This window comes from Larimichthys crocea, unplaced genomic scaffold, assembly GCF_000972845.2.
Source record: "Larimichthys crocea isolate SSNF unplaced genomic scaffold, L_crocea_2.0 scaffold269, whole genome shotgun sequence".
Taxonomy (NCBI): domain Eukaryota; kingdom Metazoa; phylum Chordata; class Actinopteri; family Sciaenidae; genus Larimichthys; species Larimichthys crocea.
Genome location: NW_020853550.1, coordinates 61,798 through 179,739, shown reverse-complemented (window position 1 = coordinate 179,739; position 117,942 = coordinate 61,798). Strand labels below are relative to the sequence as shown.

The window sequence follows — 117,942 nt, the reverse complement described above, 5'->3', positions numbered from 1 at the left end:
TTTACTTTAAAGCATACATTTCAAACTTCGATGACAGACAGGTGGATAATCTGTGTGATCTGACCTATGGGCCACAACCTGTCTAACCATGTGTTACATTCAGGAGGCTCCTTTCTGAGCCGCCACCATCTTACCAAGGCTGCTTTGACCTACACACAATTCTACACTGTAAAAAAAAAAGATGATCTATCAATTCAGTTTCTATGTTAATGTTTGTCCTATACAATACTGACATAGAAGGCACATCAATAGATGTGGAAAGAGAGCTTAAAATTCTGTGGGACAAATATTGACATTATGTCTTTGAGGAGAAGCTGCAGGTTTTCCTTTTCACTTCAACGCTTCAGTGTTCAGCGGCGGTGTGTGATGACTGAGCTCAGACAGTCAGCTCTGGGCCTCAGCACATTGAGACTCAAATCTAACTGTGAAAGCAAAGTTCTTCTTCTTTCTTCTTCTTTGATGTTTAACGCAGTCAGCATCCTTATTGTTGCATATAATGCCCTCTTTTGGACTTTACTTCTTTACTACTTCATTTTCTTTTTAAATTGATTTAATTATCCCGGTTAACACAAGATATCCCATTATGATTTTCCTCCCTTCTCTACATTTCCCACATTCTATTATACTTTTGAAACTCTTCTCCACTGTTCCTGTCCTCCGCAGCCTGCCATAATCTCTTCCCTCTCCCTTTCATATTTATGACATTCAACCATCACATGTTCCACTGTCTCTCTCTACACAGCTACACCGACCAGTTGGATGTTTTCCTTTTATATTAAGAGTGTTATTCAGTTTACTGTGAACTATTCTTATTCTGCTCATGGTCGCCTGCTCTGCTCTGCTACCTCCACAACACCCCACCTCTCCTACTACACCTTGTAGTTTATATAAATGTCTCCCCTTTTCCTGCTTCTTCCAATTTTGTTTCCACTGATTGATTATTTCCTTCCATATTGAACTTTTTCCTTCTTCTTTTGATCATTTTACTTTCATTTCCGCCTCCTCTTTCTTTACTGCCTCCTTTGCACTTTGATCTGCTCTTTCGTCCCCCTGTATTCCTAGGTGAGCTGGTGTGAACGCGAAGTTGAATTCGGAGCCTCAGCTTGAATGTTCCTCCGCGGCCTCCGTCGTAGGACTCGGGGACGTAGGTGGCGGCAGTCGGCCATATTGTCTCTGATACAGCAGAAATCACACACTGGCACGGACACACCGGCGACGGAGGGAGGCGAGGAGCGTTGGCCGGACGAAACTCAGCTCATTGGGAAGCATTTCGGTCGTCGAATTGATCAAGGGGGTAAATATCCGGTCCGGTGTCTGTATGTTGTCGGTAGTTGTGCTCACAGTCTCCGTGGAGAGCACCGGGCGCTAACGTTAGCCGCGCTAAGCTTAGCACGCTAGCGACTCGGGCCCGCCGCGAGCCGATAAGTTACTGACAGCTCTGCTCACACCGAGCCATTCCGGGCCAAGCCGGGCCAACCGAGTCTGCTAACCTTAACTAACAAGCAACTGCTTCACCCATCTGAAAATAAAGCCAGAATTAGATTAACTAGCGCCTGAAACAAACCTGTGAGCGCGCGCACACACGCACACACACACACACACACACACACACACACACACACATCCTCAGCTTCTCTGTGTAAACGTCGACAGGACGCTAACGTGACGGGTGTCGCATCGTTTCAGTGAATAACAGTATGAGGAGAACTTAAACACAAACTCTCACAGCCTCCTTTGTGCTTTCCGAAGCAGCGCTCAGCCTGTGTGAACAGTGTGATGGAGTATCGCAGCTGTATGAATGGAGGAGTCGGTCTTCATTCATGTTACATGTCTCTGTAGATCATAAGCGATTAGATATCAGGTATTGATGGTGACGTAGCTAACGTTACACTATTGATTGAAATGAAGCCCTGCGTTTCTCACCGGAAGTGAAAGACCTCGGGACTGTGAGCAAAGATAAAGATATGATCGGGTATCAGTGTTAGCTTTAGACTTCATAGGTTAGAATATGAGGGACACCAGCTGATCTGTTCACGTCAATACCCATTGATGATGTAAATGAACAGATAACCATTAATCAGCTGAAGGAGCTGTGGTGTGACCAAGCAGCTGCCTCCGTGACTCTGAGGTGAAGCCAATGCAGAAAACTGCAGTTCCTCTTCTCGTCCACTTGAGGCTGGCTCCAGAAGTGAGTCAGTCTCCATAAGTCCCCATGTTTCACAGCAGAAATAAACATGTTTACAGCCTGGTACAAAAAACAGTTTTGGTCTCTGTAGCTAATTTCCCCGTCCATGACAACTGTACTGAGGGTGAATTTATATACAACTCACCTCTTCAAATGATATTAAGGCTTAAAGTTATGCAGGATTAAGAGCATGGACATTTTGATTGACAGGTGGGTGTGGTTACAGGTGGTTTGTTTGAGCAGCCAGGCTTCGTTCAGCCTGCCTCAGGTCCACCTCTAAGACCATTTAGATTGACCTAACTAACCCTAACCCATTCTTCAACCAAAACTGGCCATACACTCAAGTTGTAAACATTCTCATCCCAATTTAGTAACAATGCTTTGTAAATATGGTATGGATAGTATTTGTCATAAGCAAACACTTTAAAGCAGAGCTCATACTGCACTTGGGAGAAGATTGAAGCGTTAAGCCGGTCTGCTTCTGTCAGTGGTGTGTCATTCAAAGAATGGATTTGGCTGTTTCACTGAGATCAAATAATTACACAGCTTATCCCTTCATGGCCTGATAGTTCAACATCACCACTGACTTTTGTGACTTTTTGGCCACCTATCGGGTCAGTACCCAGAGATCATAACCATAGGTGGAGGTCAGAGATGTAGTAAAAGGAAGCATCAGGTCGGCAGGCTGATTCGAATATATGCGAACAATGACGTTTCTTTTTAGATTTGTTTGAACTTGATTTCTCTTTAAAGTGACAGCACTAGTATGCATGTATGTCGCAAATGGCAACTTGAGGTACGTATGCGGTTCAGAAAACAGGAAAAATCCCACCCTGAAAACAAATATGCAACTGTAAGGATTTCAAATTGATTGTCAATATTTTTTCAGTTCCAAGACAGGGCTAACCCTTGATTACGTTAGTGGTATTCTACGTCCCGACAGAGGTTCCGCCTCTCAGAATAACGGATTTGCAAACAATCTAGCTCTGTGTGGAAAACTTTGCTAGCCTCAGTGCTAACCTGCAAGCTGCGGGACGGACTTCCTGAACGAAGGTGAGGCACTCCTTCGTTCAGGTAATCTGTTCCACAGTTTGCAGCCAGCTAGCAGACTAGCGATCAGACAACGTTAAAGCACAGGCATAACTCATGGATCGGAAATTTCCCTAATTTAAAGCATCTATTGTAGCATTATTTAGTTAACTATTCTACTACTATTCTAACTAAGTATTAACATGTAAAAAATGATATAGACTCCGCTGGACACCGAGCGCAGCGAGAACGCACAAGATCTCGTAAATTCACGCAGAATCGCGCGATATTGCCGGCTGTAGTCTCTTTGACTCCTGCAATGGCATTCCACGCCGCATCTTTTTTCTGGTGTCCTTATAAAAAGGATGTGAGGTGTCATAAATGATTGGTTGATTTTGGACCTCCAGAATCAACTTCTTCTCGTCCACGGGGTCGACGGGGTGAAAAGATGCCTGAAAACCCCTCACCTGTTGACTTCAGGTAGCCCCCATTTATTATGACGTGTTGTTATGAAACTCGATCCGCGGTGAACACAGAGTATTTTATTTTGAAAAGAAACCGGGGTTTTATTTTTTAGCCGATTTCCTTCCCTGCACAATCTGCTCTGTGCTGAATTTATGCACTGTGCTCCGGCGTCCGTGAAAAATAGAAGCTCTGCGTATGTGTTGCAGAGGGCTACCGGACGCCACAGTCGTTCCGGAGCCGTGACGCAGCGGGACCGAAAATTGTGTGAGCTGACGCATTGACTAAAATGTTCCGGAGCTGTTCCGCATGCAGTGTATTTTAGGGGTTAGAGTAAATCTGATGACTCAGACATGGCCTTGTCAGAGATCCTGCACACACCTGTGGTGTATCAGTGTTTCAGGAATTCAATGTCTCTAATCTTTCATTTCCTCTCTTTCCTGTCTTCTTTGTCAGCTATCCCACCGTGCCCCTGGTGGCCCCTTCCCCCGTCCTCAGGCAAAGCCCCCCCCCCCAAACCCCTTGCCCTGTTGGCTTCAGCCCCCCTCATCCCCTACCTTCCCTCCTGTTCCTCCCTCCCTCCCACCCGTCCTCCCTGTACTCCAACTGTCCTCCGCTGCAGTAAGGTCTCCCCACCATCTCTGCCAAGCTGTCGGACATGTCAGGACCCGTGCCTAGCCGGGCCCGAGTGTACACCGAGGTCAACACTCATCGGCCCAGGGAGTACTGGGACTACGAGTCTCACGTAGTTGAATGGGGGTAAATATCCTGTCGACTGTGGCACCACATTCACACACTGCTTGACATCTTTTCATCCCAGCTGATGTTTGGATTTTTCCCCTCCTTGACAGAAACCAGGATGACTTTCAGTTGGTGCGGAAGCTAGGGCGTGGCAAGTACAGCGAAGTCTTTGAGGCAATCAACATCACCAATAATGAGAAGGTGGTGGTAAAGATTCTCAAGGTAAACTTCTACAGACCAAGGCCTGGATCAAGTCCAGCACCTCTGATTGAATTCAATGCTGTGATCCCATCTAACCGACTCGTGCCTCACCCCCATCCCTTCAGCCTGTGAAGAAAAAGAAGATCAAGCGTGAGATCAAGATTTTGGAGAACCTGCGTGGAGGTCCTAACATAATCTCCCTCACTGATATCGTCAAAGACCCCGTGGTGAGTATAGTGTACTGTTTTCTAAGAACACTGGGCTCTTTGGTCATAAGTACAGCATAGCCTCTGTTTGTTGTCCTGATAACATGATTTCCATTTTCTAAAAACAAACTGTATGTTGTTCTGAAATATCATCACTGGACCAATAGCGTGGTGAGCCCACCAGCTGTGCAAGCTTATCCATTTCACTTGGGCTTGGGAAGTATGTGTCTGTAAGTACTTAGTCAGCTCTGGTTTTAAGGTAGATAGACATAAGCAGTTCTCCATCCTTGTGTTCCTGTGTTGTGTCACGGCTCTCTCCAAAAAACAGAACAAGTCTTATCGTGTCATGATAATGGTGGACTGCCATCATTTCAAATCTGAGATAATCCACTTACGCTTTGAAGTTTGTCCTTTGTTGTTCGTTATGACAATAAAAATAGAAAGCCCCCAAAATGCTTGTAATATCTTGTCACTGCGTGAACTGTGATTTACAAACGCCACAGAGTAAAAGAGAAGAGGCAGCTCTCAACACACACACACACACACACACACCATACCTACCCTTTTCTCCTGAAATCACTATCAGCCTCAAAAGCCCATACTTGTCACACTGACAGGGAGCGTTTTACTTTGACATGGAAAACTGTGTCTGATCATTTCCCTTCTAAAGGGCAAATAAATCTGTGGTTTGATTAGATAATTCATTGACTGTCAATGAAGATTGCATTTGTTGTTATAACTTTTCATATGTTGCATCATGTGATCTGTATATCTGGGTATTAAACAGATGATTCATTTTAAAAACATGCAAATGATGAAAATAACTGTTAGCTGAGCCCCTGAGTTTCCTGCCTCTGTCAAAGATCCTGAGGACAGCTCTGTTTTACACTGAAACAACTTGTACATGAACCTGAAGTTAAATGTTCTGCTGTGCTGATAACTGATAATTAGAAGGCATCCATAAAGATCATCATTGTAAATGAAATACATTTATTAAATACCCTTTGATTGTTCATAGACACAAATCACTCAAAGACACCAGCTGATTTAATGGAGTCAGACACAATTGGTAGATAAATAGTGAAAGATTTTTAGCTGTGGCTGTAGTTCACACTGTAAGCAACAACACAACTATTTGTGGGTGTGGCCAGAGACTCATGAATGGCCAGCAGCTTTAACTGTTTGTCAGACTTTTTGTCTATCAAACAACTATGTGCAAATTCCACATCCTTAATTAAAAAGCCAACAAACCTTGTTTTAGATGTACATCAACTACACTTTCAAATCATTTCTAAAAGTATGGAAGCTGTGAATGGCCTTGTCCCACCTAATCAACAGTGAAGCTGGTGAGTCTCATGAGATGAGAGTAATTTGATTGGCCAGCGACAGCTGTTGACTGTCCACATGCTGGTGACTGTCCTTGCTTCCTCACATACAGGAAATGAGTGGTCATTTTTGGACTCGCACAGTTTTGCTCACAGTGTGGCTGGCGGGTTAGTTTGCATTGGTGTTGTAGCTTATTGGAACTGTTTGTTTGAGTCAAATGACGGGGTCTAGGTGTAGATATGTTAATTACACAACCTTGATTTTTTTTTTTTTTTTTCAGTCGCGGACACCTGCCTTGGTCTTTGAACACGTCAACAACACAGACTTCAAGGTAGGAACGGAATATTTTCTTTGCTCTGTGAAACTTGTAAGATTCTGTAAACCTCCTTTCTTGGCGTACTCGTGTTTTCCCGTACACGTGTGTGTATGTGATGGAGGAATATCAGAGTCCAGTGCTATGTCTTCGGTGCCAGAAAGTCAGCCATCTTCTGGTTCTATCCTCAATCACTGGCACATTCCCACAGCTCACTGTGAGTGACGCGTCAGTGTTCAGGAATGTGTGCTGTCTGTTAGCGCAAGATATTACTATAAAAATTCTAATGACTTTGTTTTGGTCCTCAGCAACTGTACCAGACCCTGACAGATTATGACATCCGGTTCTACATGTACGAGATCCTCAAGGTGAGTCCTTCAGCTGCCTGTAAGCTCGTAATGTTTAACCTCTAAACGCTCTGACGCCTTTAAGCAAGAACTTTTCTTCAGCTATTTTCTAGGTATTTGTACATGTTCGGGGTACTGGTACATGGACCATAGTGTGTGTGGTGTAGTAGGCAGCACCTTCCTTTAATCTGTTGCTGTTTTGTAATTACTGGGAAGGGAAAACAAACTTGCTGTGTCCAGTGGATAATAAAGTCCCTTTGCTCCTGTGTGCAGGCCCTGGACTACTGCCACAGCATGGGAATCATGCATAGAGATGTGAAGCCACATAATGTGATGATTGATCATGAACACCGCAAGGTGAGTGTTGAGCACAGTCACTGTCTCGCCAACTGCGGCCAAAACACAGACAACTGATTCCTCTATATTGTTGTGCATTTTTTTTGGCTGTTGTCTCTGTCTGTTCTTTTTCCCCTGATGTGTGCTTAAATCCATTAATTCAGTCATGTGACATATTGAAATGTCCACTTACTTGAACTGCTTAATTCCTCCCTCTGTAGTTGCGCCTTATTGACTGGGGGCTGGCAGAGTTTTACCACCCAGGACAGGAGTACAATGTCAGAGTGGCCTCCCGCTACTTTAAAGGACCTGAGCTCCTGGTGGACTATCAGGTACAGTTATGGACTGGGGTGCTTTATCTGATGGCTGTTAGTGCTATGCCCTTTGTTTTGCATTGAGTATTTCTCACACACACACAATGTGAGACACTGCAGGACAGATTTCAGTCTTTCAGAGGGTGTTTGTAGATGATACATCTTCATTTACAATTTACTTACTTATTCACAAATTCACTTCCAAATTACGGCTGATATTATCACTTAGAGATATAATTGGATGGAATGGGTTGGATTTTACTTTGCAGGTGGTAAATGGTCTAATAAAAATAACTATCATATACAGTCAGTTATATGGCAGCCACATTAACAACACAGTCTTTGCTCTGTGAAACTTGTAAGATTCTGTAAACCTCCTTTCTTGGCATACTCGTGTTTTCCCGTACACGTGTGTGTATGTGATGGAGGAATATCAGAGTCCAGTGCTATGTCTTCGGTGCCAGAAAGTCAGCCAGTCTTCTGGTTCTATCCTCAATCACTGGCACATTCCCACAGCTCACTGAGTGATGGATGCTGTGATCACATACAGATGTCATTCTGTCAATAATGATCGTCATACAGTTAATTGGATTGGATGTTACTTTATGGGTGGTAAAATGTGACCACAACAATATTGTTCCTGGTTCTGTGCTGGTGCATGTCAGGAGCTCATAAATGGATCAGTAGTACACTTTCGATAATTCTGTGGTTAAAGAGTCAGTGTGCCGCAGACTGCTGGTTGTTGGGGAAATGTTGAATCTTGGTTACATGATGAAGCTCGTCCCCTGAGGCTTTGGTATTATCTGAACCACAGTACCCCTGCTGCAGGTTCAGACGAGGTCACATGCTTGTTTCCGACTGCCAAAGGACAGCCACATCGTTTTTGCCCTTTTCCATTCATCATACATTGCTGCTCATTGAACAGCGTCTGGCTGCTTTCATGGACTTAGGTCTCAGAGAAATTAAATTTGTCTGCTTTCATCCCGTCTCTGCTCCCTTTGAGACTTGTTGTGTGTGTTTCAGATGTATGATTACAGTCTGGATATGTGGAGCTTGGGCTGTATGTTGGCGAGCATGATCTTCAGGAAGGAGCCCTTCTTCCACGGCCATGACAACTATGACCAGGTAAACAAGGAGCAGGTTGATGGATAGAGTTCTCCACCATTAGCCCTTTAGACTCACACCTTTTATTTATCTGGACAGACTGCAGCTACTTCTACTCAGTTCTCTTCATTGAAGTGCAGCTACATTACTCTCCTGATGTATTTTCTTCATGCTTCATGTAGATCATGTTTTTGTTGTTATGGAATGACATTTCAGGACACAGATGTTTGTCAAAGTGGCCGGCTTTTCGTGCGACTGCCATCACTGTAGGTTTGTGTCTGAAACTGTTCTTCGTTTGTGCTCCTGTAGTTGGTGAGAATAGCAAAGGTTCTAGGGACTGAAGACCTCTACGACTACATCGACAAGTACAACATTGAGCTGGAGCCTCGCTTCAACGACATTCTGGGAAGGTCAGCACTGTTACTGCAGTCACACGATGATGGGGTCTAAGCTTTGCAGGCTTTTGTTTTGTAACTATTCTTAGCACTCGTGTTGGAGATAAACTACATGCCTACTAACTGGGTCAAAGTGATTTCAAATTGAACTGGAGTTCATCTGCAACTATCCACAACGGTCTTCCTTCAGTGTGAATTCATGTCAGAATTCAGTGTTTTTAATTAGTTTTGTTGTCCTCAGGCATTCTCGTAAGCGGTGGGAGCGTTTTGTCCACAGTGAGAACCAGCACCTGGTCAGCCCAGAGGCTCTAGATTTCCTCGACAAGCTGCTGCGCTACGATCACCAGGCCCGGCTGACAGCCCGCGAGGCCATGGATCACCCTTACTTCTGTAAGCCCTCGAACAGCCAGTGTTTTTTGTTTTGTTTGTTTGTTCGTAAGGATGAGATCACAGTAATGTCAATTACAAAATAAGTGAGTTCTATATTTTTGTTATTCCTACAGTCCCCATTGTGAAAGATCAGTCTCGTGTGGCCGGATCAGCCAACCTGCCCAGTGGGAACACAGCTGTCAGCACAGCCAGCATGATCACTGGTGAGAACACACACATAACTTTTCCTACATTTCCATAACTGCTTATCCTCTATAAAACATTGTTACAGGATGATTCTGTCGCTGTAAACTCTGGACTGAAGATTTAATCACACACTGCACGACACTGCAAAACTGTAAAACTGCAAAACTGCAAGGATCCTCAGATATTCTGCACCGCTTCAGTGCTACTTTTAGAAACACTTAGTTGTAATCGTTGCTTCTTATGTTGATATATGCTAATCGTGTATTCACAGTACACAGAGAAAGCCCACAAGTGATTAGACAGGTTTTCAGAGTCTCCACAGCAGACTGTTGGTTAAACCTCTACATGTACAAGTGACAGTACCTCTGAAACGCTCAGTGACACAATATTTTCAATAAATGGCAGCTAATCCTCACAGCACGCACTGCAAGGTGCTGCGCTGCTCTGTAAATGTTCTGCAACATTTTATCCAAAGTATTTTCACCAGCCTTGTTTTCTTCACTGTCCATATGAACAACATGGCATTGTTTTGTGTTCTTCCTCTCTACCTGCACCCACAGCTGCAGTTTCTCCAAATTTTCAATTTGTTTTGGGCTGACAACAGTGACAGTAACGCTTTGTGATCATTCTCAATCAATTCTGAAGTCGTCAAATGTTAGATTAGGTTAAAGGTGGGGTGCACATTATTTTGGCAGACAGTATGTTTGCATGTTTTGTAATGTCTCCGTGACCTCTCCTCTTTCAGGTATCTCTGCCTTGCCAGCCTCCACTGCCCTGGGCCCTCTCACTGGCTCGCCGGTCCTGTCTGCTGCCACCAACGCCCTGAGCACCCCGGTGCCCGCTGCTGCCGGCGCCCCGCAGTGACACCCCTCCCAAATCCACACTTGCCCCCACCCCACCCCCCCAGTGTCCTCTCTCTCTCTCTCCAAATCTCTCCCACCTCTACCACTACCCAACCCAGGGGGGGAGGAGAAACTAGACAGGTGCCAGCCCTCACCACATCCAACTTAACTCTGCGCCTCACCGACCTCCTGGTTGGAGGAAAAGAAAACTTTTTTTTGTTTGTTTTTTTTCCTCCTCGAACGAACGTGTTAACCTGACATCTGAAATCGAATGTTCTGTGTTACTGAATATACAGGTATTCCTTTCATTTTCCCACAAGTCGTAGTGAATACAAAGGGGGTGTGTGTGTTTGTGTGGTGAGTCTGAGAGCGAGCATCTGTGGCTGACCCCCCCCTGTTGTTTCAGTTTGAATTGTGAAGGCAGGGGTCAATAAGTACATCAGCAGAAGGCAAAAGAAAGAAGTTGGCAATCAGGACCAAAAGGAGCACATCCTGTATAGTTTACTACTGCAGCGTCATCAAAAACAAGACCTGATGAGAACACTTAATGTACCTCCCCAGATGAGTCTAAACACCCTCCAGATCACAGCATTTTGGAAGTGTTTGGTGCTGTTCTGTGCTCCAGGTGTATGTGACACTTCAACACTTACTCTGCCTGTAGTAGTTTTGTCTTGCCTTTCTTACCAGACCAGATCACCAGTCTTCTTTTGATAATGCGACTTCCCCCGTCATCATGTCATCGGTTGTTAATTTGTTTTGTATCGAAATGTTCTGGACTGCTGGATAAGGTTCATTTGACATCAAGTGGTTTGATCAACTCTAGTGTTGTACTATGATCTCTTTAAGAAGCCAGGTATGGTTCATTCAGGTTCTCAAAGAAATGGTTTCTCAAACGTGCTGCTTTCCAGTTCCTTGAATTACTTCAAGTGGCTTTTCTTGAATTACTTCAAGACATAACCAAAGTTTACTCGGTTGGAAGAAGAGACTGACCAAACCTAGTTTTGTGTTGTGGGAGTTCCTCATGCTGTAACACAGGTTGACAGTTTGGGTTCTAGTGAATAAGATGACAACAATAATCATCTGCAGGTGACTAAAGTGCTGTTAGTGTTGGAGGAAAGTTCCGTCGTGTAGTGACATGGGTAAGCTTTGTGACGAGTGTTACAATTTACTTGCTTTCACCAACATGTTTAGGGAAGTATTGAAGTTGAAATGTTGAATAGCACTTGAAGGGTAGACTTCCCCACCCCCGCTCCCAGTGTTTTAGTGCCAGAGTTTGAAAGTAAGTTTTAGACCCTGCTGTACATATGCATCTTTTTTTTTTTTTTTTTTTTCATTTCAAAACCTGAAAATGCAAATAAATCAGAACATGTATACATTGACCTGAAAACGGAGCAGTTTGAGTCCCTACATCACTGTATATATTTTTATGTCCTTATGTAGATGACTAGTATTTGAAAATATTTGTGTAAATAAACACGTGTTTTATTTATCAGGTACATCTGACTGATTTATGTCTATCATCTTCATACAGATGTGAGTTCAAAGTCCAAATAAGCATTTCTTTTAAAAAACAGTGTAAAATCAACCTGTAAAACAGTGTTGGTCAAGTATTTAAACTTAATAGATTGATAGATGGCTTTAATCCATGACAATCAACTGTATTCAAAAAAATGTCAGTGCTACAGTTCCTCAAAAAATATACAGCCAGAAATATACGTGGTAATCAGTCCTCCACAGTGTAGCAGCAACAACTAAAGGTTGCCGTGGTTTGGCCAAAGAACTTACAAATACTGTCCAGAAAGTTTCGACCAGAGGAGGCTAAGACTGCAGCAGTGCAGTCTGTTGTTTTCGCTCTGTCAAAAGAGCATGAAGGCAGAACTCTATCAAAAGACCAGAGACTAAGGTCATCATCATTGGAGAGGGAACACCCTTCATCAGAAGTGGATCGAGTGGAGCTCCATCAGTAGACCAGTCTGATGGCTCGGTGTCACGGGTGACATCAGACAGTTCTCCCAAAGACCAAGCAGCTGGATCTTCATGACAAGATGACCCTGTGGTGGCTCTGTTGGACAGAAACTCATCAGAGCTCAGGAGCTGGTCAGACTGGATCAAGTACAACAGTCAATCAATGAAGCCATCTGTCCCTCCAGCCCATATTTGCTACCAGACACATGGTCACTTACTTATGGGTGACATTTAAAGTTCTCCCTCCGATCAGGCAGCTGGATCTTCATCATGAGTTGACCATGTGGTGGCTCCAGAGGTGTTCATCCTGGCTGCTGATTCCTCCATTGGGCAGCAATTTATCAGAGTTCGGGAGGTGGTCAGACTGGAATAAGTATGAGAGTCAATTAGTAAACCAGTCAGTTAATCAATAAAGCTATCAGTCCATCCAACCTCATGAGATATTTACTATCAGACACATGGTTAGTTACTAGTCACTGCTGCAGAGCCTGATGGGGAGAGATTCTCTGATCCCCAACAGGATGCAGCAGCAGTTTCAGGAGGTCTATAACACAGTCCTGTCTTCAGATTTCTCACCGTCGTCTTTTGGATAGACCTGCATGTGGAAACAGATTGAGTTCAGCTAGTCCAGCACCTACTTCTCTGAGATTTTTGAATGACAGGTACTCATTCAGTCTTAGTTCAAATAAATAAAACAAATCAATTCATTCAGTTCAAATAAAATGATCTAATCAACTCAAACAAGGAACATGGCTACTCTACCTTCAGCCTGCATGCTGAACCATCAGCAGCTTCCTCCTGACTGAAGAAGTGCTCAGTATATTTACAGCACAGAGCAGGTGGTCCTCCGGCTGACCCAGAACCTCAACCATATGCTTCACCTGCAAAAACAAATCACATCAGTTGAGAATCTGCATAATGTTGGCATTTGCCTGAGGCAGCTGCTACTATTTGATTTACAGATGAAGGGGAAGAGGTAATCAGTGATGTAGAGGAAGGCTAGGGCACAACCAACTCAGAAATGTACATGTTAATCAGTCCTCCACATTAGGGTGGTAGCAGCAACTAAATGTTGCCGCAACTCAGCCGAAGAACTTGCGAACACTGTTCAGAAAGTTTCGACCAGAGGAGGCTGAGGCTGCAGCAGTACAGTCTGTTGTTTTAGCTCCGTCAGAAGACATGGCAGCTGGATCTTCATCATTTAACCATGGAGGATAAACTCTATGAAAAGTCCAGTGAGCTACTTCATCATCAGACCAGGCAGATGGCTTTATGTCATAGGTGACATTAGAACATCCTCCCTCAAAGCAAGCAGCTGGATCTTCATCAACACATGATCCTGCTGACTCCTCCATTGGGCAGTAACTCATCAGAGCTCTGGAGGTGGCCAGACTGGAACAAGTATGACAGTCAATTAGTGAATCAGTCCATCAATCAATAAAGTTATCTGTTCATCCAACCTCATGAGATATTTACTACCAGATACATGGTCACTTACTACAACCCCTGGCAAAAATTATGGAATCACCAGTCTTGGAGGATGTTCATTCAGTTGTTTAATTTAGCAGAAAAAAGGCAGATCACAGACATGACACAAAACTCAGAAGTCAAAAGTCAAAGTCAAAAGTCATTTCAAATGGCAACTTTCTTTCTGGCTTTAAGAAACACTAAAAGAAATCAAGAAAAAGAATTGTGGTATTGTGTTGCCAGATCAGCTTTGCAGGTTGGAGCCTTGTCATGGACCATTTTCTTCAACTTCCACTACAGATTTTCAATTGGACTGAGATCCGGACTATTTGCAGGCCATGATATTGGCCTTATGTGTCTTTCTTCAAGGAATGTTTTCACAGTTTTTGCTCTATGATGCATTATCATCTTGAAAAATGATTTCATCATCCCCAAACATCCTTTCAATTGATGGGATAAGAAAAATGTCCAAAATGTCAACGTAAACTTGTGCATTTCTTAAAGATGTAATGCCAGCCATCTCCCCAGTGCCTTTACCTGACATGCAGCCCCATATCATCAATGACTGTGGAAATTTGCATGTTTTCTTCAGGCAGTCATCTTCATAAATCTCATTGGAACGGCACCAAACAAAAGTTCCAGCATCATCACCTCGCCCAATGCAGATTCGCGATTCATGACTGAATATGACTTTCATCCAGTCCACGATTGCTTTTCCTTAGCCCATTGTAACCTTGTTTTTTTCTGTTTAGGTGTTAATGATGGCTTTCGTTTAGCTTTTCTGTATGTTAATCCCATTTCCTTTAGGCGATTTCTTACAGTTCGGTCACAGATGTTGAGTCCAGTTTCCTCCCATTTGTTCCTCATTTGTTTTGCTGGTAATTTTCTGTTTTCAAGACATATTGCATTAAGTTATCTGTATTGATGCTTTGATGTCTTCCTTGGTCTACCAGTATGCTTGCCTTTAACAACCTTCCCGTGTTGTTTGTACTTGGTCCAGATTTTAGACACAGCTGACTGTGAACAACCAACATCTTTTGCAACATTGTGTGATGATTTACCCTCTCTAAGGAGTTTGATAATCCTCTCCTTTGTTTCAATTGACATCTCTTGTGTTGGAGCCATGATTCATGTCAATCCACTTGGTGCAACAGCTCTCCAAGGTGCGATCGCTCCTTTTTAACTGCAGACTAACGAGCAGATCTAATCTCATGCAGGGGTTAGTTTTGGGAAAGAAAATTTATAGTGTGATTCCATAATTTTTTTCCTCTGCTTGGTCTGAAAAAGTAACTGTTAGTGACTACCACTTTTTTCTTTTAGTGTTTCTTAAAGCCAGAAAGAAAGTTGCCATTTGAAATGACTTTAGTTTTGTGTCATGTCTGTGATCTGCTTTTTTTCTACAAAATTAAACAACTGAATGAACATCCCCTAAGACTGGTGATTCCATATTTTTTGCCAGGGGTTGTAGTCACTGCTGCAAGGGTGCTCAGTCAGGTGAGACATGGTGAAGCAACTGTGCTGCAGAGCCTGATGGGGAGAGGTTCTCTGATCCTCAACAGGATGCAGCAGCAGTTTCAGGAGGTCTATAACATAGTCCTGTCCTCAAACTCCTCACTGTCATCTTTTAGATAGACCTGTATGTGGAAACAGATTGAGTTCAGTTGATCCAGCACCTACTTCTCTGAGACTGATGAATAACTGGTATTCATTCAGTCTGAACTCATACAACACAGCAGAGAGTACCTACAACCAGGTCATCCAGAGAGCTGGGCTAGGTCTGGATCACTGTTCTCTTCTTGTAGTATGAGATCGGCAGTTGCGTGTTTATCTGGTGTCTGTAGGAACACAATATGTATGAGAACAACTTTAAAGAGTTCAAATAAAATTATCTAATCAACTCAAACAAAGAACGTGGCTACTCTACCTTCAGCCTGCATAATGGACCATCAGCAGCTTCCTCCTGACTGAAGAAGTGCTCAGTATATTTCCCAGCACAGAGCAGGTGGTCCTCCAGCTGACCCAGAAGCTCAACGATGCGCTTCACCTGCAAAAACACATCAGTTGACAATTTGCATAAAGTTGGCATTTCCCTGTGGACATTTGTCTGAGGTAGCTGACCTACCATCTGATATTCACAGACAAAAGGGAAGAGGTGATCAGCGAGGTAGAGGTAGGCCAGGATGCAGCCAACTCCCCACACATCAATAGACTCAGTGAAGGGCAGGCTGAGAGCAACCTCTGGAGCCCTGAAGAGGGAAGACTAGAAGATGAGAAATCTGTATGCAAGCTTTAAGGGGAAGGAGAACAATGTGGATATTTAGAAAAATGACAAACTCTGCCCAGGCTGGACATCGGCAACTGAAATGACTTCACCAAAATTGATTAGTTTTACTCTGAAGGGCTGGTCCTGCTGGTTCACTAACATAAGGTTGTCAGGTTTACTGTCAGTGTGCAGGACACCAAGACCCTTGAGGGCATCCGAAGCGACCAACATCTGCAAGGACAAAACAATAAAGGACAAGTTTGGTATTAAATGTTGTGTAAGGGTTAGGGTGAGGGTTTCTTTATTCATGAGTATAAGAACAATAGATAGTTGGTTTCATTTTTTTAATGATACATACCTGCTGTGCAATTGGTCGCACCTCTTTCACAGACAGAGGTTTCCCTCTTTGTTCTTTGAGCAGATCATAGAGACTTCTATCCAGCATCTCAAATCCTAGACACATGAAAGTGTAACGTACATACTGTGATGGAGGTTACAGAAAGGGAATGTAACTGTATGTCTAAGAATCAAAAGGAGTGCAGTTATACCTCTTTGTCCTTGACATCATAAAAGTCTTTGAGGATCTTTACAGCAACTGTCTCTTCTGTCTCCAGCCTTTGGCACCTGGCCACTCTACCAAAGCAGCCTTCACCGATTAACTCCAGAACAGAGCAGCTGGAAGTGCTGCTGAACAGAACTTCACCTGCCTCGACCTCAGGTGCTGGTGGAGTGACTGTGAGGAAAGACAGTGAACATGGAGGGGAAATATGTGAAGTTCAGGTGTTCTGTCTGTGAGGGTCATTCAGTCCACACAACATGAACAAACACACACCAGCAGACCATGTGTTAATGGATGTATCAAACACTGCTGATATTCTCAGCAGTGTTTCTCAGCTGAATTCATTTAAAACCAAACAAATTTAGATTCAAGAAAGGTGAGTGAAACTGTATGTACAAGATTTAGAACCTCCTGCTCTGTCCTCAGCTTTAGGCTTGTTGTTACAGAGAAAATTGGTGTCCTCTGTGTTTTTCATTACAGGTTTTGTGTTGATATGTATAATTTTAATAAAAATGTATTTTTTTTGTCAGAATTTGAGTCTTCCTACCTGATGCTCCAGAGACATCTGATGTCTGGCAGCTGGGCCACAGGGACATTTTTCAAGGTCAGATGTTCACAGGTTTAGTATTTGAAGGTTGAGAAGGGCCTTCAAATGTGGAGGTTTTCCAATTCGCAAAGTGTCTCCAAACAACTCTCGTTTCAAAAGTGTGTCTTTCTCTCTCAGTGCTTAGGGTGGAATGACCACAGTCCTGCACAACACTTAGTGATATAGAACCTGTTGTCATTAGATTAGATTAGTGTATACTTTATTTATCCCATAACGGGGAAATTCACTTGTTACAGCAGCAGAAAGTGACAGAAGTAGAATCAAATAAAAGGAAATTGAATGATGCCCAGAATTGTTTTTTAAATATTTGTTTGTGTTCCACTTGAACAAATCAAATCCAACATGTTTATCATTCCAAGTCTTAGGTATCGATTTGCATAATTTAGATCTTTTGTCAGAGTTTGAGATTGTGTGTTTACACCTACACCCAGTCTTTATGCTTCAAGCTAAGCTATGCTAACCATGCCCTATCCATTATTTGAAAGAGTCAAACGTGGGACAGGCTTTGCAAAGAAAACGCCTCATTTTATTTTTATAGATTAAAAATTGCATTGAAAAGAAATAAGGGGAAAAAAAGACAAAGAAAAGTGTCAGTAGAACAGCTGTTCAGATCATCCTTCTGTAAAATTCTGAGTTATGTTACTTAAATCAGCTTGTGGTCAGCAGTGATAGGGCCCTTTTCAGGTGTCTGAGCAGTTCCACCAAAGACAAACTCCCCTCCAAACTTTTCAGATGATTTCATTTAAATAACAATTTGAGGCCCAAATATGTCAAATCAAGTGTTAGCTGATGTCAGATTTTTATTGGCAGATTGTCACACTCAAGAGCCAATAGGATTGTTTACAGCTGAAATCTTGTATTATAACATATATAACAAATGTAAAGCCCCAGAGCTTCCCTTTGAATATTAACAGTATGGCAGTGATGGCAGAAACATGCGCTTATTGTTATTTAATCCTGGTGCTGTTTGTTTGAGGTATTTTTCTGTTGAACAATTAAAGGCTCACTTGAAACATTATCATATGCATTTTGTTTTTTCTGCAGGTGTCAAGTAACGTAACCTGTAACATGCTACACAAATTGCAAATGGAGAATATGACTTGGCTGCTGCTTGAAAAACATTTTTTTTGTGCCTTAAAGGTTTCATATTTGCAGTTTGATAGCCAGAAGTTCTGTTTGTTATTTTAAGTATAAAAAAACAAAACATCTCAAGATCTCTGATGCTTCTCTGTGGAGGTCTAACAAGAACAGAGTGTTTTGTCTGATTAATATTAATGAGCACGTCTTTAGGTCGACTCCTCTGACTGATGGATGGTTAGGACAAAAAACAGGTAACTGATTGTAGCCCATCTGGATGGTGGAGCGTAGCTGAGGAGGGTGCGAGTAAACATCACTTCTACAGTATGGAACCTAATATTATAATACATAATCTCTAATGTTAAATGTGTGTGTTTTATTCCAAGAGTGGTAAAAAAACAGGTGGTAAACATCCACAGTACTGTGTTGTGAATTGCAGTAACTGATAATAATAGGAAGGTTATAAAATGTTTAAACAACACAGTTTGACAGCAACACAACAGGTGATCACTCAATAAACACATTTGATGAACATTCGCATATATACTACACATTAAGTGCAACATAATAAGTTCTTCTCTTTCAGTAAGGCCTTCCATGTGATGCCTGTCATGTCATTCGAATCACTCTGAGGTGCTGACTTGACAGTGCACTCTCTGGTACTGCGGGGAAGCGTTTCTCCAGCCGAGGATGCCACAGCATTCTTCGCTGTGGTGAAACCTGCAAGGCAAGGTCAAGGACAAAGACATCAGAGCCTCAGCATGTAGGTCTGATATGATAATATGTACTTCATCAGAAAAATCTGATCCTACCTGTTTAAACGCAGCTCCTTGTCTATCTCCTCCAGAGTCTTCCCTTTGGTCTCTGGTAGCATAAAGTAGAAGAAAATTCCAGCTGCCACGGCACACATCCCGTACAAGAGGAACATCCCAGACAAACCGATCACATCTGTGGATTAAATAGATATAACCATCACCAAACATATCCCTTCTCATCATTCTCCATCATCATTTGCAGTTTGTGAGCACTTTAGTTTAGTGTGACTGGCCTCATTAAAGCTGCACTCGTCAGTATTATTATGTTATCAATTGATGACATGGCAAAGTGTATGTAAAAATAGTAATGAAATAACCCACAACAAGACAAAGTTAGCGAGTAGCTGGTAAACATTGTGGAGCATCTAAATAACCAAAGAGTCACACATTTTTTCAGGAGATGAAAACAGAGCTAAAAGGAGAGCCCATGTTACTTAATATTAGTTCAAACATGCACACATCCAATAAATCCTGGTGTGCTGGGTTTCTTATGAGGCACTGTTTGCTCACTTATTAGCCATATCTACTAAAAAGGTGAATATATGTTGGCATATTCTTAAAATCTAATGTGTGATTCATAAATGACTCAGAAATGTTAATGGAGCAGAACTATCATTATTATGATTAGTCACACTTGACCAAAGTGTCCACTGTAAAGACGGTGGGAACTCACCAATTAAATTGAGGAAAGTGAACGTGACCAGCAGGTTGGCGCCCCAGTTGAAGCAGTTGGTGAATGCAAAAGCTCTTCCTCTGATAGCAGCTGGAAATATTTCGCTCAGGAGAAGCCAGGTCACTGGAGACAAAGACAAAAGACAAAATACACTTTATTTCCCAGCTCTACTACCCCATTGGAAAAGCTGAGTCTCTATGTTGCATAACGTTATTTTAAAGACTTTGCATTGTAGCTGCTCGCCATTTACATTTTGCTTTGTTTAGATTTAAATGAACAATCCAAAATACTTTTTTTTATACCTACAGTTAACTAACTAATACAAAATTATTTTGAGAAAGTATACAAACTTGGTCCAAATCCAACGGAGTATGCACTGACAACAGCCATCATACACACGAGAATGATCCAGTTCACTACTGTGTCATGGACTTGAGGAGAAGATGCCAGAGGAGTGTCCAGTGATTTCTGTCTAACGTCATCAAGTACTACATCTTGACCTTGTGTGTTGTTATTAAGGAGCCTTTGGTTCTCATCAAAAGGCGTGCCAAAGACTGACCGACCACCACTAACAGTTAATTGAGGTAGATCTGTTGTGTTAACGTTGAAGTCCTCAGGATTACAAGGCCTCGTAGCATCCATCACAGAATGTCCACTGAGGAGTCCAATGGTTATCAGAGACAGCGCCATAACAGAGCATCCGCTGATGAGCAGAGGCCTCCTGCCCACCTTGTCTGAAAACACCATGGAGGTCAGAGTAGCAATCACTTTGACAAACCCCAAGCCCACAGACGCCAGCACTGCTGAGGCATTGCTCTGAAACCCCACTGAGTGGAAGATGGTGGAGGCGTAGAAGAGAACGTTAGGCTGGCCTGTGAACTGCTGAAAGAGCACCAGACCAAGGCCAATGGCAGTCCGTGTCCTCATGTTGTCTTTACCCTGAAAAAGGTACATGCTGTTGTACTGAATTTTAGTGTTTTTTATGCTGAGTTTTGAATCATCTGCTTCTTGGCTTTCAATGGTTGTCATGGACTCTCCCTCTCTTTGGTTTAAAGATTCTTTAGTGGTGGATGGAAGAAACCAGATAGAGACTAGCTGGATTAAAGTCGGGACTATGGCTAATCCAAACATCCACTTCCACCCTCTTTTGGAATCAGACAGAATGTAGTTCATGCCATAAGCTGCCAGGATGCCTACAGTGATCCCAGCTTCGTACAGTGTTACCAGGAAGCCCCTGCGGTCAGGGGTAACCACCTCGGACACAAAGATGCAGCAGGACATAGAGGATATACACATGGCAAAGCCCACTATGATCCTGCCTACCACCAGCACAGAATAGGAGCTGACGAGCAGGACCAGGCTGCCTGTTAGGATCAGGATGTTGCTGAGGAGAATGGAGTTCCTGCAGCCCCGATGGTCGATCAAGAAGCCGCCCACGACGGACGCCATCAGAGCTCCAATTAACAAAGAGCTGACCAGAGCCTCCTGTTGGACACACGAGAGTCTGAACTCCACTTTGAGCTGCAGCAAAGCACCTGAGATGATACCCAGCTCATAACCAAAGACCAGGCCACCCAGAGTGGATGCCACACTGGCCAACAGGAGGATGGAGTTGCCTAGGAGGAAAAAAAAACCTTTTTGAGAAGAGCCCTCTTAACAAAACACATTTGCAGCTCCATAAATCTACAATCAAATAAAAAACAAAGTCAATTCAGAAGTCACAATTTGCTCCACCTCCACCACCTGCAACATGCCAATTACTCAATGATCCAATAAGAACTATTGGAGACAATATCTGAAAGCTGCCACTGCATAAAGAGTACTTTAACTTTTTGTGTTTTGTGCATTTCACAGTGAATATGTAACAGATGAGACTGGTCACCACTGAAACTTTATTCCTACAGTATGTGCAACACAAGGGAACAATTCTTTATGATTCTTGACGATCCTTTATACATACATAAAATACAGTCTGTCTCTTTGTTTACAGTGTCTGTCATATTGTAGTTTGCATGAATGCTCTGCAGCTGCTCCTCACAATAACCTGGGAGTCTTTCATGTGCAGCATCTATTGACCGAAATGCAAATGATGAGTCCAAATGAAAGCTGCTGAATCTTCACGGTGAGGAAAGATTCCCTTTTCTTCCATTCATATGTGGAAAATGAAGCTTAGAACACCTCACTCCTGACTGCAGACACACTCAAATCTGACAGTTTACCTTTCTTTGCACATTTGATTGATTTGAATCATTTCATGTTTTTTCATGTCCCTTGATGGTCTAAATACATTAGTTAGTTACATACTCTGAAGCATGGCTATCTGCTCTGACTTTAATCAGAATCAGTATCATAATCAGAAATACTTTAATATTCCCAGGGGGAAATTATTTTAACATTATTTTAAACATTATTTTATTATTATTAAACTATTTTAACATTATTTTAAACATTATTTTATTATTATTAAATTATTTTAACATTATTTTAAACAGGTCACACTGTTTCTTACCTTACTTTACATCAGAGTAAAAACAATCACTTTGCAGGGGAACATTCGTTACATACAGTGACAGCTTTACAGTGGTAGAATGATTCAGACATAACTCACCCATTGTTTCTGTCCTGTTATGTTCACATTTCAGCCAGGCTGTGCAGGTCTGTAGTCATGCATTTGAAGACATCCTCTGTGAAATATGAGAAAAACATCAAATCATCTCCAGTTGTCGTGGTGCGTTCCTGGTTTAGCACCACCAAGAGTCTTGTTTCCTGCTTTCCTGCTAAAGGAAAGACAAGGGAGCCCACAAGAGCTTGTTGCAACCCTGTCGCCGTGACAACCATCTTGTTGATTGCCATGATTTCATTAGAGCGTCCACTTCAGAGATGGGCTCAACAAAACAGTAGCAATGCCTGTTTAGTTAATGCCAAATATCCTGAGTCCTGATAATGACGAAGCAGTGAGGAACAACAGCATCATAGTTTAGAGAAACTTCACTGTATTTTACACATCCTTGTGTCCCTATAATGACTTTTACTTCCCTTTACATGTTTTTGATAACTTCCATAAAGTTGGGAACTTATGATCAAAGCAGCAGAGGCTGCGATATCCTGGCAACAGTATTTTTTATGAGGGTGCAGCTTCAGAAATGCTGGATCCTGTTTCCTACAATGCCAGCATATTTCCATTATTTTCTCAGTCTCTTATAAACTGAATTCTACTCCTCATGAATACTAAACTGAACTAATTGTGCTCCTAGAATCTGGAATGACCTTCCTGTGCAAATCGGGGCAGAGAGGACACTTTATATAGCACAAACATGTGCTATAAACATACTTTAAAGTTTAAGCCAATGGGATCTATAATGGAAAGTTTAAATATGTACAGTTCTAAGACAACTCAACACACCTGCTGAAAAGGACCATGTGATACGGTCGAAAGCTCCAGAACAAGACAGTAAGTAGACCTTAGGTGAAGATTGTTTTGTTAGCTTTGATCTTTTATTAGCTTTATTATATTTTTATGTGCTCCTATGTATTATTGTCTTTTCATTGTTCTTTACTCAGACCTATTGATGTCTGATGCTGTTAAAGGATTATTCACACTGATGTAAATTGCAGTGAAGCTTCCCTAATGAAAAGAATCACATTCATATAGTATGAGTAGCATGTTGATTATTTATTTAAGCAGATTATTTTCCAGTCAGTCTTTTAATTTTTAAATTGTTGTTGAGATAAATGTAGTGCAGTAAATAATATAATATAATACAATACAATACAATATAATATAATATAATATAATATAATATAATATAATATAATATAATATCTCTCTGAACTGCACAAACGTTAGTAAATACTCTTTGTTTACATGTCTGTCTGTCTGTCTGTCTGTCTAGTTTAAAATAAGAACAGACTCTGTACCTGACTGCTTCCAGCAGCTCTGTCTGCAGGTCCAAATGTGAGTGGTCAGCAGAGCCGTTATTCTGTCCGTCCAGGAATGCAAGCTGCTGTTAAACGGGACAGACATTATCAGGAGCTCTGAAGACATTTCGGTCCTCCAGCTGTCAACTCGTATATTTTCGTCTGTTTTCGAGAAATGGACTCACCGTGAGCAGCAGACGGACTGATACTGTACAAAGATGCAGGAGAAAAGTTCTGCCCCTCCAGGAAGTTAGAGCGACGTGGCAGCAGCAGTATCAAGTTGCAAGAAGAGAAACTTGGCGAAGTTTTGACACCAGAGGTCGACAACTTACTTTCCCAGAAGGCAGAGAGACTTCCCGACACGCACAGGAGCGGGGCTAAAGGAACAGGCAGCAGTTTTACTTCTGGCTCATTGAATTTACAGGTGAAGAACTTAAAGGTTCTATAGACTTCCAGAAGCACTATATGTGGCTACATGTGGCACCAACACACAGATGTCCTGAACACACAGCAAGATAAAAAAGAAATGAATACAATTTTTATTAAAGGATCAGTGTGGAGGATTTAGTGGCATCTAGTGGTGAATTTGCAGATTTAAACCAAATGAATACCCCTCGCCTCAATAATGTAGGAGTACAGTGGCCAGGCTCTGATGGACACTGTGGAAAAGGATATAATGCTTCTACAGTATACCTAATTCCTATTCTCAGATTATTATACACTTATGAAAACATATTTATGGATATTATGTCTCCTGATAGATCCATCTAATGGTACACACTGGACTTTAACAGTGTCAGGTGACGAGGTAAGGTAACAATTGAATTGTTTTAAATAACAGTAACATATCCAGCTTGATAGGAGCCATTTCTTACATCTGCAGACCTAAATGCATTTTATGAAATTAATTAGATTATTATCAGATAGCTAGCTATCCTGCTAAAGATAGCTACCTAAAACAAAAAGTGAAATATGTTTTAGGTAGCTAAAGTCGGATGGTTTCAGTTGAATGTTTGGAATGCTGCGAGCAGACGGCTGAATTCACGCGTACTAACCCTGGACCCAGAGAAACTTCAGGTCACTGCTGCCATCAGAAGTGGTCTTCTTCACCGTGTTCACAAGGAGAGTCTTTGGAACATCCAGATCTTGTTGTATTCACAACATTGTCTGAAAATTCACGAGTTGTGACCTATTGGTAGACATTTTCTGAATGCCTTTGTATTTCCTGTTTTGTGTTCCTTATTGGCATGTTGCCATTGCCTAGCAGTGAATGTTTTCATGTGATAACACTTGAATGCTGAGCTCATCATGTACACAACGTCTCATGTTGTGACCACTGACTGTAAATAATATAGCGTTATCATATATGTCACAATTTTAACTTGAAGTAGATCATGACTCCACCATGACTCCACCTGTAGCTTATTTATATACTCTCTACCTCTATTTCACTGCATTTCAGAGGGAAACGTTGTACTTTTTACCTGTAACAGAGTACAGTTCTTGTGTACTGCTTTCACTGAGGTGAGACATCTGAACATTTAGTCCACCACTGGATGACTGAAAATATAGTACCACCTCCTACCTTAGTCATTTGACCAAATGTAATAGTTGTCTATGATTGATCAATGTTGTTATCATTCTCTGCGTTTAGAACATGTCCATATTTGAAACAGTTTCACACTAATTCAGTAGTAGTACTATAGTACAAAAGCAGCAGTACCACTAATGGCAGTCACTAGTGAGAATAGTAGTAGCACCAAAAGTACAAGTAGATACAGTAGCAGCAATAGCTGATTAGTTGAAGTCATATTGCTAATTCATGTAGTAGCACTATTTTAATGACATGCCTAAAAATAATCAATATTTGTTCGTCTCTGTTCTCATGTGCCTTTCTGACAGGTCAGAGGTCAACAGAAAGAATATCCCTCATTCCTTCCTGTAGTAGTAATAGTCAGTCTACTACATAAAGGAATATGGGTGTTTAACAAAACAAAAGGAAATACACAGTAAAGACATTCAGTATGTTGGCCTGTGTTTTCACGTCGTGAATAAACAGTGCAGACAAAATGGTTGAACCTAATGCTGACCTTTGACATGGGTACACTTCATTGCATAAACCTTAATCCATAATATAAAGTCTATCATTAAAAGTGGTCTGTGTGTGTGTGACATTTCCTTCTGCAGTTTGTGTATTTAGATCAGAAGATCTGCATATTCTGTAATAAAGAAATAGAAGGTACAGATTGTGTTTTTAATGTTTTTTCTCTCTGTGGTGATTGGCTAGAATCAAAAAATATTTTTTTCTCCAGTTTTTCCAGAAAGAAGATTACATTTGGGAACATGATGTATTTCACGGCCTTTTTAAAAACCCACAAATGTAAATATGTTAAGACAAAACTATTATTGTTGTTTTTTATTTTAAGAATGAGCTTTATACACAATTCACTGAAAAATACAAAAAGGAAAACAGCAAATAAAACTGCTGAACAAAATTAATTTGAACTATTAGAAGAGACCCATTTGTTATTTTATCCAATGTTAATTTATCAATGTTTGATATATAATATTAAACAAAATAATGAATCATTAAATAATATTTAATGACTGTATAATCTTGTGTAAAGTCTGAATTTTTTTTTTTGAGTACTTGCGGTGACCACTAGGTGGCAGCCTGTAGGAGACAGAGCAGCAGAGCACAGGAAGCAGCAGAGCAGCAGCCAGTAAAAGAAGACAGAGGTAAACATGGCTCAGGAGGACAGCATGGCGGTCCCAGAGTTCCTCAGTAAAGCTGAGTTATTAAAACAAGGCGCAGAGGCCCGGGTGTACCGGGCACACTTTCTGGGAAAGCCAACCATTGTGAAGGAAAGGTTCCCGAAACGCTACAGACACCCCGCGCTGGACGAGAAGCTGACACACCGCCGGACGGTGCAGGAGGTCCGCTCCGTGCTGCGCTGCCGGAAAGCAGGCAAGTTCAGCAGCATCCCCCGACGGGCTGTGGAGGTCCTGAGGAGGTCTGAGCCATAGCTGAGCGGTCTGTGTCAAGAGAAACATGCTTAATAAATGAATGCGTTTAATTAAAAGGTAAAAGGAGGGAGCCTAAGATAGCCTGAACACGAGAGGGTTACTTACTGTGAACCGAACTGGTGTTACAACAAAATGTGTGACCCGTCAAGATTGTGTGCTGGGTCGACCAGTCCATTGCCAGGTGAGAAGTAAGAGCTCAACTACGGAGGCCCGGAGGTGTCCTTTAAAAAAATAAACAAAAAACACCTCAATCTTAGACTGCATTTGTTTAAACACAATATTCCATCATCATGTAATTAAAAAAAAATGTTTTTCAATGTCTTGAAATGTTTGGAATCTGGCACCAGTCCTGCTGCCTAATATCACCTCATTAGAGCACCAAATGTGTATTAATCCACCGCTGAAAATAGTCCCCAACACCACTGTGTTAGTATTTAGTCATTTTTACTTTTGGTATTTTGCTGACAATCTAAAACGATGTCAGGGTGATCCTTAAATACCTGACATGATGATGATTTTCTATCTTTAGACTTTTAAACACAGTTTGTTGAATCATACTCTTCATCTTCACTTCTCCTCAGGCATACCTGCCCCTGTAGTGTACTTTGTGGACTACACCTCCCACTGTATTTTCATGGAGGAAATCATTGGCTCCTCGACTGTGCGTGACCACATCATGTCCGCTCGGCAGTCTGATTCCTGTAAGGAGCTGGAGCTGGAGCGGCTGGCTGAGAGGATGGGACACATCCTGGCCAAAATGCACGATGAGGACGTTATCCACGGAGACCTGACCACCTCCAACATGCTGCTGAGATGCAGTCTGGAGAACGGGGAGTCCGACCTGGTCCTCATCGACTTCGGCCTGAGTTACATCTCTGCTCTACCGGAAGATAAGGGGGTGGACTTGTACGTGCTGGAGAAGGCCTTCCTCAGTACCCACCCCAACACAGAGGCACTGTTTGAGAAGCTGCTCAAGAGCTACACAGCGGCATCCAAGAAATCATCAGCGGTCATTAAAAAGCTTGACGAGGTTCGATTGAGAGGGAGGAAGAGGTCGATGGTGGGATGATGATCCATGCTGTGGACAGAGATAAATGATGTTTCTAAAAAAGAAGTTTTGATTGTGCAAAATAGACTAAACCATCATCAAATAAAAATGTTTTGTAATAAAATAAAAGTTCTTTCTCTTTATGTAAGGCTGATATAAAAAAGATACACTTTGTAATGATGATAGCACATTTTCGAACAGTTTATATGTTGACGTCTCCAAACGTCACAAAGTCAGACACACAACATAACAGGAAGTATGCATGTCTTTGGCACACAGTCAGGTGTCCACATGATCACAGGCAGTTTTATTTTTGTAAACACTAGGAGAGTGTTCAATGCTATTACAGTGGAAGTGCTGGTAACACTTTATAATGAATACACACTATTAAGCATTAGTTAAGCATTAATGTATACTGAATTCTTAATTTATAACGCATGAATACTCATAAGTATGTAGTTTATAAACGGTTACAAATGTTTTCCTCATCATTGATAAGCACAGTAGTTATGGATTAGTAAATACTGAATTCATCATTTATAAAGCATGTTTCTGACGTAAATACTCATTAGTATATGGTTTATAATCACAGTTATAAATGTTTTCCTCTTCTGTACTAATGGTTAGTGAGTGTGTTAGTAGATGTTTTATAAAAACTCACAAATTCCATTTCCAATGGATGACCTATAAAAAGTTAATGCAGGAATTCAGGCAGTGACAAAGCATTTGTTAATGAAGTATTTTGTGTGAGCTCAAGTGGGCACTATCTATGCCTTAAAAAGCATTTTTAAATGAGATTTAAATGGTGGCAATGTCACAAAAGTCAATCTCAATCTGAGGTAGTTATCGAGTGAAGATTGTCTAAAGTCACAGTCGCTTTCTGAACAAAATTCAGTTTTAAAACTGTTGTGTAGGCTGACATAGTGTAATGTGTAATGAAAAGGTGGTTTAGGACATTTTGTTTTCTAAAAAGGTCTAGACAGCTAAGCTTAATTTTTTTTCCGATGTGTTTGCCTAGACATTGGAACCTTGTTGACAGGCCAAACTCCACCTGATGGAAATTAATCTAATTGACTATTTCTATTTGCTGTAACATTTTTAATACTGGCTTAAATTTCCCTTGATATCTTCTTAGTTGAGTTACATACCTCACACAGAACAGTCTTTGATTTTAGTCAGATTGCAAACTTTTCAAATTCCGCCACATGTTCTGACTGCAATGATACTCTGGGGTACTGCTTCCCAAACTGGGGGTCCTGGTTGCCAAAGCTTCATGGGGGTGTTGAGAGGTATTGTAATTGGTTTATGTGTTGCGTTTTAGCAGTAACAGACCAAAGAATGCAACCACAGTGCAAGAGACAGGAACCAGTTAATGCAGAGTATTATTACTAGGGTGTTGTGGAAAGGGCTTAGCTGTAGCTCTCAGGGGCTAGAAGGTCCATGGTGGTGCAGATGTCTAGGGAGGTGTAGGGCAGGTGGTGGTAGTGAGTCCAAAAGTAAAGGAGAAGACAAGACATGGCATGAAGCTGGAGATCACAGATGTCAAGGTTGACAAAGCATCAACACCACAAAGGAGATGGACGAGGAGAATGATCTGAAGGAGATGCCCAGCACAGAAAGAATGGAGGGAAAAAACAGGAAACACGGGAAGAGACCTCAGTCCTATCAATAAGAAACCTTTGTTGCCTATATCTCATTATTTCATCTAAAACTAAATGAAATATTTCATTTTAAAGTTTGGATTATTATTTATTTATTTAACCTTAAAAAATCTCACAGGATAATGGCATCCGAAAGACCTAAACACAAGTTATAATAGTCTCATCCTGCATTAGAAAAATACACAGCAAAAACATCCAAAGAGCTCATAGAATGGTGGCCATGAGTAAAGCAGAAGAAAACTGAATTTGTCAAAAATTTCTCTGATGATCTGTTCAAAATTCATCTAAATCGCTCATTTGACACAAACTTCCTGCAGTTATTGTTTCACTGTTTGTGTTATAAAAATTAGGATTATACTGGGGTTCAGATGTTTTAACTCTATATAACTATAATGTTTCCTGTTTTTTGCATGTCTCGTGCACTTCTCTTATTTGGACTGTGTTTTGCTGAGGATGGCAGGGAGAGATAATTGTAGATCAGTAGTTCAAGGACAGGAGAGACAAGGACGTGAGAAACAGGCCTGAGAAGTGTCATTTTGATACATAATGTTTATTGTTGAACAGACTCATCAGTGAGGGAGGTGTCCGAGACAGCCCATTTTAAAAAATGTATAAGAACCTACTGATAGAGCTCCTCAGGGAGCCTTTTCTCTGTAACCCCTTTTGTGTGTTGTACTGTTAAACGCTTCTTGTGCAAGAATAATAAATTCAACTTAAACTTTGATACTTTCAATCCAGTTTTCCTTATTCAAGAGTTTTTCTTCAAAAACAGTTTGGGTTAAAAAAAAATGCCTATACTACTACCACTGTGTGAAATGCTACTGAGGTGTCCTGTTAATCAGTGGGTGTAGGTTGTAAATGGAAGGCTATTCTATTCCTTTAATCCTCACCTGGACACAGGTCTGCATTCTATGACTGACTTTCACAGTATTCAGCTGTGATAAATGTAATGATAATAGAGCACAGACATATTATTGACCCATGTTTACCCACAATGTGCATCTGGGAGTCTCAGCAGATTATTGAGTCTTGACTGAGCCACAGGTCAAAGTCCAGGAGGAGGTGCATTAGCACCAGACATCATGATTGATAGTTATGAGCCGCCAGGTGAATGTTTACCAGCCAAGCCCTACTCTGCATGTTCAGTGACACAGCAACCACATGATCTTCCAGATCAGTCCAGGGCATGTGTTTGAACCTCTGCGAACACACTTTGGTGAAACTGGCAGTTTGCTTTCACTTTAGCATGTGCCGACAATGTGACATCTGAGTCCAAATGGAGCAGCTACACAACATGAAAACTATAATCCGAGTCATGGCTGTTGTTCTGCACTGTGGAGGTAACGTCAAGCATTGTTTTTCATGGTTTCAGGTTTTGTCTTTTGCAGTTTTTTATCTTGCTGTTTTGTCCTCACTCTCATGCACTCCACGTCATAACCCTGTCTATGTTTCCAGGTTCCTCTGCTGACACGACAAAGAAGCTGAGTGTGTTGGTGGGGACAGAGGTGACTTTCAGCTGCCTGTTTGATAAAGTCACCCAGCAGGTGGAGTGGAGTGCTCTCACCGTGGAGTGGAATGTGGTGGATAAACATGCACAGAAGAGCGTTGTGTACACCGTTGAGGACGGCAGAGCTCATGTGAACAGAGGTGGCTCTGTGGTGGATAAAATGCGACTGCTGCAAGGCGATGCTTCTCTGCGGCTTCGTAATGTGACCGTGGGAGATGAAGGACTGTACACCTGCAGAATCATCACACCTGTGGTCTACACAGAGACCACCTCAATGGAAGTTCTGGGTGTGTTTTCCACTCTAACCTGTGTCACTCTGGATTTAGAAACTAACAACATGTATTACTGTGGTACACTGTCAGAGGATTAGTAAGAATTGTCCCTAACCAGCTTAGAGACAAATACAAACTGTGTTTTCAGTGAATGAATTATGATGGGAATCATATTTAGCACTGGCAATCTATACAACGTGTTTTAGTTGAATAACGGAATATTTTTCTTTTACTGCTCTAATAACAGTCACACAACACAGTTAGAGGGCCCACTCTCTCTATGGGCCCCAGTGCAACTGCTCTGCCTGTCTCTATTTACACCACTGATGTCGCAGATTTCTAGCTGTTGTTTCTGGAGTTTTAGATTTAGGCCCTGGACCACTGAGACCTCTTGATATTATGTGGATGTAATTCCATCATCTACTTTGACTTGCTGATGTTCTGGAGGAGGTTGTTGTCTTGACACAAGCAGGGTCAGGTTCTCCACTTTCTTCAGATAGACCTTTTGATTGTTCTTGGTGAGCAGGCCCACCACAGCTGTGTCGTCAGCAAACTTGACAATGGTGTTGGACTCAAAAGTGGCTATACAGTCCTGTGTGTACAGGGAGTACAGCAGGGGACTCCAAACACAGCCCTGTGGCGCTCTAATGTTAATGATGAGAGTGGTCTGACTGTCAGAAAGTTGAGGATCCACATGAACAGCGAGGTGTTAAATCCAGATCCTTGAACTTTGTCCCCGGCCTTGAAGAGACTACGATGTTAAATGCTGAAGTGTAGCTCCCTTTCTTGTCCAGTTGGGGTAGGGTGGTGCGGAGGGTGTTTGCTAGTCTTGTGTTATCTGTTGGCACAGTCAGCAAACTATAGTGGACAGGAATGATGGTGGTTGACTATGGAGAGAACACTGGTGCTTGCTGGTTGGCACAATGTTTGAGGACCCACCCACTGATACCATCTGGTCCTGCTTCTTCGTGGTGTTCACACACTTCTCCTGATGTCACGCTCAGAAAGATGCCCCCTCCCATCCAGTAACATCTGCTTGAGCTGTTTTTGCTTGTTGGCAATGTAAGCTCCAGTCTAGAGTAATCTCTAACCTGTCATAGACCTGGCCACATGTTCCTTGCTGTGTTACTGCTCTCCTGGAATTGTAGTAGTTCCATAATTATTCCACATTTCCTCCTACATGCTTGGAAGGAGAGGGTGAGGCAAGGAATATTCAGCTGGTTGCAATTAGCAGCAGTTATGTCCACTGTGTAATGTGTCTTGGTGCATGAATGCGTGTTGTAGAATACACCCAACCAAAACAAACATATAAACATACTGTTTTTGACCTCTCTCACAGCTCAGCCTTCAGTGATGCTTCCAGAAAAAGCAGCAGTGACAGAAGGGGAGGAAAAGACACTACAGTGTGACATCACAGGTTTCTATCCAAAGAAACTGACTGTGACATGGCACATCCAAAATGGCTCCCACATTGTCCACGCGGGTACAGGACACCTCTCCCGTGTCTGCACTGAAATGGCCATTCACAACGCAGATGGCACCTACAGTATCCGTAGCGGCATCACTCTGCACTCCTCAGCAGTGAAAGATGGAGCAATACTTATCATCTGCCAGGTGGAGCACCAGACCTTCAACCGGATGTACAACAGATCTGTTACACTCACAGTTCAAGGTGGGTCTCCATTTTTTCTTCTTAAATCTCTGAAATGAAAGGCAGGATCCACACCGGTGTTGTTATACATTCACCATGTTACATGGATCTCTTGAATCCTTTCCCCTGCAGCTCCCTCACAGCCACATTACAGTGCTGCCACACTGATTGCTGTCACCAGTGTCATCATTTTGCTGCTGGTCATCTCTGTTATTGGAGGCACTTTTCTTCTCTACAGGTATTTCTGCAAAGGTATGTGTCAGCGTGAACAAAGTGCATGTTGTTTCATTTAAACACGGGGTATACATCTATTTTTAAACTCAATCATGCTGTGATTAATACTGCTGTACTGCACTGACTGTGCACGATTTCCCATACGGATTACACTGCAGCCAGTTTCACAGCTGCTCCAACAGTCTCACGCCGCTACATTTCAGAGGACTGTGCTTTATTAAAAGCTTCAACTCTGTTCAAACTATGTACAATTGTAATGACAATTAAGCTCTTTTGAACATCTGTTCTAGGTTGACAGTGTATGTATAGATTTGCCATATCACCATTTACATTCTGATAAGGATCCAGTACAAAACATAAAATCACTGCTCTTTATAAAATAAATCACTTTATTTCTGGCCTGTCAAATATAAAGAAGGTGTTGGTGGTGGTGGATGAAAGGATGAACAGTATTCTTCTTAGTTGTTCTCTCATTTATTTTGACGATAGTGGTACATTTCTTGAAGATCTGATTTTTTGTCATCTGCATAAGTTTAAAGAAGACTAGATTGTTACTCTCGTAATTTTGCAACAGCATCCATTTCTATTTCTCTCATTCACAGCTCCTCCAAGTGTTTCTGAAATCAGCCAGCCCAGCATCATATATGCTCAGGTGCCTTTCAACCTCAAATGCACCATCCAAGGAGCGTTACAGCGGGAGCTCGAAGTGAAATGGTTTCAATTAAGAGGCAACACAGACTCACCGGCCCTGTTAGACTCTGTTCCTCTGATGCTGAAAGAGGATTTGAGTGAACAGGCTAGTCTCCAGTCTGATGGCAGACACCACACGTCTGTCCTGACTGTGTGTCTCACTGTTGCTGATGATCCCACTGATTACCTGTGTGTGGTGCAGTGCAGGGGCAAGAGCTTCCGCAGAGAGACTGCAGTCCGAGTGAAAGGTGAGTAGCTGTGGATCCAAGAGCATCACATTCATGTCGATGTGTGGTGGTGTGTGTGGGTAGGATATCTGACACCTGCTGGCCAGAGTGACAATTATAGATATTCATGGATTCAATGTAGCCAAACCTAAGCCAATCAGACATGAACAAATCAACAAATTCTGCCGTTCAGTATGTTTATCAGCTAGCACTAACCTTCTGCTCTGAACTAATGTGTTAAGACCATTAAGCACCAAAGTCACACAAGAAAACAAACTAACTGTGTTCTACAACATAAAATGATCTCCATGGAGTCTGGAGACTAATATCAAACACTGTCAAAACAAAAATATACATTTCAACCTAACCATGACATATGAATGAATATGTTCTGTATTGTTATTATCTCATGTGAATGACTCGGCATGATTTCACATGGCTGCCCTCTCCTCTCACACACCCTCACACACCTCCAGTAGAGCCATCTTTCCTCCAGATCTCCAGTATCCCTCAGATCCCCAAGGTGGAGAGGCTGCTGGTTCTGTGCTGTCGGGTGGAGAACTTCTACCCGCAGCACATAGAGCTTGAGTGGTCCAGGAATGACGGAGAGAAGGTCTGCACTGTCACACACTTTGGACCTTTCTCTGACCACAACCGCCTGTACAGCATGTGGAGTAAGATCGAGCTGGTCATGGCGAGAGAGGATGAGAGAGCCGTCTACACCTGCCGCGTTTACCACTCCAGCTTCTCTGCTCCGGGCTACAAAGATGTCCTGTACCACATCAATACTCAAGGTAGCAGCACCAAAAGTCTTCTCAAGTGCCTTTATGCACATTTGTCTGAGAATATTGCTATCATACTTTGTTTTATTGAAATCCTTTCCTCATGTATGAATAGAACAAATCAATCACTTCAGCTTTAAACTTTCAGAGATTAGTTTTTTTTTTTTGGAAATCTTCTAATCAGATCAAAATTAAAACCACATTCCCATAAGCCACCCTGAATGGTATTCTTGACACTTAACCCAAAATGCGGCACACCCAATAACACCTTGCAAACAGTTGTTACTGTGTGTTTTCTAATATATGTTCTGTGTCTCTTGGAACAGGAACTCCTCCTAATGTGATGTTCATTGACTGTGAGCCTCTGTGCCCTCTGTTGAATGAAGCATGCACGCTGCACCTGTGCATCAAAGACTTCTGTCCAGAGGACGTGTCAGTGACCTGGACTAAAGATGGAGAGACAATTTGCTCCGGCGTCTTCAACACTCCACCGAGCCTGAACATCAACGGCCTCTACTCCATGTTCAGTTTTCTCAAACTCACTCCCGACAATGACAACCAGGGCTCCAAGTTCATGTGCACAGTGGTCCACAGCGCCCAGAAAGAGCCTGAGGAGAGGCTCTACACACTGCCCCACCTGTACCTGACAGACACCAGCTGACATCCTCATTAAAACTGTTGTATTCTAGTCTACAGGAGTCTGGTTTGCGAAAGCTGGGAGACAGAACCTGGGTTTGGGACTGATGACGGTTCAGTCATTAGTGTCCACCTCTGATATGATGGACATGCTCCATGGCTCTTTCCACAGTACAGAGTACCAAGTACTGAACACTGATGCAGTCAGACAGGCTACATAGTAAATAAACACTGAAGACATTCAAAGTATGAAATTTCAACTACTGTAGTAATTCATATAATGAAAAACTCAACCAGTCAGGAGAATCAACAGTCTTCAAGTGCAGTTGACACTCTTCAGCATTCTTTAGCGACTTGCCATTTGATCTACAGGACAGTTTAACAGGACAGTGAACCAAACACACCTGCAGGCTCTGTAAGGACTATTTGACCAAGAATGGAAGTGAGTACTGTTGAGATTTAAGTTGAGATGGTTTGGGATGAGTTGGACCACAGAGTGAAGGAAAAGCATTCAGATAAAGTGTCAATCTTATAGCCTGCAGGATGAACATGTTCCTGGTGGTGAGGCTCTGTCTCTGGATGGCAGCAGGCAGAGCAGTTTGTGGTGGGCTGATCAGACCAAGAAGCAGCAAACTTGATGATGGTTTTGGAGGACAACACACTCCACTAGGAAGCTCCAGCATTTAATGAGAAAACAGTGTATCGATAGTCTGTGCAGCATTTTAGAAAATAAAAGTATATATAGTATAAAAGTACAAGTAGTAAACAAACTGCTTTAATTGTCTGATGATAGTTCAATAATGCACTGTTTGTTTCTCTGTGAGGAAACACATGATGTCCAGTAACATTCACATCTTCTGACCTGTATGAGAGCCCCGTGCTCTCCCTCAGGTCTGCTTGATTCTTTGAGTTTTAACAAGATAAAGTAGCCAGTATCAATATCCACACATACATACATTCAATACATTATATGTTGCACAATAATGAAGAGCTTGCTTAGTGCTGAGTAGGAAAATACAGATGATGTGGATCTTCATACTAAATGTGCAGAGGCTACAAACCCAACAGTAAGTTAACACAGTGAGGCATTTGGCAGCTAGAGACAGGTTTTTCTCAGCCAGTGGAGACACAAAGAGCAAAAGAGGAGTGGATACTGGACTTGAATAAATGAGGTGGACATCAGCTTCATTAAGGTGATTTAATGTCAGTGCTGTGTTTTCAGCTTGTTCTGATTCTGCCTTGTCACTGCTGTTTAAAAAACTTGAACTTTAACAACACACTTGTTTTACACTTGTTGGTTGCTTATCATTTCATTGAAATACAAACAACCCCAAGTCATATAATTTAAATAGTTCAACCAATAAACTGAAGATGGCTGTTGCTGAAATTTATTGGAAAACACCCACCAATACAAAATAAAGATCTTCAGTCAATCAATTGGTCCTTAAAGGTTTTGTCATTTTATTCTTGCGAGGAAGAGGAACAGTTCTACAAATGCACAGTTTGCAGAATATGTTCAGTATGGGGCAGTCCCACGCTGATTCTGATACACTTCTAGGAGTATTTCTCATTATTATGATTTACTATCTGTCACCGGTGGCCACAGTGGAATGTATCCATCACTATTAAACCTCACTAACAAGCTCTGCCTGACCGTGTGAACCAAGGTCAAGTTTACACATCAAACACCTACTTCTTCAAACAACTTGCATAAATGAGAGAAATATTTCTAAGTGAAAGGTACTGGGTAAAACCAAACAAGACTATAAGGCACACAGTGTTCTACTTAAAAAGCTTTTCAGAATATTACTGAGATCAAATATGGCTATATATGGTTATAAAAAAGGAACACACAATCATGTAATATACATTTTTTCATTACATGGCACACTCTAGCCTCCACAAAGTCAGAATGGATACATGAGACAGGGACAGTTGATGAAATCATGACAAAAGCTCAGCTGTGAATCTGTCTTTATTCTTTCAGAGTTTCAGTGTATAGTCATCTGCTCTGATCTCTGATCAGGTCTACAGCCAACTCACAAAAAAGTGTCAAAACAAAAATCATGTGATCATTTTCAGAATACAGACATCTCCCATCAGCGGTAGACAATGAACGTTTATGTTTAGTAAATAATGTTTTAATGTATTGTTCAGATGATAGAATGAAAGTATGTGTCACTGCTTTGTGTTGTCATTTGCACAAACTGTATTCTCTGTGTTGGTCAGAGTTATTGTTTGAAAGAGTTTTTAATATTCAATCTGTTATGAAAACAGTCAAAACAAACATAAATTACTATAAATCCATCATAAACTGCAGACGCACAGACTGCTTTCAGATACTAAGTACAGTAAATCACTTTGGCTTACAAGGCATTTGGTCAGTGTATCATATAAATCATATTCTCCAACATATTCAACATTCAGCTAAGACTGACATTTCTTACTAAATAAAAGTTATTATTTGGATTTAAGTAAAATCATAAAATCACAATAAATATTAAAGCTATTCCATACTATTTGGAGTCATTTAATGATGTGCAGAACGATGGTCATCTTTGAAGAAATATAGATTTTTGTCACTGTAAGGACTTCTTTTACACTCAAAGACAACTTTACATTCAATATCTTGGTCCATGAATATTTGGCAGAAACTTAAGTAGACTTTGAGTCGTATTGTCTGTGTGTGTGTGTGTGTGTGTATGTGTGTTTATCGGCAATAGTTTACTGCACTTGTAGATATTACTTTAAATATATTTACATATCTGAAAATCTGGCAGACAAGGCTTTTGAAGGCATATCAGGCTCTCGTATCCGTATAAGAGCTTATCACTGCACGTAGTTCACAAAACAGCCCACATTATTAATATTGTAATACTGAATTTTCTGGAACATTCATATGCTTGAAGTATTTGATTAAATCTGCCTGCTTGCTGTTAGAGCAGAAATGACAGATCACATTTTATCTAGATGTTGCATCTGATTTACATAAATGTACACAATTGTCAACAAATGTAATGTGTTTCTTCATGTGTGTTTTTGTGCATAGAAAACATATGATTGTCTTTGAACGTCCGATTAATGAACAGCTGCTACTGACTGGTATGAAATAACACACTTTACAGTAAATACCTGACGCAGCTGTTATGGCACCTCTGGACCCGTTTTTTTAAACTACAAATATTGAAGCTAAAAGTTTAAAATGTGAGTCCATTCTGAAATTAGATGTAGGCAATATGGTCGGAGTTTATGTATGAAAAAAGAAGTTTGTGGAGTGAGAGACGGAGCTGATGATTAGCTGAAGTCTCGGTTGGTGAGAATCATGGGGGCCACCAGAGTCCAGATGTACAGGGCCAAACACACCCAGCTGGAGGTTATCTTAACCCACACTGCCGGCCACTTGCTGGTTACGGTGTAGTCTGCCTCAGGGCTGTCAGGAACAGAACACAGCAGATCAACAGGTTTGAAGGTGAGAAAAACATCTTTAATCTGCAGCAAAATACGGCAGCAGAAAAAAAGCTGAATTTCATTAGAGGGCTTTAAATCAAGGAGGGGAGCTATTAAGATCTGAGGATGCAGCAACATTTTTACAACCCAAAATACGAAAAATGACATGTGCATTCAGACATCTGCCCTCATTTTCTCTGTGTACACTTGACTGTGAATAATCAGCCAGACAACCTCTCCCATCTCACTAACTGAATTACATTGAAGTCACAGAGGTCTGTTTCTCTGACCTGAAAATGTTTCAATAACCCAGAGTCATTCATTAAACGCTTCTCAAAATGTTTTCTAATGCTGTTCCTGTATGTCCTTATTCAGCTGGAAATGACAGATCTTAATACAAAAAACAAATAGAAACTATAAAATGACTTAAGTTACAATAACATTCTGCATGTTGCAGTACTCACCTGTACCAGTTGGTGAGTGTCATCATAATGTAGAGCGAGGCCAAGAAGAGCATGAAGTGGAAGAAGGAGTAGCTGTACTGGACCATGTCCCGCTCATTGTCCTCCACCCGCCTGGGTCCCGTCAACTCCTCTGACAGGTCGGGGCTGCTCCCGCCGCCCTCGGCCAGGATGGCCGAGTCTTTGGAGGCCATGGTCAGCTTGTTAACCTGGCTGGTGCTCGATGAACGAATGCTGAGGGCAAACATGTAAATGTTTACTGTATGTCTGTTTACCAATACTACAAGTTACTGTTCTTATACAAGTAAGGTTCAGTGTACACTGATCTGGGCCTTGTTGCAGGGTGAGGGCTCTTGAACTGTCCTGAGGTGGTTTATTTTACAACAATGACCAGCTCATTGTACATTATCCTGCTTATTACATGGTTACTAAAGAACTCAACCATTTGAACACAAAACCTTGCTTTTAAAATGATCTTACTGATTGCACTTGTGTCCTATGATCAGAACTGTGGCCATGGCAACGATCTGTTATTCATAGTCATTAATTTTTTTCTAGATTGTATTATTTGACCAATCAGAATCAAGTATTCAACAAAGCTGTGCAATAAACCACAACAACATATGAGAAAACAATCAAAATAGCTCCATCTCTCACGCTGATAGGTAGTTGTTGCTTCTGATCACACCACATGATCTGTCTCAGCTGACATGGAATTTCTTCTTTCTGAGCACTTTAAGGACTTGTCGTCCACACTGTTGGCTTATTTAACTCACTATTATCAAACTTTACTTGTTTATCACAGTGAAGAGGGCTCACATGTGATGGATTCAAGCCTGCAGGGATAGTGTTAAGCTGAGCCGATCAGGTCCTGTAACAAAAACATTTTTTTCCACACACAGCTCATACTAATGAAATTATCTCAGTTCATTTAGTAAAAGAAGTGTATCACGACTTTCTTTGCTCTTTGAGTTACACTCTCAGAGTCACACTGAGCAACAATCAAACTGTTCGCTACAAAAATAACAAATACTACTACTACTACTACCACTATTACTTTTACTACAATTACTATTATTACTATTAATTATTATTATTAGGGAGTGCACAGCTGGACAGTCTCTAAATCATCTGCCAGGAGATTACAGATGTATGCTGCAGCCTGGCAGGATAAAAACACAGGTGGCCCTGATTCCTCAGCAAAAAAACATTCACTTCTCCAACTAACTGAACCCACATTTTAAATAAGAATGTGAGATGATGCTGATTGGTTTAATTCCTGTTACGCCTGAAACATACAGTACCTTTATTTGATTTAGAGACAAAACAAAGTTTGTCTTTGCACCTTTGTGCCCAAATTATTCACTGATTAACTTGCAGAAGTGGAGTTGGAGATGCCCTAAATGCATTGTGTCATGCTCTTGGACTGAATAGGGCTCATAATGTTTAATCTTACTGTAATAGTAAATTCAATGTCTTTGCTCCAATCACTAGAGACGCACAAGCTCCCCTTTCCTTAACACAAGATACCAGATCCTTTTGTCTTTGTAACTTGTGATGCCTAGACTCAACTTGCAATTGTAGTAGTAAATTCAATCAACCACTAGACGTACAACCCCGCCCCCCTTCTTAAGACAAGATATCAGGTCCTTTTGTCTTTGTAATGTAATAGTTAATTCAATCAACTGACAAAATGGTGTGGAAACACTTCCTGAAGGGGCCGTCTCCTGCAACAGACAAAGAGGTGTGAGAGGAGTGCCCCACAGGTATAAATATCTAGGTGTCCCCATATTCGGGGTCTTTTCTCCAGCTTTGACCGCTCGCGTGTTGAACTTGACCTTTTCTTTGAAAAGAAAAGAAAAATCTTGTCGGCCGGCAGAAGTCTCTGTTTCATTCTTCACCAGCAGCAGAAAATTTCTGCAACATTACGCAGGGGGCAGTGATCCTACCTTGAATAAAGGATGCACAGGATAAATATAGCCAGCCCCACAATACTCTGGGCGTCCCACCACTGCAGGTACGGGGACGTCAGGACAGGTTCCTCTGGGCCGATGATTACCACAGCTGTCTGGTTCTCCATCTCCATAGGGGCCAGTGTGGGGGCTGTGATCTGCTGGAAGATACTCAGCAGGCTGGGGTTACATTCTTGGTCTGAGAGGGAAAAAAGCAAAAAATAAAGCACAATGTTTGAATCTGCAGCTCAGTGTTTAAACAGAAATTATGTCCTTGAAAGAAAAAACGAGGCCTAGTTTGCAGACACTCTGACTTTCACATGCCTTCAATTGAATCAATTGTTGAATATCATGCTGAGGTCCATGAAAGTACCTTCAAACCATTCCAAATCAATAGTAATGCTCTGCACATGGATACTTTATGGAGGAATCAATTCACTGCAGCATGTTGCGTGGTTGCCAGTGCACCATACACCAAGCATTCTGTGCAGAACAACCAAAAGCATAACTAACACAAGCGTTAACTCACAGTCATATGACATGGAAAGGATGCTGATTCTTTAAAACGACTGCAACTGTGCATAAAAACAATGTCAAACCAAAATACTCTTTCTTATTTGGGACTAATGGATGACTGCTACAGGTCACGACTGCATCACTGTGATCAGCGCCGGTCCTGGCCACATTTGCGCCCTGGGCGAACCCCCCCCCCCCCCCCCCCCCCACCCCCCCCGAGGCGAACTTTTCTCGTGCGCCCTAACGGCCGCCCGTGCGTCCCTGGATGCGCCGTGCGCCTTGGGATGCGTGCGCCCCCATCGGGCTGTCCGACGCCCCCCTCTGCCTTGTCAACACCCCGCTCCCGGGGCGCCCGCTCCGCTAACTTAATGAGCGGATTCGAAAATTACCGGTTTTTTGCTTTTTCGGGCGTTCGTGCGCCCCCCACGGAGAATGCGCCCTGGGCGGCCGCCCACATTGCCCATAGCTAGGACCGGCCCTGACTGTGATTATAGCATTTTCAGCAATCAGCAAACATTCTCACCAGGCTCATTGCTCATGGCAGACCAGGTCAGAAACATGGTGTACAGGGTGATGATGGAGGACTGTAGAAGACCTGAACGTGGCTGAGACTCCTGGACACACACACAGATGAACTAGTCAGAAATCATCAGAACATGAAATATTCTATGGTGACTGAGCAAACTCCATTCACCGATGAAGAGTCGAAGATGTGGCTGAAAGTCTGGAAAAAACAGTGAATGGACTGTGAGCCAGTGTTCAGTCAGGGTTAGTTCATAAGTAAAGTTCACCACGCTTCCTCCAAACAGTGTGCAAAGGACTCTGGGGTACATTTCCTCTCATTTGTTGGATACGTCAGGGGTGGTGTATACACAGTAAACCCTGCTGTTTAAAAGGGGGTGCTGTACACAACAGGTGGTTCAATGCACCCCAGTTTCTGTTTCAATAAACATTTTGCTGTTTTGTTGGGGCTGAAGTGCCCCAGAACCCTCAGCTTTTCTGGTGGTGGTGTGATGTTTCTGGAAGTCCAGATAGAGAAACTGATTTATGAGTTCTTATTGGGTGCCATCATGCTACTTCCAAGGCCAAAGTGTTAAATAATAATAATAATAATAATAATAATAATAATAATAATAATAAAAAACAATACGTGTATACGTGTGTGGAAGCTGCCCCTCCATTTCATGAATGCTTTTTGGACACTGAAGGACAGCGTTCTGTCCTGTACCTGTACTTTATGCAGCACAGAGATAACAGAGGCCGCCATGCAGAACAACATGTTGAAGCTGATGAAGAACTTGTTGATGAAGCATCCGTCAGTCTTGGTGTAGAAGACGAAGAACAGCACGACAGCGATAAATGACAGGATGTAGTTGAGGATTGTGATGCCCAGCAAAGCTACAGACAGAAAAAAGAAAAACATCTGATACAGAAATACTCAAACATTTATTAAAAGAGACATCAATATATTACACACCTCTTTGTCTGTGGTCCGTTACATTGTTGAATTTCAGTTTTTCATTTTGGAATTTGTCACTGACCTGCATACCAGCCCCTGGACTGACCAGTCTCCATCTTTTCCACCCAGGACTCATTCCAGGAGTGGGCAAAGTCCACCAGCAGCACCAGCTGGATCAGAATGAAACAGAAAGCTCCACCCGAGCCCACGACAAACCATGCTGCAGAGACAGAGACACGCAGGTCTTTCAGTTACTCTCAACTCCCTATGTCATGATATGAGTTAGTGAAAGGATCAAATATAACGTTCTTACTGTGGGTGAAAGGCCCATCTGGAATGTAAAAGGCACCGGCTGTCACTGCCACCAAGACACCAAACTTAAAGAACCAAAATCTAAAAAAAACAAATAGTTAAAGACTGATTACAACATTTAGTTACATTTCAAATACAAATGATGCTATAATGCTAATTTGAAAATATTTCTATACATTATACATAATTTCTATACTTTTTCAGCAGTAGATCTGGATACGTGTATCAGCAGATGATACAAACAAACAGTAAACTATGAGACGTGGCAGTACATGTTCAAAAATGTGTTTCAAATATTTGACACATTTATTAAATTTAATTTAAATAAATGTTTGTTCTCTATGAATGACTTCATCAATACACATTTCTTCAAACATGCTGCTCCATCATGAACAAAAAATAAAAACACATGACATAAAAACTGAGTTTAGTCCTCCTGAAGAGGAGTAAATACACAGAGAAGAAAAGCCTCAGACTCAGCAGCTGTGTTCTTGAAATACTTGTACACAGTGTCATCAAAGTTGTATTTCTAAAACCCACAGACAGACAAAAGGCTGACCAATGGTCATTGATTTATGAAAAAAGATGACCAAATACTGTACATGGTTTTCATACATCATAGTGTTTAAGTGTTTAAAAATAAATAAATGTTTTTTAACTTTAGGACATCAGTTTGGCCTCAGGTAGAACTAAATCATCAGTGAATCAAAAATATGATAACACTATGGATTAGTAATGAGCTGCAGATCAGTAAAAAAAAACATGTTGCAGCAGTAGTAAAGGAGTGTGCAGGACAAAGGCTGTCTTCTGTAGGACATGTTGTATAACTTAATATCACCTGTGACTCAGTGCTGCTGCAGAGGACACCGTTGTTCCTGTTTTATCAGGATAAAAGTGAAAGATACATTAAACAGTGTGGACAGAGTCCCATCCTCCACTGCAATAAAATGCAGCTGGTGTCACTGCAGTGCTTACCCATTGTGGATGGCAGCGCGTGGGTCTCTGCTGTTCTTGATGTTCATCATCAGAACGGAAAAACCCAGGAACCACACACTCATGCCGAAGCAGACACGGTACACTGCCTTGTAACCCACAAACATTTGACAGTTGACATCGACCTTCAGGTCAGGAATAGAGGAGCCGGCCCCGTCTTCACAGAAGCCTGGGATCTACAGCGGAACACAGGAAGTCATTTTAACTTTACAAAGCATCTTTATACATACAGGGAGGGTCACATGAGCAGGAGCTCAACGGAGCAAGAACTGAGAGAACATTTACATTACTCAAGTAACTACTAGTAACTTTTTACTTCACTACATTCATTTGATAACTTTAGTTTTCAATTACATTGCAGATTCAGATTAATAATACAAATTGTTAAATTGAAATGTAATTATCATTAAATAAATATATTATTACAGGTTCAGATCAGACAAAGTATCCATTATTCTAAAATGAGCCATAATGCATGATGAGTACTTTTGCTGTTTTCTACACTGTTCTATTTTTAGTCAGGGCTAAAAAAGTTCCTCCACTGCTGACCAAAAGTAACACAACCAAGCAGCAGTCAGCATGTGCTTTACTCTTTTGTGACCTGTAGAACTGGTTCAATTCAATTTCAACTTGCATATAATTGATGATGTGTGACAGAAACATGATTTCATTACTGGACAAACAGATAGTAACTGTGTCTTTAAGAGGAAACATGAGCATGAGCCCAAAATAAACAGTGAAGAACAGAAAATGGCACATCTGACAAGCACATTTTAGATGCAGCAGCTTTCTAATAGATAAATGTGCTGAATCATCCTGCAGATGGAATAAGACAACAGCAGAAAATCAGCAGTCATTGTCGTAATTTAAAGCAAAAATGACAAATTTGATGAATATTTTTCTGAGGCTTCTCTGATAGGACAGCACAACAAGACATCTGAAGACATCACCATGGGCTCTGGGAACTTGAGTGTTTTTTTCACTGTGTCTGACATTTTATTGATCAAATTATCATCTATAGTTTATCAGTAAAATGATAATTGGGAGACAGCAGGGTATTTCCTGGACAGGATACCAGTCAATCATAGGGTAGACACACACAGACTCTATACACATTATCATCTGGAATCATCTTCAGCCATCATGACCGTCTAAAGGAAGTGGTTATAACTGATGGATGAAAGGATGGAAAATAATCACAAGTTGAAGCCCTGCTTTTCTATTTTACAGAACAAATGTCTGAACATGTTCTTAACGCTGAGTATAATCCAGGATTTTCTGTTTCCATCCATCCTCTTGCACTTACCAAGGATATTCAGAGGTGTGTGTTTCAGCCTGCTCAGATGTGATTGGTCAACACTACTCAGACTACAAACAGAAACCAGAACACCTCTGATTCTGCAGAATCTGTTTATAGAGCTGAATCAATAAATTGCAGTACAGAAATGCCAATGATATGTTTATTTATATTTATGAGAGCATGTATCTGTGTATGTATGTATCTACATGTTTATCTAAAAAAATGAATACTACTCTACATATAATTCTGAAAGATTCTTAAACTCTCAGCCTCAAAAATCCTGATATGGTGGATATTATTCAGAGCTACAACAAGGGCTTATATAGCTGAACAAATGCATTCATTATGCATATGATTATCTGACCCAGATAGAAGTGTTACTGTGCAACGTCTGTTTGTTTGGTCTGGTTTGGTTTGGTTATTTCTTTGGTCCACTCATACCCTCTTTAGCTGTTGATCTATACCCGGTGACAGCATGATGCAGGCGACGACAGTGCCCAGCAGCAAGATGGAGGCGTAGATGATCCTGGTCATCGTGGAGTTCCTGGTGCTTGGACAGCAGCTGCACAACAGACAGGTTGCACTGCTGCACAAGCACGGCACCTGAAGACAAACCAAATATGTTTGAGTGCTTACTTAGAACTCAGAACACGACTTTAAAAAGAGGAAATGTTGCACAGACGTACTGTATGATACAAATCATCCTATGAGGTCCAATGAGAATGAGGGAATATCTATAAGAATAATGCTGTTCTACTCACTCAGAGAATCACTGACAGAGCTCTGAAGCTGTTCTGGAGGTTCCTTTTAGCTCAACACCAAGAAACTGTCCTTAAGTTGTCATCAATGTGGTTACACCTTTTCAGGTATCAACTCTTCAAACGTTCACTGCTCTTACCCAATTTAGTTCAACTGCTTTCAGTCCACTTTAGTTCACTTCAGCCAACTCAACTGACAACGTCTCTCACTTGATAAACGTCGACTACCAATTTCTCTCAGGACTTCCAGCTCATCATCACACTCACACTTCAAATGACATTTTTTCAAAATTTCAAATGACAGTTTTTAATCCTGTGAATGATGATATTAGGAGTGATAGAGATATCAAAGCATAAAATGGCTTCCATGTCATTCTGTTCATTCACAGGAGGCTGAGGCTAACAGCTTTTCTCTGCTTCTGAATCTGGTAAATCATATCGGACATGAATGAAACATCACCTTCCAACACAGTATCATCTGACGATCACTGCTGTGCGAACTGTCTAAAAGGCTTGACGGAATCTGCTGTTTCTCCCATTCAACTCTTGAACTCATCTACCAACAGTTCATGGTTAATTTGCAGACCATGAAACAGTATTCAGAGCTTTTTCACTGACTGAGGCAGTAAGACTCTCACATGATGCAGAAAAGAGAATCTTGTCTTGGCTAAAGAACAGTTAATGGTAGGAGTCCTGGTTACAGACCAAAATGTTCAGAGCGGAGATGAGTAGGAGGACATGTACTCAGTGGACAAGATGTTCTGCCAGTTTTCTCTTTTGCTGCTATTTAATACTGAAACTCTGCTAGTACCATCTTTACTGGATTGTACATTTACTGAAATATTCTGTGAAAACACTAAAGTATTTTAGAAAAACCACCTAACATAAAAAAAACTCATTCTCCATACTTTATTTCCAGCTTCTGAAGGCTGCGCCATATGAGTGTGAAAGTGTGTGAATCTGATTAGTTACTTCTTGATGAGCAGTTGTATCAATAGGTGAATGTGACGTGCACTGAAAAAGCATGTTGAGTGGTTGGAAGACTAGAAAGGCTTTGTACAAGAGTCATTCTATGACTCTTTATTAACTGGTGTGAGACTGTAATAAAAACTTCTTTGAGGAGTTTAATGCTTTGCGAAGAAGCTCACCCAGTCACATAGGGTGCCTATATGACTGTGTCTGTAGGATAAGAGGCAAAATGAGCAGAGTATTTATCAGAAAGTGATACCACGCTGGCTGAACCAAACGCTCTGGCTCTAAAGGAGACAGACCAGTTTAGACATAATATGTGGTCAAACAGTGGTCAGGTAGTTTCAGCTGTGATCAGTTTTTTTATGTACAAGCATCAAAAACTAAGTGTATATTTACAGAAAACAATAAAGTTTATCAGTCCAGTCATTAAATATTATATCTTTGTACTGTTAAAGTACTGTTAAGTTAAAAAGGATTTTTAATCAATCTTGTTTTAAGATAAAGACTTAAGATAAGACTTGTTTTTAAGACATCCACTGGGTCTCATTAGTGTTGTAAATATTTTTTTCTCTGACAATGAATAATAATCAAATGCTTTTATTTTGAAATAGAAATGTGTTGTGTTGTCTTCTGATAGTGTAACGTTTGGACATTAAGTTGCTAAAAAAGGGATCTATTGGTTGCTAGGTAACGGATCAGATTTTTTTCCTCCTCGTTTCTTTTATGTCGCCGTTGTCTTTTTCTTCTTCTTCTCTGTAACAGTGTTTTACGTGTTTAAATTAGTAAATATAATCGGTTTAAAGGAGAAGCAGTCGTGATCGTTGTTTTTTTAGAAGCTCCAACTATTTAAACAATTAGAGTTTACCCACCCTTTATCTTACCACTAATGCCCTGAAAGGATCTCTTCAGCTTTGGATTCACAGACAGTGTTAGTGGATCAGTTTACTGTTATTCTTCTTCTTCATGGGATTATTTTGATATTAAGTTAAATGCAGAATATTTCCAGTGTTAAGCTTCAAAAGCTGTCTGAGGTGTGTACTTCCTTTATTTCCTTGACCTTGCTGCACCCTGTTGTGATGCTGTGACTGTGTTCTCTCTATAGTGGTGCTGGTACTAACTGTGGTGTGTTGCTAATTTATAGATACAAAAATGACACAAAGGGAGAAACAGAATTATTATACTATTGATCGTGAGCCGTGACGCAGGTATGTAAAATCCAGACAAACATGAGGTGAGTCCCTTCATAGATGACTATTGTGGACTATTTTTACTTTAATTTCCATGAAAGCATACTCAGACAGGCTGTGTATTCATTTCCCACGAAGCACTCTGCACTGTTTAGCCTCTCTCTCTCTCCGACACTGACAACTGAGTGGAGTCAAGAGATAAGGAGGCCTTGAGGATTGTAAACAAGTTAATACCCCTGCCAGCCAGACAAGGTCGACTTAGTGCAACCACAGACTAGGCCATGATAAGCACATGACCGACCAACCGACCAACCAACCAACCAACCAGGCGACTCCATCCTGATCTGAACCAAAATAAACAGTTTATTGGTGTAAAATTGACTGAAGTGTGGTCTTCATTTTGTTAGGACAGACAGGACAGAGACAGAGCTCAAATCATTCATGGATTTATCAAATGAATCAGTGTTCAAAATCTATTTATCGTTTAATCAGAGTAGAAGTAGAAATCTGAAATATTTGTTGGTCACAGCTTTACGAAAGTTTTGATTTGAGAATTTTTATTTCGAACATGTAAAAGCCAACAAAAAATAAATAAATAAAAATAAGATAAAATAAAGAAAGGAAAAGAAGTATACAGATGAAAACAGGTCAAACCTGGTCAGTCACACCGCAACTCAATTGTTAATGTCTCTTAACCAGTGCGTATTAATAATATTATTAGTACTATTACTGATATATTATAATTTATACACTGTCTTCATATATATATTCTGTATATAAATGTCTATATACATATACATAATTTCACATTTCCACATATTCATACCCATACATACATACATACATACATACATACATGCATACATGCATGCATGCATGCATACATACATACATACATACATGCATGCATGCATGCATACATACATACATACATACATACATGCATACATACCTAATCTACATACCCAAGTGAACCATACATACTTGTGATTATCATCCTAAATCTGTGTTCAACAGTAACACTGTGTCTGAAAACCAAAAATAAACATCACTGTTCTTCCTCATTCTTATACCTCAGGAAAATATTGTTTTTGGATTTCTTCATGAATTGAAGAATATTAATACTCTGCTTAAGTTCAACATCCAAATTATTCCACAGTTTAACCCCACATATTAAAATGCACATACCCTTCATGGTTATATGAAAACAACATTTTTTAAATTTAAGCTCTCCCCTTAAATTGTAGCAACATTCCTTTTACAAAACATTTTTGTATAATAGCTGGAAGTAAAAACATTTTTGCTTTATACATTATCTGTGCTGTGTTATACTCTACCAGATCCACCAACCTCAAGAAATTACACTTTACAAATAATGTGTTCGTGTGTTCGTGAAAACCTACATTATTCACAATCCTTATGGCTCTTTTTTGCAGTACACATAACGGCTGTAGGTTGCTTTTGTACGTATTACCCCATATCTCCAACAATAACTGATATATGGCAGCACAAGTGAAACACACAGAATATATAGTGCCTTGTAATTTAAAATGTATCTTGTTTTTCCTATGACTGCGTGCTCCTATTTTATATGAAGCTTCCAGCAGACATTTATTTCATAAACTCTTTCAATATGTACATCATCTATCATCATATGAACTGTAGTGTTTATGTTAGAATTACCAAACAACATAGTCTTGTTTGTTCTTCTCTCTATTTCAAAATCAGCGCTTGTTGTGAGTTTACAACGAGGCAACAAAGCAGACTTAATCCATTTAATCACGTGTAAGCAGATGACCGAGTGCGTTATGATTAACCCTTTGCTTTGCTGTGGGCTTCAAGTTCTATGAGTCAGCAATGAGCTTTAGTGGGAATATAACGGAGTATATCTGTACACCTGGGAAATATCTGCCCTCCAGAGAACAACAAACACAAGCTGACAGACGGATGGGAGCAGAATAAAACCACACAGTAACTCATATTTATCGGAAATAAAATCGTCTTTGACAATAAGCGACTATTAAAAGCGAGTCGCGAGCTCAAGTAGCCTTCCAAGTTAAAAGCGCGCGTACCGTCTGGCGGAGGGATATTAGTCTACCTGTTGCTTATTACTCTTCATGACGTCACCGTATCGTACATTTCCTATCGACTGAATACAGTGTTGTTGTTGTTGTTGTTGTTGTTGTTTGTTATAACAATTCATATTCGCAATATCAGAACTTACCCAGCTCGCGAGGGAAAAGGCCCCCAGAACAGCTCCCATGGCTGTCCAGTGTCAGCGCAGGAGCGGACAGTCCGTGATAAGTCTGCGGTCTTCTCCCCGTTACTTCTCCTCTGAGCCTCCAGGGTGGACTTCAGACAGACCGGCTCAATAAACGGTGAGGCAGCTGGGTGAACCGGGCGGAACACAAACAATAACGGCAGCTCAGGTGTGTATGGCTGGCTGGTGAAGGACTGTCCTGCAGTTATGATGATGATGAGGGCTTTTTTTTCGCTCAGTGCGTCTCTGAGCGCGTCCTCCTGCGTGACGTCATTACGACGCTGACCTGCTGAACGTTTTGAAGTGAACTGACCCGAGCAGTGCAGCATATTCTATATTAATTTATATTTGTATGTAATAATCGACATTTAAATAAAGTGAAGATTCAATTGAGTTACACACTACGTTTATGTATAGTGGGATTAGTTTGGGCTCTCTAAATAACATTATAACGAGTACAGAGCCTGCTCTATCTGGAAAGTGTCATCAAATAACTTCTGCTATGGTTTGGTGCTATATAAATAAAATTGAATTAAATAAAATGTAAACACAGTGTCAGCAGTGTTTGCTGAGGTTGAAGCATTATTTTGATGTTTGAAGTGATGATATCAAGACTGTAAGGATGTGTGTTTGAAAGCCACGTCATTTTATTAGCTGATTTTACTCATGTTCAGTTACTGATTTGATTTTTGATTTAAATGTAAATTTTCTGAAAAAGTTAAGTTTTATAAAGCAAACTAATGGCCACATATTAAATTCCTCTAATTACCATTCATAAGCAGTATACATGGTTTATAACACACTGTGTTACTGTCCACAGATATAAGGGCATTATAATTCACAGAAGGAGTTATAGTTATTGACAAACACATTAATAAACATTATATTATATATAATATATATTATAATGTGTTATCAAGAATTTATTAAATGTTTATATGTTAATAAATGACACATAGGTTGACTTAAAGTAAAGGCCCATCTAATAAACTAACACACACACACACACACACACACACACACACACGTTAAATGATTCCCTGGTTTATCAATCATTATCAATCAAAAGCTTAATTTTATACAATGTCCATACTGTAGCAGCTCAAATGGAGGATTAACATGGTTCTTTATAGTCAGTTCAAATATTCAAGATTCTCTCTTTGGCAGCAAGTGTATCGTAGGTAATTAATTAGTTAATTAATTCACAGTAAGTCACGACATTTAATTAAGTCGGTAAGGGTAAACCATACCTAGTGAACCAGATCAACCAGAACAAAAAGACCAGTATATAATCAAACACACCAAGAGGAAAAGAATCAGCTTGAGAAGTGCTGTAATTATTTCTTTCTGTCAGCAGATGGAGGAGTTTCATAAGGAATAATGCAGCAATATAAAGCATCAACACAGTGACAGTCAAGTCAAAATGAGTGGCTGACTGAACAGAAGTGTTAGAACAGAATGTATGCAGGTATGTATCATACATATCATACAGTCATTGTGTAATACAACAGACTTTGATTGGCTGTAGGTCTGTCTTATATTATTCTGAAGGTTTCTCATAACATTTCTACGGACAGAAAGTATTTCTCAAAGGTATTGATAAAAGGATATAATATTTAAAGGTCCAGTGTGTAACACTTAGGATCTTCTATTTACTTCTATTTATTTTAGTATGGAATATAATTAGAATGCTGTGGGTCAGTCTTCCATGAATGTTTCTACAGTAGCCCAGGATGGATAAACCAAACACTGGCTCTAGATAGAGCCTTTCACATTTTTCATGTGTCTCACAGCCACCATGGTTTCTCCTTCATGCTAGGAAGGAGAGGGAAAGATGAGGGGTTACAGCAACTACACTACTAGATGCCACCATAGACTGTATAAAACATGGATGTAGTCACTGTGATGTCACCCACAGGTTTCTGAAGAGCCATTGTAAAGCTCTGATTGTAGTGGCAGTCCTGCCTCTGTTGGTGTCCTTACTTATCCATAAATGGGTGGAGGTGAGATAGGATTAATGAAGCCCAGTCTTTTTTGTCTCTTTTTCTGTCCCACTCTGTGCTTCCCCCAGCAGACAACAGAAGATTGCAGATGCCACCACAGTGTCATAAAAGGATTCTAACCTTCTTGCACAGTCCAAAATGTGGGGATGACTTTGACCCTTCTTGCACAAGACGTCTGTGTTGTCCGACCAATCCAGTTTCAAGGTATCTTTATTATCCCAGAGGGAATAATAAAGTAATGTAAAGTGTTCAAGGAATCTTTATTATCCCTGAAGGGCAATTAAATGTGCGGCCACAGATATAACGCATATACAAACAAAGGTAACAACAACCTGTAAAAGACAAAATAAATACATACATAAAGATTCCACATCTCACACTGTGTTATTAAAAAAGCCTATAGCAGCAGGAACATGGTCTACTTGTTCACCCTCTGTACAGTTGTCATGAACGGGGAAATTAGCTATAGAAACCAAAACTGTTCTTTGTACCAGGCTGTAAACATGTTTATTTCTGCTGTGATGTTGGACATTTTAGTACGATGACGACTGACTCTCTGTAGCCAGCCACAAGTAAACGTTTGAGGAACTGCAGTTTTTGGCACTTCCACATTGGCTTTGTCAGGCCGGGACTCAATAAAGGCCTCAGATGCAGAGTTTGGCAGACAGCTGTTTTATTCAGGTCGACAATATCCTCGACTGAGTTAGGGTTTGAAAAAGGCCTAAACTAGAGGAAACAAAAAAATCACTCCAAAGGAGGAAAAAAACTCTAAACTTCTCTTATTAAAGATTAACAAAATCAAAATCACTCTCAACGAGGAAAAACATAAGGCTATGAAACATTAACTTAAGGCGCTCAAAAACTAGGCTGAAAACACACTAGGCTAAATTCAAAGAAACAAAAGGGCTAGACTAGGAAGTACAACAAAAAATCACTCTTGCGAGGTAGAAAACAAAAGAACACTAGAGCTAAGATGCTGTGACTGTGGGTTATGAAAAAAGGGCTTTGGTGCACGCTACAGGAGACGAAACACTTCGGCACAGGACAAAGGAAGACGCAGACAATATATACACAGGGTAATGGGGAACAGGTGGAAACAATCAAAATAAAACAGGAAATGACAAGACATAACAAAAACCCAACTTGACCTCACCGCGGTGTGACAGGCTTCACTTCACAGCCACAGCGGCTGCTGTTTGGATGCCACTAAATTCTACTCACTGCTCCCTTAACTAATGCTAGAATTCTTCTAGCCCATGTTTGTCAACACATGTTTTCTATAGTTGAACTATTAAATTAAAAGTAATTTCTTTTGGACACATGTACCTGGTATATTTGATATCTTCGTAACATTTTTTCCAATGTCACATGAAATACATTTTAGTTGATGTAGTATCTTAAATTTCTAGTGTCTCTAGTTTCTTTTTTAAGTTAAAATGACACCAAAGAAATACAAGTTTATTGTAACAAACTTAAAATTGTGTGGCTCTATCTACATCTGTTAATGTATGCAAGTGGAGTTTAGCGTCCTGTACGTCCTTTCCCATGACTCTCTTCAAGATTATCAAGATAATTAAGACTGGGTGCTCCTTGGAGCGAATATGAACAATTTCATGCTTTCATTTCTTCAGTATTAGAAATGCAGAATGGCAGCATTACAGTGAAAGCACACAAATGTATAGAAACAATGTGAAAAAGAATGCTTTGTCATATGTTTGTAAGATGAAAAAGGTGAGCTTTGAAGTCATAGCAACATGCTGAACCTCTGCTTAAATGACTCATTCCAGCATAAATACAGTCCGCCTTGTTCTGCAGCTTTGCGGAACACGTGCATAACCAAGCATGAGAAATATCTCAACTGTAGTGACCTGTAGTGAGAGAAAGGCAGCTCATGGATACCGTCTCGCCCAGTGAACTGTTGTTATTGTATCAGCAGATGTTTGGGTGTATTTTAGGCTCAGTGAGTAATTTACATTTACATACTTCTTGCTAAATCACTGCAACAACTAGTTTTAGAGCCATGTGAACACCGGTGGTCTGTCTTTGGTGGACAGATGTGGAGAAATGACGTCAACTTTGAGGGGAAATGGAAATTCACTTAATGTTAAACTGGAATGTGACAACGATTTCTGCAGTGGACTGATGATTGTGATGACTATATCATGTCAATGTTTGAATACAAGTCCTAAAGAGTCTGACTACTAAAGAATTATATAGTCATGGATGAACCTGGCAAGCATAAGTTGGCATCTCCAACACTATTCTCTAAGGCTTGGAACTTTAGTCACTAGAAAAGCAGTGAGCTCTCTGTGTTTGTGTGAGAAAAGACTCAACATTGCATAAATAATGTCTGTCTATGCCAATGAATCCAGTTGGCTTGAAAGAAAAAAGACACTATAATGATGGCTTGAGTGAGTTACAGGGCTCAATTGAGACAGAATCCTAGAACATTGGAGTAACTTACAGTAACGACCCCTGAAAGTCTTGTTCTTTCTGACCTCCAGTGGTTTCACACCTTGCCCTGCTATGGTTGAACCAGGATCAAAGAATTTCAGGACTGCAATGCAGAAAAAGGAAAAATCAGCCAGTTAAAATTAATACAAAATTGAAGATAAAAACAAAAATAAAACAGATACAGATAAAACATATTTTTTGAAAGTGATAAAAAAAGATGTTGTGATGTAAGATTCTGCAGCCTCAGATCCTCAGGCAGGGATTTCCAGAGTGGAGGTGTCTTTAGTCACCTTCATCACATCTTGAGCTGGGCTTTAGTAACAGTCAGCCAACCCTCCCGAAGGATTCAAAAGGGGCCAATCATGGAGCCTTGAGGAACACCACAGGCCAAATAGGCCATAGACGATAAAGCATCTCACACCACTGCCAAAAAAAAAGAAAATCTGTTTTAGGAGACAAAAACCATCTACTGGAGCACACTGCTACAACTCTAAAGTAACAAAGGTGATTTACAACCTTTATAACCTAAAGTTTTGTAGAGCAAATGAAGGCAAAGGCTGAGTTAAATTTACCTACTACATTTGAAATTAATATAATTTGTAATAGATACTAACTGCAGAGTCACTGTGCCTCTGTCCTTGTTAGCTCTTTCTTCCTTCCTGCTGGTTCTCAGGTGTTCTGACTGTGAAAACAGACTTAAAGAGAATCTTTTGTTTAAATAATAACCAGAAGCAGATGAGGCTTGATCACAGTTATATGAGCGATAACAGTTGGGCCAGGGGTGATAAAAATGAACATTCTAACTTAATAGTGGATGGGTTATGTGGGTGGAGGAAATAGGATGATGCTTGTTTACACATGAGGCACAGCAGCGTAACTCCTGAAATGCTGACAGGATGCAATGTCAATAATGTTCTGTCTTCTTCTACACATCTAAAAGGTCACACACACTGCCAAGCTCTTGCTGCCATCTCGTCGTGTGTCGTGTACGCTACTGTTAATGAGGGAGAGTGATTAGACAGCTGGCCTTCTCCAAATCTCTCCCCTGCAGTTGATGCACCATGCCCCCTTCACAGACACATTATATGATAAACATGAATTGCACTGATATAAAGAAAAATGATACCAGTCAACACTATACATACATGTATATTTTTATACAACTCATATGAAAGGTAATATGAATAAAACTATGGCACAGTTTTACTACCTACTACTCAGTATGTCATCTGAATACCTATATCTCTGCCTCTGCATATTCTTTTTAAGGGATGAATTTGTTTTGATTAGGCAGATGTTAACACGTTAGGTATTCCAGTTTCTTGTAGCTCTGTGAATTACAGTTATTTTCAATGTACTGGTCATCGGGCCGAGTACCACAATATGACCCTTACCGGCTAATCTGCTGTTGGGATTGTGTGTGTTATTACAGTAGACAATTTAGTCTAATAGAAATGTTGGCACTTATGAGGTGGATGAATGGTGCAGCTGAACAATATGGCCAGGCTTGAGGAAGTCCTTTGCTCATTGGTAAGCCAAGAGAGGCTGGAGTACAGCTTTTCAGTGCTGGTTCTAACAGCAGCCCAGAACAAGTTGAGTGGCCAAGTGGGTTTTTGCAAGGTTTGTTTTAAATGCATAACATCAACAAGAGTCCAGATGGCACTAAGTTAACGGCTCAGTGTGATTTTTCTCATAGGGAGAACACTTTCATGTTAATGCAATACCCGGGCCCGTTTTACTAACTACTGTATTAATATGCTCAGTCCATGATAGATAACAAATTAGGCTTATCCCCCACAACCAAACATTCCACAGTATGAGAATAGACAAATGCGATGCAGAGTGGGAATGACAGAGGCTCAATTCAACAGTTTGGTAAATATCTTTCCAACTTTACAAGTCAATTCAACTGATTAGCAAGAAAATGATACTTAAGCATTAACATCAAAAAGTTAATTAATGGAGCTTTAATGCTGGTTTTATTTTTGTGTGAGGATCTTATTTCATATCCCTTGAAAAACAAAGGAACAATGCAGTTATTGATTATGAATCAGTAACAGGTGCTCCAAGGACGGGGATCTTAGGTCAACGAGACATTTATTATTTTATGATTCAATACAACAGCTACAAGGCAGCTGTGGCTACAGCAGACAGTGCAGACTGCAGGTCAGTTTTGTTCTTTTGTCAGTGTGAAGTGTGAAGAAACATTGGTTTAATTGCCATAGTAGTCATTTAGATTTTGCATCTGCAACAAAAAAGAATACACAGATGCTGCTTGAAAAGCTGACAACAGGGCAACAGTGAATAAGTGGGCAGCCTGTGTCTCATCATGGCACTTTTGCTGCTGAAGAACTACAGGCTGACTCAGCATGCTCCTCTTTAGCTGATTTTATCATAGTTGTGAACATCCTTTGAAAAGTGAAAAAGACTATTTTTATCAGTCTCTGAAAGTTAGTCAACATCCACAACATGGCCTCAGCGCACATACCCATGACCCACAATTTCAAGGCCTAAAGCCAGTCTGATGTACTAAAAACCATAAATAGGTTCAGACCAACAGCCCAAAGCACTGCTGGGGCTCAGCAGGCTCAGGCCAATTGAAAAACGATAATTGGATGCTGGCCTGTAATTTCCTCCATTAGAAGGCATCTGTTATAGATGTCCATTAGCCAAAGTGTTCTGCCTTCTTTTCTGAGGAAACCAGACCTGTGTTTTCTTACAAGATTGTTGTACTATAAAATGCTGTTTTGTGATGATACATTCGTGTTTTATTCAAATATACTGACTGAGGTGTGGCTGTGGTAAAAACAGGTATCTTCTAGACCAGCTAACAAGCTGCAAACTCATCACACACCACACATTTAGTCTCTGGAACTGATGTGGTCTCGCAGAGTTTCACTTTGACAACACAATATTAGTTTTGTTTAAGGGACATACAGGCAGACCTTTGACTTTAGGGCTGGGCGATATGGCCTAAAAATAAAATAAAATAAAATAAATTCTTTTGATTTTATTTGATTTTTTTTTCCTAAAAACTAGTAACGACAAGGAAATCATTCAAATCAGCTTTGTTTTTATTTGAAAGAAAAAATGATGCATTTTATGAAATTATGAATTTCCCTATTGGGCTTGAAGTGCAAACCTAACTTCAAACAAAAAATAAAAGGTCCCTCTTGATTAAATAACGACGAATTTCCCTATTGGAATTAATGAAGCGCAAATATAACTTTCACCATCACTTTTTGCAAAATAAAGGTGACTCTTGAAAAAATAAAGAAATCTGAACCCTGAAGAAAGACACATTTGTAAACAAAATGAATCATGCTATTTGCATGCTAAATAACAAAACATAAGGTGCTCCTGTAATGTCTTTCAGTGTGTTTTACTCTGTGTTACTGTTGTATAGCGGGGCAGGGCAACTTCAGCAAACTTTCCAGCGGACAGTGGATTGCTCGGTGTCTGCTGCGAACCACTTCCGTACCACTGAGGAGACGGAGCCTTTTTTGGGGACAAAGTTTTCGTCACTCTTATTAGCATGTGCTGCCATGCTGACGTTTTGCTGGTGTAGTGCAGAAAAATGAGTGCCCCCAACGGGAACGGGCATCAGTTGAGAGGAAGTGAGCGTAGGTCTACTCGTAGATATAATATACGGGTCAGCTGGCAGGCACAGCAGAGAGAAATGTTTTTTTTTTACTGTGCAATAGAAATGTCCTGTAGCACAAGTGAAGAGGCTACGGAAAAAGTAACCTGATGTTTCCATAATGTAGGCCAGCTGTCAACAACTGATGAGGGTAGATGCTTTACCTTGCCAGTTTTATTGTTGTTGTTGTTATCCTTGTTGCAATGTGATTTTACACTGCTTTGATTTATACATACAGTTATATTTCAATACCTCAGTATCAATGATATTATGAAGATTATGAAATAAATGCAGAAAAGAATGCAGGACTTTTTCCATGTCACAGTAATTACATAACAAATAATGAGAAATTCTTAGTCTAAATGTCAAATCAATACTTCCATCAATACAGGGACAATTGTGTTGTCAAGGGAAACATTCAGGGCAGTCAGATTATTGTCCAGCAGTAAGATTGCCTTCCCTCGCATGTCAGATACTTTACTACTATAATGTAATAAGGTGAAAGCATGTACTGTATACAATCTAAATAGGAACTAGATGAAATAATCAGTTTCTTATTTGAAATGTTTTTTTCTGTCCATTATTGATAGTAAGAGATGAGGATAAGAGGAATACAGAAAGCCTTGAAGTCACCTGGGTACACACCTCGCAATTAACCAATGACACCATAGGTTAGGCTAATTAATCATAATCCATCAGGCAACTGTTCCCAAGAGACTGAAAATGGATCCACGCATCTACAACGACATTGTGAATTATAAAACAAATGGGACATATCCAGATGAATATTCCAGAAACAAAAAAACAAATTTCTTCGAAAGGCCAACAACTTTGATGTGCAAGGTCAGACTATGTTAGGACATTTATTACACATGCATGGTGCACTCCTCTTCTCCAGCATTAGTAATTGCTGTAGCAAGATTAGGCCCAGAGATGGGCAGTAATGTGTGTATCATTAATTTCTGTTACAATTACTTGAGTAACATTTTAGATGAATTGTACTCTTAAAACGATTTTTAATGCACAATACTTTTTACTTTTACTTGAGTAATATCATTCTTAAGTAACAATACTCACTGTTTTGTTTTAGTTAAAGAGATATTGTTTAAAAACCTGTATTTGCTTTGACTGACTGATTCATTCATGTTCTTATTTGACAAACAAATCAGGCTCCACAAATAAATTACTCCACAGTTACTCAGTACTTGAGTAGTTTTTTTTACCAAATACTTTTTTACTTTTACCCAAGTAATTATTTGCATGATTACTTTTTATTGATACTTGAGGAGACTCATATTGTTCTAAAGTCTTATTTCAGTCCAATTTTTGTCTACTCTACCTGCCTCTGGTAGGCCATTTGTCAGTCTCATTGTTAGTAGCCAAGACAACCAGATAATAAAGAAAATTTGTAAATAATATTAATATTTTTAGAAAAAAATATTAAGTGTGACCTTGGCAGGTCTTTCTCTTGAGCAGATATGGAAGATTAAGTGCTCTAATTTTCTTTTGGAGTATACCAGCTTCATCACAAAAGACTTGTATCAGTTGTATGTATGTGTATGTATGTATGTATGTTTCACTAACAAAAGATCCCAACAATAAGATGCATTTGAAGTAGTTTATTGTATGGTGGAGAACCAGGTGATGCAGGAGTGATAGACTGTCACTCCAGAGCAGTGGTTCTTAACCTTGTTGGAGGTACCGAACCCCACCAGTTTCATATGCTCATTCACCGAACCCTTCTTTAGTAAAAAATAAAATATGATTTTTTTTACTGGTGCACAAAATGAACCGTGCATTAACATCACCTTGTTCAAATAACAAAACCAACACAGTGCATGAACTCACAACAACTTACCTCAGTGTGACTTCTGCTGTTACCTTTGAGAGACCAGTTCAGATATGCCTGGCTTCACCTTGGCAAGTGCCAGTCTCATGTCATTATCACAGCAAAGTCTGTTCCTTTTCTTAGTTTTTATGTCCAGCATCCTCGAAAACGATTGCTCACAAAGATATGTTGTAACAAATGGTATAAAAAATTCCAGGGCGGAGGCTCCACCGAACCCCTGAGACCGACTCACCGAACCCCTAGGGTTCGATCGAACCCAGGTTAAGAACCACTGCTCCAGAGGGAGGGATAAGGGTGAGATTAGTCAAGGGACTGTGACCCTGCCTGTTTGGATTTTGCCTTCTGTTGTCCCTTTGTCTGTGCATCTACCTGCTTTTGGACTGCTCTTTGTGTTTTTGACCCTTTGTTTTGATGTGGAAATAGGATGTATTGGAGGCTGTGTCTTGGTCTGTTTCTCAGCTGATGCTTTTTATTTAATAATCTATACAAATGTACCCTGTTTTATTCCCAAAGATGAAAAAATATTCTACAAAAAGAAGGGTAATGTCACTGAGGTGGTGTGTGGGCCTAATAAAGTTTAAGAAATATTCAAAACTTTCATGCCAGCAGGACTGGGGCACACTGTGGGCAAAAGAAAACCCGGGGCGCAATTCACCTATGAAGTTCTTAAGTGCACTATAGTTTTAAAATCAATAATAATAATGGTGGCCAGTGGAACTGTGATAAATGAGGAGAGAATACACCAATCATTGTAAAACATCACTATTATTTTCCAAATTCAATTTGTGCCCCTCTTGCTGAAAAAATAAATGGAACCATACAAAGGTAAGTAAAATGCAGTTGCATATTAAGTTTATTTTCTTGCATAGGGCTGGCTTGCATGAATTTTTTTTATACATTTTCACCATCTCCTCATATTGATGTGTGAATATATAGCAAACTATTATTTGAAGGTCATCACAAAATGACATTCAACAAATATATACATGTACATATACATTTATTCTAATAGTTTTGCAAATACTTTTAAGCAGTTGTAAAAAATCCAGTTCTTTTTCCTATTGCATTTCAGAGCACTTAGAAAACTGGTGGGAGACAGGCCTGATACATGGGACAAACACCCGAAGTACCAAAACACAACTAACCACCAAATTTTCACAGTTTTATTTGATGTTTGGCAGGGAAGTCCACTACCCATCACAGGTCCACACAGAATATATGGTATCTTCTGTTGTAACTAGTAGCTTTAATTTATAGATGTTTCTAAATTTTTACAAGTACTATGTTTTAATGCTTATAAAACTCTTTTTGAAAAGGTTGACAGCTGTGTGGAAAACATGGTGGAAAATGATGATGACAGATGACATCCTCCATCTAAGTGATGGCTTGCAGGCTGCTCGAGGTTCCATTGCAAATAGAAAGAAGACCTCCAAATTTCAAGGTGGGTGACAAGGTGTGGAGGCAAAATGTAAGGAGCCAGCAGTGAAAGGAAGGAAAACTGGACCCTGATTACCTGGGGCCTTTCACTATTGTGGCACTCCAAAATAAAAGTGCAGATCTTTCGAATGAGGAGGGTCATATTTTTAAAAAGATCAGCACTGATTACTTAAAAATTCATGTGGAGGGAACGCCACACATTCCACACAAGATCGTCAACTCTGCTTCCACCTTTCCACCATCCCTGCCTCTGCCACCTCGGCTGCCTCTACCACCAAAGCCACCCCCACCTCCTCCACATCCTTCTCAGCTGCCACTGATAAATGTATGTTTTATGTAAAACATTGAAGTTCACGGGACAATATATTTGGGAAGACATCTAATTACACAAATGTTTAGCAGCTCAAATATACACAGATTACAAGTTAATCTGCCTCAGACGCAGTTGATTTGGGCAAATTCTTTTAAGCAAAGAAAAAAAAACTCTTTCTTTAGGCACTTTGCTGTCTACATTTGTTATGCATTCAAGTTTCTTCCATATTCACCTTTATCTTGGTTTTCTACTTGGAATCACTCTGTGAAACTATACTTAAGTATACCTGATCAAATACAAAATAAGCGTTCACTATACTTAAGTATACCTGATCAAATACAAAATAAGCGTTCACAAACGCGGTAGTTTATCATAATTACAAAAAAGCTCTGCTAGATGATAAATGTATCTTGTATATTACTGCCTGTGTTTTATGTATAATGAATTATTCCAAGTCATTATGATGATCAATCATAGTCTGCTCTGGAAATTAAATCTATTCAATATAGAATACTTATCATCATTTTTTCACAGATGTGATGGATGCAGGGGGTGGAAAGGATCCGTATATCGTTTTGGCCAAAGTGGGACCCTAGTCTTTTTCTGTGGACGTTGCCAGGACAGCTCCAAATAAGGAGTTAGAGAGTGAGTAAAATTCTTTTATTTTTAAGATTGAATATAGAGTAACTAAACCTTGGTCTTATGTCATGTCATCACAGATTATCAATGCTTACACTTATAAGGCATTTGTTGTTGATACATATGGGATAACAGACATATGGAACAACAGCGACAGTGTAGCTGCCATTAGAGACAGTTATATTGTTATATAACTAATAAGTTCATTTTATACTTTTGAGTCAATAATTAAATAATTTACTTTAAAAAGATCATATTTTTTGTTGATAATATATTTTAAGTTCATGCACAGACAGGGAAAGATGTGTATTCAATAGTGGAACTAATGTCGTTATGTTGTAGAGGGGTGGGGTCATTATTGAGATGACGTTATGAAGCTGCTTAATACAGTTTTTTTTCCATTTGCTTAAACACAATTTTACAAACTAGGCTGGTTTTATGAAAACACTAACACAATTCACCAAACCACACACTCAAACTGTAAAACACCTCATATATCACACAAAATGAAGCACTGCAACCAAAATCAAACTTTTGCACCAGATGACACACACTTCATTCATATTCGTAGATTTTTGTCTAACCAGCTACACACTGTTGGGCATAATGAAAAGCACTCTCATCTTTAGTATGCTTTGCCATCATACTAACATAGTTCAAACTGTAGAGAATTCTTCAGATTGTTCACATGCACAGAAATATTTGCAGATACACACATGTGCTATTGAAATATTTATTTTATTTATTTTTCACCAAACAGGTCAGTGCAACGTATGCACAGAGGATATATTTACATTGGAGTGAACTAAAATATGCTCACAAAACAGTGAGCTGACTACGGAGCCCCTAAAGGGACATGGGGGAAAAAAGTGAAACGTTTCTAGTGAGCACAAGATACTTTCTCGTGCGCACCAGAAAAGTATCTCGTGCTCACGAGAAACCTTGGGTTAAGCATTCGTGGCAGCGGCAGCTAGTAGTGGCATTTAAATGCCGCGACGGCTGCCAGTGTCTGAGACAGCTGCCACGGACCTGCCGCTGTGTGTGTGTGTGCGTCACGACAGTTGCCGGTGTCTGAGGCCATTGACCTGCTGCTGTGCGTGTGTGTGTGTGTGTGTGTGTGTGTGTGTGTGTGTGTGTGTGTGTGTCGGTGTCTGGCACTGCCACCGCAACTGCTGCTGTTATGGGCATTTGTTTTTATTTTATAAGACAGTCGTCAGTGTTGTGTCCCTGCTATTGGCATTTCCATTACGCGATTTGTGGAAGCCCCTGGCTGCAACCCGCAGATCGAGGCGTGCCTCAACGTTGAGCCACGCCCCCAACGCTTGACTCCTTTCCGGGGGCCATCTGGTGGCTCTGTGTAAATAATATTTAAAAATTTATTTACACAATATAGTTATATCTATATATATAAAATGACCTATTATTTATTTTTGTAATAGTTTAAAAAAAGACAAATATATACACTGGGAGGTTTTCAGGTGTTACATTTAGTGCATATATTTTATTCCTTAGTTGAACACACTGAACACTGAACACTGAACTTCAAAATAAAAGAGGAGTAAAACAGGAAACAAAAGACACAGACAGTAGCCTACACTTCAAAAGCAGAAAATGCCTGCAAATGTCGCGTGTCCATAACTTCAGTGCAGAATGCCTCACGGTCTTCCTGTAGACTGAAAAGGAAGAGAAATGGCTCAACAACAACAGGGTTGTCACACGACCTCGAAGCTATTAAGCTAAATTCTCATATTTAAAAATGGGTGTAGGAGCATAGTACAACACTTGTTTTATGAGACACAGCTTTTTCATGAAATTTAGGCAGTGCTTTGTTTTGAAAACTGGACTTTTCCACATTCTGTATTAGGTTAGTGCTGACTTTCTCAATCATCTACGTCTATTTGCAGTCTATAATCTATCTGCATTTGCAATGTTGGAGCTACTGGCTTGACTACAGTGTAGAACGCAAATACATACAGAGCTTAACCTGTTTCAGAAATAAAATAATGTTACTTCCTTGCCCCTTGCCTGTCACATATATCACAAAATAGCACGTCAAAACAAAAAAAAAAAGATTTTGCAAACTGATTTATGTCGTCTTCGTCTGCGCACAATATTCTTTAGCGGTCCACAGAGCGGCCACTTGCCGTTCATAGTCTCCGCCACCAGATGGCCCCCGGAAAGGAGTCAAGCGTTGGGGGCGTGGCTCAACGTTGAGGCACGCCTCGATCTGCGGGCTGCAGCCAGGGGTACTTGGGATTTGTGTCGCAGTGATGCCGGTGTCTGGGGCAGTTACCACTGCTGCCGCTGTGTGGCGCAGGTGACCTGCCACGGCAACTACTGATGCTTTGATCATCTGTTTTGATTTTTTATCTTATAAAACAGTCATTGTTGTATTGGACTTGATGGAAGTAACATTACCATCACGTGATTTCTGTATTAGCATTTGCATTGATTTTTTCATCTTTCAACATCTCTCTCAACCGCAGCTGCTACGGACCTGCCGCTAAGGCGGTGGCAGCTGCCTCAGATACCGGCAACTGTCGTGACACACACACACACACACACACACACACACACACGCAGCAGTTGAGAGATTAATTAAAACCTCGCAAATTAATGCAGAACTCACGTAATACCAACTAGCTATTACCAACGAGGCTAATACAACCCTGACGACTGTTATAAAATAAAATTAAAAACAGATGCCCATAACACCAGCAGCTGCCGTGGCAGGTCAGTGGCAGCTGTCTCAGACACTGGCAGCCGTCGCGGCATTTAAATGCCACTACTAGCTGCCGCTGCCACGAATTGAGCCAGCCCTCTCTCCAGCTGCCTGTGCTTAACCCAAGGTTTCTCGTGAGCACGAGATACTTTTCTGGTGCGCACGAGAAAGTATCTTGTGCTCACTAGAAACGTTTCACTTTTTTTCCCCCCATGTCCCTTTAGGGGCTCCGTAGCTGACAAATACAATTGCAGAAAAAATGTCAGAAAAAATAAATACATAAAAAAATAAAGAGGAAAGCAAAATAATGTGACAACACTGCTCTACCCGTACCTCTCACTCTTCCTCCCCCTCTCACTCTCCCCTCCCTCTTCCTCTTCCTCTCTCAACAATGTCTTCCAAAGATGCTCACCTATGGTCTTTTATTGCTTACTTCCTGATTGAAGTGTTAACAATTACATAACACCTGTTTGGCCAGGTGGCACATATAGGCCCTGTTTACACGTACACGGGTATTTTTAAAAACGGAGACATTTCCCTTCGTTTGTACCTATCTTTTACACGCAAACGGTGAATTCGCCTCTGAAAACGAATCTTTCTAAAAAGTCCGGCTAGAGTGGAGATTCTGGAAAACTCCGGTTTTGCGTTTGCATGTAAATTGAGATAAACGGAGTTTTAGGCAGCGGATGCGCCAAAAGTGCGACCAATGTTTACTTGTTGCTATGACGATGCTCATGGAAGCATTATTCTGATTGGCTTGCAGAGGATTCGCCTTCTTCCTACACTGCCGCCCACAGGCTTGGCGTAGTTATGACGGCGCTCGATGGCGTATTTATGCGGGTTGACTTTTTTGAAAACGATGCTATGTGCACGATGTTATTTTGGAAAACGGAGGGAGGGAAATATTCGTTTCTCAACATACCCGGCTACGTGTAAACGTAGCCATAGTGTCCAATGAGCTCATGTAGTGTCATTTTAAATGGCATGTTTTGAAATTGCAAACATGTGACTTTATGTCAGATTGTTGTGTCTTATACGGGACTCACACCGAACGCGGAACGGAAGCGGAACGGTACTTTGCCCGGTGTCAACTCACACCGGACGCGGATCAGCCGCGGAACGGCAGCGGAGCGAGCCGGCCGTATTCACGCGAGATCACGAGATCATGCGAGAATCCTGGACATACCCGAGACCCCGCGATAAACAGTGTATAAAGAAAACAACAACAACAAACAGCTGACTTTGCTTCTCCGACGTGGAGGAGATTATAAAAAACATCTGTTGTGTCATAAATGATTGTGTGTTGTTCCACTTCAACAATTAGTCTCTCGTTGAGACCCTTTGATCGATCTTTGATCACCTGGTGCCACCGGTCATGACGTAACGTTGATGTGAAGTTGTAAAAAGCTACATGAACTGAGTATTGTTTTTTTTTTTTGAAAGGGAGCGGAAGTTTATTACGTTGATTCAAGGCCCGGTTTCCTGTCTGGTGCGCAGTGCTCTGTTGAAATTTACGAGGTTTAGCCGCGGCTCGCGGAAGAAATAGAAATCTTGCGGAAAGCTCGCGCCGTGGCGCGGAGAGCCGCTTCTGGGATGCTTCTGATCCGCGTCTGATCCGCGCCCGGTGTGAGTGCTCTCATTGACTAGACTGGATTCTATTTGCTACGGTGACCGCAGCGGTGCCGTTCCGCTTCCGTTCCGCGTCCGGTGTGACACGGGACTCACACCGAACGCGGAACAGAAGCGGAACGGAAGCGGAACGGTACTTTGCCCGGTGTCAACTCACACCGAACGCGGATCAGCCGCGGAACGGCAACGGAGCGAGCCGGCCGTATTCACGCGAGATCATGAGATCACGCGAGAATCCTGGACATACCCGAGACCCCGCGATAAACAGTGTATAAAAAAAACAACAACAACAAACAGCTGACTTTGCTTCTCCGACGTGGAGCAGATTATAAAAAGCATCTGTTGTGTCATAAATGATTGTGTGTTGTTCCACTTCAACAATTAGTCTCTCGTTGAGACCCTTTGATCGATCTTTGATCACCTGGTGCCACCGGTCATGACGTCACGTTGATGTGAAGTTGTAAAAAGCTACATGAACTGAGTATTGTGTTTTATTTTGAAAGGGGGCGGAAGTTTATTACGTTGATTCAAGGCCCGGTTTCCTGTCTGGTGCGCAGTGCTCTGTTGAAATTTACGAGGTTCAGCCGCGGCTCGCGGAAGAAATAGAAATCTTGCGGAAAGCTCGCGCCGTGGCGCGGAGAGCCGCTTCTGGGACGCTTCTGATCCGCGCCCGGTGTGAGTGCTCTCATTGACTAGACTGGATTCTATTTGCTACGGTGACCGCGGCGGTACCGTTCCGCTTCTGTTCCGCGTCCGGTGTGAGTTGGCCTTGAGTTGGCCTTGAGTTGGCCTTTAGTTGGCCTTTATGCAGAGAACCGCGTTCAGTACACTTAAAAAGAGCCACTTCGAATTGCAAAATGTGTGTAAAGCAGAAAATGTGTTTAAAGTTTTGGAGATTTGAGATGAGGTTTTGCTCCCTGTATCAGTTTAAATATCTGTGCTATGCATGTCATTTCAGTGTGTTAGCAACTGGACAAAAGTGTAATGCTAAAAAGATTTGATGGGATTCGACTGTTGAAGTTTCCTTTCTTACTCCACTTGAGTTCACGCGGCCAGAGAGGTATGTAGAGTGATGTTTACATCATGTTCACAGTGTTTAAGATGTGATGCTTTAATTACCTGTGTTTCAATGTATGTAAACAAAGCAGATTGCAAGCAAACTGAGTACATTATGTAAGGTGTTTTTATGTTTGTGAGATATTTATTTAATATTTATTTTCTTTGAAAAATGCTTTGTATGATATGAAACTCAATTTATGATTTGTGTAAATATGTGCAAATAAATGCCCGTGCATAAAAGGAATGTCTTGTGTTTGTGATTTCAACTGAAGGGAGTAATAGACAGACTGCGCAAAGTAGCTGTACCTTTTTCTGTTAATTAGTTATAAGTGATGTACAAATCTAATGAACAAATGTCAGTATTGTTGTAAGTCTGGCAGAAGTATTTACAATATGTGTGAATGTATATAGCTTTTGAATCTTTGAATAGTTCCATAACTCACATACCACTTCCCCATGTAAACATCTTTTCATATGTCCTTTCACTTTCCAGGTGTTGCTTTTATTCTTTCAAGACTGTTACACATTATTTTAAATGGCCTTGTCACTCACTTTGTGGCTTATTTTGATTTTAGCTGGATCCATTGATGTACAAATACATCATTTGGATTTTAAATGAGAGTGGGCACTGGATGTTGTTGATGAGTTAAAAAAGCTGATGGTTATTGTAACTTATCTATTTGGCATTTAATTTGTATTAATTGAATTTATAAAGGAATATGACTTTCTTAGATTTACATGGGGGTGTTTTCCCTTATTGACCAATAGGTCATGGAACTCTTCCTTGACTCTCTTGGTGAGAGTGACAAGAAAATGAAGCACTGTCTTGACAGTGACATGGTGAAATTAACATGAATTTTTACATTTTTCATTTTATCATTTACATAAACATAAAGTAATACATATCTGTAGTCACTTTTTGGCAGGAGAAGCCCTGCTGAAAAGTGACTGCACCCTGTAACTTTTTATTGCAAGGAGTGATATTAACCAAATTCACTGTACGTGCATCTGGCAAACACAGAGAATGTTATGCAGAATATGAAGGCAATCCATTACAGTTACAGTTCTATTATGCTACATTATTGTATTCATAATTATACTCTTAAAAGTACAAGTTATGCAAAAGGTTACTTAAGTAAATGTAATGAAGTAATGGAGGGAGCTGTACCGTAATTACTCTAGTTAAAGTGAAAATCGATTATAATTTTTGAACATTGTCCTAAATAATGAATTTAAATGAATTGATAAAATCGATTTATCACCCAGGCCTACTCTGACTCATGACTTTTAGGTACATTTTCAAAGAATGATTGTGTTTGAGGTAAAAGTGATAGTGACTGGTATGTTTTGTTCAACCATTAGTGAAACTTTCTGACAGAACCTGAAGGTGATGCAGGATTCTGATGTTATCCCATAACCATGGAAACTGTAACCATGCAAATGAGCATTTTAAATAGAGACAAGAGTTGACATTAAACTATGGCCTACAGCAGGAAGCCTCAGAAAAACAAAGGAAGATAGGTAGGCCACGTTATTGTTGTATAAGTTAAATAGTAATGGTATCTGTAAACTACTGTACTATACTAGTATCTGAGTATTGTGTAGTTTATTGTAAACAATCTGACAGGTGTTATTTAGCATTAGCTAGTTAACTGTATCAAGCTCTAGGTTGTTCACTTTAGGATAACTGCGAGCTTTGATATTGTCTTCAAGTATTTGTTAAGTATTAACTCTAATAATGTCATTTACACTGCTCTGATATGAATTATTAAAAATGTTTGTGAGCTAACTAGCATGTTAGCCTCTAGTCAGCTGGTTGACAACACAATAAGTTATGTTCTTGGAGTGTAAAGGCAGAAACTTTTATTTTAAAGGTAAATATGTAAGATATTTACTGTATTAAATCCTTAGTCTTAGTAACGACCTAGCAACGGAGAAACTTTCTAGTCCCGTCTAAGCGTATGGAGATCGTGGAGTTTCCCAAACTGAATAAACACTAAACTGCTTTGCTAGTTCAGTCTTATAGTGACTAAGATATCTGCTGAAAAAGAGATTTTTCCATGGACAGGTTTGGCTCCTCGGTCCTTGAACGTCACATTTGTTTTGAAGCTAGCAGCTACTCACCGGCACAGCTGATGGAGGATGATCCAAACATTTCCAGTAACTCCACAGTGTTGTAAAGTCCAAAAGTCAAAATGTATTGAACAATGATCGATGGAATGATTTCCAAAATCAAACCAAATATTCCTCTTCAATCCACTTTAGTTCACCTTTAGTCTTTAAAAATATTTTCTCTGCGCTCACTGAACTGTCTAATCTTCAACGTGCTGCACACAAATGAGGTACACACCTGTATTAACCAGGTACACACCTGTATTAACGAGGTACACATCTGTATTAACGAGGTACACACATGTATTAATGAAGTACACAAGTACACACCTATATTAATGAAGTCCACACCTGTATTAATGAAGTACACACCTGTATTAATGAGGTACACACCTGTATTAACCAGGTACACACCTGTATTAATGAGGTACACACCTGTATTAACCAGGTACACACCTGTATTGAGGTGGTCTAACAGCTCCATAACACACAAAATATTCATTAAAAAAGCTGAAATTGTAAATTCAGATGTATTACTACATTTGTTTACATGTTATAGATTTTCAAGCCGTGACAATGTGGAGATGGCGGAGTAATATTTTTAGTGATGAATCAGGTGTGCTAGCATGCTGAAGTCATTAGGCCTTGTTCAATCATTGACTATCGTCCAGTAAAAGTCAATAAACTCCCAAGTGGTTATGCTAAGATTCCCACCATCCATCAGGGTTTTTAACAGCTGCCTCTGTGTCACTGTCTGCAATTTTAGGCAATGTTGAATCCTTTTGACAGGATATTGAATATTGAACATTATATATTTTGTTTTTTAATGTGTTGTCTTTCCTTAAGTGTGATTGGCTTGTTGGATTTATGCATGAGGTTGGACTTTGGAGTGGTTATAGTATATAGCTGGAATGCAGACAAGGACTGATAAGGTGTGATGATTTCATTAGCTGTATTTTTTATTTTCCTCTGCTGGTCAACGTTAAAATATAACAGTCAAGTAAATAACATATGGGATGTAAACGAACATGGATCATACATTCTTTCCTTCATCATAATTTTTTGTATTTAAATTAGTTAATTATTAATTAACAGGGTAATAAAAAAACATTCTGTGAGTGCAACGTTTCAATTTCAGTTTCTCTTTAAGTCATGACCCATACCTGTAAACACTGTCTCAGATATTTCTGAAATAGCCTACTTCTGATTGTTATTGTTGTGAGAAGCCAGTCATTCATGGCGAATGCTTGCTACTCGTGAGACATAAACTAATCTTTTGAATCATAAACAGCATTTGGTTTTCCCCTTGCAAGAAAGCAAACATTTGAGCAAATTACCAAAACGCTGTAAATTCTAGGGCCAGTTTAAAAGTTCCTCCAGAGTTCCAAGGTGAGCTGTTGCCTGGATCTATGACAGTATTGGTATAAGGAGGCATGATTATTTTATTATTATTTTAGTTTATACACCAAAGTAAAACTGCTGGCTATAATCGATTTATTATCTTAAATTCCCCTTATGAATACATTTTCAGATGAAATAACTCACATTCTTGACTGTGCATCAGCTCACAGCTGTGATTGTGTGTTACAGTTATCATGGATGAAGCCATGCAGGCTTGTCCATGCTCAGACAAGTACAGTGCCCAAGAAGTCATACCTACGATACATGAGCTCCCAGACATCCGCAACGAAGTCCTACAGCTGTACAACACCAGACTTAAGAACAGCATCAAGGTTAGTATACCATAATGTAGAACAGGATGCAAGCATTATACTTCTGAATTATCATTCGTTTATTATCATGTGTCATTGGGCTTGTATACCATATTATAAATGACATTTTAGGCCATTGGTGGTCAAAGGCAAAAATGGACAGGCCACATAGTTTGTAATGTGTGATTTTTGTACAATGCCATTCCTGTCTACACAGCTTCATGGGCCACAATGGAAACATTGACATGTTGATCATGAAACATTCAGACCTGAAATAGCATACAGGTGGCTGAGTTGGTGTTCATCATGAACAGACATTAGACATGTTACAAAACATTGTAATGATACAGAAATTAAATGTAACGTATGTAGTGTTTTTATGTTTTTATGTGAAGCACTTTGTGTTACTTTTTTTTGTATGAAAAGTGCTATACGAATAAAGGTTGATTGACCTGTTTGACTGTAAGTGAATTGGAACTCAGTTTTGAGAGTTGATGAGTGAGGAGAAACTGAAACGTTGCAAATTCTTAATCATTCGTGCCTGTTTGTAAATTCGACATTCAGTGCAATACAATAGGTTGTTCTTTGTAGAAACCATTTAACATTTGTGAGATCATGTCTATGTGGAGAGGTCGAACGTATAGGTTGCACCTGTAGACTCATGAGTTGTGTGATGTATTTCCCAGGAGGGGGAGGAAAAGCTGCGGCTGATGCAAAGGAGCTCATTCCACTTGGGAATCCATCAGCAGCCCACCTTGCAGTTTGCTGACAGCATGCTGTGGGGTCTTATTAACCATCAAAGGCTGACACGTGTCATGAAAGATGCCACTGACATTGTGAATCTCCTCCTGAATTTCCTGGAAACGGCCTTCGCGGATATCATCGAGGGCCATCAGGAGTTGGAGGCCTTCATCATTAAGTACAAGGATTGTGTGGTGGATAGTGATATGGCAGCTTCTATGCAGCAGACGCTTCAGCGAACCTTCGAGTACTTGAATGACTTTGAGAGCAGAATAACCTGGAATCATGTCCCACTGAAGCTGCGGCTCCATCTCCAGCACGAATACACCGCCCACATACCAAAACTCTTTACATCACTGATCATCAAGGGACCAGTGATATTTGACAGGTCTGCGTTGTGTGTCACATCCAACATTGTGCATCTGCATTGGGAAGTGGCAGGTCAGCAGTCTGAGGTGCCAGACGAAGAATTTGAGATCTGGGTGAAGAGCCTTGACACTGATGAAGAGTTCAGACAATCTACATGCCAATCATACAATATACAGATCGATGACCTGTTACCTGACACACAGTATCGGTTCTCTGTCAAGAGAGCAGATGATACAGGCTTACTCTGTGGACAGTGGACTGACAACATTGTCCTTAAAACAGACATTTCCAAATAAGAGCAAAGTGTGCCTTTTTGAATGTGTAGATGAGAATGAAGAAGTTTCAGAGCATGTGTACACTTACAAAGAGATAATAAACGTATAGCATTTCCTAAATTGAATACTGTGTGAAGTTAAAAGGTTGACTCTTGGGGGAGAGTGGAGTTCAATGAACCACATAAACACAATTAGGTAGGGGATACTGGGAATACTTGGGTAGTCGTGGAACATTTTTGGATTGACACCTTTTCAGTTATCCAAGTAGCTGTTTTGTTTTCACTAGTGGAAATGACATCACACTCGAGGTTGTAATGTTGTACAGAATATCAGCACAGCTGTGAAGGGCTTAATCACAACCGTGCTGATATTCAGTACAACTTTACTCCTTCTCATGTGATGTTTCCTAAATATCAGTAATTTCCTTCTAACTATCTGCACTTGAATTTCCACATGTTAAAACAGCACTGTGACTTGTGCAAAAGTAACCTTCGGTTTTCAGATATCAAAAGCTGCATTTCTGAAATAATTTCAGATGTGTGGCCTAATTATTAAATTCTTTACAGATACATTGTAGTTCACTTTGAAGATTTGTTGTTTAAGATTTGTTCGCGCATGTACTGAGCACTTCTAAGATATTCTACAGAAAAATCTGAGAACACTGATGTCAGGACGTACATCAACACTAGCATTTTCAGGTTCAAGACCTCTGCACACTGAAATGCCAACATTTCTAAACTGGCCTTAACCAGCTGCTTAAACCTCTGTTCAGTCCTGTCCAGCTCTCTGTAATCACCTCTGTTGTAACATTGACCAATCATGACCATTTACACATTTTTCAGACAACTCAACGAGACTAAAATAGTGATATTATCATCAGCTGAGGAATAGTACTTGTTAATCAGTTAAACAATCTAAGAGGCCGTTAAAAGTTAAACAGTTTATTGTTGACTGAAAGGCAGAGTGATGGCGGTCTACTTTATAATGCTGTTTCCACAGCCAATGGATGAACATCATATTTCATTAGAAGGTCCGTAAAATGCTAAAACACAGCTTTTGTGGGCTTTTATATTTCATCTGGATGGTTGGGGCTGTGGTGGAGATTAGATACAAAGGATGTAAGAATCAGAATCTGATAACAATTATTAGGTTGTTTGCTTATGTTGCCAGGGGGATGACACTGTTAATGAGATTTTCTAATAACCATGCCTCACACGGTCCTGGTAAAGCAGATTAGCTCAGTATAAATAAGTATTATTGTTGAGCAGATGAGGATGTTTTTCTGACGTGAACCAAGCTTTCAACTGACAGTGAATGTTGTCATCTAGGTAAAATGTAATTATTTGTTTGATCAAACCTAAAGTCAAAGTTAGTAATTATAAAACCAACTCTCCTGATTTTTAATGGAAGTTATGTTTATTGTCTCTCTGGTGATCTAATTATCTTGTGGATCAGAGGTTTTCTGTCAAATGGACCAGAAAGAGTGCCTATCAAAGGTGTTAGACATGGTTACCACAGATAGGTGCACTATAAGGTATGCAAGCTGATGATATGGGACTTGTTGATGCCCATAGACTGTACAAAACATGGACGTAGCCCCATGATGTCACCCACTGAACAGCTGTTGTGAAGCTCAGTGCGGTGCCTCTGGTCCTCAGTCAAAGTAGCCACACGGTTAATTCTGCAAAACTTTAAGTCGTAATATAATTTGAACAGGTTGTATAAAAATTCACTCTCAGTACAGTTGTCATAAATGGGGAAAGAGTTATAGAGACCAAAACTGTTTTATAGGCGGGTTTGTATATTTAAGGAAGCCATGCAGAGATCATATCTACTTAAATTATTTAGGGACTAGCACATTGTGGAAATAGTATGTCCAAATTTGGTGAGGTCTGTTTTTTGCCATGGTCATGCTGCAGAAACTGCAGAGAATACAGCCAGTAAAGTGGAAGTGCCAGATGTAACTAAGAGAAAAATACGACTTAAAGACTGGCTACAAGGTTTTCAAATCACTAGTGACCCTGTCTTCCCTTTGCAAAGCATTTACCCTCAAGGGAGACATAACACACATGTAAGAACTGCCTCAACCTTGGGGATTCAAGAAGTCGTCCAAATTAATTGACAATCAATCGTCATTGGTCCATGTCATGTGCAGAACAACACATAATGTATTATGATCTTGGCACTGCTGCCAGCAAGATGACATTATTTCTCTGTGCCTTCAGTTAAATCACAGCCAAAAAATAAATCTGTTTTACGATGTGAAAATGCTATGGTTTAGGTTAGGGTAATGTTTTAAAAAGGCACTAACAGTGGCCTAGCATGAGCTGAGGTTTCAGGGTACATTCCCTGGTCCTAATGTGCTTTTACCTTACTACTATTACTACTTACTACTATATAAACCTTCTGTTTTTTGGTTTTTGTTACTTTGCTCTATTTGTGTTTGTGTGGAGAGTGTGTTCAGTGTTTAGGTTAAGTGGTTTAAAGAGGGTATATATATTACTCTCTGTGCCCCCTGTGTATCTTTAACTCAACCAGTCATGGTGGATGACCATCTACCAATGAGCTTGGGTCTGCTCGAGGTTTCTGCCTGTAAAAAGAAAGTTTTTTTTTACTCGCCACCGTCACCAAGTGCTTGCTCATGGTGAAACTGTTGGTCTCTGTAAATGATATTATAAAGAGTCTAGACTTGCTCTATATGGAAAGTGTCATGAGATAACTTTTACTATGATATGGCGCTTTATAAATAAAACTGAATTGGATTAAATTATATATGCCGGTCATGCTTCTTTATTTGTAACTCATTATCTGACCATTTGAAATGAATAAATATACATATAAAAAAACTGGCACTGGCACAATATAATGATCCCTTAAAGATCTGGTTTAGGCACTAAAAAGTCAGCCACCCACCCAGACCTCGTCCCTCTGCAGACTTTCTGCCTCAGTAACAGTTACAACATGAAATCACATGACATCTGTCATTTTAGCATATTTGCTGAAATTTGTTGGGACTTCACTTGTGGATATCGACTGGAGTTTACAGTACCACCCCCAATGCTGTGCACTGCTTCCAGTGAACACAAATATATTGTGTATAAAATCTGATCCAGTTTCACCAAAATCACCCTCCAGATACTGGAGTATAGGTAATGTGATAAAAGCACTAAACATCCATTTGTACTTCATTTTATGTTAACTGCTGACGGCTTCCAGTCAACTGAAAAAGAATTTGGCAAGACGGATGCATCACCCTCTGCTTATTGGAAATAACTCCTCGAGATATAACTGTCCTCGAGACAGGAAATAACTTGAACATAAAAAACAAACAAACATGAAAACAAAAGTCAAGTCAGCCTGAAGTGAAGAGAAGGAAAGTAGATACAGCAGTATGCAGTGACTGAAATTTAAAGAGCAATTTAAAGAGCCAGCTCTGATTATTCAAAACCTGGTCCTGCTGTTCCCTCTAAGTGCTTAGACACATTCATCAAGCTGCTTTGTGTTTCTTACCAGACTGTGTTTATCAGAGAATGGGCGGCAGAGTAAGTCAGCAAGATGTTAATATTTATCTGTAGAGGCAACACACGTTTTTGGAAGGCACAAAGGATGGAGACTATTGAACAACTCTGGACTTTTCAGTGTCTAAGACTTCTCCATTGCAACCTACTTCCTATATTTTAATATAATGACACTGTTATATTTTCTCAGAGACTTGTAATGTTGACACAATCGCTTGCTCTGGTGGGGAAATTGGTATTGCATAACTTTTTTTGTGCAGAATCAGGAGGTCATAAATTATTTCTGCCTGCCAACTCAAAAACACTTGTGGGTTTTGTGTTCACCTCGGTAGGCAAAGAAATGTTTGACTTAGAAAATATATCCTTATTGTTTATTCCTGTTTATATTAAGATCGAGGTCTGATAGAAGCTAGATTTGAGCCAGAGCTTGAGTCATTATTCCTAAAAAAGGCAGGAATGTCTAACGACAGCTAGGGCAATGCGGGTCATGGATCTCATACATTACTGAGTAAATGACTCTCTGTCCCATGTCTGTGGTCATGACTTTCTGCTTCATTGTGCTGCTTCACTAGAACTGAGGGGGAATTTATGCTCCAATAACATTGCAGTACCAAAGAACCCTTTACCCATTAGATCCCACTGAACTACTGAACTATGTGTGCATGTCTGTTGGTCCCACCCATTTCCTGAAACACTGCATGGAACTCAGCTCAAGATATATAAAAAACTTTGGAGAGGACATTATATTACAGCCCAGGAATTATGTGTAAATATAACTTTGCTCTATGAATCTGTGAGGATTGAGACTTTAGCTCTTTCTTCCCCACGTGTGTCTCCCTGTTGTTTCCTCCTCTTTGTGTTCATCTTGTTTGTCTCTGCCTGTTTGTGTGTGTGTGCTGCGTAGCCTCCAGTTTTCCCTCTCACCTGGCTATTGTTAACCTACACTATGGTCAACTTTTTTTTTAAACTATGCCTTTTATTCTTTGGGTCTTCATCTATTAATTACAACAGAAATCAGGTGATTATTAAATACTGAGATGAATGGTGGGTGTATGAAAGAAAAAGGGAACAACGTCGTAAAAGTCAGAGACAAATGAGTTCCAAAGATGACACAATGTCTGTAGTAGTATCTGTTCACCTTTTCTACCACTTTTCTCACATTGAAAACGATGACTGTTTTTTGTATGTAACAGGCTGTATCACAATGTGTAAACTGAGAAACAGAGCAGCTAAAGAAAGATTGTCAGTGTAAACACAGTCTCTCTTTTTTACTGATAAACTGTAAGCAGAGCACTACAGAGGGATTCAAAGAGAGTTCATGAAGTCAGGCTCAGACAGTGGCTTAATCTCACTGACATTCTTTCAGCAGCCAGTGAAGTTAGCACAGAGCAGATACAGTAAATATCTCCACAGAATACAACGTTCCTCTTTGCAGACCTCCTTCTGCATATTCAATCAACAAACAAATTTGCAGCAAAGCTGTTAATCAATAATCAATAACAATCACTTCATAATCTGTTCGCTAGAGTATTCCCCATAAGATATGAGTCAGATTACTTTGAAATGTAATCATTTTTTAAAATTGCTGACATAATTCATTGGATTATAAAAACTTATAATTTACAAACACAAAACATTTGTTTTGATAATTTTCTTCAGATTTGAAGTTGAGGTATTTACCTGGACTGGACTTAAACGTTCATGTGTTGTATCTCAGACCAGACATTATTTCAAGGAGCACTGATCATCATGGAAAATGATCCATTTTAAAATTGCAGTATTTTACAAATGTAATCAAAAATGTAATTAGGATCTTATGCATATTATGCATTTGGCTTATTCACTTTGAATGTTGATGAAAAAAACAGAAATCCAGAAATCTGGAATAAAAGTGTCATGTGCAGCAAAAGTTCCCCTGTCACGTCTATGGTTTGAAGTGTGTTTTGCCATAATTAAAGTCACCTTTCAACATATGTAAAAATTAATATGTGGACAGGTGTAGGTTGTGTGGAGGAACTGAGTTGTTCCAGTAGTTCCTCTGTCATGCTGACTTCTGCAGTGGGAGGTGTGAGAAAGCCTTTAACTTTCAGTTTTACAGTTTCATCACATGAGGTGGAAACATATAAAGGTGAAGGTAACTCTGGTTGATTCACTTCAGAGTGTTCAACAGACTTGAATCTGTGACAGAAAAACAATCAAACACAGCATCTTACTCTTGCAGATGCACAATTCACTAATTATAATTAAATTGTTATTGTCTGTACAGAACAGGACTATTTATGGGATGAATTTTGGTCAAGATGATTATGAGCTCTCTGGTCAGTGACCTTAAAAATCATGATCTTGATGATGTTTCCCTGTTTGATGAAAAGAACGACATGGGAACTTTGTGTGTCATCGCAAACCCCATCAACTGAATAAAAAGATGAATTGTCTTAACAGTGGATAGTTAGTTTAGACATACATGTTCTGTGAGATTTAAAGTGTCAATGTTCCATATACCAAATGACCAATGTTGTATGTATGGTGGCTTCATGGGTCAAAACAAAGAAAACTTTGGTGCCATGTTCCTGCCTGATAGCACCGCAAGATTACAACTGCCCAGAGCTGCTGCCAGAAACACACACAGACTGGTGCTTCAGTGTCATTTTATATTTGACACATTCAGAATTAAAGTCTGTGTAGATTTTAGTCAACTGACAGAAAATTTACTGTTGCAGCTGAAACAGTTTTGATTACCAATTTGCTGATTTTTCTCATCTTACCTTTTAGTCAATTATAGTCAATTGACCATTATTAATTTCAGACTGTTCAAAACAAACATCTGAAAGTGAAAGTAAAGTGAAAGTAAAGTCATCTGTTGCAGAGCCTGTGTAATGAAAATTCAGAATGAAATTAAGTTTGTAGTTCTCTTTATTGTAACTGTATATACAACATTTATATACAGTTCTTTTTCATAATGAACTTGGAGTGCTGAGGATGGATGAAGCGGTGTTACAGCCTGAAGCGAGAAGCTGCTGGTGCATAGCTGTGTTGGTGATTATATGTTACATTATTATATAAGTACACCCAGCTACAACTAATGCAGTCTAATACAATGGTCCACTCCACCCTTATGGACAATATAATAGGAACACTTCTAAGCATAATACAGACAGTACAGTCGGACAAGCTGCAGCCATGAACACCTTCTTCATGAAGAAAGGGTTCATTGCAGGACTGTTGAGTAAGACTGCCTAACATCTTAATTCATCAGTGTGAAGGATGGAATAATAGAACATGCAATAATACATGATACTGTTCATTTGTAATATTAATAAATGTTAAATATTGCTCAGACTGCGGCTCTCACATCTCTTCCTCTCGTTAAATCTGCCTCTCTTTCTCTAAATAAACCAGACAGTGGAATGTGAAGAGTCTCACTCACACACGCTATGGAGAACACAAAGCATTGGCCCGCACAAGGCTTCTCTTATAACAGTGCGAAGGCAGTGCAATACACCACAAACTCACACCAAGTCCCTGACAATGCTAGCACAGTGATGCACACAATATTTACAATAGTGGATATGTGCAGCAATAAATCAGTGCAGTAACTGAGATGAGAACACGAGCTTCCGTCGCAGATATCCACACGTTCTGAGGAAATGTCTCTCCGCGCTGACACTTCGGTGACCCGATGACTTGTGACACCGATGAGTGGCTTAATATCTGAGGCGTCAACTGTTATAGTTTCTTCCAGGGAATCGGGAAGTCCTGGTGACGTGTGATATGCAGAGAACCCCGCTGCACGGGAAGTGGATGTCAGGTGAACCTATTGTGCGTCTTATCCCTTCATCGTTTCGCCCAGAGTCTCTGTGCGTGAGTACATTTCCATGGGTTTGCGGTAAAGGACTGCACCTGTCAAGCCAGCCAGAGACAGCCGAGCCCGCTTACTGAACTCATGACACTTCATGAGGAAATCATCATTTCCAACGATGTAAATCAGCGGGTTTATTGCGCTGTTCAGACACGCCAGACATCTGCCCACCTGATGCGCAATGTAGATGTTGCGGAAGCTGGCGTGACAAATGCCACTTTTTTTCAAAATCCTGGTTTTCAGATTAATGTTTCGAAACACGTGATAGGGGATGAAACAGATGGAGAACAGTATCACCAGGATCACGACCAGTTTCAGACACCGCTGCTTCAGCAGAGGGTTGACGGTGGCTTTTCTGGCAAGAACCGCAACAATGTGCCCATAACACACGAGGATGATAACCAGCGGTATGGCAAACCCAGTGACGGTCCAGGCGATGCTGTAAGGCAAATAGTCTTCGATCAGCTCACTGGACGTGGTGTCAAAACATGAGTTTGTTAAATTTGTACTATTCTTCTCGAAGAACATGTCAGGGAGGATCTGAATGATGACCACAGTCCAGACCAGAGCGCTTATAGCCAGCGAGTGACGGCTGGTGATTTTCCCCATCACTCTCATGGGGTGCACGATGCCCAGGTACCTGTAGATGCTGATGCAGGTGAGGAAGCCGATGCTGCAGTAAAGGTTGAGGTTGAAGCAGAAGCGGGTCACCTTGCAGAAAGGCTGACCGAACCGCCAGTGGCTGTTGCGCGCGTAATAGTCCACGAGGAACGGCAGGGTGAACAGATACAGCAGGTCCGCCACCCCGAGGTTGAGCATGAAAATGTTAATGCTTCCGATGCTTCGCCAGCTGCAGCACACGCTTCTCAGACCCCAGATGTTGGACAGCGTCCCGACAACGAACACGGTGACGAACACGGGCGGCAGAAAGGTGTGCGTAAAATTCAGGTTGATTTTCTCGCAGTCTCCGTGCGTGATGTTCCCAGACATGTCTTATCTTTCCGCTGGTTTTAATTTGAACTTGAACTAAAATCAGCAGCCCGTGGCCGGCTCGTTCAAACCATACACCTCCTCTGACAAACACTTGTGCACGTCGGGTAAAAACAATGCTGTGAATGTGAATATGAAAGCAAGAAACACCCGCCCCTTTCCGTCTGGAAGTCTGTGATACAAACAGAAAGTAATGACTGTAAATGTTTGTGATTGTGATTTCTGGTGTACATTCCCAGAGAACAATTCAACGCAGTCATTCGTGCCTGCACGATACAAGTCATTTATCGAAATGTCACAGAGACTTAATACTAACAATACACTAATAAACTAACAACATTTTTAAAAAAGTGACTTCTTTAGGATTTACCATGCGTGTTAAAACACGTACACACTGACGTACACACACACACCCTCTTGTCAAACACTGATAATGCAATAACTTTTTACAACAAGGTGGATTGTGTTCCAACATTTATTCAGATCTGCTAATATCCATTCTACTCATAAATAAAAACAAAACAGTGATACTGTCAGTTTTATTAAACATGAATCAGTCCACTGTTAGTGTCCTCCTGTAAATTAAATCAGAGTGTTTTTTAATTTCATCCTAACATTTACACACACAAAAAGTGCACAAACGTGTCTAATAACTGTGCCGTCTCTCTCCCAATTCAGTGTGCAGTTATCTGAAAGTTCTGTCCAACTTTTGGCTAACTCAAATGTGTGTTGAGATCTATGATGAGGTGGCATGAATGTAAGTCTAAGATTGACAGATGAGCAGGACCACCAAGACTCAAGCTGGGCATACACTATATGATCTGAGCCTGTTTCTGAGCAGTGTGTCACAATGAGTCCATTCCCCAAAGTTATAGTAAAAATATGGAGGCTGGCTGGTGTCTTTCTCATGTTCCCTCCTCCTCCTATCAGTTTCAATAATCAGCACACTGGATGATCAAGACAGCATGTTTTCTTTACAGCTTTAGAACTTTTACACAAAACTTTATTGACAATTGTCAAGAGCCAAAATGCTCTGCAAGGGCCAACGGGCTGTTTTAATTTCTATATTACATGTAAAGTATGAGCTTTATATCGCAGATTTACGCGTACATTACGAGTTGGAATTAAACAATGGCATCTCTGAAATCATACACTGGATGCTCAGCTTTTACAAACTGCCGCTCTTCTAACCTGCAAAATGACAGCAGCAGTTGAATTTATTCTTTTTGCCACCTGAACAAAGACTGATATTATGGAATCATAAAGTCATTGTGGCTATAACAGTTGCCTTTTTACACATCAAGCAGACGGCGATCAGGATTGATTAGAAGACGTGTGACAGGTGACCTGATAAATGTCAGCTAATCACTAACTATACTTGCTACTTGGTGTTGAACAGGTAGTGTACAGTGGGTTTGTCTGGACACAAGGTTAGGAGAACAAAGAGACTGACCAAAGCATCCATCTATTGTCCATAAACTCTTATCCTTATCAGGGTCGAGGCATCTGGAGCCAATCCCAGCTAACACTGGGTGATATGTGGGGTAAAGTATATATACAGTAGTAGTACACTGTTCCACTGTGCCACCAAACCAAAATAATCAACTGAAAGACATTAACATGCTCCATAGAGCTGAGGGGAACTGAGTATTTTCTGTTGGTTTGTGAGCCTTGACTAACCCCCAACAAAGAAATGGACTTATTTTCTAATCTCATTGCATCTGAGCTTATCAAAGCGTGGACAGGATTCAAATGGTGAGATACTGTATGGTGATATGATTTAAATGTACCTTCATGTTTTTAAATCTGAATACAGATTAGCAGAGAGTCTTACTTTCAAATGTGAGTGCACATTTACAAAACTTGTATCAGCACATCTGGATTCAATATTATAGTTTCACATCCTGATTGTAATATTTCCATAATTTTGAAACACTGGCTCAACTTCCTGCACTGCCACATTGTCGTGTGTGTACGACTGATCATTTTTATTCTCACAGACAGGATCTGCCCATCCTGTGTGCAGATGGATGCACACACACCTCACAGCCACACAGGAGACCGGACACTCCTGCCAGCTGTGACTGGGGATTGACGGCAGTTGGTAACGCTGCAGGAGCAGGACTCGATCATCATCACCTGCTGCTGGGTAAGCCTGCCTTGGGGGCAGCGGAACACAATCCGTGCCGTCCTGGTGTGGGAGGGGCTGCAGCAGAGTCCCTCCGGACAGGTCAAGGCACAGAACCTGGGACGGTATGCTCTGGTGCTCCAGCAGCCCTGGTGTTCAAACTGAACGGACAGAGGTGAACTGTAGCTGCTCTCACACACCACTGAACCCTGAAAAACACAGTGACAGCCCAAACTGTAGTTGTAACATCAAAATTGCCACTTTGAATAACTTTCTGTGTTGTCACTAAGCCCAACCCCTCTATTTTTAAGCCAAGAGAGAGAATTTCATGTGTAGAATTTAGTTGTATCTAGTGGTGTAATCGCTGCATTGCAATCTCCTCACATCACCCTCACATCACCCTCACCGTCCTAGTGTGAAGGAGAAACAACACTTGAAAAAGTTTGTCTGTTCTGGGCTACTGTAGAAACACAGTGTTTCAACATGAAAGAGGACCCGCTCCCACTGTAGAGTCATTTTAAAGTAACAAAAACAAAAATATTCTTATTTTTTAGGTGATTATACATGCATGAAATCATAGTTATGAATATTATATTCCATGTCTGCCTTATTCTGAAAATAAAGGCCCCAAATCTTACACACTGCACCTTTAACTATGTCTTATAGTGTGTCCAGTACTAAAAAAAAAAAAAAACATGTCAAACCATTATGACATAATGTAATATAATATAATCAATATTATGTAATAAAAGTGAAAACATAAACCTCTCTTACATTGCCTGTGTCATTATAGTATATATTTCAGCTGAGGATGAGTAATAGAGCTGTGACAATTTGCCAATGAATGGTTGAGTTGCCAACTTTTTTGATCATCATCCATAGTTTTGTGTAGTATTTTAAAGACGAAATGTCAACTCTGATCTCATCTCAACAGTGATCATCATTCTGTTCTGCTGCTTTAGTTTACAGAAGCTAGCTGCCATTATCTGGATGTGTATTCAGTCATACTAATTATGTGTTCCAGTGAATGATCCAGTGATCCAGTAAAACCAACAAAGAATTCAGCTGTACATGTTAGAACAGATTCATCGCTCTGTTTAGGTGTTCCAGTTTCAGGGCCGTGGTGTTGTGTATGCTGACTGACTATCATGGCTTACTGAGACACTTCAATGGAGGAGAGCCAACATCAGTGTTATTGCTTCCATCTGTGGTTTATAGTTTGTATGAATAAAACCAAAGTGTCTCTGTGGAAAATGCCACTATGAAATAAACACTGAATTGGAACAAGGACATTTTAAATGTTTTAAAGTTTGATAACATGTGGACATGATACGCTATTAAGACAGACTGGTTATTGTTTCTTTTATACAGAGCATTACAGTTTTTTAATATATATTTTGTAATGTCATGTTTTATATCACGTTTTGACTTCTATACCCAGATAGCAAGGCAACTTTGATTCAGTGATAAAACAGCGATTGATTTTAAGTTGAAATAACACAGATTTCATGTCTGTCTTGATCTATTTTTCATCGTCATATTTCAGGGTGCAGACCTGATGAAAAATGTATGTTATATTTCAGTGTGGATCGACGTTGATTCAATGTTGGTCTACTATCTGGTATATATAGTTCAAGATGTAACCATGTAGATGTCATAATGGTGCACGGAGGCAGCTCAGAAATGCAGCACATTCCCAAAAGCATGTGTAAATACTGTACGTACACGTCCTTGGGTAGAACTTTAATTTGAAAAAAGGAGTTTGATAACAGAAACTGTTATGACTGTGCACTGACCGGCTGCAGCCTTCGAAGCCCCGGTAGCAGAGCCTGGCATGGCCTGACCTGGCACAGTCTGGTCTCAGTCTGCAGACGACAAGCCCAGTTCCTGTTTGTGGTACGGGTGGAGACACCTGGGCCACAGCTGTGGGAACAGGGGCTCCAGTCTGAGGTCCACTCAATACAGTTGGAGGTTGAACCAAACAACGGGCCGGACGGCCCACCCCCGAAGTCTTGACGCCCCTGCTCTGCTGGAAAGAAACACAGAAGAGGAAAATATTTGCTGTGTACATCAAGCTGAAAGTTGTTTGAAGTAGAGCACTTTGATGAGAGCTCATGAGTGAGACAGTTCGGCACATATGCAGTCTGAGATGTTGTAAACTGCTGCTCATGTGAGGTCAGTCTGCTAAGAATAGCACTCACAGATGTTTCATGCATATGTCTGAGCTTCCTGACACCTCTTTGGTATTGAAATCTGTTTCTTTCATCACAACCCAAATGTGACCTAAACCATTCTGATAGATGACTGTGGGTCCGTTTGTCCAAACACCCACTGACCTGAATTGAACAGCAACCTTTAATGCCTCACAGGAAATATCTGAGGATCATCCATGCTTCAGTGTTTTTGCTTAAATCCTGGCAGAGATGAGACGAACAGCCTGACTCTTTATTATTTTTTATTATTCTGATAAACTAAACACGGACTAATGTGTTTCCAGCTACCATTGTTCTTGTAGCATGCTAACCCATTACCTGTTGATGGATTTGAGGAAATGCTGTTGTCCAGGCTATCACACACCCACTCTTTGCAGCAGCGCCCTGGTGGTCGCACCAGCTGAGGGTTGGGGCACTTATCAACGGGCCTCTGCAGATCACTGCTACACAGGGGCATGCAGGTCATCCCTCCCCCAAAGCATTGGCAGAGCTGGGCACAGGAAGGTTGAAATACCTGTCCCTCCTCCAACCTCCTTCCATTTATCTCGCAGCCCAGCTCATTCTGACCTAAATTTAAGCAAAGGGAGGAAGGGGAGGGGAAGAAGAAATGGGTGAAGATGTGGAGTGAGTTGTCTGAAACATGTTCAGACAAATAACCTGACATCCGTTAATTTCCAGAACTGTAATGGAGCACGGGAAAGAAATTCTATGGAAAATGATGCAGCAGTACAATCAAGAATGAAGTCACTGGTGGGGAATATGGGATTAATTGTACGTGTTACAATTATTATTATTATGAAGATGAATGACTAAGCGTTATGATTAGTAACAGTGGTAGCTGTTACTAACAGTTGCAGTCATAGCAGTAGCATCTTTGTCAGCATTAGTTGTACTACAGGTATTTGTAAGTCTAATACAAACAAATCAGTTTCAACTTAAGTGTTCTCCGTTCGCACCGACACACTGTCCCGGCCCTCTGGGGAAGCTGGCACTGTAATCACACTGTAGCCCTCTGTGTGTGTCACAGGGGAGCCGGTTGGTGCAGGCCTCACCCTCCTGCCTAGCACACACCTGGCAGCACCCACAGCTGTCTAACATCAGGGGTACGCCGACAGGGCAGCGTGGCGCGTTGGGCGGGCACTGACATGGCCCGGTACACAGCTGGCACCACACCTAAAGGGAGAGTAACAAGAGCTGCGGTTTATTTTGTCACTCAGTGGTTTGATGTGTTTCTGTAGGCAGCCAATATGTGGTTCCTCTGGTATTGAAATAAGGTTTAGTGTCGAACACAAACACAAATCAGCTCGCACTGGAACTTCTTTTTACTGCAGAAATAAAAGAAAGAAAACTGTTCACAGCTAGGTATGTGGGTGTATCTAGAATCAACCTTTTGAGCAGCACACACACAGATTTCCACTCACAGGAGTGGAAATAGAACTTTGTCACGTCTTAAACCGCAGCATGCAGCACCCAACTATCCACATCATACTCAGGTCAGGTGAGAACATGTGTTTTCTGTAAATGCTGCCAAAGCAGGAAACATCTGAATTGTTCTAAAGCTCCAAATCTTTTCATGTTCCAGTGCTTCTCCTCAACTGGATGATAGAGAACAGTGTTTCTACTGGATACTCGAGTAAAAGTACCTGTACCTCTTCTTTATATTATTTATTTTAAAGTGCTGTCTACAGTCCGTGCTGTTGACACTCCTGAACACACCTGACTGCTGTTCGTATAGTGCAAGCAGACTTTTACTTTTCACAGCAGACACAACGGAAGAGGCCCTGAAATCTAGGCCAGGTTTGTTTTTCTCAGGCAAAGCCGTTACTCCACACGTGGTGAACGCATTGAAACCACATGTTCTTATCAAGACGTGACAATAACTGCAGCTCTGCACACAGAATATGTGACAGTGGTTTTGTTTGTTAATGCTTAGAATAGGACTGAAACATGAGACTACACATGAGGATGTGATGCTGATGTTCTCTCGTGTTCACTCATGCGGATTAGTTACAGGAATAGACCAAAAAGTTTTCAAGCGTGGCTGCAGTCATCTCTCACTTTCATAGAAGATGTTTTGGCGTTTAGGCTACAGAACATCAAGTTTACTTTTAGTTTGAATTTCTAATGCGAATGTGTCAGAGGAAGATCCCAGAATGTTTCAAAGGACAGCCCCGTGTAAAACCACCTGGTGGGACTTTCAGTTGATGATATCATCATATTAGTATCAGATATTTCCAGTATGCCATTTAAATGGCAATGTGAAACCACTGATGGGCTGGGTCTGACTTTGTGTTAACTGGAGCTGCCTTCTCTGAGCTGACTGGATGAATCTGATTGATAATAGATGATGATAGATGAAAAGATGAATCACACCACTAATACTGGAACACTTTATCTGGATAGTGCACCTACAGTTTCTAGAGTATTGTAACATTTGAACTGCTTCTCTCTGTCTGCAGAGTACATGACAGTTTATGAACATAACCTTAAACCACTGACCAAGATGTCTTTGTGCTAACCAGACCTGAACCACAGTGATGAAATATCAATTCAATATCAACTCAAATTTATTTATTTATTTATTTATTTTAAAGCTCCATTCATGCAGAGATGCAGACCAAAGTGCTCACAGAGCAGAATAAAGACAGAAATAGTCAACACCGAACAGTTCATTAAGCAATAGAGGCAATAAAACTTAAAGTTAAAATCAAAATAACAAAGATAAATAACTGCAACAATAAAATAAATGAAATGCTAAAAGTAAATAGAATCTATAACATAAATAAGCACAGGCCAGGCCATTCAGCGATTTAAAAACCAATAAGAGAACCTTAAAATCTATTCTTAAACTAACGGGGAACCAGTGCAGGGATTTTAAAATGAGGGTTATATGTGCCCTCAAATAAAAACATACTAGAAATTGTTGAAATGTAAAAAGTATTTAGAACATTTAATCAGCTTATTAGTGCATGGACTATCCAAATACAATATATCACAATAATGTCCACACATACTGTATGCTCTGATAAGCACCACATTTGGACAGAGTCCTATGTGACTCTTAGTTGACTTATTTTAGATTTTATTTCCACGTCATGCAAAATGTCTTGCTCACTCATCATCAGATTATAAGACACCACCATGAAAAACAAAGTTAATGAATTACACAAAACATGAAATACAACATAATTCTCTTGTTTATGTGTAAAACATCAAATTACCTCTACATCGATTAACAGAAAACAACAAAAGAAACACTTTAAGTCTGCACCTTTTGATAGAGGGATGTTCTCCTCATCTCTGAGGCTTTCTATCAACTTAAATGTTTTGTTTTTCAACTGGGAGCTCAATCTTTGTGCATCACTCATATCAAGAGAAAAAGAAAACTAAATTAAACTAAATTTCTCTAGAACTGAGATGACACTGAACTTTCCCTCCTCCAGATGTTCAGACATCCAGAAGTTTAACAGTTTTCTCTGCACCAGACTCATATGAGATCATTCTAAATGGACAGTTTATCAGCTCACTGTCCTTTACTGTCCGCTAACAACACAATATCATTTTGCACCAACAGTTTTAAAACAAAGCGTGCTCTTCTTTATGACCACATATCTCACATAAATTCTCACAGTCAGCTTGCTTTTCACACTTTACCGTAAACCTCATGTTTCTCTCTTAGCATTCTCCGTATACACTCACCACACACTTCACTGGAAGGCTTAACCTGTTTATTCAGCAAGAACTTACAAACAAATAAATAGAAATCAATACAAATAAAATGACATTAAATATGTTTGTACACTGATCAGTATAAAGGTCTCTGTGTTTATGTTTTTAGAAGTTGTTCAGAGGAAAGCTTGACTAAAAGTTCCTTTGTGTCACTCCAGGGTTTTCCCTCATGGTATCATGATTAATGGCAGTCCCCTGTTTAATGTTGCTTTCTTGAGTAATCATTAGTAATATGAAACAACAACAGGGACCTCCCCCAACCTAACCATCATCATAATTATAGAAGCATTCACTTATCACGCACATCACACCACTATCGCACCGTCTCTATTACAGCCCTATCTATGTTGAGTTCTCGTTTCACAGAGAGGATATAAATATGAACATGTTTGTATGTATTTGGTCTCACCTGAGTGATGAACAGCATAGAGCAGAAAAGCTGCGTGTCTCTTTGGTCCATCTTCATCATCTCTGTCCACTGCTCTCCTTTAGTCCACTCTCCCTCCCTTTTTCTTCTCCTCCTCTGGAGAGAAGTGTAGATGTGTTCTGCCTCAGTTCATTTATGTAGTCTAGGCTCTGATGTCATGGCTGGTGGACTGCAAAGTAAATAGTTGGAGAAGAATGAAAACCCTCAGGTCTATCATGACATTCCTGCAGCAAACCTTCCTCACTGCCACCGTCTCCACCTGCAATATGCTGCTCAAAGATGTAGGCCAACTTCACGTTATTGATTTCCTTTCAAAGAAAATATCTTTGAGACTTTCTTTGTCTGATTTAATGGTGATGTCAGACATTCTCAGTCTCATTGTCAGGATGTCAAATACAGACATAAATGTGCTGTGTAGCATGCTCTGAGCCACTTTGTTTGCTTCTTATTCACGTTGGTATTTGCCTCTGAGCAGTGTACAGTAGGTTTATCAAAGGTTTTTTTTTTGTTGTGTTGCTATTTTAGATTCTGATATTAACAATGGATCAAATGTAAAACCTACAAATCATCTAAGGTAAGTATACTTTACTTACATAGAACCTTTCTGGTCTTCCAAGCACTCAAAGCTCATGTTCACACATTCATACACTGGGGGCAGAGGCTTCCACGAATCAGGAAGTAACTAACACATTCACAGCTTTTGGGTATAGTATCTAATGATATGTTGACTCACTGTCTTTTGATCAGTGGAGTAGTAGTACTTGTAGAAACCTCAGGTGGTTGTGGCAGTATGAGCTGCAGCAGTTTTTGATACAGCTATTTTGTCTTTCTTTCTTAATTTCAAATATGTGGTATGGTGATCTCACACTACCCAAATTCTGAAATAGAGACATGTTTTGAGAGACAGCAAGCTCAAATAATTGTTTTTTTGTCTGGACTTTTATTTAATGACTGTGGGGATATATTCAGCACCAAGAACACAAAGCTGCTTTTACTGTTACACAGGATTCAAACTGTGTCTTATCATAAAAAATAGTCTTGTCTTGTAAAAAGCATGGTGATAAAGTTTGCATTTGCCCGTGGTGTACTGCTTCTTGCTTCATGCTGTTTTACTTATTGTGGCCAGCCGTGTGGTCAGTTATTGCAATGATGCAGGCCAACATTTTCTTAAAGCCACTATGCTACAGTGCTGTCAATTCTGAAAATTCACTACATAACATGTGAAAATCATGTATAATATGCGTGTTTGTGTAAGCTGTTGTGCACAACGCATCTTTCCAGGGCAGCACCCACTGCTGAAAATACATTCAGCACCATCTCACTGCTCCTGGACCCTACCTCCAGCGTCTATACTTCCCTTTAGCTCTGCAGAGTTTTCAAGCTTCTTCAGCTCACTGCGCACTGTTTCCGTTTTAAGGCCTGCAATTTCATAGAAGCAGCAGCAGCAGCAGCAGCAGCAACATTTAGCAGCGGAAGATGTTTCAGATATTTTATGTGTTGGTGGAGACCAAAATAAAAATGTGTTTACTTCATGGGTGAATCTGTTTCTGTAGGACTGCACCAGCTTGTCATCCTCCACCACTCTGACTCTAACACTGCCATTCTTGCGCTTCCAGCAGACTCTGTTCTGGACTAGTACAACACTGTTGCTTACTTCGTGCAGTGAGTGTAACCATTTTCATTTCAATGTCAGCAAAACCCCGGCAGGTACCCTGTTACTCCACCATCATGTCCTCATCATAAACAAAGCAGTTGAAATTGTTGCACTTTAGATATCTCAGACTCACACACTGAACCCACTGTACAAAAGTATTGTTTAATCCATCCTGCTCTACTGCTCCACCTGTTTCTTCAACATGCTCTCTGTCACAAACCTGTGATAAACGGATGCATTCCAATACTGCTGCCAAAATCAGAGGTCTCCCCACACCCAGCCTCTCAAAGCTTAATTGTAAGGCTGTCACATGCATCACACGTACAATAGCACAGGACATCACACACCCACTCCGTTTCAACACCACTGTAATGCCCTCTGGGCGAGGGTTCAGGTCCCTGAAGTGCAGAACAGCATGCTTTGGCGAAAACCTGGCACAGTTCTCCCAGTAACCCAGTTATTGCAGGTTGTTTTTGTCTTGAACAGTTTGTCTGTTCCCAAATTGTATTATTTAGCCTTAATACAACACATGTGGTTATATTTTAGTTGATACCCTCAATTTGAAAATATCAACTTATGAGTGAATTTAAAAACTGTTTATCTAAATTAAGACTCAATATTCTAACAATGGTGCACAACTGTGCAGCACTTTAAACACTTTAAAATGAAACCAAAACTAGAAATGTGACAAACTGTGAAAAACAATCAGTTGTATTTTCAACTTAATAAGGTGATAATCTGTCAGTGCTGTGTGTACAGTTATAGTGCACTGTGACCATTTTATGATCTCTGTGAGCTCTCAGAACTAGAAAGTAACAGAAAGTAGTGTCAGTCCCACAATGCAATGAGTCACAATGTTGGGCAACACGTTGACGCAAAATGGCAATGATTCATACGTGTGTGAAATCTCAGCATATTTCTAACAATGAAGGGAACTACTGAGTCTGTTTAATGAATGAATGAACAACACTGGTTTCAGTTCATGCTTTGTTTACAACGTTTTGGTGTCACCAATTGGATGCAAAAAAAAACAAAACAAAAATAAAAATGATCTCTGATTTTATTACTTGGACAAAAACTTTTTTGTCCAATGACTTTACAACATTTCTGCCAGATTACAAATAAAAATATCATCATTTAGAACATTTATTTCTTATTTATTAAAAAATGACAAGTGAAAAAGAGATGCCTTTTTTTCAGACCTGTAAAGAAGAGTTCATATTTATTATAAAACAACACAATATTCATGTTTAAACTTCAAAGTTCAGAAATGTATATTTGGTGGAACAAATCTGATATTCAAATGAAATGAGTAAGTTCACCCTCTGAAGGTCTGTGGCTCCTTGATATCTGTGCGTTTAATTCCTCTAGTGAACCACTGTCCTTGAAATTTTAAGGATGAAGACAACCTGAGTATCCCTCTGCCAGCCTGAACTGAACCCTTCTTGTTCTCACTTAACAAATAAAAATAACCCTGGAATTCTGTTCAAGGTTTTAGATGCAGTCACTACCTCTCCCACTGTCTTTTATTGATGCATCTTAGAAATTATGAAGTTCTAAACTCCTTCACCAAAATTTTCACTCAGTCTCACATTTTTATATGAAACCATAACGCATACCACACCATAACACACACACAGTCATGTTATATATGAAGCAGAGAGTTCCACGGAGCAGTTTTACCTCTTTTGAACAACATGGTTTAACAGTTGTTGAGTAGAAAAGAGTTGAAAAGGCACTGCTGGGGAAAGGAACAAAAATGGAAGAAAACAGGTCTAGTGGTATTTTATGAGATTTGGAAAGAGGCATTTATTCAAACTTAGTTTTAACAAATAAAAACAACCCCAAAATTCTGTTTAAGGTTACCCCCTCCCACTGTCTTATAATGATGCGTCTGAGAAATTATATAGTTCTAAGCTTCTTCACCAACAAAATTGACAACATAACACATAAGATAATCCCTGATGATCCCTGTTATTATGAATGTTTTCACCCAGTCTCATATTTCTATATGAAATCATAACACATATGAGCTCAACACAACATTGACACTGCACTCCTCCAGGTAACCAACAACATTCTTTTAGCAGCTGACAGGGGTAAGAGCAAAATTTTAATCCTTTTAGATCTACCGGCAGCCTTCAACACTAGATCATGGAATTTAGAGTGTCTGTAGACCTGGGTCGGCATTGAGGGCACTGCATTTAGCTGTTTTTTTTATCTACCCTACTATGAACCTACTATGTGGTCACCATAGACAGACATGCTCCCTCTAGAGATGACTGTCCGTGGTGTACCACAAGGTTCAATTTTAGGTCCGATTTTATTTTCGATATGGATGCTTCCTCTAGGTCAGATTATCTGTTGTCACAGTGTATCTTACCACTGCTAAACAGACAACACACAGATATACTTCCCATTGAGACCTAATGATCCTGGAAGCACAGCTGACTTTTTGTTTGACTGTTTGATGTTGGACGGCTCAAAACTTTCTACAGCTCAACGATTCCAAACTGAGACTTTACTCTCTACTCCCCCACCTTCCTCCCTCCTTACAGAAAATACCTTTGGTCTAACATCAAACCCTCTACCAGAAATGTAGGCCTATTGTTTGATTCAGACCTCAGCTCCCAACCACATAAACTAAAAGTCCTGCTTTCTCCAGTTATAAACTACTTCCAAAATCACACCCATGATCCCACACTCCTACCTTTGAAAAAATGTATCCACACTTATCTTTTCAAAACAGGACTACTTCAATTGACTCCTCCCCTGCATCAACAGTAAATCAATTACACTCCTCCAACTAGTTCAGAATGCAGAATAATCTGCACCTTCACCATCAGGGCTCTGACTGAATGATCTGCCTGAAGAGATAAGGCTTGATGAGCCTAATAGCTACTAGCTGCAGCAGTCAGTCTGAGGGAGGTTTTTGTACAAAGCTTTTTTACTGACTGTTGATGTGGTTATTGCTCTTGCAGTAGTAAACTGCTGCATCTTCAGTCTGAACTGCACTGATGGTCAACACTTTGATCCATGGCCTGTAAAATGACCTGGAATCTTTGATGCTCACATGCTAGCATAATGAGTTTGCAGTTTAGGAGTTTCTTTGTTTTGTTGTGGTTCTTGGTTTCCCCATTTGACAAAATAATCATTAATCATTATAAAAGGTAGGGCTGTAAAATGCTGAACACCCCAAAATTAAACTTTGCTTTTTCATAATGTGATACATTCAGTCCAACAAAGTTGGACCACTGTGTTTTTTTGGTCCATCTTTGATCTTAAAGGTTTCTGATGCTGATCTGTGTCTTCATTTTTTTCCCTAAGTGGATATATTTGAAAGAGCTGTGATTCAGTTTGAAGATGAGGTCAGTTCAGTTGGTTTCTCTTGGGAATTTGTCAAATCAGATAAGAACATGTGATTATGATAAGAACTTGTAATGGTTAATGTCATTTTATTTCCACAGTAGTAAGTAGTAAACAAACATAAAGTGAGAGAATGGATACAGACAGTTACACTGTAGTGTAAAGGCTGTGTGTGTGTGTGTGTGTGTGTGTGTGTGTGTGTGTGTGTAGGCTGACTACATGTCATGATGTGAATGACTGTGTTTACAGCTATGATGAATACCTTCAGCAGACCTGGCAGAAACATTGGCGGTTACTTGGCTCCACCTAGTGACTAAATGAGCTGAATGAATAAAGTGGCGAGCGGCTCACAGTGCACTGTATTTTTCACAGAAGCTCTCTTTCCCTGACACATCATGACATGTACACATGCACTTTTTTCACTGAACATTCAAAACTTTTCGTCTTCATTCTTATCTGGACATAAATAAAACAGAAGACGCAATCAGTCAAAAAGTGAATGAACACACACACGTTACTTTGCAGATTAAAGTTTTAAGACATTTGATGATAGTTTCTCAAATTGGTTCTTACAGCCATAATTAAGGAGAGAGAGTGCTGCATAGTACGTACCCTTGATGAATGAATATGACAACTATGTCATCCACTATATCTGTTTTTGATGAGCAAACTACACAAAAACTGCAAAATAATCTTTGATTTCCAAGAAATGCAGTCCTGTTTATGTATTATTACATTATCGGCTGCAGTTATTACATTTCAAAGGATTTTTAATGCTATGCCAATAACGTAATAACCAGCTTTAATAATGTAATAATTTATTACAGAGATCTGAGATCTTTTTGATTTGATAAGTCCTCAACACACATGTTCACAGTTCCTCTTTCTCATTGGCTTATCCTTCCCAGTTTTTTTTTTTTTTTTTTTTTTTTTGCAAAGCTTGGTCTCACTAGCACTGAGCAGTTTTTAGCAGAGATTGAATAATGTAACATGTTATTACATTATTGACTTTATTACATTTAAAATAGTCAAAATTATTACCTTATTGTCAGGTATTACATGATTGGACGTTATTACATTATTGGTCGCTATCCCCCAATAATGGCATTCATTGGATAATTGACTGCTCTGATGTGTCTTCTACCTGTCTTCCAAGTTCCACCTGAGCAGAGGTTGAATATGACATAATAAGAGAAAAGTTTTCTGTCAGTTTATCTCCATAAGTGATGATCAAAATACTGTTTCAAAGGCTTGTGTAATTGTAACGCTCCGGTCTAAAAATAGTCAAATAATGACATTCAGGCTAAACAACATTCAGTTGTTTGTAGAATACCCACAGAAATCAAACACACTTTTTTGAATTGATTTATTGGACAGTATTTTTTATTTTTTGGTTTGTTTTAAACTTTTTAATGAATCTAATATTTGCTTGCTTTATAGACCACAGTAAATGTATATGTAAATGTAAATGTACTTTATTTATACAGCCCTTTACAACAGTCCTTTCGGTGTACCAAAGTGCTTTACAGTAGATAATAAATAACGAGAACAATAGGTAAAAAACAAACAAAATAAAAACAATACATTGCAACAAAATCGAATAAGAAATGATAAAAGTGTCATCATACTACTGGGTGTTAAAAGCCATCCTAAATAAGTGGGGTTTTAGCTTGGATTTAAAAAGGCCCAGATCAGAAACGAGACGCATCTCGACGGGGAGCTTATTCCAGAGCCTGGGGGCGGCAACGGAAAACGCTCGGTCACCCCAGTGTTTATATTTTGACCTGGGCACTTCCAGCGACAGTTGATCTTTAGATCTCAGAGCTCTAGCAGGATTGTGGACAGTTAAAAGCTCAGATAAATATGAAGGGGCGAGGCCGTTTAAAATAAAAGTTTAAAATCAATTCTATAAAGGACAGGAAGCCAGTGAAGGGATTTAAGAACAGGAGTGATGTGCGCACGTTTGCTGGTGTCAGTTAAAAGACGGGCAGCAGCGTTTTGCACAACTTGAAGTCGACCGAGGGAAGACTGGGAGACGCCAACATAAAGTGCATTACAATAGTCTAACCTAGAGCTTATTAAGGCATGGATGGCTTTCTCTAGGTCTTGACGGCTTAAAAACATTTTTACTTTGGCCAGGAGACGCAACTGAAAGAAACTAGTCCTGACTAGTCCTATTCCCAAATACAATACACTCAGTTTTGTCATCGTTTAAATGAAGAAAGTTTTGAGCCAACCACTGCTTAATATCGGCAATACAAGCAAACAAAGAACATTGACCATTGCTGTTTGGCTTCACTGGCAGATAGATTTGTATGTCGTCTGCGTAACAGTGAAAAGAAAGGTTGTGCCTGGCTATAATTAAATCTGGATGTATTGTAGTACAGGTATTGCATCACTTGGTGGCAGTGTGGATTATGTTTTACACATTATGCTGTTATATTTTACATGGCATGAACAGTTTCCTGAACTTTCAGTTGTCAGAATAAACTATGAACATAAACATTTTTATTACACACAGACGTAGACATAAATACAGCTGAGATGTTCCTTCATCAACATGAGCACACACCGAAGTTTATTTACAACTGCAGTAGGAACCAATGGGCTGAGAGCGACATACACACTGGTGCGTTTTGGTCTTCTCATAGGATTTTTGACAATAACAAAGAAGTAGGATATTATTAGCCTTAATATTTAAATATATTATATCATCAGAAATCCATTGAACGTTCCATAATATTCTCTTGTTTTGCAATGCTTTTTGCTCTGATGTCTGTGTCATCAAACTGTCATTGAATGGAATTTACTAATGCTGATGTCACACTCAGACAGACAATGACAAAGCTTTTTTTTTATTTTTATCAGTGTCCATTGATTGTGTTCTGTGTTCAGTGTGATCACAGTGAAATGCTGTTTGGTGAGATAATCCACTCACGCTACACACACTAATACTACACATTACCTGATGATTAACTCAAGTATCAGGAGAGTTTATGGCACCAGTTACTGCAGCTCTGACCTCATTCCTGTTTTTAGTATGTTTCTTATGTTTTGTTCATTGTATTATTGGAAAAATATGCATGTCAGTGTATATAACTCCTATTTTATGTTTCTATTTTCTACTTTGTTTGTGTTGTGTTGTATCTTAAGCTGCTGTAACGTTAATTTCCCTAATGTAGGATCAATAAAGTCTATCTTATCTGGGGTCTTATTTTGAAGGTCTAGTAGGAGGAAAAACATTTGTTGTGTTGTAAGTACAATAGTGTAAATTAAAATCTATATAAAACATCACGTTGGTTTAAGTTTGAATTGGCTGCAGAACCTGTTAAACCTCTTTAAAAGGATAGTAAAGGAATATGCATAACGTACAACTGAGGTGGGCGTAGTTTCCTGGTGTTACAGCCCTGAGGGTAACGTACATACATAGTTCCACACGACATCTGCACTGCAGATTCAAACAGGGATCTTTTGCATGCTGACTGCTTGACCATGTTTGACATTCCAACAGGGCATCATTTTAGGGGCTGGGAAAGTCTGTGGAGGGAATGAGTGCTCCATTGTTGTTGGTTAATTACTCAGACCACGGATCGTCAACTTCACCTTCTGTTCAGCTACAAAGCACAGAGCAGTCAGAGCTCACGATCAAGCTGCAGTGAAAAATTGATAACTCTGGCAAACAAATCATTTTCTCTGTAATCACAAGAATGTGGTAAATTAGGAGGTGGAATACTGTATAATGTAACATATAAATATATTTATTTGTCCATGATAAGAACTTTGTTAACGTCTCACAGTGAGTTTGGAGAATCAAACTCTTGAAAAATTCCCATAACAAAAATCATTTCATTTGTATTTGTATGTAGCACACTGCTTACATGTCTTTAGAATAGAGAGAAGGCGACTATATTTATAAGTCTATCTCTAAGTCCATTCAGTTTATTTGCATTGCTCTGTGTGGCTCATTGAAGTAGCACAGAACCCAGACATATCAGAGGTTGGGGGTCATGTGTGAGATGATTCCTCTGTGTTTACATCTTTAACATGATGAACACTCAGGTCAGCGCTGATGGCTCATGTTGTACTTCTCAGGTGTGCTAAAGCAGGTGCCAAAGCATTTTCACATTGTGACACCAGACACTGAAACTGGTTTCATCATTGCTGCAACTGTCTATCCTTGAGCCCTACCACAGTACTAAGAAATCTAACCCTCACCATACATCAAAAACTACAAATGCATAAATAATTACACTTCAAGTTCCAGTGTGTAGTATTTAGTGGCATGTAGCTGTGTAGTTGCTGATTGCAACCCCCTCCACTCACCCTCCTATTCAAAGAACAATGGGGAAAGTACAGTGGCTGCAAAATGCGCAAAAAAGCATGAAAGGCCCCATCAGTATTTAGTTTGTCTGTCAGTGATTCAACATGGTGGACTCTGTTGAAGAGGACCTGCATTTAGATTATGACATCACTAAACTGGAAGAATCTCGTTTAGTCTGGCAAGATAATCTCAAAACATACAGGAAGGCTCTCCGTAATGCCAGAGCAGCCTATTAGTCCTCATTAATAGAGGAAAATAAGAACAACCACAGGTTTCTCTTCAGCACTGTAGCCAGGCTAACAGAGAATCACAGCTCTACTGAGCCATCTATTCCTTTAGGTCTAAGTAGCAATGGCTTCATGAGCTTCCTTAATGATAAAATTATAACTATTAGAGACAAAATCCATCACCTCTTGCCCTCAACAGGCACTGATCTGCATTCTGATACAGCAAGTTTGGAAACTTGATATATATTCAGTCTGTTTTTCTTCCATCGACCTTCATCAAATAACTTCAATAATTTCTTCATCTAAGCCATCAACCTGTCTCTTAGACCCTATTCCAACCAGGTTGTTTAATGATGTTTTACCTCTAGTTAGCCCTTCTTTATTGGATATGATTAATCTGTCTTTATTATCAGGATATGTACCACAGTCTCTCTCTCTAAGATACTTAAGAAAGCTGTAGCTAATCAGCTGTGTGACTTCAGAGGTCTTAGCCAACTACAGACCGATATCAAACCTTCCCTTTCTGTCTAAGATACTTGAGAAAGCTGTAGCTAATCAGCTGTGTGACTTTCTCCATAACAATAGTCTATTTGAGGATTTTCAGTCAGGATTTAGAGTGCATCATAGCACAGAGACCGCATTAGTCAAAGTTACAAATGACCTCCTAATGGCATCAGACAAAGGACTCATCTCTGTACTGGTCCTGTTAGATCTTAGCGCTGCATTTGACACCATTGACCATCAAATTCTTTTACAGAGACTGGAACATCAAATTGGCATCAAAGGAACCGCCCTAAGCTGGTTTAAGTCGTATTTCTTAGATCGATCTCAGTTTGTTCACGTCAATGATGAATCCTCCATGCATACCAAAGTTTGTCATGGAGTCCCACAAGGTTCTGTACTAGGACCACTTCTATTCAGTTTATATATGCTTCCTTTAGGGAACATTATTAGGAATCACTCCATTAATTTTCATTGTTATGCTGTTATGCAATTTTCTGATGTTAAATTCAGACAAAACTGAAGTTCTTGTAATTGGACCCAAACACCTCAGAAACTCTCTTTCTAGAGACTTAGTTACTTTAGATGGGATCAACCTGGCCTCCAGCTCCATCGTAAAGAATCTTGGAGTTGTTTTTTATCAGGATTTGTCCTTTAATGTCCACATAAAACAAAGGACTAATACGAGGACTGCATTATTCCACTTATGTAACATCACCAAAATCAAACGCATTGTATCTCAAGTGGATGCAGAAAAACTAGTCCTCGCATTTGTTACTTCTAGGCTGGACTATTGTAACTCTTTGCTCTTAGGCTGCTCCAACAAGTCTCTTAGGACTTTGCAGCAAATTCAGAATGCTGCCGCACGTGTTCTGACAGGAATTTAAAAAGTTCTTCTCCTTACATACAAAGCTCTTCATGGTCAGGCACCATCATATCTTAAAGAGCTCATAGTACCTTACTACCCCTCTAGAACACTGCGCTCTCAGGACGCTGGGTTCCTTGTGGTTCCTATAGTCTCCAGAAGTAGATTGGGAGCCAGAGCTTTCAGCTATCAGGCTCCTCTTCTGTGGAACAAACTACCTTTCTGGGTTCGGGAGGCAGACACGGTCAACACCTTTAAAAATAGACTTAAGACTTTCCTTTTTGATAAAGCTCCCTCTTTCTCGGTCTGTCACTGTCTCTGTCTGTCTCTTTCAGGGTTATGCCTAGTCAGGCATGGTATTGGTTGAAGATGCAGTTTTATCATTTTATCATTAATTATAATTGTACAATATGTTTGTGTTGATTTGTCCTGTACACGTGACATCTATTGCACGTCTGTCCGTCCTGGGAGAGGGATCCCTCCTCTGTGGCTCTTCCTGAGGTTTCTTCCACCTTTTTTCCCTGTTAAAGGTTTTTTGTGTCACTCGAACCGAGCGTCTAAAGACAGAGGGTGTCACTCCCTGTACAGATTGTAAAGCCCTCCGAGGCCAGTGTACTTTGGGCTATACAAATTAAATTTGATTAGATTTTTATTTGATTTGATTTGTCCCCAATCCTGTTCCTGGTTTTCATGGACTGGATCTCAAGGTGCAGTCAGGGTGAGGAGGGTGTCCAGTTTGGGTACCTCAGGATTGGATCTCTGCTGTTTGCAGACAATGTGGTCTTATTGACTTCATTAGACTGTGACGTTTTGGTTTGGTGCGGCATCTGCAGTACTGCTGACACTGTACCGGACCATTGTGGGGAAGAGGGAGCTAAGCCAGAAGGTGAAGCTCTCAATTGTCTAGTCTATCTATCCTCCAACCCCCACCTATGGTCATGAGCTTTGGGTAGTGACTGAAGAGTGAGATCGAGGATACAAGCTGCCGAATTGAGCTTCCTCTGCCTGGTGGCTGGGCTCAAGCCTTAGAGATAGGGTCAGAAGCTTGGACATCCAGGGGGGAGCTCAGAGTAGAGCCATTGCTTATTCGCGTTGAAAGGAGTCAGCTGAGGTGGTTAGGGCGTCTGATTGGAGTTTTTTTGGAGGTGTTCCGGGCACGTCCAACTGGGAGGAGACCCTGGGGGAGACAGAAACCGCTGTAGGGACTATATAGCATCGGGATCTCAGAGGAGGAACTGGAACGTGTTGCTGGGGAGGATGGAGTGCCCTGCTAAACCTGCTGCCACCGAGACCCGACCCTGGATATTCTGAAGAAAATGGATGAATGAATGGATGATCAAAGTCCACCAGGTTCATGACTTGCCAGTGTTCTTTTTATTAAGATAGATGCGTGATGATGGCATGAAGAATTAAATACATATTTGTATTTATAATAATCTCTAATACTTTAAAGGCAGCAGTAAGTCAGATGTTAAGAATCATCAGATTCTTCTTGGTTATTTCCATTTACCCAGAAAACAGGCACAATGTGTCATGGAAATTATGCTTATGACTTCCTCAGCACTCTCTAATTTAATTATTTTTTCCCTATCAAAGAAAAGTCAGACATTCACAGATTAGAGGTATTTCCAACCTTTATTGAAACAGAACCCTGATATGTACAAATTTAGCAATAAAAAACAAAGCATGTTTTCATTCAAGCAAATGGCTTTAGTAACATGTACAACCAGGGACAGCAAATTTATTTGAAATAAAGGGTCATAGTCTGAACACTATGAGGTCCAGTTGTAGATTATAGAATGAGAAGCAGAGGACTAAAACAAAACCAATCTGGCCTGGATTGTTCCAGGGAGGCAGAGTTGCATAGAGAAGAGTTTTGCATGTAAAGTGACCTATTAGTCATTAGTCAAACACCGGTGCACTATATCCCAACACCAAACGAAAGCATCAGGAGGGAGCTACATGGGAAGGGAGCAGACTGGTTTGAGGGTTTGCTTGAAGATCCAGTGTGTATGATTTAGAGGTTTCCATTGCCAGAATGTCAGATATGTTTATTAGTGTCTTAACACCAAAAATTGTGTTAACTTAGAATGAGAGCCTTTTCTTTCCACAGAGGGAGCCAGCTGAACTGTCATGTTTCTATAGTAGCCCTGTAGGGCAGGGCCTGTGTATTTCTCAGGAAAGGTGAGGTCAGGGGGTTGTAATGAGTGACACCACTAGATGTCACTAAATCCCACACACTGGCCCTTTAAATCTCTTGATATTTCATGTACATTCCTCTATAGTGAATTAAAAGCTTGTCCTCATATCTAGATAGACTGAAACACAGCTGATCATCTCAAGCTCAGCTCTACCATTAGCTTATCTCCAGTTCAAGATTATCGTTTCTACCCCACACAATCAAATATTCATACATTAGAGAAACAAAGGTGAGGAACTGAGGTACGATTTTCACTGAATTTAAAAAAAAAAAAAGATTAAACATAAAACATTGTGGCCTGTGCTGAGCTAGGTGTGTAAACATCTGTCATAGCAATGTAAACCCAGTCAAGCAGTCTGTGTGCTGTGTCACTTATTCTAAACCGATGTGATGCTTCTATAATCCAAGGAGAACTGCGCACACCCAACACACGCATGCACACACACATACGACATGAAATGAAAAGCTCTTTGAAATCTGACAAGTTGTGTCTCTAATTGAGGAATGTCTTTGTTGGAAAAATTAAAAAATGGCTCAGCAAAGAAGGTGAAAACGTGCAGAAACATGAGGTAGTACAATAATAATTAAAAAAAAATCTTTCCAGGTCCAAGCTCAGTTCAACATATGATAGACTTAAGGAAATGTTCAGCCTCTGCATTCTGAGCTTTGGTTCAGGGCAAAATAAAATAATAATTATAATAATTATAATAATTTTAATAATTAAAAAAAAAAAAAAGGCGTTACAACACTGGTCCACTGTACAAATGTTACAAAATGCCTCTAAGCTCATTGTTTTTCACATTTCACTTTTGACCACAGGCACAATTACACCTCACAAAGGCCTGTGACTGATTTTTACATTAAGAGTGATTATTTCTCAACAAGAAACAAATACTGTTCATTACATTTCAGAATCTAAAACCCTGCACCCTGAGCATCATGAAATAACCCAGAATCCAACATAGATGGCACCTGTTCAAAGTCACCTCTTCACTTCCCTTTAACAAGATTTCCCACAACAAATAAATGGTCCACAAAGATGAAAACGCTGATTCATGTCTTATTCCAAATTACCACATGGGAATTTTCAGGGGTTTGTCATTCCTCGCCTATAATTACACTTCAGAAATCGTTCAGAACACATACCCTGAAAAACGGATTTGGAGTGCCAAATCAAAAGACAAATATAGCAGCTGATCATGAAATTTTACCTGATTTGCAATTTCAAGGCACCATAGGTAGAATGAATATCAGGCTGCCAAATGCAACTGGATTTCTCCTCAAAGGGAAAGTGTGGGGAAATAACACGGTTACATGACTCCTCATTAAAAATAACATTGACTATCACATGTGTGTCTGGTTTGGGACAGTTTAGCTTTCTACAATGTATAGATGATGAATGTTTTCACGTTTCTGTTTGTGAAGAGTGTTAAAAAGAGCTAAGAGCTAAAAACAATAATTCAACTTCAGTTCTACTAAATCTGAACTTTACTTTCATAGCTTTGATCTACCACATCAACGAGAAACTCAATTAGCTGAAAACATGTCTTCCTCTGTTGTGTGCCTCCATTACTACAGGTCTCTTCAGACTATGTTTGAGCAGTAAGTGGGACCATTTACAACACTGGTGTGAACCTCAGAAAGGCGTCTGGTGTGTTAATGGTTCACTGCGAGGAAAGTGGCAGGTTTGAAAGATGTTTTTCTATCTGGTGGCTAATAGTGTTGTTACTGTAAGATTACAGACATTTGACAACCCTTACAGATTCTGCTGTTGATCATATACGCTAACTAGCACTTTGAAAGCTTTGGACGCATCAGGACATTGCCGGCATTGCTGTGAACAGTGAGCAGCACTTAATTTACTGGTTATTATTATGTAAGTCTGCCAACAGATGTCTGGAGTAATTTAAATCGACAAGAGAAAAAGGGCAGCTGACACAGTTTTCTGTCATGAGTTGAGCTGAGCTGTCAAATCTCACTGGAGCGACACGTGGCAATGATGTTTACGACATCACTGCTGTAACAACAGGCAACACTGGCACAAAACAGATGGACATGTGACATACAATCCTAACTGTCAGCAAAGACAAACGTCTGACACAAGAGCAGACTTCACTGAAATTTTCCACAAAATAACAGAAACTACACCGCGTGACGTGAGAGCTTTGCAGTAGCAGTCTGATCTGATGTCAGTGTTTTCATCAAAGTGGCAGACACGTGGAGACGATCACGTGAGAACACACACATATTACCTAAAGCTGCAGCTTAGCTTTAGTTTAGTCAAACACTGCACTGTCCTGTCCTGGCTGTTCTTGGCACAGAGTCACCGTTTCCTGTTTTCTGAAGGCAATTTCTCCAGACCTCTATTCTTTGATGGAGGCATGGCTATGTTGGTTTAATAGAGCTCCCTCCTAAGCAGCAGACGTAATGTTTCTTGCTTTATTATAATATTCAGGGCAAGAAGAACATTCTATCAGAAGTGATGACTTCACTGTAAACAAGTTCAAAGAAAACAAAACTTCCATCTGCTTTCCTTTGCTTCTCCCTCGTCTTTAGTCTTCAGATTATAAAAGGGAGACTATCTCTCTCTGATGTAGCAGCTCCAGGTAGAAACACGAGTCTGCAGAGAAACACAAGAAACAAGTCAGTCAACAAGAACAGGTACAAAGCGAGACTTTACAGTTTGTCTACATACAGTATGAGGGAGCAGAGAGAAAACAAACTTGTGGCTAAAGTGCTGCTAGTCAAGTCTCACAGTTAGCACAGTGGATGTAAATCATACCTGATTACCAGTGTAACCTGTTTCTTGTGTGCATATAAATCCTTACTGTCCTCTGTAAAGACTTTGTGTCAATAGAAACCAAACTTGACGTGCAGGGCAGTACGACGATTAGTCGATCAATCCATTAGTTATGAACTATTTTTCAATGAAAGCAAACTTTCTTTAGTTTATTGAAATTACCAACATTTGTTTCAACTCAGAAGTACAGCTTTTAAATTACATTTCAGGGTCATACTTAATACGAAAAGCAAAGTAGTTCCAAACGCCAGATCTGAAAGATGGTGAAGGATGTTTGATTTCAGGGAGCAGTACACATCATTTTACACAGACCACCTAAAGCGGGTGGAAGCCAGGCACAGAAAAAGCAAAGAGAATCCGGTGGATTTTCAAAATAAAATACCCTGTGCAAACTGCTGGTCGTAAAAACAGACAAAAGCAAAACTAATTAACTGCGTAGCATATTTACACATGTAGAAGCATGTTTAGTCTGACTTAAGTCTGGCAGGTTAAACACACGCTTTTGAAACGCTACGCCAGAGATGTGTGCAGTGGGGTTTTGGTGTAAGGCGGAGTAGTCGAACGCAGGTCCACTGAGCTTTCAGCACAGAGTGCATTGTAAGAAGTTGATAAAATACATATAAAATTGCGTATTGTTTGATTTTTAGGGTGTACTGAACTGAGACTGAACTAAATGTGCTGAAGCCACAACCACTCATGGGAGCAGTCAAGCAGCCATTTTGAAGCGACTAAAGCGAGTTCAGAAAATGACATGAGTAACTTTGAAACACTCTGAGCGAGATGAATCCATCTCTGTCTCTCTGCTAGGGGTGCAGGGGTACGCTCAGGGTGGCCTCAGCGTGTCATCGAGCCACCCTTTAAGGACCGCCCACAAAATCCTGGACTGAAAACTGGTGAAAAACAGTTTAAACCTCTGAACGATATATTACTGAAATGTGGAGTTGGTGTTTTCAGGTCTTCAGAAAGAAATATCAGAATTGCCTTTACATGGACGTTAACTGCTTAGCTACTGTGCCTTTGTATGCATGTGTGCTAGCGGCAGTATGAGTGATTGATTGTATTGTTTTTAAAAAGGATCACCATGGAAAGAAACTTTGTGATAGCATCTTATTTTGATCACTAAGTAAATTCACTGGACCATCATGAGGCAATAGAGTTTTTACTGATCCTGTGTCTTCTTCTTGCAGCACCAAACCAAGGACAAATTTAACAAGAAATGGGGAGCAATGCACACTGAAGCCTGTATTAGCTGTAGGTTGTCTTAACGTTTCATCTTTGTCACTCATGTGTTTCAGTTCAGATATCATAGTGCAGCTCCCGTGACAGATGTTTCTTTTCTAACAGAACATCTGTCAGCAGCTCTCTCATAAACAAACTGTGTTTTCCTTGAGGAGAACCCCCCCGGAGGATTTTACCTAGCAGACAGCTGCCTAACACAACCTCTGTGTGTGTGGTGTGTTTGTGTGTGTGGCATGGAGACAGCTGCAGAGATGTTATTAATGTATTATTCTATCAAACTGAATTTTTTTTAAAACTGAGTCATACTGTGCAGAGACAAACACAGAGACATGCTGAGTCAGTGCAGCACTGCTGCAGCACATTGTGTCTGAGTCTTTTACAGCAATGCCCACTGCAGAGTGCCCTCCCTGCTACACACACATAAGACAGACGATAAGACAGTCTGTCTTTCTGCTAACTGATTATTGGACACTGGAAAGTGCAGCAACAGTGATCAAAGCCGACGTGACACAAAGCAGTGAAGTCATTTATTCAGCTCGGTGTAAGTACAGTCTGCGGTGTGGTGAACAGCATCAGGATGTTTTTACTGAGGTCACAGGCTTGCTGTCAATCACACCAACAGGTCAGCTGACTCCAGGGCTCCACTAACACTTCCAAATATTCTGGGAGGTCGTGCACCCCTCTTGACATCGGCACAGTTAATGTGTCTGACAGCGTGTCCGCCTGTAAACCGCTGTGTTGAGGATTATCCATTATGTGGCAGCACAGAGCCGGAGCCTCTGGTGAATCCTGCAGCACAAACAGGCCTTTGTTAAATGGGACCTGCAGCACCGTGTGAGGGCACTGCTGTGTTTTAAAGATGTGCAGCCGCTCAGCTCGTCACAGATACAGTTTGTGCCAACGTTACATAACTGACTTACAGAGGTTCAGGCGGGGATTTAGAGCTTTAGCTTGCAGCTCCCAGAGACAACACGTTTAAATGGCCTGAGCTGATCATTTCATATAACTTGAGAATTTGACAGATTCAGGTGCCACTTGATCTGAAATTTAAAACCAGAAGAATTTATCAGCTTAAATTACTTATATCACAGCTCCTGATATTGATGTGATCAGTTCAAGAGAATATATTTTGAAACATAAACAGTCTGACTGTACAGCACTGTCTCCCCTTATTAAGAATAATTGGCTGAGTACAGACACCAGCTTACAGACAACACAAACCTGACAGACACGTTGAATTTTTAAAGTTATTCACAGAAGTGAAGAGAAACATGATGTGACTAGGGTTGCAAAATTCTAGGAATTTTCAAAGATGGATACTTCCCATGGGAATTAACAGGAATTTATGGGAATAACCCAGGAATTTAGAAAATTGAAGGTTGGCCCTTATCAGGGATATAGTTGATGAAAAAATATTTTGGCATAATCTTGACTAAAACAACCAGATTTTATACAGGTACAATATCTGCTATTCCTTAAATCACATGCACATAGCACACTGCTTACTGCAGGGCTATTGAGGCCACGCCCCCTACCTGTGATTTCTGTACCTGGACCACACTTAAGAGCCCAGAGCAGACAGAGACTGTTGAAGCCATACACTCTGTGGCTCTTCCTGAGGTTTCTTCCACCTTTTTTTAAAAGAGGGTGTCACTCCCTGTACAGACTGTAGTCCTCAGAGGCAAGTGTACTTTGTGACTTTGGGCTATACAAATAAAATCGATTTGATTTGACAAAACAACATGTTTATACTTATGTTTGGATATGACACAGTTTGTTTACATTACCCCCAGTTTCCAATTAATTCCCATGGAGTTTCTGATTTGGAATATTTACAAAAATCCCCCAGCTTAGCTTCCAATGTTCCAAATTTCTGGAAACTTTTTCCAGAAATTTACCGTAAAGTTAAGGCTCCCTTGTAACCCTAGATGTGACTGTTATATCTGTTCTAAGTGTCACTGCGTCAAGTCATTATAGTCATAAATTCTTGCCACGACTTTACTGGGAGACAGGGCAGACTACATGTTGGTCTCCAATTAGAGCTTGTAGTTTTTGATGGCCTGTGTGATGTCATCAGGAAAGAGATGGTAGAGACTGGCTTGAATCTACTTTAATCTTTTAGAATCAACAATAATCAATCTGTGGGTTTACCTTTAAGCAATTACTCGCAACTATCTGAAATCATTTGTTTGCTGAGAGGGCAGAAACACGACAACACCCTGCTGCTCTTCCTGTACTTCAAGAACACACTCTACAAATCAATGTGTAAGAGTTCTGCTTCTTTACTCAAACAAGCTTTGACCGAGTACATTCCTCATGTTACTTACAGAATTAATGTCATTCAACTACACCTGCCTCATCCGCTGCCAGCATTTCTCTGGTATTTGGTGAGAGTGACAGTCACATTGGCTGAAGTCTGCAAATGTTACCTGAAACGTATCATGTGAATACATTCACCTATTGAAGCTCACTGACCGCACTAACAAGATAAGTATCTACTTCTGTGTTAGGTGATCATGCAGGGAGCTGTTTGGGGAATGGAGAGAAGGATGAATGGGGGGGGGGGGGTTTCAGCAGAGTGACGGGCAGAAAGCAGAGCAGGAGAGGGGAGGTCAGCTGGGACGTTTCCTACTCACATAACATGCACTCCTCTCCATCCCCCTACAAGAGCAAGGCACATGACAAAAGAGCAAACAAAAGGCAAAAACGCACCATACCACGTCTTTCACACATACAACAAGGTGATTCTGGCAGCTCAGTTAAGGAACAAGCAGCTCACCATCATATGTGGTAACATGAACTATCAAAACACCAGGAGGAGCCTGTACATGCTCACTCAGCCTCTTTCAAACACAGGCTGATAGATATGTGGTGAGGGGGAGGCTTAGGTTACATAAAGGGTGTCCTGGTTAACTCTAGCACAACAAACACACACGCGCACACAAACGCTTATCCAGACAAGATGACTGACAGTACAAGAGCACACACACTGAGTGTTACTAAATATGTGCCCTGGGCTAGACACTAACAGCAACCCCACCTTCAAGTAAACTCCATGGAACATGTCACAACACCTCTCTCTGACATTTACTGCATATGCCTGTGTCTATCCTTTTTCCAACCTACTTTAAACCATGCCTACTAGCTAGAAGCTGCGTTCCCATGGAAACCACTCACACGCATCCCATAAAACATGACGGCACAATGCTGGTAAAAAGGTGACAGCAATCTGTGATGCGCGGGTTGATCCAAATTGAGTGGGTGCCTGCGGTCACAAGTCACCAAACAATATTTTTAACGATATTCGGGTCGTGGTCGGTCGGGTCGTTTGAAATAAAGATGCAGAGTAAAGTTTTGTAATTTATGTAGTAGACAAAACTTTCTGTGAAATACACAGACTTTATTGGCTGAATAACTGGCGTGAAGATGCCACGAGGGGGTAGAGAAAGTATAGACTACTTTTTAAAATGCGGGTCAGGAAGCGGGTTGGGTACAGTATTTCAAAATTATTTGCTGCTGTCTGAGTTCAGGCGGGTTAGTTTAAAACGCTGGTTGGTGCAGGTCGATCAAACATGGACCCGCGCATAACTGACAGCACCTGAAGCACGGAGGCGGTCCTTAAAGGGTGACACGCTGAGGCCACAAGTTAGTCATGTCATTTTCTGAACTCATCTGACACGCTTCAGTCGCTTCAAAATGGCTGCTTGACTGCTCTCATGAGTGGTTGTGGCTTCAGCACATTCAGTTCATTATTTCATTATTTCATTATTTCTTTATTTATTTATTTCTTTATTTATTTATTTATTTATTTATTTCTTTATTTCTTTATTTATTTCTTGATATGCCTGCAAAGCAAAATATATTTATATATATAATATATATATATATATATTATATTATATCTATATATATATATCTATATATATCTATATATATATATATATATATTACAGATTCGTGTATCTGTATTGAACCGTTCGGTGTCAGTTCAGTACACCCTCAGCTCAGTGGATCTGCGCTCGACTACTCCACCTGCCACAGATGTACAGGCCTGAACAGACCTGAGAACAAAGATTGTGACATGAATGTGGAGCATTGAAACTACTAAGAATTGTTACTTTCACTATTATTAATGTCACATTAGTCCCTGAGAACTAAAACACTACTGCAGGACACTGCCCCACACACAGACACACAACTTTAACCTGAATATAGTTCTTGATAACATTTAAAAAGGTGAGCTCACCCCTTAACAGGCTAATGGCATAGTCACTACATGTCAGTCACAAATGTCATACTTTTGTCCGCACAATAAGTTAGACGATGTGCAGTGTAAAAAGGTTGAGAGCCTCTGTTCTAGAACATAAAGAAATGTTTTCTGCATTTGAAATACGGCCTGTATTTCCACACATGTAGATGGCTGAAGGAGAGTGTCAGTGTTCCAGGAATATAAGAACTATGCTGGAGGTACATGTTGAACTTCAGTAATACTTAAAATAGATTTATAGATGTTTGAACGAGAAACTGCAGTCATTAGAGAGAGTGAGTTCTGGTTTGACTGAATAACGTCTCTGAGAAGAAGTGGAAGTCAGATTGTATCAGTCACATTCTGAAGAGCCACGTTTAAAGGCAGGTTGAAGAGAGTGAGATGTGACAATCAGGTTTATGTGGGAATAACTGTGAACATTCATGTTGCATTTGGGTATACACGTGGAAATGGACAGGTTGTTGTGTCAAGAAAGAAAACTGTCTGGAAAGTTATAGGAGTCATTTCCACAATAATCTAGGGATGCAATAACTCACAAACAAAGATGTAGATAAAGGGGATGAGTACCTGTAAAACTGCTCTGGTTGAGGGTCATGCAGCACACATAACCTGGTCCATTCTGGCCTGCAGCTCGAAAGCATTTGGCCGGTCCTGAGGGTTGACAGCGAGCATGTCCTGCAGCAGCTTCCTCACTCCAACAGACATGCATGACCTACGTTTCTGGGGGATGTTCAATACCATCTTTGGATTCTCTAGCAACGCCTCACCCACCGGCACAATGTCTGTTCCTTGTCTCACATATGTACCCAGCAGCTCCCGCTTGGACTCAGCGTCAATGAAAGTAATTCGTTCCAACATGGCCCAGATGATGATACCCAGGGCAAATATGTCAGCCTTAGCCGTGTAGTGGCCCTCCCACACCTCAGGAGCCATATAGAAGTCTGATCCACATGCGGATGACAACCAGAACTTGTTGACATTGACATTTTTGTTCTTGTCTTCTCCTTCTTTGCCCTCACTGGTGTTTCCTAAACCTGCACAAACTTTACTCAGGCCAAAGTCGGCCACCTTGAGAACTGGAGTTCCTGACTTCTCAGAGATGAGGATGTTGTCAGGTTTGAGGTCTCTGTGGACAATGTTATTTTCGTGCAGGAAAGCAACGGCACTGGTGAGCTGCAGCATGAAGCTGTTGTTGGTTTGTGAGTCGGGCCGCCGAGACAGGATGAACTGGTTCAGGTCACCGCCTTCACAGAACTCCATGACGAACCAGAGGTAACAAGGCTCCTCTGGAGGACCGAGCACTCTCTCACCTGCAACAGATGCACATCAGTCATTCACACAGGGATGCAATGACACACACTAATCTGGGTAATTACATATGTAAAGAACAAAACATGTCTTAATAAAAGTTTGATAGTTTGGACATGTCTTTCAAAATGTACATCAGGCCACAGATAATTAGATTTATTTTTTGTGGCTATTTTTAACACAACTGTGTATGAACCAGCCTCAATCGAAACTACCTGAGCGACTCCAATCTCACTGGACGTGTCCTGCCATAGTTTATCAGTGTGTTTCTTGAAAGGTCATGTGTGGATGCTGTCCAATTGAATTTCAACAGGCTGCGACCTTTTGGACCCACTTCAGGGCGTCTCTTACTGTGCTTCGTCGAGCAATTGAAAAGTTCAGCTAAAACAGAACATTAGACTGAATGTTAGACTTGAGAATCTATCATTAATGACCCACTGAAGCCAAACAACTGAGAGTTGTATCTATTATTCATAGGCCGCCTACTTATGTTGCTGGAAACATTCCATGCAGGTAATTAACTGGGATGCATATTTCAAATAACTCTGACCAGTTCAAGTACCGGCACTATGAAGGAAGGAAACAGAACTGGACTCTCACTGGTGGTTTGGAGTGACAGAGGTGATAAATCATTCTGCCTATTCACCATGATGTGATTTATCATAAAGACAACCAAACCTGCACTGCACAAGTACAATGAAACCATATGCTGACGTCAGGGATTTGGCAAAAGTGCAATGATTGACAAAGGAACGTGCAAAACAGCTCTGTGACTATGGCCAGCACAGCAGACTCCATTTTAGTGAGTCTGAGCCTCGGGAGCTCTCTTACAAAATCTACCCATCCCCCAGCGACTCTGTCATGGCGACAACAACAATCCTGCTCAAATGGAAATGTCGTAACACAAAACGAGCCTTACAAACACCCATTTTATTCTAGGGGGGAGTGAAATGCAGCTACATGTCAACACAACAAATGACAACACGAAGCAAACCCACCTAAACTCAACATCCTCTTCTGGGTGACAATCAAGAGACCAGTATGATGTAACCGTGTCACCCAAACTGTTAGCTGACCCTGAGGCTCAGTTTTTAAAAAAAAAAGACACAAGCGTGGCCATGCACAGTAAACCAGTGCCCAAATCTGAGGACCACCCCTGCTTTGGAGGAAACAAAATCCAAACTACATTAAAAAATCTCGCAATTTAATATTAGCTTGGCTAAATCGAACGATCCCAAAAAGTAACCACCACAACAAGGCGGTTTCTTAAACGTTGAATGGTTGTTCTCCAGTTCGGCATTAATTCAATCAAACAGCAGCACTTGTTTCTTTCTTATCTCTGGAGTGTGTTGAAGTGACTCAGCTCAAACAGCTAACAGGACAGAGCTAAAGAGCCTCACCTTTGAGTGACGTCTCCACCAGACGGAGGTACTGTTTGGACCGTTTATTCCCGTGACTCATTTTCTGGGCCATGCCGTTCCTCTGCAGCACGCACTCCTCCAGCTGCACCACATTTTGGTGCCGTTTCTCCAAACTCGCCAGCGCCCAGAACTCCTGCAGCGCGAGCTCCACATTTTCCGGTGCGTCGCAACGCAGTTTCTTCACCGCAACTTTAGCCCCGGACCTCCGGGCCACCGCCTCGTACACCACGCCGTACGTACCCCTTCCCACCTCCCGCAGCAGGCTGTAGCGGGGCGCCATGACCTTTAGCTCCAGGTTGTCCTTCTTGAAAGAGCCGGTGTCCCCCTTCATGTCATGTTCGTCTTCCGTGTTCCCCACGCTGAGACACCGCAGCACATTGGACTCGTCAGCTCGCGCTCCGGTTTGTTGTCTGCAGCTGGCTCGCGCGCTCCTCGTGCGTCTCCGCCAGTTGTCACCACCAACTGTATCCATACGTCCCCGTGACCCCTTCACGACTGAAACATTAAATAACAACGTGTCCACATGTTGTCAGCGTCAGCAGCGTCCACGCAGCTCCTCGCTGTGCTTTATTTGAATGGAGAAAACAGGAAAGAGAGCGGGTCCGCACTGTGTGCTGAGGGGGAGGAGGGGGAGGGAGCTGAGGAAAGAGCCCTACAGTATATAAGGGAAGTTCCTGTCAAGACCTTCAAAATAAAGCCTGAACGTTAGGTTCTTACACTAACAGGCCAAAATGCAGAACTTATGCATTTCAATAGATAGATAGATAGATAGATAGATAGATAGATAGATAGATACTTTATTTATCCCGAAGAAAATTCAAGTTTTTTTCTTTTTTAGATAGATTGCAATTGCATAGATAATTTCCATCCAAAAATATACACACTTCCGACCTATGTCGACCTCTACGCAGCCGCTTGACGCCCTTTGGGGACTGGTTGCAGAGCTCAGGTGATGTACCATTGCAAAAGAACACGGGGTACCAAAATCCCGGTGAAAAAACAAACACACAGACGGAGCCTGTCTGTTCCTGTGTCTGTGAGCACTGGACGATCTTCAACACGTTATTCGTTTAATACATGTAACGGACACATTGCTGCGTCTCACTCAAACGTCTTTATTTTAACTTCATCCGAGCTAAATTACACAAACACTGACGTCATACAGAACGACATTTTAATTTACACGTGGAATAAAGGTCAGCTGTCGTTTGAATATTTCTAATATAATGTGCTTAATACTCACTTCAATGACCTGGAGACGTATTCGTCGTTTTACAGTACTTTATTTGTGATTTCCACCCCCGCCATTTTTCCAAGGATGGTTTCTCCCATTCAGCTCCGTCCAGCATGGTGGTTCACGTGCGCGCGTCCTTACCCCGCGAGGGCACGTGTAGGAGCACGCTGCCTGAGGAGGCTGCGGGTCTCTGATGACGTCTCAGGTCAAAATAGACTGTTTAGATCAAATTAATCATTATTTTAATCACAAACGCGGCAAGTTAATTTAACCAACCAAACAAAGAACATAACCAAATAACCAAACAAAATACATTTATGGGATAACATATCATTTTATGTGTTGTTTTTTTCATGCATTAATTGGGCTACATCTCCATGAACTGTTTGACCTTTGCAATTAATGTCTCAATTGTGCAGATAATTCAGTTTATTTCAGTTCTATGAATGAATACAGAAAATGGAAATCGTTTAATGCAATTTTATGAATTTTATTGACACAGTTTTGTTCAATTCTCTGATTGCATACATCATATTACTCTGAAACTGAGTTGTTGTTGTTTTTTCCAGGTATGTAGGAATTTCCAGCTCCATCCATCCATTCACTGCTTATCAGTTATTTCATTTACTCATTTACTATAAATATTCTTATGGTGACTAACTTATATCATGAGAAAATATTTGTTGACAGATATACTATGATGGATGTAACTCCATTGCACAGTTTACTTTATTAGAACACATTAAAGCTCCAAGTCTGCATGCAAGTCTGGTGTTTCATGAAACTACTTAAAGCTTCTCTTATAGCCTCTGTCTTGGATTAAGGTGTGTTATCAAAGCCCTACATGCACAGACTGTAGCGCTCCAAGATGGAGCATAATCAGGGACAGGCCTTTGGCAAGCTTACAGCAGAGTGAAGACGTTAGTCCCAGGATGTGGATAAGTATTTTTGTGCTCTGTGGTTAGAACAGTCTTATAATTTGTTTGTCAATTCCATGAAGTCCAAATAGTCAGCAGGATTTCAGGTTGAATGACAGAATGCAGTCTTTGTCCTGCACTGACATCATCGCTTATGAAACTGAATAACATTATTAAAATGTGTGTGTGTGTGTGTGTGTGTGTGTGTGTGCAAAGAGCTCATACCTGTACAGGTAGTATCAAAAGGCCCCCTTATGCTCATTATCAGAACTACATTATATATGCAGCCATACATATGAATTATATTTTGCATAAAGAGTAGATCTCTTTCAGCCTCAGGCCTGTTACCCTGTATTTATTTGAAATGTAAACATACTGGAGATATGTTCATATTTATAGAGAGTGTGTTAAATATGTGTTTAAGAAAAATTGTGGTCTAAATTGGTTCAGTAGAGGCCGAGTTATCCTGACTTTAAATCCTTTGAGGGAGTCGAGCTCTGAAACTCTGGTCCCTATACTCCCCATAATATAATTAGATAGTGTGAATTGACTTGTCCATAGCAGCTTACAGCAGGGCAGACAATGGCACACACATTTCTAAAAATATGACACGCATAACGGGTGTTTGTGTATGCAAATGTGTTTTCTCAGACTTTAAAAAACTTGTGCAGAGCCTTATACAACTGTTTTCAGCCTCCTGAGACTTTACCTGATTCACCTGTTCCAACATA

The 117,942-nt window shown here is 40.4% G+C and overlaps 8 protein-coding genes, 2 long non-coding RNA genes, 2 other non-coding genes and 1 gene segment (V, D, J or C); 6 read left to right on the top strand and 7 right to left on the bottom strand.

Annotated features, from left to right (window-relative positions):
• Positions 1 to 1,112: 1,112 nt before the first annotated feature.
• csnk2a4 (casein kinase 2, alpha 4 polypeptide) lies at positions 1,113 to 11,732 on the top strand. Its single transcript, XM_010745055.3, has 13 exons — positions 1,113 to 1,294; positions 4,133 to 4,435; positions 4,528 to 4,639; positions 4,744 to 4,845; positions 6,431 to 6,481; positions 6,772 to 6,831; positions 7,084 to 7,167; positions 7,368 to 7,478; positions 8,484 to 8,585; positions 8,874 to 8,974; positions 9,201 to 9,349; positions 9,463 to 9,552; positions 10,281 to 11,732. Exons 2-13 carry the CDS (start codon positions 4,335 to 4,337, stop codon positions 10,397 to 10,399), a joined length of 1,182 nt encoding a protein of 393 aa, XP_010743357.1. The 5' UTR covers positions 1,113 to 1,294; positions 4,133 to 4,334; the 3' UTR covers positions 10,400 to 11,732.
• Positions 6,533 to 6,668, top strand: LOC113744889 (small nucleolar RNA SNORA57). The gene has a single exon (XR_003461884.1). It is a non-coding gene; the product is annotated as a small nucleolar RNA SNORA57 (small nucleolar RNA).
• On the top strand, positions 7,834 to 7,970 carry LOC113744890 (small nucleolar RNA SNORA57). The gene has a single exon (XR_003461885.1). It is a non-coding gene; the product is annotated as a small nucleolar RNA SNORA57 (small nucleolar RNA).
• On the bottom strand, positions 11,689 to 13,869 carry LOC109140877 (uncharacterized). Its single transcript, XR_002042591.2, has 4 exons — positions 13,105 to 13,869; positions 12,919 to 12,937; positions 12,561 to 12,706; positions 11,689 to 12,439 (listed from the first exon to the last, which is right to left on the bottom strand). It is a non-coding gene; the product is annotated as an uncharacterized LOC109140877 (long non-coding RNA).
• Positions 13,870 to 15,272: 1,403 nt separating this feature from the next.
• On the bottom strand, positions 15,273 to 17,001 carry LOC109140879 (uncharacterized). Of its 2 annotated transcripts, XR_003461881.1 has the most exons (7): positions 16,621 to 17,001; positions 16,431 to 16,525; positions 16,144 to 16,303; positions 15,932 to 16,055; positions 15,734 to 15,853; positions 15,557 to 15,644; positions 15,273 to 15,443 (listed from the first exon to the last, which is right to left on the bottom strand). It is a non-coding gene; the product is annotated as an uncharacterized LOC109140879 (long non-coding RNA). The 2 variants fall into 2 exon arrangements; XR_002042592.2 differs by having other exon boundaries at positions 15,932 to 16,303.
• A 1,769-nt stretch (positions 17,002 to 18,770) lies between these two features.
• Positions 18,771 to 24,931, bottom strand: slc2a10 (solute carrier family 2 member 10). 2 transcript variants are annotated; one of them, XM_010745056.3, is made up of 8 exons: positions 24,777 to 24,931; positions 23,907 to 24,098; positions 23,722 to 23,807; positions 22,412 to 22,487; positions 20,154 to 21,419; positions 19,804 to 19,926; positions 19,128 to 19,263; positions 18,771 to 19,035 (listed from the first exon to the last, which is right to left on the bottom strand). In XM_010745056.3, the coding sequence occupies exons 4-8, from the start codon at positions 22,413 to 22,415 to the stop codon at positions 18,939 to 18,941; spliced, it is 1,626 nt and encodes a 541-aa protein (XP_010743358.1). In that variant the 5' UTR covers positions 22,416 to 22,487; positions 23,722 to 23,807; positions 23,907 to 24,098; positions 24,777 to 24,931; the 3' UTR covers positions 18,771 to 18,938. The 2 variants fall into 2 exon arrangements, with proteins under 2 accessions (XP_010743358.1, XP_010743359.1); XM_010745057.3 differs by having other exon boundaries at positions 23,722 to 23,804.
• Positions 24,932 to 26,399: 1,468 nt separating this feature from the next.
• Positions 26,400 to 28,053, top strand: tp53rk (TP53 regulating kinase). Its single transcript, XM_010745059.3, has 2 exons — positions 26,400 to 26,689; positions 27,330 to 28,053. Exons 1-2 carry the CDS (start codon positions 26,467 to 26,469, stop codon positions 27,815 to 27,817), a joined length of 711 nt encoding a protein of 236 aa, XP_010743361.1. The 5' UTR covers positions 26,400 to 26,466; the 3' UTR covers positions 27,818 to 28,053.
• A 4,617-nt stretch (positions 28,054 to 32,670) lies between these two features.
• Positions 32,671 to 37,637, top strand: LOC109140878 (Ig gamma-1 chain C region secreted form-like). The segment is given in 5 exon segments: positions 32,671 to 32,908; positions 33,020 to 33,139; positions 33,724 to 34,059; positions 34,515 to 34,832; positions 35,147 to 37,637. Coding segments are annotated over 5 exon segments (1,266 nt in total).
• Positions 37,414 to 51,328, bottom strand: serinc3 (serine incorporator 3). 3 transcript variants are annotated; one of them, XM_019269202.2, is made up of 11 exons: positions 51,038 to 51,327; positions 49,779 to 49,841; positions 46,338 to 46,499; positions 44,579 to 44,772; positions 43,605 to 43,684; positions 43,374 to 43,511; positions 43,061 to 43,230; positions 42,356 to 42,446; positions 41,314 to 41,515; positions 39,368 to 39,598; positions 37,414 to 38,886 (listed from the first exon to the last, which is right to left on the bottom strand). In XM_019269202.2, the coding sequence occupies exons 3-11, from the start codon at positions 46,428 to 46,430 to the stop codon at positions 38,751 to 38,753; spliced, it is 1,335 nt and encodes a 444-aa protein (XP_019124747.1). In that variant the 5' UTR covers positions 46,431 to 46,499; positions 49,779 to 49,841; positions 51,038 to 51,327; the 3' UTR covers positions 37,414 to 38,750. The 3 variants fall into 3 exon arrangements, with proteins under 3 accessions (XP_019124747.1, XP_019124746.1, XP_010743362.1); XM_019269201.2 differs by having other exon boundaries at positions 49,798 to 49,841; XM_010745060.3 differs by lacking the exon at positions 49,779 to 49,841 and having other exon boundaries at positions 51,038 to 51,328.
• An 18,893-nt stretch (positions 51,329 to 70,221) lies between these two features.
• LOC104935844 (uncharacterized) lies at positions 70,222 to 74,152 on the top strand. Of its 2 annotated transcripts, none has more exons than XM_019269175.2 (3): positions 70,222 to 70,339; positions 72,521 to 72,663; positions 73,329 to 74,152. In XM_019269175.2, the coding sequence occupies exons 2-3, from the start codon at positions 72,526 to 72,528 to the stop codon at positions 74,046 to 74,048; spliced, it is 858 nt and encodes a 285-aa protein (XP_019124720.1). In that variant the 5' UTR covers positions 70,222 to 70,339; positions 72,521 to 72,525; the 3' UTR covers positions 74,049 to 74,152. The 2 variants fall into 2 exon arrangements, with proteins under 2 accessions (XP_019124720.1, XP_027131758.1); XM_027275957.1 differs by lacking the exon at positions 70,222 to 70,339 and adding an exon at positions 71,845 to 71,862.
• Positions 74,153 to 80,444: 6,292 nt separating this feature from the next.
• LOC104935843 (P2Y purinoceptor 1) lies at positions 80,445 to 82,503 on the bottom strand. The gene has a single exon (XM_010751743.3). The coding sequence runs from the start codon at positions 82,392 to 82,394 to the stop codon at positions 81,372 to 81,374; it is 1,023 nt and encodes a 340-aa protein (XP_010750045.2). The 5' UTR covers positions 82,395 to 82,503; the 3' UTR covers positions 80,445 to 81,371.
• A 377-nt stretch (positions 82,504 to 82,880) lies between these two features.
• LOC113744884 (WNT1-inducible-signaling pathway protein 2-like) lies at positions 82,881 to 91,131 on the bottom strand. 2 transcript variants are annotated; one of them, XM_027275968.1, is made up of 5 exons: positions 90,874 to 91,131; positions 87,692 to 87,908; positions 87,054 to 87,302; positions 86,319 to 86,551; positions 82,881 to 84,731 (listed from the first exon to the last, which is right to left on the bottom strand). In XM_027275968.1, the coding sequence occupies exons 1-5, from the start codon at positions 90,931 to 90,933 to the stop codon at positions 84,438 to 84,440; spliced, it is 1,053 nt and encodes a 350-aa protein (XP_027131769.1). In that variant the 5' UTR covers positions 90,934 to 91,131; the 3' UTR covers positions 82,881 to 84,437. The 2 variants fall into 2 exon arrangements, with proteins under 2 accessions (XP_027131769.1, XP_027131770.1); XM_027275969.1 differs by having other exon boundaries at positions 86,319 to 86,548.
• A 12,310-nt stretch (positions 91,132 to 103,441) lies between these two features.
• Positions 103,442 to 115,727, bottom strand: LOC104935842 (serine/threonine-protein kinase 35). 2 transcript variants are annotated; one of them, XM_010751741.3, is made up of 3 exons: positions 115,040 to 115,722; positions 112,899 to 113,641; positions 103,442 to 106,645 (listed from the first exon to the last, which is right to left on the bottom strand). In XM_010751741.3, exons 1-2 carry the CDS (start codon positions 115,530 to 115,532, stop codon positions 112,923 to 112,925), a joined length of 1,212 nt encoding a protein of 403 aa, XP_010750043.1. In that variant the 5' UTR covers positions 115,533 to 115,722; the 3' UTR covers positions 103,442 to 106,645; positions 112,899 to 112,922. The 2 variants fall into 2 exon arrangements, with proteins under 2 accessions (XP_010750043.1, XP_027131765.1); XM_027275964.1 differs by lacking the exon at positions 103,442 to 106,645 and adding an exon at positions 107,710 to 108,853 and having other exon boundaries at positions 115,040 to 115,727.
• Positions 115,728 to 117,942: the final 2,215 nt, after the last annotated feature.

Excerpts from the sequence above, each read along its gene's own strand:
- serinc3 (XM_010745060.3), bottom strand. The coding sequence starts at position 51,076 with ATGGGAGCTGTTCTGGGGGCCTTTTCCCTCGCGAGCTGG. Across the intron at positions 43,512-43,604 it reads AGATGGGCCTTTCACCCACA|CATGGTTTGTCGTGGGCTCG; the intron begins GTAAGAACGTTA and ends CTGTCTCTGCAG. Across the intron at positions 38,887-39,367 it reads ACACTCACCAACTGGTACAG|CCCTGAGGCAGACTACACCG; the intron begins GTGAGTACTGCA and ends TGTTCCTGACAG.
- LOC104935842 (XM_027275964.1), bottom strand. The coding sequence starts at position 115,532 with ATGGATACAGTTGGTGGTGACAACTGGCGGAGACGCACGAGGAGCGCG. Across the intron at positions 113,642-115,039 it reads GGTGGAGACGTCACTCAAAG|GTGAGAGAGTGCTCGGTCCT; the intron begins GTGAGGCTCTTT and ends CATCTGTTGCAG.
- LOC113744884 (XM_027275968.1), bottom strand. The coding sequence starts at position 90,933 with ATGATGAAGATGGACCAAAGAGACACGCAGCTTTTCTGCTCTATGCTG. Across the intron at positions 87,303-87,691 it reads AGGGCCGGGACAGTGTGTCG|GTCAGAATGAGCTGGGCTGC; the intron begins GTGCGAACGGAG and ends GCTTAAATTTAG. Across the intron at positions 86,552-87,053 it reads TTCCTCAAATCCATCAACAG|CAGAGCAGGGGCGTCAAGAC; the intron begins GTAATGGGTTAG and ends GTTTCTTTCCAG.
- csnk2a4 (XM_010745055.3), top strand. The coding sequence starts at position 4,335 with ATGTCAGGACCCGTGCCTAGCCGGGCCCGAGTGTACACCGAGGTCAAC. Across the intron at positions 8,586-8,873 it reads GCCATGACAACTATGACCAG|TTGGTGAGAATAGCAAAGGT; the intron begins GTAAACAAGGAG and ends GTGCTCCTGTAG. Across the intron at positions 9,553-10,280 it reads CACAGCCAGCATGATCACTG|GTATCTCTGCCTTGCCAGCC; the intron begins GTGAGAACACAC and ends CTCCTCTTTCAG.
- tp53rk (XM_010745059.3), top strand. The coding sequence starts at position 26,467 with ATGGCTCAGGAGGACAGCATGGCGGTCCCAGAGTTCCTCAGTAAAGCT. Across the intron at positions 26,690-27,329 it reads GCTGCGCTGCCGGAAAGCAG|GCATACCTGCCCCTGTAGTG; the intron begins GCAAGTTCAGCA and ends ACTTCTCCTCAG.
- LOC104935843 (XM_010751743.3), bottom strand. The coding sequence starts at position 82,394 with ATGTCTGGGAACATCACGCACGGAGACTGCGAGAAAATCAACCTGAAT.
- slc2a10 (XM_010745056.3), bottom strand. Across the intron at positions 19,927-20,153 it reads CTCCGTTGGATTTGGACCAA|TGACCTGGCTTCTCCTGAGC; the intron begins GTTTGTATACTT and ends CTTTGTCTCCAG. Across the intron at positions 19,264-19,803 it reads CACTTTCCTCAATTTAATTG|ATGTGATCGGTTTGTCTGGG; the intron begins GTGAGTTCCCAC and ends TTTAATCCACAG.
- LOC104935844 (XM_019269175.2), top strand. The coding sequence starts at position 72,526 with ATGGATGAAGCCATGCAGGCTTGTCCATGCTCAGACAAGTACAGTGCC. Across the intron at positions 72,664-73,328 it reads GACTTAAGAACAGCATCAAG|GAGGGGGAGGAAAAGCTGCG; the intron begins GTTAGTATACCA and ends TGTATTTCCCAG.